Genomic DNA, 144179 nt, shown 5'->3' on the forward strand with positions numbered 1-144179 from the left:
CGCATATGAGGGGGTTGCTCTTCCTCAAGACCTCGCTCTTTATGCTAAAGTTTGAATTCTGTCCCAATCCCTTAAAAATGACTCCTGTAACACTATGTTCGTTTAATTAGAACAATAAGAAGCTTTTATTTAAAAGTACTAAAAAAACTTCAGCGTAAAGAGCGAGGTGTTGAGGAAGAGCAATTCCCCTTATATACGGAATAAAATCTCAAGTACACACATCTCAAGTTATAAATTATCACTGACACAATTTAAATTTCATATGGGACATTTTTAAACTTCCAAGATGAATATCCAAGACTGTTTTGCTAAGCTGTTTACAAAGGGAGGATTAGCAGGATCCTCCCTTTACTAGTCTAACTTTGTCTCACTTTATTATCTCACTTTGTCTCACTTTATTATCTCACTTTGTCTCACTTTATTATCTCACTTTGTCTTACTTTATTATGATTAGTCCCACTTTGATCCCCCTAATTAACATTGTCATGCTGGTGTTCCTTTTGAGAACAGCTTAGCATACAGTTTTTGGTATTTATCTCAGAGGTGGAAAAAAATATTAGTAAACCTTTGCAATTTTAACTTTTAAATTGAAAGGCTTCAGGAGTTTACCCAAAAATGGAAGGAAACAGCTGGCTATGGGTAACATTCAGAATTCACTTGTAATCTTTTTGGAGATGTCCTATACTCTCGTAAATAGTGTTTATTTGTTTGTCAGTTATAATAATTTATTTTTGACCCGCTAACATAGTAATAAAGTGTATTGACAAATACAAAAGAAAAATAAAACACATACAAAAGAAACTTTCCTATGACATTATTAAATTTAAAAACAGTAATCTAACACGAGAGGATGAATGTGTTAGACAGATTTCTTCATGGGAATTTTGGATATTCGGCGACTCTAAATTGGCAAAAGCTACGAATCTCAAATCAGTATGGAAATCTTTTCTGATGTACATTCACAGAAAACGTTATTTTAAATTTTACTTTACCATAGAATCTGTTGTAAAGTAAAATTTATAATAACATTCCAAAAGACTGGTCTTCCGATTTTTTACAAATACAAAAGAAAAATATTTCAAAAATTCGTAGTAAAGAACTGTAAGTAAGGAGCGACTCGTCATTATAGTAATTCTTAAAAACGGAATTTTTATAAAAAAAAATTAAAAGTTCTAGTGCCCTTTTTAAGTGACCGAAAACATCGGAGGGCAACTAGCCCCCCTCCCACACCCCTTTTTTCACCAAAGTCGGTCAATCAAAATTTTCAGATAGCCATTCGGGTCCGCATAGTTAAAAGGTTTAATAGCTTTGTCCTTGGGGATGACATGACCCCCACAGACCCTAGGAGCACGACTGTAAGTTGTAAAATTGGCCCATTATTTCCACATAGTATTTGTTATTGGGTAGTAAAGGATTTTCCCCTGGGAGGGAAGTTTCTGAGAGTAAGCTTTCAAAGGAAAATTTTACAGGGGGATTTGCCAAAATTCCTATACCAAATTTGTTTGATTGGTCTTACTTACTCTTTGGTGGCTCAATTTTGCATTTGAAGATTTTCTGGGGGAATTTTTTGTGGGATGAGAACTATCTGGGGGATTTTTCTATGGAGGGGGATTTCCTGCGGGGAAATTCGATATGAGAATATATCACCAGGAATAATTACCATACGTGATTTCAAGCAGGAGGAAATTATCCATTGAAGGGGGGGGGGAGGTCAATAAAAAAATTTCAAACAGTGGTGTTTTTGGTATAAATTGAAAAAAGATCAGAAAATAAATGAAATCAAGTGTTTTTTCGAATGAGGGTATCCTAAGGAAAATTTTTCAGGCGGAATTGAACCAAGAAATTTTCGGGAGGGGGGCAGGCTTGCAGCGAATATGAAATTGTCGGGAGGTTGTTTACCGGGGCAAGAGAATTTTATGCGGGAGATCTTTCCATTGAGGACTTTTTCTTAGGGGGCTTTCCAAGGAGGGGGATGTGGATTTCCTGGTATTATTTGAAAAAACAAATAGAATTAAATATAAAAAACAAGTTTTTATAATTAAGAGTAAGGAGCAATATTAAAACTTAAAACGAACAGGAATTATTACTCATGTGATGGGTAATGCCTCCTCCTCAATACCCCACTCTTTACACTAAAGTTGAAACCATTTTGTCCCAATTCTTAAAGAACGTCTCTTGAAACACAAGGAACGTTTAATTAGAATAAGGGACCTTTTCAAAAGTTCTTTACAACTTTAGCGTGAAGAGAGGGGCTTTGAAGAGAGGACAGCCCCCTCATATAATGAATAATGTCTGTTCGTTTTATGTTTTAGTGTTGCTCCTCACTTTCAGTTGAAAAACTTGTTTGTTTTTTTTAATCTCAATGAAAATACCCCACAAACGGTATTTATCCAAATCTCTAGAGGGGAAACAAAAGAAAATCCTGATCCCCCTCCCCAAATCGACACCACTGCCACTGAAAGATAATTTTGGTTTATCAATTTAAGAGTTGAAATTATCTTTCATGATTGAGGAAGTAAGTGACATGATTTATGTGACAATATTTCAAAGGATCATATATATTTACCTCAACAAGACTACCCACTGTGAAACTATTGTTCAGACAAATTAATGAATGTGCATACAGTGAAATTAAATGAGCAGGCCAACAAAAAGTTGTTCTCTTAAATTAAAGTCTTAGTAATGGTAATAAATTTGAATTACGCACAAAATTAATGTTGTTAACTTCAAACTTATATCAAAAATATAACTGTTATACATTTATCCATCCTTTTCAGCTTCCTTAAGTTTGTCTTTGCTTTAAGTAAAGCCACGAGCTCCATAGCAAACACTGTCAGTGTGCTCCCAGGTTTAAAAAAAAGGTAGCTTTCGTGATCAAATATGCGTTTGTATCCTAGCCTTTAACTAGCTTTCAATCAACCTACAAAATGGTTAGTGCTCTGGCAACCAGTGTTTCCACTTCTACAGATTTTTCTGCAGATAAATTAAAAAAAACTTTCCGAAAAAGAAATTTTTCAAAGAAAAGTAAAGACCATATTAAACTTAAAATCCGTATATACAAATACATGTTAAAATTCAAACTCAAAACGACCAGAAATTGCTCTTGAAAAATAAATGAAACCCAAAACGAACAGAGATTAAATAAACAATCGTAGTAAAAACACATACAACAAGTACTATTATAAATGAATAAATAAATCTTAAATAGTCTCGGAAAGTACAAATAAAATCAAACTGAATGTTTGATATATAATGCTATTAATTATTGAAAGATCATCAGTTCAAGATTTTATTTCATTGTAATTCTTATTTCCATTTTCAAATGCTGTAATAACTGGAAAAGAACATATCTGCAATGTAATTCGTTTTCAGTGAAGCACCAATGCCGCAGTAGGCTTTAGGTTTTTACAGTTAAGGAAGAGGGCAGTAGCCAAACTCTTGTTTTTAGTGAAACTATATTTGTCTTGAACAGTCTTGGAAATAACTACTACTACTACTACTACTACTAACAACTCACCGCAGCACCAAGCCGCCTGAGACCAACACAGCTACGCACGCTCCTCCTCCGCCCCAATATATTCAAAGCCTCCCTTTTTACACCCGCAGACGATTTTCTGCGTTCCCATTTCCTTTAAATCTCTCTTTAAGACGTCCTCCCACCCCAGACGGGGACGACCTGCTTTCCGTTTAGCCCTATACGGTTGGTCGAAAAAAAACAATCTTCGGCAATCTGTCATCCTTCACCCGTACAACATGCCCTAGCCATCTCAACCTTTCTTTCATTATAGCCCTAGAGAGCGGTAATGAACCACATTTTTCGTATAGGCCTATTGTTTGAAATACGGTCAGTCAGCCGGGTACCCAGAACAATCCTTAAGCAATTTCTCTGGAAAACATCTAGCAAATCTTCATCCGATTTTCGGAGCGACCATGCTTCAGGGCCAACCCCTGTCATCACTGTAGCTTCTAATATTCTAATCTTGGTTTGCAGACTTATCTTCCTATTCTTCCAGCTATTCTACTTTTAACATCTTCACTGGTCCCACAATCTTTACTAATAACACTACCAAGGTAAGTGAAGCTGCCCACCTGATCAATCTTTTTATTACCCAACGTCAACTTTTCATCTTCACCTATTCCTAGCCTTAGTGACTTAGTCTTCCTAACATTAATTTTCAAACCAGTTCTAGCACCCTGAACTCGCAAAACCTCTAAGACTTCATTCATTTTGCTCACACTTTCATCTAGGATGCTTAAATCATCAGCATAATCCAAGTCCAGGAGACTTTTTCCTCCCCATTTGATTCCATGGTCTCCTATTCCCTTTCCTGTGCTCCTTAAAACCAAGTCCATCAAAATAATCCATATAAAGGGGGATAGAACACAACCCTGCTTAATTCCTGTTTTAACACAAAACCAGCTACTAACCTCACTTCCTACCTTAACCGCAGCAGTGTTATTCTCGTACATAGCACTAATCACTTTAATGTATTTGTCTGGTATACCATACAAGGATAAAACCTTTACTAAAGCTCTTCTATCAACAGAATCGAACGCTTGCTCATAATCTATGAAACTGAGGACCAAAGGTGTTTGAAAACTCAGGTAGGCCTACTTCTCAATTATTACCCTAAGAGTGAAAATTTGGTCAACACATACTCTACCTTTTCTAAAATCGCACTCTTCTTCTCTTAAAACTTTGTCTACGGCATCTCTCAGTCTAAAAAGTATCATATTACTATGTAATTTACTACCTACAGAGACCAGACTAATGCCTCGATAATTACAACACTCACTTTTATCACCTTTCTTATAAAGTGGCTTAATTACGGTTTTCCTAAAATTGTTAGGTACTTCCCCTTTTTCAAAAATCATATTCATAATCTTCAGTTACTTATTTCTAACATCAGAGCCATTTACCACCCTATCAGCATCCGGAGCCTAATTATTTTTTAATCCTTTTAGTACTGTTGCTAATAAAGTTAAACTGAATATTTGATGCATAATGATATTAATTGCGGAAAGGTCATCAGTGCAAAATTCTACTGTATTTTTTATGTTTATTTTCAATAGTATGTACGAAAGAAAATAAATGTAATATAATTTGTTTTCATTAAAGCGCCAATGACGCAGTTGGCATTAGACTTTTACAGTGAGAGAAGGAGGCGATACCCTAACTTTTGTTCGTAGTGATTTTTGTTCCTTTCAAGCTTGATTTGCATATTCAATTTAAATTTCGTCGTTTTAAGAATTATTTGTTCATTTATATTAGTACCTATTGTGTGTTTGTTTGCTATGATTCTTTATCTGATTTCCATGCGTGTTGGGTTTTATTTATGCTTCAATAGCGAAATATTGTTTTCGTTTTAAGTTTGATTTGCATATTCAATTTAAGCTTTACTTTTTTTCAGATTTATTTATTCATTTATATTAGTAATTGTGGCATATTGTTTTGAGTTTTTGGTTTCATTTATTCTTTAATAGTAATTTCCGGTCGTTTTGAGTTTAAATTTAACAGGTATTTGTATCTGCTGATCTTAAGTTTAAAATCGCCTTTACTTTTCTTTGAAAAACTTCTTTTTTGGATTTTTTTTTTGGTAAATTAATTTTTCTTCATTTTTCATTGCAAAAAGTTTCAAGTTTAAAAACAATCCCTTATTTCATTTTTTTTTTCAACATCAAACTTTCATCAAAGTATCAAAACTAGTATCCAAGTGACAATATCAAAGAACCAATGTATCGAGTAAAGGAAGCATGTTCTTTTGTTTATTTTGGGAAGGTGAGGTAAGCTTATAACTTACATAACTTACAACATTTGCTCGCGGGTTCTGAGAAGCTGTGTTTTCCTGGAGTTTTTGTTATGTGATCTTTGGTCTATTTTGAGCACAATGACTATATATAAAATTCGATCGGATACATTTTGGGAAAAGGACACGGGGGGGGGGGTAGCTGCCCTATGATCACTTTTGACTCTTAAAAAGGGAACCAGAATTTTCAATTTCCAATCAAATGAGCCCCCTCTGAAAGTTATACGACCAACACTTCCGTAAGAACCAAATATACTCCCAGGGCATAACTTACAACGCCTCCCCACAGGCTCTAGGGGTTTGTGTCAGCCCCGGGGTTCTTATTAGCTGATGCTTCAACTAATTTTAACAAAATGACTGTCTCAAAATTTTTATCGGATGGATTATGGGAAAAAGGCGTGGGCAGGTGCTAGTTGCCCTCCGATCTGTTTTGAATTTAAATAAAAAAAAACAAGTTTTTTAAACTGAAAGTAAGGAGGGACATTAAAACTTAAAACGAACAGAAATTATTCCGTATATGAAAGGGGATGTCCCCTCCTCAACGCCTCGCTCTTTACGCTAAAGTTCTTTATTGTTTTAAAAAATAAAGTTGTGGGAAAGTCAAACTTTACCGTAAAGAGCGAGGCATTGAGAAGGGGAGACAGCCCCTTTCATGTACGGAATAATTTCTGTTCGTTTTAAGTTTTAATGTCACTCCTTACTTTCAGTTTAAAAAACTTGTTTTTTTTTTAATTTAATTTCTGATTGTTTTTTAGTTAATGCAGCTTTTATTTTGGTTCACCGTCATTGAATAAGTAAACCAAAATTTTGTTCCAACTTTAAAAATGACCCCTTAATCACAAAGGCCGTTAATTAGAATAAATAGCTCTTATGAAAGTACTAAAAAATCTTTGGCTTAAAGAGCGACGCATTGACTAGAAGGGGAGCCCAATCATATAGCTAATATTTTTTGTTCGGTTTAAGTTTTGATGTTGCTCCTTACTTTCAGTTGAAAAACTTGTTTTTTTATATTTAATTTCTGATTTTTTTGAAATAATGATGGGAAATCCGGCGCCCCCTTCATAGCAATGTCCCTTCCCCCATGAAAATTTTCTTCATGAAAAGATCCTCCTATATAACCCCCGACCCGCCCCCACTACCAGAAAAAATTCCCCCTGAAAACGTCTGTATGCTTCCCAATAACCATTACTATATGTTAACATTGGGTAAAGTTCATAATATTCAGCCCTTCCCCTGGAGGCTTCGAGGGATTAAGTCATCCTAAAGGACATATTTTTAATATTTTCGACCATGCTGAACAAAATGGCTATCTCAAAATTTTGATCGGGTGACTTTGGGAAAAAAATGAGCGTGGGAGGGGGCCTAGTTGCCCTCCATTTTTTTGGTCACCTAAAAAGGGCACTGGAACTTTTAATTTCCTTTCGAATGAGCCCTCCCGCGATATTCTAGGACCACTGGGTCGATACGATCACCCCTGGGAAAAAGAAAAAAAAAACAAATAAATAAACACGCATCCGTGATCTTTCTTCTGGCAAAAAATGCAAAATTCCACATTTTTGTAGATAAGTGCTTGAAACCTCTACAGTAAGGTTCTCTGATACGCTGAATAAGATGGTGTGATTTTCATTAAGGTTATATAAGTTTTAGGGGGTCTTTCCCCCTTTTTTCGAAAATCAGCTAAATATTCTCAGGCGCGTAACTTTTGATGAGTAGGACTAAACGTGATGTAACTTATATATGTGAAATCAGCATAGAAATCTAATTCTTTTGATGTATCTATTTGTATCAAAATACCGTCTTCTAGAGTTTCGGTTACCATTGAGCCGGGTCGCTCCTTACTTACAGTTCGTTACCACGAACTGTTTGATCTTAAAAAGTGAAAAAAACCTTTAATTTCCTATGAAATGACCCCCATTAAGTTTTTAGGAACAACCCTTCTATAAAGACCACAGATGCCCCAAGGGCATAACATACAACCCCGGGCTTGGGGGGGGGGGGTGTGTGTGTAAACCTCAGATTTTTATTATCTCATCTTTGTACTATTTTTGAAAAATTGGCTATCTCAAAATTTTGTCGGATGGGTTTTTGGGACAAAGGGCGTGGGGGGGGGGGCTAGTTGCCCTCCGATCATTTTTTACTCTTAACAAGTGCACTAGAAATTCTGATTTACAATCGAATGAGCCGCCTCCGAAGTTCATACGACCATCCCTACCATAAAAACCTTGTATGCCCCTGGGGAAAGATTTGCAATACTTGCCTTCGGGCTCTGGGGCTGTGTTATCCCTGGAGTTTTTGTTACATGATCCTTGGTGTATTCTGAACAAAATAGATACATAGAAAATTAAATCGGATATATTTAAGGAAAAGAGGGCTGGGGAAATGACCTATTTGCCATCGGATCACTTTTGACTCTTAAAAAGGGAATTAGAACTTCCAATTTCTAACTATTTGAATCCCTTCCGTAGTTTATACGACCGCCTCTTCAATAAAACTCTATATGCCCCTGGGGCATAAGTTACAGCCCTTCCCCCGGGCTCTATCCCAAAATTTTGATCGGACGCGTTTGGGGAAAAGAGGGTGTGTGTATTTGCGGGGGGATAGATGCCCTCCCATTACCTTTGACTCATAAAAAGATGACTAAAACTTTCTATTTCCAATCAAATGAGCCAACTCTGAAGTTTATATGACCCCCTCCTTGCATAAAAACTTATATACCCTCCGGGCATTATTTAAAACACCTGCCCCATGGCTCTGTGGGGTTGTGTTGACCCCGGAGCTTTGGTTATCTGGCTTTGGACTATTTTTAACAAAATGGCTATCTCAAAATTTTATTGGATGAGCTTGGGCAAAAAAGGCGTGGGAAAGAAGGCTAGGTGCTCTCCGATCTGTTTTGACTCTTCACAAGTGAACTAGAATTTTCAATTTCCAATCAAATGAGAATCCTTCGAAGTTTACACGAGCACCCCTTCCATAAGAACCATATATGCAACACTTTGTTTCCTTCCACTTCCACTCTGTTCCTCCTCCTAAGTCAAGATTTGCGGTAGTAGGAATGACAGTGCCAGCACGGACGGGAGTTTACATCATTGCCAGATAAGAGTTTCATGGTTCTGTTTGTTGGTTGTATGGTTTGAAGTTTTTCATGGTTATATGGTTATATATGTTGATATTGTTTCATGGTTCTGTTTGTTGATGGTTATATGGTTTGATGTCTATATTGTTTGATGATTATATGATTTGATGTTGCTTCATAGTTCTGTTCTGTTTGTTGGTCAACTTGTTTGATGTTTCTAAGCCTAATGGATACAGACAGAAGTTTACATCATTGTCAGATAAGAGTGTGTCTAACGGGACAGGATCATGCGTTTCTTTCTAGAAATGTTTGATGGTTATATTGTTTTCTGATGGTTATATGAATTAATATTGTTTCATGGTTCTGTTTGTTGATGGTTATATGGTTTCATGGTTATATTGTTTGTTGGTTATATGATTTGATGTTGCTTCATAGTTCTGTTCTGTTTGTTGGTCAACTTATTTGATGTTTCTAAGCCTAATGGATACAGACAGAAGTTTACATCATTGTCAGATAAGAGCGTGTCCAACGGGACAGGATTAATGACACCTCTTTCTAGGTCAAGAAAAGAGTCGGGAAGGTTTATCTTACATCACAATTCCACCTTGAGATTTTGCTTATAATGAACACGCATTGTGGTTAAAGTAACATCGTTCAAGACACAATGGAACAAACATCGATTACTGTGGATTCAGAACTTTTAGTTACGCAGATTTATGCTGTGAGTCCTGTTTAGTAAATTTTCTTTTGTTTTTTTCCAAATAAAATCATTTTTTGTAGTCCCCCTACAATATATTCAAATTCAGGGTATACCCCCCCCCCCCCGAAAAAAAATCTTTATACTTTGTTTCAAATATACTCTTTTTTCCACTCCGTAAACCCCATCTTCCGTCCTCCCCCTCCCACCATTCGATAACAATTAATTCCTTCAATTGAAGTTATTCTTTTACTCGAAAAAGGTGACTTTCTCCCCCCGTGCATTGAAAGCGCTAAACTATTGAATTTGACGTGTCTCTTGCGATCCGAACAAACACATCTGTTATTATCAAAAGCGGAAGGAACTGCCAAATTAATATATCATATTGTGTTGTTCTATTTTCAAACGACTTTGATGAAAGCATATAGCGGCTTTAGTTAAATCTCTGCGTAAAATATTTATGTAAAAAATTGTGTTATATTTAAAATAGATGCAGAGCTGGGAGGCGAGAAGATTTTTCTATATGGTAAAAAAAGGAATATTATGTATTGCTCCTTCCCCCTTTAGAGTCACATGCAAGCCTAGGCTACAGCCTAATTATTGTCTAGAATTTTTGCTTTGAGTGTGCAATTTTTTATAAGAAATGTGCATACTTTAGGAACTTTTTCATGTTGAAATGGTTTAGGTTGAGGGAAAATGAGACCTATTTTTCCGTTAGTTTTCGGGCCATAGTTTGATTTATTCTTGTTCTAGTGCATTTAAAAAATTTCTCGCTTTACTATTGTCTATTATAGGATGAATAAAATATTCCATTTTTTCATCGTACTCGAGTTATTAGTTGATGCTATACTATTATTCCTAGGTGGAGGGGTTCTATCCAGAACATAGTAAAACTCTTGCTTCTTGCTTTTTATAAAAAAAAAACTAGTTTTACCTTCCCGGAAAGGAATGGATGAGGCAATTTAAATGCTCTTATTTTCATATTAATAGATTTTATCTGCTCTATAGATTATTATTAGTTTAAGAGGCTTTCATAAAAATCCTACTTTCACTAATTTCCTTTCTTCTGTAACAGGGAGTCATTATTTTATACTAAAATTTTTTCTTTTTAAGAACAATTTTGAGCAATACCCTCCGCCTCACAAGAAGGCGAGAACCACTTTTAAAACCCCTGTGAGGGCGTCAGTTGTCCAGTACGGCCGTTGGCCAAGACCTTCAGCTCAGTGTACCAGGCATATACATGGCTTTGACATTGCTGGTCCATCCACCCCACCTATACCAGCATTGCCGGAGCCTTTCAGACCAACGCTCACTATACAAGGTGAGAATGAGCCTCCTTCAGCCCTCAATATGCAAACTGCAAATCTTAATGTAAGTTTTTGAATTTTATTTCCGCTAATGATTCTTTCTCCCAAGTCAATTTTAATATTAGAGAAGTGTACCGTTAGTCTTCGAAATAATTCCGGATTTTAATTTGCGTAAAAGACTTTGATAAGATATGTGAGACTTAAAGGTTCCCATTTTATCGTATGTTCGCGAAAATCTTGAAAATTACAGACTTGCACTAATTGATTTAAGGTCGAAGGGGATTTGTTTATACACATAGAAAATATGCTATTTTCAGGAGATGATCTGAAGAGTTAGACTACCAAGTAAAGACCCCGGTTTTTTTTCCAAACCAGAAAAAGAGTATTAATATGAAATTTTTGGGGAGTTGTTTGAATAAAATCAAAACCTACTATGTCTCGTTTAGATTGTAAATTTGTTATACTACTAATGCATATAGGGGGTGGCTATTAATTTGAAACTTTCAGGATATATAGAGTGGGGAACAGTGAATTAACCAAATGTACCATTATACATTAACCAAATGAATTAACCAAATGTACCTTAAAATGTCCTTTTTAAGGACAATTTTGAGCAATATCCTCCTCCTGACAAGAAGGCGAGAACCACTGTTGAAACCCCTTTGAGTAGATCCCGAAGCCGCGCCGAAAATTCGGTGGAGCGCCGCCAAAAAAAACCGGCGGCCCGCCGCCGAGCTTGCATCAGCGCGCTGACGCTGCTGCTGATTCTATCGGCGGTGTCGTCACTAATACGCAACCGTATTTTGTTTTTTTCTCTCTTTTTTGGTTATCGATATCGACCTCCGGGCTTCAACCGTCATCCCGGCTAATCTGTTTCTTAAAAATAGATACTGTCATCTCTATCGGTTCGTAGGAAGGAGAAGAAGAAATTGTTCTTGAAACAAAAATTCTACCATCCACTTTAAAATTCTGTTCATTTTTCTTTCTGATTTTTCGGATGAAAAGAGGTAAGTAAAAGAGCATTAGGCAATTCAGGATGCTATCATAGGCAGCGCAATCGAGCTGTCTAAGTTAAGAACCATGTTGGCACAATGTATTATTTTTTTTATTTTTTTCCATACCAGGACAATTCGTATCGAAGGAGTTGTCGTAGGAACTTCAAAAAGGGCTCATTCAATTGGAAATTGGAATAGCTAGTGCCCTTTTTAATAGTCGAAAGTAATTGGAAGGCAGCTAACAACCCTTCCACGCCCACCGTTTTCCCAAACACATCCAATCATAATTTCAAGATAGCCATTTTGTTCAGAGTAACTGATTTCCAGAGAGAACATATTTTTTTTGAGGAAGTTATTCCCCCACAACCCTTAGGGCAAGGGTTTTGTAGTTATGCCCTGGGGGTATATAAGAACGATGTTGGCACAATGTATTATTTATAATTTTTTCCTTTAGACCAGGGCACTTCATATCGAAGAAGTTGTCGTAGAAACTTCAAAAAGTGCTCATTCAATTAGAGATTGGAGTGGCTTGTGCCCTTTTTAATAGTCGAAAATGATTGGAAGGCAACTAACACCCCTTCCACGCCCACCATTTCCCGAAACACATACAATGAAAATTCTGAGATAGCCATTTTGTTTAACGTAGTTGAAAGTTCTGGAAATTAGGTCTTAGAGGATGACAACCACCCTCACAGCCCTTAGGGTAAGGGTTGTAATTTATGCCCTGGGGGTATATGTGGTGTTTATAGAAAGCGCTGTCGTAGAAACTCAAAAAGCGATCATTCGTATGGAAATCGAAAAACCTAGTGCCCTTTTTAATAATCAAAAGTGATTGGAAGGCTTGACATTTTTATAGTAGAGATCGATGTGGGTATAATGTATCATTTTTTTGTTGTTGTTGTTGTTTAGACGAGGGCACTTCGTATCAAAAGAGTTGTCGTAGGAACTTCGAAAAGGGCTCATTCGATTAAAAATAGAATGTCCTTTTTAATAGTCGAAAGTGATTGGAGGGAAACTAATCCCCCTCCCACGCCCAGCCTCCCATTTGCTTTTATCTTTAAAAAGTAAATGTTGCCTTAAGATTAATTCAAAATGCACTGTTTTTATGCTAATTCCCAATAAAGCATCTCAGCAGCATCCCAAGAACTACTGAGGGTATTATGTTCAAACTTTCAGGGCTTCTTCTACTCTTAAAATTTGACCAAATCAAAATAGAGTAAGTGTATCCAAGCTATCAAAGAAAGTAAACAAATTTTTTTGCAAATGTTATCAAGTTTTCCATTTCAGATCAACTAGAGGAGGCATGAAACTAAATTAAACACTACTATATGTGTCCAGATTTTTAAAAGGGTCTATGTTGTTAAATTTTTCTGAAAATTGTTTTCCAGCATACAAATAGCAGGTCAAACTATAAATTCTTTAAAAAACGAAAAGATTTAAAGTATTATTTTCTTTTTCCCTGAAAAGACTATGTCAATATAAAACAAACAGAAATTAATTAAAAAAACTGTTTCCAAAAAATAAGTTTTTTCAAAGAAAAGTAAAGAACTCCATTAAACAAAAAATTAGCAAAATTAAAATCAAATAATCTTCCAAGCGTGAAACTACCACAAATCAGCATCGATAAATAAATTAAACTCAAAACGAAGTGAAATTACAATAAATAACCAAGTCAAGCTCCAAACGAGCATAAATTATCATGAGTTGGGCTCAAAACCCCCTATGCCTTCCCAAGGCCAGAATATAATTTGCACTCTACTGAAAAAAATACAAATGAATGTGCATTGTCAGTTTAATATACATATACTGATATTTAGTAATCAAAATGTTAATACTATTTGATTTATTAAAGTTATAAAAGTAAGAACATTTATATTTTTTCAGTGGCCTTGGGAAGGCATAGGGGTTTTGAGCCCAACTTATGTTAATTTCTGCTCGTTTTGAGTTTGACTTAGTTATGTATTGTTATTTTTGTTCGTTTTGGGTTTCATTTATTTATCGATGCTGATTTGCGGTAGTTTCCCGCTTGGTAGATTATCTAGAGCTAGTATAGAAATATATCTATAGAAATGAATTACATTTTTTGCACAGTTAGCAGTGCACACTGAAGTTGAAGTAGCCTTAAACTTTGACTTGAAACGTTATAACTTGACCACTTCTTTCAGAATAGAATTTGGGAGGGTTATTCTATGTTGATAAGAAAAGAGGGTAAAGGTGCAGTTTAGTTCCTCCTGTAGTGTAGGGCGCAGGAGCCCTATGGTGAAGGTGCAAGTTTGTCCTCCCTTATAAAACAACTTATTTCAGCAGAAACAAAGAAGAAGCCCATTTGCCGCATTCTGGAGGACCCCAAGGTCCAATACTAGTATCAGATCCCGCGAGTGGCAGTTTACGCTCGTCAAGTTCTGGCTGTACCGGCCACAAGTGCCCCAGCTAAACGGCTTTTTAGCACGACAGGACTGATAGTGACTGCAAAAAGATGAATAGCTCCAGGCAGAGTGAACAAACTCACTTTTGTTACATCAATTGTAACTGAAGTGATGTAACCGCTGATTTAAAATTGTTGGTGTTGTTAAGCCATGGTATCTGATTTGTCTACAGTGTTTTTTCAATGTTGTTATTTGTTTTTGTTTTTTCACTTCCTTTTCGTATGCATTTGATGAACAGGAGATGTTCGAACTTCAAACTTTGAAAGTTATACACACATTAGCCCAAATTATTAACAAGAAAGAAATGACTAAAAAAGGGGATTTTATAGGAACAATGCGATGTTAAACATAAACACAACATAGGTTTCCCTGGGTCTAGTGGCTAAAAATGAGAATTTTACTTGGTCTGATCGACGGTGAACATAAACACTTTCCAAACGACCCAACAAATTCCTGTTTTTTCATATTGTTCTTGTATGTTTTTAGCCAACCATTTAAAAATCCTTACTAAAATCGAGGTTGAACTTGTTTGGTGAAGTGGAAATTTTATTATTATTTTTAATCAGAAAGACCAGCGGCGCACAACCAAAAAAATTTCGGCACGCCGGGCGGTGCGCCGCCGCCGATACTGTGTCACATATTCGCCGCCGTCATTTCGGCGTGGCGCGGCTTCGGGGACTACCTGTGAGGGCCTCACTAGTCCAGTATGGTCGTTGGCCAAGACCTTCAGCTCAGTGGACCACGCACATACATGGCTGTGACATTGCTGGTCCATCCACCCCACCTATACAAGCATTGCCGGAGCCTTTAAGACCAACGCCCACTATACAAGGTGAGAATGAGCCTCCTTCAGCCCTCAATATGCAAGCTGCAAATCTTAATGCAAGTTTTTAAATTTTATTTCCGCTAATGATTCTTTCTCCCAAGTCAATTTGAATGCTAGAGAATTGTACCGTAAGTCTTCGAAATAATTCCAGATTCTAATTTGCGTAATAAAGGCTTTGATAAGATATGTGAGACTTAACAGTTCCCATTTTATCGTGAGTTCCAGAAAATCTTGAAAATAACAGTTTTGCACTAATGGATTTAAAGTCAAAGGGGATTGGTTTATACACATAGAAAATAGGCCTATTTTCAGGAGATGATCTGAAGAGTTAGACTACCAAGTAAAGACCCCGGTTTTTTTTCCAAAGCAGAAAAAGAGTATTAATATGAAATTTTTGGAGAGTTGTTTGAACAAAATCAAAACCTATTATGTCTCGTTTAGATTGTAAATATGTTATACTACTAATGCATATGGGGGTTGGCTATTAATTTGAAACTTTTAGGATATATAGAGTGGGGAACAGTGCATTAACCAAATGGTACTGTGTTTGCACAAATATTTCTACTTATAAGCGTGTTTTTAAGCACATGTTTTAAATGATATGACAATAATATTCCAATTTTCGAAATAGGGTGATTTAGAACAAGTCACAAACTATGTGTTAGCATTGAACCGCCAGGAGATTTTCATGACAGTCAGGACGCTGAAATACCAGATATCAACGATAATGATCGGTATGGTAAATTATTACCTTATGGTGATGGTAATGTTAATTTAGACGTTATAGCTTCTGACATTGACAATTTATTCAGTAGTTATTTAGATATAGACGCTAGTACACTTAAACAAGGCAATGCAGGTAGTTCAGAGGGCGATTTACCATGGCTAAGCCCGAATACTATACAACTTTTAGATAATTTTACCAAAGAGTTAAATGAGAACCTTCCCCCAATGACTTAATGAATATAGTCCATATTCAATCAAACTTAATTGAAAAGGAAATGGCTTCGATGGATTCTCACAGCCCTATTTTTGAACAAAGTGGAGGGGGGTGGGTATGATGATATACAAGAGCGGAAGGTAATGATATAAATTCACGTCATTACCGGAATGTCATCAAACAAATTCGATATTGAATACAATGTTCGTTTATAGTGCAACTTTTGGGGATCCGTTTAATTTACTTATAGAGGGAAATTTTATAACCGAACCTATTTATATCGTTCATGAATATGTAGAAAAAATTCGTGCACTTTCAGAAAACCAGATTCAGTCGTGGGGGGGGGGGGGGGGTAGGGACAGTATCAAAGCCACAAATTTTTTAAAAATATTTTATTTGAATGAGGCTCATAGTGAGGTGTACGACCATTATGTAAACACCGAAATGTTGATGGTCTATCCTCATTTGGAAAATTATGAAACAGTCTTTATGCAATGGATTGACAATATTATCACTCATCTCGAGAATTATAATGAGAACGGGAGTGGGTCTGTGGTTTTATTTATTGAAAATTTAAGTGTAAATATATGCAAATTTAAAAAGATTTTATTTTAAAAGGTGGGACGAGGGATGAGGGTACAGTTTAAAAATATAATCCCGATTTAGAAGGAAATCAGGACGTTCAACAAATATGTTTCGAAACAGGCCAAAAATTTTTCATGTACGCTTTTCTCATATCAGCTTTCGAACCTCTACAAAAAGAAGCTTCAAAGATTTGGACGATTGGGCCGTGCATTGGAAAGAGGGATCTGATACTCCCACAGTAGATTTCTCTTGTTTAGCGGGAAAATTTTCGGTAGCACTCAGGTCAATAGATATTTTTGAAAGGGCCAACACTCATTTAAATATCGGTGATACTGTGATCCAATACGAAACAGAGTTTCTAGAGGGTATTCGTTCTAATAAAAAAGGCGTAATATTCCCAGTAAGGGCTCCGTTGATTGAATCGGTGAAATATAGGGTTTGGTTTTTGTATAAACCACCTAGTGAACCCAATTCAATTGGCCACTTCAATCCTATTACGGACATTAGTAGTGTTCTGGGAGGGTGTAAAGATCTAGGGGTGCGATACTACTGTCCAACATGTCTGTCCCAATTATGTAGTGATTTAAAGCTACAAAATCACATGAATCATTGCAGGCGTCACGGATATCAATCGTGGAAACAGTTTCTGGTGACAGGGCCATCTTGAGATTTAAAAACTTCCAGAATACGCTCCTGCAAAGCAATAAAATAAATTTGGATTGTGAAGCTAAGCTGCTGGATGTGAACGACCCACAATTTTTCAATAGAACCAAAGAACATCAAGCTATTGCGGTTTCCTATGCCCACGCACAAAGAGAAAGCTCTAACACAATGCAATTGTTAGCAATAGTCGAAATAATGGACAGAATGAGTGCATGATCAAAGCATTGACTAAATTAGTTGTCACTGCAAATAGAGCTATTTCCCGTTTGAGAAATACCCACTACCCCATGTTATTGTCAGCCGAGGATCGCCTGGCTATTAAAAATCAGACAATATGCTGGGTTTGTAAGGGGGAGTTTGAAGAGGGGGCAAAGGGGATAGGGACTAGTGGAAAAAGAGGGGGAAGGGGAAAGTCGGGGATCATAATCACTTTTGGCAGGAAACAACGTCTGCCCCGATTTTGTAGTGATTTAAAGCTACAAATCGCACGAAGCATTGCAGGCGTCACGGATATCAATTGGTGGAAACAGTTTCGGGTGACAGGGCCATCTTGAGATTTAAAATTTCCAGAATACGCTCCTGCAAAGCAATAAAATAAGTTTGGATTGTGAAACGAAGCTAAGCTACAATATTATCCCTAAATATGCTGAGAAGCTAGTGCTTTTAGAGTTGAAATGGCAGGTAGTGAACAATGGGCATATTTGCCGGAGTAAAATCTGGTTTTTAGATTCTTACAAATTCTTCCCCAAGGCCTTGAGTTAATTGATTCAAGTGCAGAAAAGCGACAATTTTGATAATTTTCCTCTGCTTAAACAGCGCTTTCAAGACAGTGAAATGGATGACTTATTGACCTGTAAAGGCATATATACATATGACTATTACTGCTCTGGCGCAAGGTTAAGTGAGGATAAACTACGTCCGATTGAAGCATTCTATAATTCACTTACCAATAGTGAATGCACTGCCAAAGAATATGAATTTGACAAGAGGGTTTGGGCTAAGGGTAATTGTAAAAATGGTTGGGATTATTGTAAAATTTGCTTGGCCAGTGATGATTTTTCCACTCCTCATTTGGTGATGGAATTAATTTTAAAATTTAGAAGGGAGAAAATAGGGTTGATGACTGATGTGGATCAACACATTTTTTGTAGAAATGTAGATGAGGGGTGGGTGTGTTTTTCATGGGGATTGCGTTCTAACAACGGATCCAACTGGACAAGACACCGGTGTAAAGTCTAATGCAGTTTTTCTTGATAAGAACTCATTGTACCCCTCGGCATTGTCTCACTATTGTTTACCATGTGGCAATTACTAATGGCTTGAAAATCCTTGTGACATGTTATTCTCATCTTTTAAATTCTTAGTCTAGAAATTTGTTCAACTGTGCTGCTACTGTTCATGCTGTATTTTAAGTTTTTTTTGTCAGTAAGTGGAAAATATTGTTGTTCTTGTTGTATTTTAAGTATTTTTTTGTCAATAAATGAAATAATATTGTTCTGTTGCTATTGTTGTTGCTGTACAAATAGTATGTGCGCCTTTGTTGCTGTATTTTAGGTTTTTTTTTGGTAATAAAAAAAGAATATTGCTGTATTTTAAGTTGTTTTTGTCAATAAAGGAAAAAAATATGTTTTTATTGTTCTTGTTACCGTACTAGATAGATCTATTGGAAAATTTTTATTTATTCATTAGACAAGTATGGTTTAAAGTTAGTTGTAGTCTGACTGTTGTCAACTGCAGTATTTATCAATTTAAAACACCATTCAGGTCGTTTCTGTGTGGCCCGTCAATGTCTGGGAAAATGACACTTTTAGCTAAAATAATTAACAATTGTAATAAAATCTTTTTGGAAAAACCAAACAAAATTTACTATTTCTATAGTATTTGGCAGGAGTCATACGATCAAATAAAATCTATTGCCACTACCACGTCCATGCCAATACAATTCATACGGGGACTTGATATTTTCAATAGTAATGAGCCAAACTCATAGCTGATTATTGAGGATCTGGTTGAATCGATTGAACAGTTCTCACAGGAAATGCTACAACTGTTTACCGTTCGCTCTCATCATGAACACATTTTCCTAGCCCTAGTTCTACACAATCTGTTTCCTCAGAGTAAATGTATGAGAACTCTTGCTTTGAATTGCACCATCTATATCATCCACCGAGTTGTTCGTGATTCTAGCTCGCTAATAACTCTCAATAAACAAATATATCCAAGTGCCCCCAAATTTCTACTGTCAGCGTACAGTCAGGCGACAAATAAGCCCTATCGGTAGATTTTGCTAGATCTTAATCAGAATACACCCGAGGATCTACGTGTAGTCACAGATATTTTCGACAAAGAAATTACTGTATATCTTCCAGTGAACAGTAGAAAAGGCTATTAGTTGCCATCATGACATTGAAAAAACTACACGAAAATAGACATTAATTTTCCGTTCTAGGCACTTCAAAACCACCACTCAGGAAGGCCATACTCAAACATGGCGCTGACAATGATTTCGTTAATCTAATATCTGAACTGTCTTGATTGAGAGTTCAGAGGAGACACTTCTCCTGTGATTTATTTATAATCTGGATTCCTGTAATTTTGCAACCTAACTTGTGTACAAAAACGTAATTAGTTCACGTTTTTGATAACACTTCTCTTGTGAATTATTTATAATCTGGATACGAGCAATTTTGAAACCTAACCTGTGAACAAAACGTGAATAATTCCTGTCTTGGATAAGACTTGTGGATACTTTGACTTTTGGTGACCCATTAATCTATTTAACTTTGTTAAAATAGTGAATATTTAAAATTCTTGGCAACTGAATAGTAAACACTAAACCAGTTTACTGGTACTTTTCTCGTTACTGTTGATTATTTTGAATTTATTGAGAAACAATTTCAAATTAGTGTTCGAATTTGTGATTTTGAATAGTTCAAATGTTTGGAAAAAAGGAGCCTCCGAAAAAACCTCCTGATAGGGATATGAGTAAGTCACCATTTCAACCATCTTCAAAAGCCCTTGCTAGAACCCCCCCTACAACTGCGAATGTACCAGCGACCTCTCTGAAGAGTATTCTTACCCTAAACATGGATGCCACCCAATGTCCATCACCCTCAACAACTGATACTGAAAAAGATGAAGAAGTCTTTAAGATAGTAAACTCGGCTAAGCGTAGAAGACAGGAAACAAAAAGTCCACCAGATTCAGCAATAATATATCAAACCGATACCACGAACAACTCTTTAAGAAATCCAGCCGATTCCCCAGTAATTATTCAACTAGCTCCCCAATCTGATAATTGCTTGCTTACCAACCGTGATCTACCAAAGTTGCGAGTTTCCCTCTTCAAGAACATTCGTTGCAACTTTAATATGAATATAAACAGATCATGATCCCTAGATATCCTTTTGAACGATCCCACATCAGTGAAAAAGGTAATGGAGCTAAAAAGTGTTGAAAATGTTGTTGTCACAGCCCACATGTGGTCTTCAAGCCCGATACAAACAAAGATTGTGCTCTACAATGTCCCTAAATCATTTCTAAACTCGGACCTGATGGAAGCATTGATCAACGAAAAAGGTGAATGCATTACGGTCTCTAGTGTTCATACCCTTGGCCGCGAAACCACTGAAACCTCAAACTTTAAAACTGTGTTTTTTGAGCTTCAAGGACAATTCAATATTGACAAAGTGTTCCTCTTTGGCCAACAAAAATCTTTCAAGCCTTTCAAAGGAAAGCCATTAGAATGTACAAAATGTCTAAGGCTTGGGCACTCAGATAAATACTGTAGAGAGGATTCCAACATTTGTAAGATTTTCCTAGGCAAGGACCATAATGAGTCAAACTGTCAATTTGACCCAATATGTACTAACTGTAAGGACAAACACCAGTCCTTAGATAAAGGAAACTGTCCCAAATATAAATAAAGGGCAGAGATACTAAGAATAGCAAAAGAGCAACAACTTCCAATCCCTTTTGTAGCAATGCAAGTCCCAAGTACACCAAGAGTCCCCCGTCCCCCAACAGGCCCCAGGCAACCAACAGCCCCTGAACCACCAACAGGCCCCAGGCAACCAGAAGCCCCCAGGACACCAAGAGTTCCCAATGCTTCCCCTAGTTTTGAAAATTTTCAGAATAATCTCATACGAGATAAAACTAATCCATGGTTCCCCTTGATATCAAGTGCCCCCCAAAAAAACCTGAAGAACCCCCTTTCGAAAAATCCTGCGCAAGGAAAGACATCAAGACCGACAAAGCTACCTGGAATTACTCCCCATAGATTTCACAAAGTTTCTCCAAATGCTTTGGAAGATGAATCAAATGTGTACTTTAAATTAGCCAGCTTTACAGTTACCTCTATGCTCATCTCCCAATTAGAGTTACCCAATCAGTTGAAATGCATTATTCTGAAGAATTTGGCAAAAACCCACTTCGGCAAGACCATAGTTTCCGAAGCAGAAATTCAAATTGAGAGTGTTTTAAGCCAACATAGGCTGATTGAGTCACAATCAGAATGCCCGACGACTAATTAATGTGTGACTTTTCGTTTTTAACTAATTTATCCCTTTCTAATAACATTGCTTTTAATTATCCCGATATAGATGATAATCAGCATGCCAACGCTATAAGCAGCCCCCCTGGTACCTTAACAAATACTAGCTGTAAATACCTTGATATTTTCAATTTTTCTACCAATGTGAAGCCAAAACTAGTAAATAATAATTCCTTAATGTTCTTTGTTTCAACATCAGAAGCATCCGGGATAAGTGGTTCAAATTTAAAGATTTAATTTCATTTAATGGTGTCTGCCCTTTTGATGTAATAGGATTAACAGAGACATGGCTTTCCGATAATGATGACACTAGTGATTTTTTACTCCCTGGCTACCAAATAATCCATATGCCCAAGAGATTGACTAAGTGTTCTGGTGGTATCTCACTTTGCATCCGTTCGAATGTAAATTTTACCAGGCTATGAGAGTGCGAATCTATTTTCTCTACACAACTAAATCTCACATGTATTTATTCAATAATTGTTAACATAGCTATCGGCCAAAATTTCTATATACTCTCCTTATTTTATAAACCTCCTCCATTTCCGACCTCATGTTTTTGTAATCTGTTTGATGATTTTTCTAATTTTATTAACCTACCCCATAAAAAGGCAATAGTTCTTTGGGACTTTAATTGCAACCTACTTAATGTTGGTAAAAATATTGAATCTGACACTTTTTTTGAATTGGTAACCGCGAGTGGTCTTCTACCCATAATTTTTTTCCCCAGTAGAGTCGATCCTGTGAGATCAACTTCAACATTAATTGACAACATTTTTGTATCCACTTCCCTGGGAAATAACCTGTCCTCAAATATAATATTTTCAGATCTGTCAGACCATTTTACCTATTTACTTGTCACTACCTTCGCAACCACTACCTCTACGCTCTAGAATTAATATCCCAACACCTACTCGAAATTACAGCTCTGCAAAAATAAACCATTTTATCGATTGCCTAAGAACCACTGACTGGTCCGATGTCTTAAATCCTCAAGAGGTAAATTTTTACACAAATGGTTTTGCACAAAGGCTAAGTGAAATTATCCATTCAACTTTTCCTATTCGTAAACCTAACCAGAAAAATATCCCTATTTGCCCCTGGATGTCACATAGCCTCATTGTCTCCTCATATCGTAAAAACAAATTATATAAGTTAGCCTGTAAGACCAGTAGTGAAATTGACCTATCTAATTATAAAAACTTGTGAACTAAACTCATCCGTGAAGCGAAGAAAAGTTATTATTATAAAAAAATTCTCAATTGCAAAGGATACCTGAAAAAGATTTGGTCCACCATTGATGATATACTTTCAAAAAATAGAAAATCAAAGTCTATACCTATTCGCCTTAAAGACACAAATGGTAGATTAATTGACCCCTTACATGCACCTGATGCATTTAATAATTATTTTTCTAATGTTCCTCATACTGACTCCCACTCCTCCTCACAGGCTGTATTCCCTTGCTTCAATTTTAGATCCATGTTTTTTTGCCCAACTGACAGCAATGAGGTACTTCAAATCATCGGTTCTCTCCCTAATAGTTTTACTCCTGACTGTCTTGGATTAAGTAATAAGCTCCTGAAGACCATTTCTCCTTTTGTTTATGAGCCCATCAAGCATATTGCCAACCTATCTTTAACCCAAGGAGTTTTCCCTGATTTACTAAAGTCAGCCATTGTTATTCCAGTTCTTAAGAAGGGCGATCCAACTGAGATAGGTAATTATCGTCCAATCTCAATTCTTCCTGTTATATCCAAAGTGCTCGAGAGAATCATCTTCAGACGTCTGTCTCCCTTTCTGTTTGACAGTCAGCACTCCGTATCTTTGATTTGTCCTCACCAATATGGCTTTAGGCCGAAATTCTCAACTTCTCGTGCTCTAATTGACGCCACACACTTCATACGCTCACAACTCGACCTTAAAAAACTGTATTGGGCTTATTTTTGGAAAACTGTATTGGGCTTATTTTTGGATTTTTCTAAGGCCTTTGACATGGTCGATCATAGTATTTTAAGAAGTAAATTAAATAGCTATGGTATTCGTGGTGTTCCCCTCTCTTGGTTTGATTCTTATCTATCTGGAAGGGTACAGAGTTTGAGCCTGGGTGGAGTATACTCTCAGCCCTTACCTGTTCGGAGGGGTGTCCCGCAAGGCTCCGTTCTAGGCCCTATTTTATTTCTCCTATATATCAATGATCTTGTTATAGACCTGGGCCCTTCAGTGTATCCTGTATTATTTGCAGATGACAGCAACTTCTTCATCACTGGCATCAATCTACCATTGGCAATAACGTCTGCCCAAGTCCTTCTGAACAGAGTCCAGGCGTGGTGCCTTGCGAACAACATGACCATTAATAGCAAAAAAAGTCAAAAAATATTATTCAGAACCCCCCTACAACAAAGACGATATTAAACATGCTCTTGGTCTCAGGTACTCATCTGACATCCTCCCACAAGTGGAGGTTGCCAAGTTTCTTGTTGTATTTATTGACTCAAGCTTGTCATTCTCTAATCATATTTCTTACATAACAGCAATAATTTTGAGACAAGTACCTATGATTAACCGTGTGAATTATTTTCTTCCTCCTGACATCCTAGTTACCCTCTATTACTCCTTTATTTTTCCTTACCTTTCTTATTGCGGATCTGTTTGGGGAAATACAAAACGGTCCTTCACTAAAAAACTCAAATTTGCCCAAAACCGTGCCATTAAAGCAGTTTTTTGGCTTCCCTGTCTATATCCAACTCGTGGATTGTATTCAGATTTTGGAATAGCTCCACTTGATCAAATCATACAAAAACTAAACTTATCGCTTGCTTACTCTGCTTTCCACAATAATCTTCCACCTCAACTACTAACCTATTATTATATTAATAATTTGGAAGACCACTGTCTCCGTTCATCTAATAGAGCCTATAAAATTCCTAAATGCGTTTCAAGTGCTGCCCAGCAATCTCCCATTTACAAATCTATTATTCTATGGAACAAAATTCCCTCCAGTGTTTGAACTTGCCACAAGTTTTTGCAAGTTGTATAAAAATGTAACAAAACTTGATATTATAATTTAATTTTTCCATTTTTAACAAATTTGCTCTAATTACCCATGTTTTATTCTTCTATTATTTTTTTCCTCAGTGTTACTTTATTTTTTTTATTTTTTTGGTCCTTATCAAGTTATCTTCTAGGATCTTTATTGTTATTGATGTTTGTGTTATGTCTTTATTCAAATAAAATGGATTGATCGATTGATTGAACTTTGTTTAAATTTAACTGAGGGCAATTTGCACTTGACAGAAGGTGTTAGACAACAGACAAAGCAACATCGTTTCACTTTATTTGCCTTGGCTTGCAAAAACAAAGGAAAAAATTTTAAAAGAAAACGTCTCCTACAAGCGGGCGGTAGCTTTTTTACACTTTAACTGCCAATAATCGCAGGACTTGTAAACAGTTTTCTCTAGATGTCTAAACCCTATAAATTGATCCCTATAGAACTTGTCCTTTCACCAGTTGAACACTTTGAGGACAATCTAAGCAAATTTAATAATAACGAAACTATTGCCCATATGATATAAAGCTAGTTTTACTTCAAGATGCATTGCGTCGTGTGGACAAACATAGACCTTATCGTGAGAGACCCGTTGCCGTCACAGATCCCCTTAAACAGGGAACATCTCCTCAAGATTCTGCAGCAGCAGCACAATCAAAGGAGAAGGAATTGAGTTTTATAGTGACATCAATTGGAAACCTATTGCCAATGACCTATCGAGAACAGAGTAAAAGAGTATTAACACATCTTATGTTGGAAAGTGGTGGTGATGATTATCAAGTTCAAGCTGATAACAAAGAGAAACGAATTATAATTCAGGGAAAAAGTTATAATCTACTTGATTTAATTTGCGATATGGTTACAAATCGTAAAGGAATTTTATCATTTGACAATAATCTATACACCTTTCTAAATGCATCAAACTTCCCCAAAAGTGTTATTGGCAATAAGAAAATTCTAAGGAAATTAAGAGAATATAATAGAGGTGTTAGTCCTCTAACAACGCCAACACCGTTTAAAAAAAGAAGAAGATTTTAGTTCAATCTTCGAAAATACTAGCAATCCTAGTAGCAACAGAAGCAATGCTAGACAATAGTGAAGACGTGTTGATTCACCCTCCAGTGTGCAAAAAGGGAGTGGACATTATACTACGTGTTTGCTTTTAAATTGGATGAAATTTTGAAACATGTCTATGAAAATATTAGTGAAGTGGGAAGTCTAAGTTCCCCCACAATGTTTCCAAAGTTGCCTCTGATATAGATGGCAGCACATTAAAAATGCAAAAGATTATCTAGAAAATGAACCGAAATACACACTGCATAAAAATCGCAGGCTTCGTGGCAAACAATATCGACAAACTAAAGCCGTTTTCTCTCTGCATATAATGCAAACTGATCTTTTAACTCTAGACGCGATTCAACGACGTCACAATACACCCTACAAATATATTCTAGTGGCAATCAGTGTCTTTAGTTTCTAGACATATGTGGTTCTGTTGCGATCAAAGAGAGGTGTTGAAGTTTCTCATGCCTTATAAAGTATTCTTGAACAAGATTGCTATAGAAAAATTCAATCGGATCGCTGTAACGAATTTGTTAATACTCATGTGCAAAAGACTCTATTGAAATATAATACAAAGCTATATCATAGTCACAGTCTGATAAAGGCTGCACTGGCTGAACGATTGATAAGAACGATTCGTCTATTTATTTCAAGATATTGCACGCTGAAAAATTTTGCTGCTTTTATTCAAGATTTAGATAAAGTCATGCAAATATATAACCAACGACCGCATCGATCCCTGTCCAATGTTAGCCCTCGGGAAGTTCAATGCAGTGAAAATACATTTGACGCTTTTCTAAAGCAATATTCCAGTGAAAAAAAAATTTTGTAGAAGTAATTCAATGTTGGCGATACTGTTCGAATTAATAGAACCATGTTGGGGTTCCACCCATGTTTCTTTTCCTTTCAGATAAATGACCTATTTTCGTTTCTTTAATTACATTTGCTTAAAGTATAATTTCAAAAGACAGGTTAAATTCCCGTTACTAAGTGATAGTGGTTTTGCAATAGGTAAGCTGTGAAACAAGTTTATTTTTACTTCCTGGTTGGGAGTCATTGAAAGATAAATCTAAGAGGTAAAATTGGGTTTGAATGAGGAGGTAGCTGATTGGCTGGGCCAATTGACGGTCCACCCATACAAACAGTGCTGTACAAATGCCAAGGGGCAAATTACTTTTTGATTGAGATGTGGGGTTGTTTCCACAGATGGAAATTAAGAGGCTAGTGCAGTCAATTTTTATCGATGGCTGGCATCATCACATGTGCCAGAAACTGATTCTCTGCTCCTCTCAAATGTAAATTCGTGAGAGCGAGAAAATTTGTTGTTTTGAATTGTGCTGCGCACAATCATTATCTATGAATCTTGAAGACTTCAACTTGCAAAATCTAAGGCGGATGCTATGCGATTTAGACCATGTTGGTCCTACAGTAGAGACGTGGTGAGGACGACCGTTCCAGTGCCAAGCGGTGGAAGTAGCAGCACAGACACTGGTGGAAGAGAGAAGGCAAATGGATTTTGTAAAGTTGAAGTTAAGTGTTTATGTTTGTAAGGGTGGACCACGGTAGCGCGTGGGCGGTCATTTATCTTACGGAGGGAGGTGTTGGGGTTCCACCCCTGTTTCTTTTCCTTTCAGATAAATGACCTATTTTCGTTTCTTTAATTACATTTGCTTATAGTATAATTTCAAAAGACAGGTTAAATTCCCGTTACTAAGCGATAGTGGTTTTGCAATAGGTAAGCTGTGAAGCAAGTTTATTTTTACTTCCTGGATGGGAGTCATTGAAAGATAAATCTAAGAGGTAAAATTGGGTTTGAATGAGGAGGTAGCTGATTGGCTGGGCCAATTGACGGTCAACCCATACAAACAGTGCTGTACAAATTATTATTATGTTTTTAGTCTGCGTTTGGACCCCAGTCGGGGATATATATATTTTTGTGGTATTTGTGACCCTTTTTGGAAGAATCCAAGTAAGGTATTTTCTAAAAACTGTGTACTATTTTCCGTAACCCAGGCAGGGTAGGAATAGAGCTACAAGGTACCGTCATTATTATATTGACAGGGAGGGTTGTTACCTCCTTGGAGAGGGTAGAGATTTTCTAGCCGTAACCCAAGGCGGGTACATCTGGCTTTAGAAAGTGGCCATTTGACCACTCGATCATGTAATCATACCCTGGGACAGGGTATACTGTAAATAGGGTAGTACCAAACCCGATATTTGCAGAACCGTTGGAGTAAGAGCGGGAATCCCACTAACATTTAGGCCGACAAGGGGTTCTCCCCTTCGAGTAAGTGGAAAAGCAACCTTTTTTTGCGCCATTTTTGCCTTTAAAAGTGGTGACCCCGCACGTACACCCCAATAAGTGGTGCCAGCGGTAGCTAGCACTACGAACAAACCACCAATATTTTTGAAAAGGGGAGTTATTTATGGAGCACTGAACTTTTTAAAGTGTCTAAAATCCTAGACACTACATCTACGACATATCGGCTGCGAGACACCAAAGATGATGGGATTCTCGGCGGTTTTTATGAATTCGAACTACAAAAAGTTAGAAACACTAGTAAAATTTATCAAATTGAAAAGATATTAAAGAGCCGTACTCGCAGGGCCAAGAGACACTTGCTTGTTTGGTGGCTAGGATAAAATTCTGATTCTGATTCTTGGGTTGCGGTTGAAGACATTAACAATGCCCAATGATTTCTATGTGACATTCATGTCCAATGTTTCCGATCCTGTCTACAATGATTTGAATAGAACGAGTGATTTTTAGACGAAACTCTCCCCCACTATCAAATTTAACGGCACGTATGAAGTGGTTCTTGTTGACTGTATTCTCAAAGATACATACGACATCCTGAGAAAAGATCGCAAATATGATATAAAAATTAAACCCTATGATTGGCTGCCACCCCCAGGTGATCAAGAACAAATTCAAAAGATCAATCGGATGAATTATCCATATATTGAATTACCCTACGAAGAACTCACTTGTATGAATGATCTATGTCGTTCTATCAATAAAAGAATTTCCGCTCGCAAAAACGAGCCTTTCATTTCAACTATTCAAAGGAGGAGGGAAAGATATACATTAGTTCACCCATTGCCAATAAAAAGGTTATTCTCAATGATAATCTAAAGGATGTTCTTGGCTTTAAGCTCAATATAATCAATGGTAAAAATGCTGGAAACACTAATTTTATTTTTGCTGACTACCCGTCTGTCTTTTCCACTAACACTTGTATATTTCTCTACATTTCATTTGTTGAAATATCCAGAGTTGGCAATAGCAATGTCCCCCTTCTAAGAGTTCTTGAACGAAAAACCAATCAAGAACCTATTCACCATTACAATATAAAGCATCTTCAGTATATCCCCGTAAACCCTTCCTATTTGGAACTCTGTCGATTAACACTAAGAACTGAATTAGGTGATTCCCTAGCAATATCAAAAGGTTTGGCTGTGATTACATGCCATTTTCGACCCATTCAGCAACAAGATGTCTAATAGAAAAGTGGTTTTCACTTGTCCTGATATTGACTGCTACGTTAATAATCTTGGCCCAAGACAAGTGGGCAATGAAATTGACTATTACAAAGGTCGCTCATCAATGTCTGGCTATGGTCTTGGCAGTTGGTTTGCTAAGCTGTTTCACTCTGCACTACCTCTGGTTAGAAAATACATTGTACCAGCTGCGACAGATTTTGCATCCTCTACACTAAACGATTGGAGCTCTTGCAAGGATTTTAAAAAAAAGTGCTTCAGAAAATCTTAGGTCCAGTGCCCGAACCCTTAGTGAACAATTGAAATCTTATCAATATATAAAAGGTTTTAAAAGGTCGAGAAACAGTGCACCACTCATTAGTCTCTTCTCAGGTCAGAAACGAAAGACATCACCCCTGTCAAAGAAAAAAAGAAAAAGACGACACGCACAGTAAACACTAGAAGAAGAAGCCCCTGGAGGAGAAGTTTTAGATCGAAACTGGATTTCTTTTCATAGATATCATATCTACCGCATAAGGATTTCCAACCTTCAATCAATTCAGCTTTATATGTATTCAATGCAGAAAATATTTATTTGAGTGTAAAACATTGATACTATGAACAATTTTATCCACAACAACCGCTCTCTGGTAATATCCATTTTCAAATTTATTTCAATTAAGACTACTTTATGGACATGTCTTCGACATTTATAGATTTACAAATGAAAGTCCGGAAATCCGATAATACATTGTCAATTCTTGCCAATGGAATATCCTATGAAAATTGTATGTTACATAATTTATTTCGTCAAATCAGTGTCTACATAAAGGGCAGACTGGTGAGCACAAGCAACAGTCTCTAAAATTATACAAGCTATATGCAATTCATGCTGATGACACCCAAGTCATACAAAGAATTGAGAGGCACCTCCAATGGATATGAATATATTACTAGTACTGATAGTACAGATGCACTTAAAAATGCTACAACTAGTGAATTACATCAAGTTGGAAAAATATTTCATGAGATATATAATATACCCCAATGGCCACCACCCAATATTAAAGTGGATATAAAATTGACGATTGCTCCATCCAATTTCATTTTACGAAAAGAAGTTGCTGCCAATCCTGATGTAACTCTCTCCCTCACCTCGGCAATACTACATGTACGCAAACAGCAAGTAATGACTCCTGTTGCTTTGGCAGTGGAAAAACTAAGAGCTAGTGGAAATAATATTGAACTAATTGTTCCTCATACCATCACCAATCAACGTCATATTGCCACAGGCTCACGCACCTTCCCCGACTCATCCTTTATCAATGGCGAAATTTTGTCAAAATTAGCATTGGCATTTGTAAAAAGGGCTAGTGCAATAGGATCGTGGGCTGGATGCCCACATAAATTTGAAATGTTTGGGCTTTCATCTCTTGTCTACAAAGTAAATGGAATCCCACTTTAGAACCTATCTTTTGATAAATCCTATTGGACATTGTATGAATTGACAATGTAAATCCTAGACCATGATTCAAAACTATTTGAAAATGGTGTAACCGAAGAAATGTTCGCTAAAACACATGGTATCATTGTATTGGACCTGTCTGGCACCCAGGATACGAGTATAGCACGAACGGGGAGTTTGCGTTTAGAGTGCACATTTGCCGACCCATTGCCTGAGAGTATTGCACTAACCTCGCTAAATCAATTTGAAACCTATTGGGAAATCACTCCCGAAGGCAGTGTTCTATTAGACCTTGGACCATGACCACTAGTCAAATAATCAATGTATTTAATATGGACCCCTATATGTCCAAATACAGATCCTACTGTCTGCCCTCGGATTCTCTTGGAAAAATTTAAAGTGCCCACAGTACCCTAATCATTTTTAATAGCAGTCCGTCGACTGTGAATACTGGCCATTGGTTGTGCATCTTTCAAACAATGAAGACGATTGAATTTTTTGATCCTCTCGGCCTACCCTATATATTCTACACTCCGCATATCAGCAACTATATTGAGAGCAGTGGGAAAACTATTATTCAAAATCGGAAGAGAGTGCAGGATCTGACGACTAAAAGCTGTGGTTTCCATGCGCTACTATTTCGTGTTCAGATGTCGCAACTAGACTTACAAGCAGTTTTTCAACATTTATGTAGACAATCCACGTTTGAACGACTCTATGGTGGAAAATATCCTCTCAGACCTGTATGATATTTATTTTAGTGCCCTAAGAGTAAAGTGCTTAAAAATGTATGTGAATTTGTTTATTAATAAAGAAAAAATGCATACAACAATGTCTTTGTTCTACAGTTTAGATTTCTTCTTCGGTGTATAGACAACTGTCGAGAACCACTAATGCAGGTAGATCATTTGAATTCACTGTATAGTGATCTTGATTGGCTGCAAAGTCAGGGTAACATTTTCTACAGTATAATGTAACTTCACTCTTGTCTTATCTCTTTGTACAGTCAATAATACTATTTGCATTCATATTGTGAAATTTACGTGTTTCAATCAGTCTATTTGAAGCAATATCACATACAGTGTTTTCAAAAGGTGAATCACATTCGGTAACTGCCAAATAAAAATCACTAGGTTTAATGTCATAACAGGCAGTGTCGTCACAACGCTGACGTAGGAATCAAATTGTCTTGTTACTCCAACAGTTGAATCTTAGACCTGATTCTTCCTCCCAAAATAATTTAAATCCACAACGATACCAATCTCGAAATAAACTAAAGAAATAAACTAAAATCACGTTCGGGGTTCTTTCCAATCATACCAGGATAAGTATTCTCCCACTGATCATATTTGTCATAGTGGCAATTGGAGCATAGATATCCTCTAAGGTGAGAGTCACAAATCTCTTCAAGACATGAATTACAGCCTTTAATTTGTACTGCATATCCTCTATGTAATTTACAGGGATTGCATAATTTGCACTTTTCATTATATTCATCAATAATTATACAATTCTCACATGATGACCAGCTGCCAAGAGTGTACATGCATAGTGGACATGTATAGAACATTTTTGTTGTTTCCGTTGTCAACTCTCTCACAGCTAAAAAGAAACTGATCCACATTCGATAAATTCAGAGGGGGGTGGGAGATGAGTAACTCTGTGACATTACCACTTTTGAAGGAAGAGTCATCTCCAATAAATCTATAGCGATATTTTCAAGAATAAGTCCTCAATATTATTCTGCATGATTCCTATTAACAGATCAATTAAACGACTAGATGTCGCTGAGTCACATTATAAAATACTCTTATGAAAGTGCGATGGGGATTGGTCATTACTTATTATATTTTCAAGTGTCCCCTGTGAGAATATCTTCCTTTGAAGGGATAACTCGAGAAAATCGTCATCCAGAATCAAATGTTTTTCCATAATCACAAGATTGGACCTAATTCTTTCTTTCTCAAATTTATTCATTTTTCAATCCTATCACTCTCACTGCTGACTCTAGACTAACCATGATTCATTCTACTTCAAGAATATTCAATGATCTAACAAAAAGAAAGGAGACATTTTCAATTTCGAAAAAATTTTATTGAGCGTGTTTAATTACAATAATAATATATATTACACATGTACAATTATCGATATACATTATTGTCCTCTATATGCTTCACTATTGCATTTAAAAAAATTTGAAGTCTATTCATATGTGCTATATCAACTTTTGCAGGGAAGCATAATTGATCCTCCATTTTAAATTGGCTCAAAGATAACACATATCTTGCATATACTTCATCCCATTCAAGACAAAGCTGTGATCCTCTTGTAATTTCTACCGCTATGTTTGGTGCTCTTGTATCATTGCTACCAACTCCACTATCAACTCCTAATAGTGTAAACATTCCACTCATTATTGTAAATATATCTTAATGAGTAAAGTCAAACTGTTCTCACTCCTTTAATTCTATTCTCACACTAATAACAACTATAGCAAAAATCCTTCCTTATATTCACTGCGATCTTGCTCCGTTAGTGTTTCCGACTCCCTGATTGGTCTAGAAAGAGATGTCATTGATCCTGTCCCGTTGGACACGCTCTTATCTGACAATGATGTAAACTTCTGTCTGTATCCATTAGGCTTAGAAACATCAAATAAGTTGACCAACAAACAGAACAGAACTATGAAGCAACATCAAATCATATAACCAACAAACAATATAACCATGAAACCAGGTAACCATCAACAAACAGAACCATGAAACAATAGCAATTCATATAACCATCAGCAAACAATATAACCATCAAACAGGTCTAGAAAGAGACACGTGATCCTGTCCCGTTAGAAACACTCTTATCTGACAATGTTGTAAACTTCTGTCTGTATCTATTAGGCTTAGAAACATCAAACAAGTTGACCAACAAACAGAAGATAACTATGAAACAACATCAAACCACATAACCAACAAACAATATAACCATCAAACCATATAACCATCAACAAACAGAACCATGAAACAAAATCAACCCATATAATCATCAAACCATCAAACAATATAACCATCAAACCATATAACCAACAAACAATATAACCATCAAATCATATAACTATCAAACAATATAACCATCAAACAATATAACCATGAAACCATATAACCATATAACAATGAAAAACATCAAACCATATAACCAACAAACAGAACCATGAAACTCTTATCCGGCAATGATATAAACTCCCGTCCACGCTGGCAGTGTCATCCCTACTTGCAGTTCACTGGGCCATCTTATAATTCGTTAAAAGTTTCAAGTTTACACCCCAGATCAATCACTGTCAGCTTATTGGATATACGCTATTTTGATAAATCGGTACCGCATTTTAATTGTTGACACTCACATATTCTAATATAATTTCTATAGGGACTTATAGTGCAAATTTTACTATGGACCGGATACTCATCGTTTTTAGCCTCCTTTTCTTTCCTCGAACTACCTGAGAGTTTCAACTGCATCCCCGCAGCCATTCCTGGGATATTATAAATACGTTACCATGATAACCTGTATATTCAGTGTCTTAAGGTTTACCACCCATTTGAATCCAAAGTTGAGGCCCAAGACACGCCAATATCCCCTGAATCTTTTACCTACCAAGCTTTTCTTGATATATGCCTGGTCTTACGCAGTTTTTTTTATACTTTTATATTACTACTTCGCCAAGGAAGGGAGATTTGAGGGAAATTTATTAAGCAGGTCTTTGCCGCTTTCTCAGCTTAAGATCTGAGATCCACATGCGTTCAATATAAAAACGTTATCTTGACAACTTGGCAATACATAGCGTATTTTGATTTATATTGCTGCTTAACGGTCAATTAGCACTCTATATAGTTAAGGATTTCTTTTCGTGTAATTTGAGGATTTACCTTTTCAGCAACCAATACAAAAATAATATTCATGTGACGTTGCTGGAAAAATGGAGGCAAGAAGAGATCCAAGGTTTTTAAAAATTAGGAATGATCCTCGCTTCAAACCACTGCCTAAAAGCAAGAAAAAAGTTCAAATTGACAAGAGGTTTCAAGGCATGTTTAAGGTAAGTCTGAATGCTTCTCAAATCAACCCCAAGCAGGTATAAAAATGTTTGAGCATTTTCTCAGGCCATGCCTAATGTAGGCTAATATATATATATATATATATATATATATATATATATATATATATATATATATATATATATATATATATATAGGCCTATATATATGGTAAAGTTCTGCCAAATCATATTGTTGAGTTAGGAATAAAGTGAATACACCATTCGATGCTTTTTTTTATGCTGATTATGAATATAATAATCACTTCTATCAGAAATGAATTTCAGCCCCCCCCCCTGTATATTGCAATTCATGGTTTGGTTAGGTTGTAGAAATATATCCCCGGGATTTGCAGATATAGGGGGAGGGGGCAGTAATTAATTTCCAATAGAAATGATTAATATATTTTTAATCAGCATAAAAAAAGGCATAAAGTAGTATATTCACTTTATGCATAAGTCAATAATATGATTTGGTAGAGCTAAATTTTATTTGAATATCTTTAAAATCTTTTAAATTGGGATTGAGTAGAGTTGTGAAACTGTAAACAATTGTGTTGTACTTAATTTAGGCAGAACATCTATTTTGCAAGGTTTCAGTTTTATAACAATCAGATTTTTAAAGGTCATCAGAGGTCAGGACCCTTTAGAGGGAGAAAGAGTGGAGGTAGGTACTTCAAAATACCTTCCCAGGCCATACTTTGGCATGTAGACCCATCCCTGGAAGTTTCATTTTCCTAACCTCACCCCTTTCCAAGATAGCCAAAAGTAGCTAAAGTAGCTATCTTGGAAAGGGGTTAGGTTAGGAAAATGAAACTTTCAAGGATGGGTCTACATGCTAAAATGTGTCCAGGGAAGGTATTTTGAAATACCTATCTCCACTCCTTCTCCCTCTAGAAGTATATATATATATATATATATATATATATATATATATATATATATATATATATATATATATTTATATATATATATATGGTAAATTTTTACCAAATCATATTATTGAGTTACAAATAAAGTGAGGTAAAGTTCTACTTTAGCTACTTTTGGCTCTCTTGGAAAGGGGTTAGGGTATATATTTGCACATTAGGGGGGGGGGGGGTAGGGGGAAAGTTTAAACTTACTTCTCATTTACATCAGAAATAAAATTTACCCCCCCCCCCCTAATGTGCAAATATATACTCTGAACTGTATAAATAGAGGTGGGGGTGAAATTTGTTTCCAATAAAAATGATTATTATATTTGTAAAGAGCATAAAAAAAGGCATCAAGTGGTATGTTCACTTTATTTGTAACTCAATAATATGATTTGTTAAAAATTACCTCTACTTTAGCTACTTTTGGCTATCCTAGAAAGGGGTTATGTTAAGAAAATGAAACTTTCAGGGGTTGGTCTACAGGCTAAAGTATGTCCTGGGAAGGTATTTTGAAGTACCTACCTCCACTCGTCTCTCTAGAGGGTCCTCACCTTTGATGACCTTTAAAAAACTTTGTGTTATAAAAGTGAAACCTTGCAAAATAGGCATAGATCCTCTGCTTAAAGGAAGTACAACAAAATTGTTTTCAGCTTCACAACTTTGCTCAAATTTACAAGGTTTTAAAGATATGCAAATATTTTTCCTAAATTTTGAAAAAAAACCCATTGATATGGCTTAAAATTTTTACCCAAATAACAGGAATTGCATTTTCAGAACTAAAGCCAGAAAAAAAGAAATGATAAATTTTCTATTATTCATATTAGTGACTTATGAATAAAGTAAACATACCACTTGATGCCTTTTTATGCTCTTTTCAAATATAATAATCATTTTTGTCAGAAATGAGTTTTACCCCCACCCCTATATATAGCAATTCATGGTATATATTTGCTCATAGGGGGTGGGGGAAAGTTTAAACTTACCTCTCATTTACATTAGAAATAAAATTTACTGCCACCCCCTAATGTGCAAATATATACTCTGAATTGGTATATAGAGGGGTGGGGGTAAAATTCATTTCCAACAAAAATGATTATTATATTTGGAAAGAGCATAAAAAGGCATCAAATGGTATGTTGCCTTTTTCTGTAAGTCAATAATATGAAAAACAAAAATTTACCAAAGAACCTGATAACTGAAAATTAATGTAAAATGTTGTTTTGTCAAAATGTTAATAGGCATAGACCTCTCATTCAGACAAATTTCAAGACCCTTTAGAGGGAGAAGGAGTGGAGGTAGGTACTTGAAACTACCTTCCCAGAACATACTATAGCCTGTAGATTCATACCTGAAAGTTTCACTTTCCTAACCTAACCCCTTTCCAAGGTAGCTGAAAGTAGCTAAAGTAGAATTTATATATATATATATATATATATATATATATATATATATATATATATATATATATATATATATATATATATATATATATATATATATATATATATATATATATATATATATATATATATATATATATATATATATATATATATTTTCTTTATTTAATTATTATTAATTAAATGAATATATATATATATATATATATATATATATATATATATACATATATATATATATATATATATATATATATATATATAATATATATATATATATATATATATATATATATATATATATATATATATATATATATATATGTATGTATATATATATATATATATATATATATATATATATATATATATATATATATATATATATATATATATATATATATATATATATATATATGTATGTATATATATTAATTGAATTTGAGTAAATATAATGGATAAAAATCAAGGAGAGGATCAGTGGCTACAGTAGACAACTGGTAAGTTGGCTAGGCTACTAGTTTCTGACTTACCTATACAATTTACAAGTAATATTTGACTAATCTTAATGAGAAAAAGAAACTGCTGAAACTTCTAAAAAAAAGGTATCAAGATATTTACCTCTTGGATGGTATGGAAGAGGATTTTCAGACCTCTTGAGATAGCAGTAAATATATGGCTATTTAAAGCTTTTTATTGGATGTGTTTGGGGAAATAGTGGGCATGAGAGGGGGAGGGTTATTTGCCCTCCAATCACTTTTGACTATTAAAAAGGGCACTAGCCCTTTCAGTTTTCAATCAAATGAGCCCTTTTCAAAGTTTCTACAACAACACTTTCCATAAACACCTTATATGCCCCCAGGGCATAACTTATAACCCTTGCGCTGAGGGCTGTGGGGGGATTGTCATCCTTAAACACATAATTTCCGGACTTTTCAACTACATTGAACAAAATGGCTATCTCAAAATTTTTATTGGATGTGTTTGAGGAAATGGTGAGAGTGGGAGGGGTGTTAGTTTTCCTCCAATCACTTTTGAGTATTAAAAAGGGCACTAGACCTTTCAATTTCTAATTGAATGAGCCCTTTTCTAAGTTTCTATGACAACACTCTATAAAAACCTTAAATGCCCCCAGGGCATAACTTACATTCCTTGCCCTGAGGGGTGTGAGAGGTTTATCATCCTCAAAGACATAATATCCAGAACTTTCAATTATGTTTAAAAATGGCCATCTCAAAATTTTGATTGGATGTGTTTGTGGAAATGGTGGGTTGTTGCCCTCCAATAATTTTTGACTAGCCTATTAAAAAGGGCACTAGCCCTTTCAGTTTCTATTTGAATGAGCCCTTTTTGAAGTTTCTACAACAACATTTTCTATGAAAAAAAAAACTTTATATATCCCCAGGGCATAATCCAACCATTGCCTTGAAGGCTGTGAGGGGGGTGTCATCCTCAAAGATACTTTCAGGTACATACTTTCAGAACTTTCAGGTACATTGAACAAAATGGCTATCTGCAAATTTTTTTTGATGTCTTTGGGGAAATGGTGGATGTGAAAGGGGGGTTTGTTGCCCTCCAATCACTTTTGACTATTAAAAAGGGCACTAGTCCTTTCAATTTCCAATCAAATTAGCCCTTTTTTTAAGTTTCTACAAAAAAGCTTTCTATAAAAACCTTATATTCCCCCAGGGCATAACTTACAACCCTCACCCTTAGGGGTTTGGGGGGTTTGTCATCCTTAAAGGCATCTCAAGAACTTTCAATGATTTTGAAGAAAATACCCATCTCAAAATTTTAATTGGATGTGTTTGTGGAAATAGTGGGCATGAGAGGGCATTAGTTGCTCTCCAATCACTTTTGAGTATTAAAAAGGGCGTTAGTCCTTTCAATTTCAAATCAAATGAGCTTTTTTTGAAGTTTCTATGACAATGCTTTCTATAAAAACCTTAGATGCCCCTAGGGCATAACTTACAACCCTTGCCCTGAGGGCTCTGAGGGGGTTATCATCCTCAAAGGCCTAATTTCCAGAACTGTTTACTATGTTGAACAAAACAGATATCGCAAAATTTTGATTGCATGTGTTTAGGGAATTGTTGGGTGTGAGAGCAGGGTTAGTCCCCCCCCCCCCCCAGTCACTTTCAACTATTAGAAAGGGCTCTAGCCATTTCAATTTCCAATCAAATGAGCCCTTTTTGAAGTTTCTATGAAAACCTTATATGCCCCCAGGGCATAACTTACAAACATTGTCCTGGTCTGTAGGGGGGGGGGGCTGTCATCGTCAAAGACCAAATTTCCAGAACTTTCAACTATGTTGAACAAAATGGCTATCTCAAAACTTTGATTGGATGTATTTGGGGAAAAGGTGGGTGTGAGATGGGGGTTAGTAGCCCTCCAACCACTTTCAACTGTTAAAAAGGGCCGTAGCCCTTTAAATTTCCAATAATGCCCCCAGCGCATAACTTACAACCCTTGCCCTGAGGGCTGTGGGGGAGTGTTCTCATCAAAAACATAATTTATATGTGGAAATCAACTATGTTGAACAAAATGGCTATCTCAAAATTTTGATTGCATGTGTTTGGGGAAATGGTGGGCATGGAAGGGGTGTTAGTTGCCTTCCAATCACTTTTGACTATTAAAAGAGCACTAGCAATTCCGATTTCCAATCAAATAAGCCATTTTCGAAGTTTCTATGACAATTCCTTCAATACAAAGTGCCCTGGTCTAGAAAAAAAAAAAAAAAACAATACATTGTGCCAACATTGTTCTTTACTTAGGCAGTGCTATTGTGCTGCCTATGATAGTGTTCTCAACTCTAACAAAAGCATACTCCCTACCCATACTGGTCCCAGATACAACCCTAGGCTACATAGAAAACAAGAAGAAAAGTTGTGAAATAAAATTTTCATTTTATAATATATAGCAAGTTTATATTATTTAGATTTTCATCTTTCTTTCCATTTGTATCCATGTTTTGAATCATTTTTAAATGCACAATTTTTATATAGGGTTGAAAAATTTGTAATATATAATGCATTTGCAATCTATATTTTTGAAAATATAGAATTGTCCTCTTTCTACCTCCTAAAATTCAAAGACATGTAACCTGACTAGATGAGAAAAAAAGCCAAACAAAAATATAGATGTTAAATCTATCACAGATAGAGAAGGTTCTAATTCTTGTGAACACTTTAATGAAAGGAATCAAAACAATCATATTATTTAAAAATTATGTGAATATATGGATGAAAATGGAAGGACAGATGACAATCTGATTGATAGAACTTTGCTACATATTATAGATTAAGAGTTTTAGAAGTAGTGTTTTCTTTTAGTTCTATATGTAGCCTAAGACTATATCTGGTCTAGCTAGTAGGTGGGGGGGGGGTGCTCTTGTCAGGGTAGTTACCATTTTGTTTGGAAAAAAGGTTCATTTGGAAAATCAAATGGTGCTGTTATTTTGTCATTGTTGTGTTTCCTAAAGAAGAACCATAAATCCCCAGTGATGCCCTGGTTTTCTGTAACAGCTGAGCTGCTGTTGTATTGTCCTTCTTTTGTCAGTATGTCTGGTTGATAACTGTAGGGATCTTAGGCATTTTTGTGTAGAGTATTTTGTAGGTCAGAAACTAGTTTTATTACCCTTCTTTAGACACTCTCTAGGGCTTTAGTATCCATCTTGTACTGTGGGGACACAAATACCATTCCAGTCTCAAGGTAAGGGTAGACAAAGGCTTTATCCAATTTCTTTACTACACATGGCTTTCTTGTAATAATTGCATGCTTAATTTGCCAAAAGGTTGAGTTTTCAAATTTTTGGTGACAATTTCCTATTAACAAATCAGTTTTTTTTTCAAACTACCCTGCCCTTATAAAAACCATAGTGACTATCAATAATTAATATTATAAATCAGATTTCTGACGTGGAATTCATTCAACATTGAGAGCATATTCCATCATTTACTCTGCTGTGCCCCCCCCCCCTGCCAAAAAAATATGAAATGTGTCCCAGGAACTCTTCAATTAAGTCTGAAGGTTCTTGCATCTCAGCTATAAAAATAAGCCCTCCGCCTCCTTTCCTGGCAGAATCTTCATCTTTGTGCTAACATTTGTATCCTGGTATGGACATATTTTCAAGTTTGTTCAAATGTTTTTCTTGGAGATAAATTATATTCATTTTCTTGTTTTTAACATATGAACAAAGTTCCATTATTTTCATTTTATTGGATGAGAATGTGTTCCACTGCAGTCCTATCAGTTTACCTGTATCACTAATAATGCTAATCAGTTGGAGGGGTTGTTTTCTAATCATTGGGGAATTTGCGTCTTTTGAGCAGCAACTATAGCAACTAGCTCCCTAAATTCATTAGTCGCTTCTTTCTGCAATGTTTCTTGGTAGTGCTTCTCTAGTTTTTTCTCACATAGTTTGCCTTGTCATAATGTTATAATTTGATGTTCCAATAAGTTCCTGGATAATAATAAATTTTGTCTTATCTCTGAAATAATTACCAAGTAAAATTATGGATGTACGAGGTTCTATGTTTCTTCTTGGAGGTCTAGTACCCCTAATAGATATGGAGTTTGGTTTTTGGTCGAGAGGGAGATGAACCTACTGAAACTTTTCCTGCTTTATGATTAAGCCTGGCAAAAGAAGGCCTAACAATATTTATGGGCAATTTTCTAGTTGACAGGGATATTGAAGTTGACAGAAGGATGTTTTTCCCATGCCTGCTGTTGCTGTCCCCTCAGTTCTTGGACTGGATCTTCTAGAAAGTATATAGGCAAAGTTTAGCTGAGGCTGACTATTTTTTTTCTCATGGCATTAGCAATTATGGGTACTGGTGTTTTTTTTCTCCTGAGCTTTTTTTATAATCTGACTTCTTAGTTTGTATTTGACACAGGAATTTCTGTTATCAGAAAGATGTGAGCCTTCATAGTTTATACATTCTGTTGGGTTTTGACAATTGCTTTCAGAGTGACCATTCAGTGTACAATTTTTACAAACCAAAGCAGTGGCAAATGGACATAATTTTTGTGTCTGCCCTAGTTTTAAGCAATGCTTACCTTCTACTACTAACAACTAACTGCAGCACCAAGCCGCCTGAGACTAACAGAGCTACGCACGCTCCTTCTCAATACCAATCTGTTCAAAGCCTCCCTTGTTACACCCTCCCAGTAAGTTTCCATTTCCTTTCAATCTTTCTTTATGATGTCCTCCCACCCTAGACGAGGACTACCTGCTTTCCGTTTAGCCCTAGACGGTTGGCTGGAAAGGACAATCTGTCATCCTTCATCCATACAATGGGCCCTAGCCATCTCAACCATTCTATGATTATAGCCCTAGAAAGTGGGATTGAACCCCATTTTTCGTACAGCCTACTGTTTGAGATACGGTCAAACAGCAGGGTACCCAGAACAATCGATAGGCAATTTCTCTGGAAAACATCTAGCAAATCGTCATCCGCTTTTCAGAGCCATATTTGACCAGTGTCATCACTGTAGCTTCTAATATTCTAATCTTGGTTTGCAGACTTATTTTCCTATTCTTCCAAACTTTTTTTAACTATGATAAAGCACCCGAGCCTTGCCTATTCTACTTTTAATGTCTTCACTGCTCCCACCATCTTTGCTAGTAATTCTACCAAGGTAAGTAAAGCTGCCCACCTGATCAATCTTTTCATTACCCAGTGTTGCCTTTTCATCTTCACATATTCCTAGCCTTAGTGACTTGGTCTCCTTAACATTAATTTTCAAACCTATTCTAGCACCCTGAACTCGCAAAACCTCTAAAAGTTCATTCATTTTGCTCAAACCTTCCTCGAGGAAACCTAAATCATCAGCATAATCTAAGTCCAGGAGAGTTTTTCCTCCCCATTTGATTCCGTGGTCTCCCATTGCCTTTCATGTGCTCCTTAAGACAAAGTACATCAAAATGATCCATAGAACACAATCCTTCTTAACTCCTGATTTAATACAAAACCAGCTGCTAACCTCATTTCCTACCTTAACTGCAGCAGTGTTTTTTTGTACATAGCACTAATTGCTTTAATTTATTTGTCTGGCATATCATACAAGGATAAGATCTTTGCTGAAGCTCTTCTGTCAACCAGAATCAAATGCTTGCTTATAATCTATAAAACTCCAACCTCCCGACCTCCTAGGTGGGAATCAGGGCCTGATAAGCACAAGTGCTCCCAAGCTATGGTTGGGGCCTCGGAGCGAAGATTCACGCCCCCGTCCCTAGCGAGCCGGGAGGAGAGCCCTAAGTTGCACCTCACAGCGGCGGAGTGGTGAAACATTCTGTTGGTAGCCTAGCCCGGCCAATAGAATGGCTAATGCAACGGGGCGCCAAGGGTCTGGGGAGCCTTTGGTCAAGTTAATTCCTATGAAACACCAATGGATATTGAAGATCAAATGCAGAGAGATACTACTATTACGGCGTTCGCGGTAGCCGACGCGGACCAGGTCAGGGTGGTGCCTGACCGGACAAGTATGCAAGCCGCCCGATCAAGAAAACATCTGAATATTGGCGCGTGGAATGTTCGCAGCTGCAAGCTGGAATCCACGCAACTGCTCCTTGCAAGGGAGCTGCAGAAGTATAAAATCAACATTTATTGTCTGTCAGAAACGAGACTTAATGATGTTCTGTCCAAAAAGTTGACCGTTTCCGAATCTGACTCATTCCACTTCTATAACTCGGGTCCCAATGATGGTTCCAGCCAGCAAGGAGTTGGGTTCCTAATAGACGGTCCTACTGCATCATGCGTCACCTCTTGGGAGCCAGTGTCACCAAGGATCGCCACGATCAGACTGAGAGGCCACATTAGCCACATAACCATAATCGCCGTGTACGCTCCGATAAGGGACAGTTGTCACGCGGTCAAAGATGCCTTTTATTATGACCTACAAAGAATCATCGACAAGACACCAAGGCGTGACATACTCTTTGTAGCTGGAGACTGGAACGCCCGGCTTGGCAGAGTAGACCCCGACATAGCAGCAGTTATTGGCCGCCACACCTTTGGTGACAGATGCATCAATGGAGAAAGGCTCTTACAGCTTGCCAGATACAACAACCTATGCGTCACAAACACTCTCTTTGAGCACAAGAGACTCCACCTCGTTACATGGCGTTCGAACGACAGCGTAACAAGAGCCCAGATCGACCACATCTTAGTCAGCAGAAGATGGAGAAGCTCCTGCACAGATGCCCGGGTATACAGAGGAGCAGACACAGGATCTTTAAATGGATCCGACCACTATCTCCTCACTTGCAAAGTCCGCCACCGCCTTAGTAGACAGAAGCGACAGAAGGCAGGGAAGCGCTTCGATGTTTCGAAACTAAGATGCCCGGAAATCAAAGCCGACTTCGAGTTAAAGCTAAGCAACCGGTTAGAAGCCTTGAATGGTGTCTCACTCGTCGATGAAAATTAGGTACAGATGAAAATTGCAACACATGACATGGCTGAGAAGGTGCTTGGCCACACAAAACGAAAACAGCGAACCTGGATCTCTGACCACACCATAGAACTAGTTGAGAAGAAGCGACCCCTCGTGGGAGGTGCAAAAGAACGCTTAAAAGTAGCCCGCAAAGCCGTTAAACAGTCACTGAAACGGGACAGAGAACAGTACTGGTCAGATCTGGCGAATGAGTTGGAACAAGCGTCCAGGAGCAACAACAGCAGGAAAATGTTCAAACTACTGAAAGAAGCGACAGAGAAAGCTCCTGTAGCGGTTGACATACTGAAAGGTAAGTCGGGAGAACTCATCCAAGCAGAAGAAGGACGCATGGAACGCTGGCGAGAGCATTTTTCTGAGCTGCTGAATCCTGTCAAACCCCCGTGCGATCTACCTACCTTCTTGAGTGCTGATAGAGAGCCCTACGTAATAAACCTCGATCCGCCAAGTATTGCAGACGTACAAAAAGCGCTGAAGTGCATGAAAAACAATAAGACTCCAGGAGAGGATGGGATCCCTTCTGAAATGTTCAAGGCCTCACCAACTCTACAATGCCGCCTAACCGACCTGTTTATCCAGGTGTGGACGATGAAGACCTTCCCAAAAGACTGGAAAGTATCCGTCCTCGTTCCGCTATACAAAAAAGGAGATAAGGCCATTTGCGAAAACTATAGAGGTATCTCCCTGATCGATCATGCCATGAAGATCTTCTGCGTCATTCTTTTGAATCGATTCAAAGACGCACGTGACAAGTTAACCCGTCCTGAACAAGCAGGCTTCAGACCAGGCAGAGGCTGTCCAGAACAGATATTGATGATTCGCCTCATCCTTCAGCAGTTCAGCAGGTTTCATCTACCCCTTCTCATCGCCTTTATTGACTTTGCAGCTGCCTTCGACTCTCTCATCAGAGAGGAGCTATGGAGAATTATGGCTGAAGACGGTGCGCCACAGGAGATCATTGAGATACTCTGAAGTGCGTATAAGGACACTGAGACTTGCGTCCGTGTTTCCGGCAATGACACCCCTCAGTTTCCAGTGGAATTTGGGGTAAAGCAGGGATGCCCCCTTTCGCCTATATTATTCAACTACGCAATAGACTGGATCATGTATAATGCAATGAGAAACCACAGCGGAATAGTCTTCGGACAAATAGCTGGTTTCCTCCAGCCCCTGACAGATCTGGACTTCGCAGACGACGTTGCTGAGCTGGAAACTACCGCCAACAGCTTACAAGGCATGATCAACGATACCTATGAGGTCTCAAAGCGCATCGGACTGGCCATCAGCAGCGCAAAGACTAAAGTATTGGCTCTCAACCAACCTACTCCTTGCCAAGTTACCCTCGACGGTGAGCCAATAGAAAGCGTTGAGGAATTCAAGTATCTTGGCTCTATCATAACACCAGATGGCGGAGTTGATAGGGATATCTCTGCCCGCATAGCAAAAGCCTGGGGAGTGTTTACTAGTCTGAAAAAAGCATTATGGACCAGACGGGAGATCTCATCCAAACCAAAAGTCAGAATCTATGGTGCAACTGTTTGAGTAGTACTACTGTATGCTTGCCAGACATGGCTGATCAAGACTGAAGATGTGAAAACTTTGGACGTGTTTGACCACTGCTGCCTTCGTTACATCCTCCGCATTAAGAGATGGGACATAATTTCCAATAATGAAGTAAGGAGTCGCTATGGCCAATCAGAAGAGCTATCGCTTATCATTAAAAGACGTCGCCTGAAGCTCCTCGGCCACACATTGCGCCGTCCCGAAGGCACGATATGTCGAGACGTCCTTGTCTGCGAACCAGCCCCCTCCTGGAAACGTAAACCAGGAGGACAAAAGAAGAACCTGTGGCAAAAATTCAAGGAGGACCTGGAACCATGGGGAGGATTCAAGAGACACAGTCAGAGATGGGAAAAAGACTGGCTGAAGATCGCCAGAGAAGTTGTAGCTGACAGGTCCAAGTGGTCGTCGGAAGTCATCCCAAGATCCTTTGGTGCCGGGCAGGACAGTTCATCGTCTGGTTCCCGCCGTAAGTAAGTAAGTAATCTATAAAACTGAGGATCAAAGGTGTTTGACAGCTCGGAACTTCACAATTATTAACCTAAGAGTGAAAAATGGGTTGACACACCCTCTACCTTTTCTAAAACCACACTGTTCTTTTCTTATAACTTGTCTAAAGCATCTCTCAGTCTAAAAAGTATCATATTACTAAGTAATTTGCTATCTACAGAGACCAGACTAATGCCTCGATAACTACCACACTCACTCTTATCACCTTTCTTATACAGTGGTTTAATTAGAGGTTTCCTAAATTATTAGGTACTTCCTTTTTTTTTAAAATCATGTTCATAATCTTCAGTAACTTATTTCTAACCTCATAGCCATCATATTTAAGAAACTCATTTACCACACTATCAGCAGCTGGGGCCTTATTACTTGTTAATCCTTTTAGTACTGTCACTAATTCTTCCTCACAAAACAAATCTTGCTTCACATCCAAGGTATCACAAACTTTTTCATTTTCCTATATATCTTTTACTGCAACTCTATCTTGGTTTAGCGCATTTCCAAAATGTTCTGCCCATCTCTCTTTAACTCTTTCCTTATCACTAATTTTGGCCCAATTCCTATCTTTAACTGGGACAAGTCTGGATTGACTACTCCCTCTCAATTTATTAACATGCTAGTAGAATATTTTACTATTATGCCATCTAGATGCATCTTCCAGATCATCATTAATTTTATCCATGGCCTCCACTTCACACCTCCTTAGTTCATATTTTAATGTTTTCTCCACTCCACTTGCACTCCACTTTGTTTTCATATGGTATATCACTCAGATAATTTTTGTACAAGCCCCTTTTCTCTATTAAACATAAAGCTTTTTCATTAATATTCCTAGCTTCAGTCCTAACTTTCTTCCCAAAGACACCATCAGCAACTTCACAAATTGTTTTTCTAAAATTATTTCAACCATCTTCCACATTGTCAAATTTTAGACTCTCAAGTTTAGTATTCAACTCTTCCTGGAAAGTTTCCCTCAAACTGTCATCCTGGAGTCTACCAACATCGTAACTTCCCGGGAGGTAGTTACCCTTCCGAACTTTCAGCTTTAAATTACCCTAGACGCTACTAGATGGTGATCTTTACTTTTAAAATCAATAACAGCACACCTATATACCCTAGTATCTTGTACTGATCCTTGCATTTTATGACCAAACACCATATTGGTTATAACTAAATTGTTATACCTACAAAATTGCAAAAGTCTTTAGCCATTACTGTTTTCTTTTTCTACACCAAGTTTAACTAGGCTAGGATACCATCTATCCCTATTTCTACCGACCTTGGTGTTAAAATCTCCTAGTAAAAACATCTCATTTCTACCTGGGACCCTGTCTATTTGCTCTTGTAACTGTAAGTAAAATTCATCTGAGTCACTAGTATCTCCGTCAGTTGGTTCTACAGGGGCGTATACTACTATAACTGATACCCTGAACTTTTTAGTCATAAAATGAGCAATTAGTATTCTATTATTAATACGTTTCCCGCCTAAACAAGACTTCCTTATTCATCATAAGCCCTACTCCTTGTTTAGGTGCCCCATCCTTCCTGCCTGAGTAAACAAATTCTATATTACCTAATTTCACGCTTCCTACCCCTGGGATATGAGTTTCTGAAACTCCTAATAAGTCCTGTTTGAATCGCCTGAATTCGTCTGTCAAAATGTCGATACGATAGTCATTTTTTAGCATTGTAACATTCCAAGTTCCAATTTTCATGTTCTTTAAATCATTGAAATTATTTTGGCCTCAGGAAAAGCAATGATCCTGGATACCAGTGCAGGGCGGGGATCACATCTTCTCAAGTCCACACCGAAGCGCTTAAGCAGGCTTAGAACCGGACAGCAAGAAGTCCCTGGGACCTCCAGTATGAATGGAGGCCTTGCCCAATCCTGGGCCCATCTTAGTCATAACATGGTTTTCAGCACTTGGCAATGCTCTCGAAATCCTGCACAGACAGTCTCAAACCTATTACATCTGACTCATTATGTTATCATGCCTACAAATATCATGCTACTAAGGGGAGGCAGCCCACAGTAGATAAATTAGCTTGGAATGGGTTTTTTAGCCCGAAAATGCCCATCCAAACAAACAAAGCCCAGAAGAATTATCGATTAATCAGAATCCCGTGCGAATGCTGTGTCGTTTACTAGGCTGTAATTTCCTCGAGGGGCGCCACTCCCTAAGTGGGAATAGAGTTGACCGCAAGGTCCCTAATCTTGCAAGTACCCCGAAAGGGTCGAGGCAGCCCTTTGCAGAGGCCGTTCTCCATAGATCTGGATCTTACGGCCTGCCGCAGTTTTCCTCTTATAGAGAATCCTCCCGCGATGGTGTTGTGCGTCACCGTGCAATTTAACCCATTACTGGGAGAAGGTTCGTTACTCACGGGAGGTGTGGACACGCCGGTGGGCCCTGTTGAGTGTAAATTTGAGGGGCCTTCTTCCTCCTCCGCCTGTATTTAAGGCCCCGCGCGAGGGCGCCCCAGTTTCTACTATGGACCCCCACTGGCAAACTAGGTCACCATGTTGTTGTTCATACCTACTTTGCATTGCCTACTTTCCTTACTTAATAATGCATACTTTGCATTGGGTTTTCATCATAGTGTCTAAAGGTGACTCTTCCACCAAACAAGAATAACTTTTCTGGTGAATGTTCTCCTTCAAATACACAAAGAACTGAGTTGCTTGTTATTAGCTTATTTTTATCGTTTCTTACGTCTTTTTGGTGACTCCGATAGGCAGGTTGAATGGGAACTATCAGTAAGACTTTCTTGGATAATATTGTCTGTATATAAAGTTATAATGCGTTATAAATGACCAGTCTAGTTTCTTTCTTAAATGGTTGTTCCTTTTGATTGAAAGTTACTTCCTTGGCACCAATCTGTTTCAGATCCAGCAGAGAAGTCAGAAATACTGCATAACTGGAAACACTTCAGCTTCTCCATTTCTATTAATGAGTAGGCCAAATTCCTTTTTCAGTTTCTTAAAAATATTAATTCTCAAAAAATCAATTGTGTTTTCTGGGCTTAAATATTGGGGCGGATGATTAGTATTTGTCTGAGCAGGTGAGATTACTGGAGCAAACATTGGATTGGATATTTCATGACAAGGGGTTGGAGCTGTTGAATCATCTGATGTTACAGATAGGTTGAGGCCATTAACCTTACGTTTTTTTCATTCTTTTCTTATGTTGTCGGACTACTTGGGAATCATCCCATGCCAGACGGTGCTCGCCGCCTGGTAGGTGGTAATTTGGTTCACTCAACTGGGGTGAAATTACAGACATTTTTGTGCCATCACTAGAAGTAGATGATCTGGATGGCAGTTTTGAGTTGGCAGTTTCAGTTTTACTATTCTCGACATTTGCAGGATCAGGCCCATGAAAAGGAGAAATAGCTACGTTACTCCAGGGCTTAGCGTAGCTCCCCTGCATAGAGAGGTCAGGTGGATCTGGTTTAGACAAAAGTCAAGGAAAACTCAAAATATCTAAAGTCACTAAACCTATTGAATAAATCAAAGACGATACTTGATGACAAGCAAAAGCTGTGGATAATCCACCATAAACAAGAATATGTTTATTAAATTTGTTATTTGTAAGCATACTTTTTTATTCGTTTTCATTGATTGATTAGATTGTCCATGGTTTTTTGACCATTCAAAATTTGAATAGCTGTTTGATGGAAAGCAATTTGTGGACATATGGACAAATATAGAAGAGACATGAGGAATTAAAAAAAAGAAAACAAATTGGTTCTCTAGATACTCCACAAAGGCACTAATTATGTTAGTTACCAAATGTAAAGAACAACAATCTTGGATTATATTGGAATATAGCCTACTAATAAAAAAAAAATTTCTGTTCAACTTATACACTAAGGTTTATTTTAGATTATGAAAAAAAAACACAGACTGGGATCTTTGCATACTTATTTAATCTTTTTTTTTTTTTGTTTTTTTGTTTGGATTCAACAGAAATTTTTTTGCTATGCTTTTCCTGGTTCGTTTGACCCACTTTCAGCATTTCTATAGGGTTCAAATTCTTTAGCTCTGTAGAAGCTCTGGAAAAGAGTAAAAGTTATGCTCATAGCATCACCATGAGGGAAGGTCAACAAGATGCTTCCCTTAAAATAAAGTCTGAGATTTTCTTAATCAGTAAAGCTTTCTGAATGGAATGCTATGGGATTGGAAAAATTATATGTGAGTAAGGGAAAGGATAATTTCCCAATCCAAATGGCTAGAGTCGGTTGATACTCTCTCACCCTAAAATTTTGGCTTTTTATACATGGGATTAATAAGCCTGTAATTGAAATATTCTTTTCATTTTGTAGCCAATAGTCAATTGTAATATGCTGTATGTTTTTCCTTTCAGGACTCAAAGTTTAAGATTAAATACCAAGTTGACAAGAGAGGCAGGCCAATAAATCTTACTAGTGAAGATCATTTGAATCGCTACTATGCCATGAGCTCAAGTGATGAATCTTCAGATACAGAAGAAGAGGAGGACCAGAAAACTAAAGAAGATGATTTCAAAGAAGATAAGAAAAACAAGAAACAGACAGCTACCAAGGGAAAAAACGAACTGAGCAGTACTAAATCAGGAAAAAAGGAAAAGAAGTTGATTGAAAAAAATCAGGAAAAAAATTTAGTCAATAGTAAAAAACCTCAAAATAAATCAGATAAAAATGCAGAAGCGTTAAATGGTTTCAAAGAAGAATACTCTGAGGAGCAGGAAATCAACTCTGATGAAAGTGAAGAAGAAAAAGAGCTGGATGTAAAAGAAAAGTTGAAAGACTTATCTTTAGACTATGCAAGAGGAGAAGGAATATTGGGAAGTGATAGTTCAGATGATAGTGATGAATCTTCTGTTGAAGGTATTTTACTGGTATTTACCTGAAAATCCTTTTTGTACAAAAACCAAAAGTATATTTCCGTCTTTTATTTATTTTACTCATAAAAGTCCTATAGTAGGCCTTTACTCATTGGGTGATTTTGCAGGAGCATATATCGTAAAAGGTAAGATAGACTTGCCATAATTAAGACTTAAACAGTTCAGCACCTCTATCTCAAGATCTTACCGTCATAACTATAGAGGCTCTATGCCACATGACTCAGCTGTACAGTATAATAGTACAGATTTTCCTTCTTTTACTTGTCAATGTGAAACAGTGCCCACCCTTTGCTTGTGAAACTTTCAGTTAAACCCTTTGGTTTTTGATAGTACAAACATGATGAAACAGTTACCTTAAAAATTTCAAAAATACACTTTTAGTGGATAAGGGTTATGATTGTAAGTCCCCCCTCCTCGCTTATATGCAAGTGATCTCTCTCTCTCTCTCTCTCTCTCTCTCTCTCTCTCTCTCTCTCTATCTCTATCTGTCTCTCTCTCTCTCTCTCTCTCTCTTTGTCTCTCTGTATATGACTGTGTGTGTTTGTGTCTCTCTGTGTCTGTGTGTCTCTCTATCTGTCTCTCTCTTTCTATCTCTCTCTCTCTGTCTCTCTCTCTGTCTCTCTGTATCTCTTTCACTCTCTCCCTCTCTCTCTCTCTGTCTCTCTCTCTCTCTCTCTCTCTCTCTCTCTCTCTCTCTATCTCTCTCTCTCTCTCTCTCTCTCTCTCTCTCTCTCTCTCTCTCTCTCTCTCTCTCTCTCTCTCTCTCTCTCTCTTTCTTTCTTTCCAATAAGATAATATATATCTGCTTTTATTAAAATGAATCTATGAAGCTTCTTTCTTATATGGGTTCTTAGTATAATCTAGTGCCATTGAAGGTACATCTTTTGAACCTTTAGCCTGCTTCGATTAAAATGGCTGGATAGCCAAAATTTCAAAATCTCATGTTAAAAACATCTGTTCTATATGATGAGGTTGGAAAAAAACCATCAACATTGAACCAATGTATGGGAGACAATTTATTTGAAAAAGTTAACAATATTGTTTTGATTAGGGCATTGAGTAGAGATATTCGTGGTTATAATTACTTTTTCCACTGCAAATTCTGATTATATTTCCTTTCCACAGTTATTGACAATTCCGTACCCAGGGTTTTTTTCGGGGGGGGGGGGGTAAACAGAAACCTAAAAAACGCATAAAAAATTTGTTTATATCCATTTTGTTACGTTTTTGCTAGTCAGAAAAAGATTTTTTTTTTGGGGGGGGGGGGTCAAAAGGAGGGGGGGCCCTTACCCTCCCGGGTATGGCCTTGGTCATTGATGGGGTTTTAAGCTAAGAAAGGCACTAGTTGGTATCTTGACAATGGTATGAAACTGGTTTAGGTTCTCCTTTCATTTGTAATAGCGTCAACCTCTTGGAAAATCCACTTGTGTGTGACTCAGCTCGAGTGGGTTCATTTGATTTCATTATAATAAAGTCTTAAATCTTGTTCTTCCTTGTGCAGCTATGATCATAAGAAAAATAATTATGAGTAATAATCGAATTTTTTCTTCAATTATAGATGAAGAAGACGTTTCACACCCATGGGGAGAATTAGATGCTGAGGCTGATAAGACTGATGAATCAACAAAGCGTCTTGCCATTTGTAATATGGACTGGGATAGAATACATGCCGTTGATCTAATGGTTCTCCTCAATTCATTTATATCAGGAAACGGCAGCATTAAATCAGTAACAGTAAGGTCTTTAATCTCAATTCTACTGGCCTTTTTCTTCTGCTTCAAAATTTGTGTAGGGCTATAGTCTGCGCAAATTTTGCATAGGCCTATACACAATTCTGTATAGTCCTAAATTTTGTATAGCCTTATACACAAAGTGTATAGGGCTATATATAATATCTCCGTTTCAGTGGAAATTTAGCCCTTTTGATGGATCTTTTGCAGATTTTTTTAAACTGACATATTTTGTGCAGAAACCGGCTAGGTAATATAAATCGTATGTTAGATACCGGAGATATTTATTTCCTCTGCAGGAAGGGGGAGTGTGAGGGGGATAGAGCCAAGAATGTTTCTGCAGGGGAAGCTATAGAGGATCCCTTTTTTAGAAGTGGATGCTTATTTGAAGACTAAATTTAAAAACAAGTTTTTCAGCTGAAAGTAAGGAGCAACATCAGAATGAACAGAAATTATTCTACATATGAAAGGGGTAGCACCCTCCTAGTATTATAATTCTTTTAAAAAATATTCTTATTGTTCTAATCAAACGGCGCTTGTGTTTCAGGAGTCGTTCTTAGAGAATTGGGACGAAAATCAAGCTTTAGCGTAAATATCAAGGTATTGCGGAGTGGGCAAACCCCAGTATATACATTAGAATTTCTGTTCGTTTTAATGTTCTTCCTTACTTTCAGTTGTAAAAACTTCTTTTAAATTTAATTTCTGATAGTTTTTCAATTAAGGCCAGGATATCCAGTTTCTCTCCATGGGAAATTGCATCCCTCCACGCAAAATCCCTCCATGGAATGTTCCTCACATATAAAATGTCCAACCCGGTGAAACTTTTCCCTAGACAATTATCCTTAACATTCCCACATGTAAAATTGCGTCGGCAAAGAGAAAGTAAGAGAAATAAAAAGAATTTCGTATAGGAATTTTGGCGAATTCCTCCAGTGTAAAATTTCCTCTGGAAATTTTCAACCCCCGCAAATTTTCCCCACCACTCAAGAGTACCAATTCAATCCTTTAGATAGAGTCATCATTTGATCTGGGAATGAAAAATAACATAAATAAATAAAATATCAAAATTTGTTTGTATCCAGACTTTGTGGACACCCTGTATAGTGTAGGACCATCAAAGTTGTGAGCAAGTAGGGAAAGGTCTAGTTGTGAGGACAAGGGATTCTATTGCCTTATTGCTGATAGGATAATGCTTAGAGGTAGGAAAATATAACCTCCTCCCCTTATTTTGTTCCATTGGTGTGCACAGACATGTCATTGCTTACTAGGAAAAATTAAAATTATTTGTTCCAAGTTTGTTTTCGAATTCATTTTCTTAAATTTTTTTCGTTTCTTCTTATCACAAAGGCTTCTGTAAACTGAAGGGTTATTTCAGCTGTCGTAATCAAAATTGCTATGAACTTTTGTTTACTTTTTTTTATTACCAGCAAGTGTGTTTCCACGAGCTTATATACAAAATATTGCCGACAATGGTTGGCGAATAATCTAACAAAAGAAATTTCGTTTTTTTTTACTGGTTGCTTTTTTTGATTTTGTCTTTACATTTAAAAAATGACATTAATTTAGTTTAAGTTTTTTTTTGTTAGAGGTAATTAGACTGCTGTTGGGTTTTACTTTCACATTCGTTTAGAGCATTTAAATGCTTTTTCAGATCTTTATTTTATTTTAGGATTCCATCCATAATTTCGGGATATCTCAGAATTTTTTCACAAATAATTGGCAAGGGATCGTTGAAGGGCAACATACAAACACACAAAAAAAAAAGTCTGATCAGTTGGGACCGCAAAAACATTCCTCAAATTCCAAAAAAATTCTGTTCTGTTCGCTTTTAAGATTTTTTTAAGATTCTTAGCTTTGAACATTTCATAATACAAGTTAGACTCTTTTCTAGTGACGCCTCTCAAAATTGAATTTACTCTGAATTCAGCTATATATAAAAAAGGTCCATATAGCGTTTAATTCAGAAGATGGGTTAAAATGAACTGTCGTCGTAGCTAGTTTATAGTTAGAGTCTTGCTGCTCTAAATTTACCACTTTTTATATTTACCAAAGTCTTAACTAAGTTTAGTTTACCTAAATTTTAGCACAATTTACCTCAAATTTGCCTAAATTTAGGACAATAATAGATAATAAGCAACTATATGGATAACTTGGCATAAGTTTACAAGAGGTAAATTAGTCAATTTGTTTTTTAAATTGAATCAAAAGTTAAAATTATAGCTTCACTTGAAATTTACATGAATATATATGATATTTGTTTGGATCGTAATTTTTTAGTAAAGCGATGAATAGATCCGTTTTGTTTCAGCTATTTTTCACCGTTTGTAAAATATGGATGGTAGGTTATTTTTTAGTCTTCTACCTAAATTTACCTAAGTTTACCAATTTTTATATTCACTTTCATTTTAATTGTATCTGCTATTATACTCTGCTACTGCCTATTCTTAAACGATTTAATTCATTTTTTGTCTCCTGTTTAGTCATCACTTCCTGATTGCTGTCACTTCAAACTAGTTATCGATTAAAGCTTTATCAAAAGCTCTGTCATGTCAACAATTAGCTAGATTACTAGTTAGTAACAGTACTAATAAAAGTGCACAAATATGTACAGATATAATATTTAGCTCCTACAAGACCCCGAACTTATAGTTCGGGGTCTTGCTTACTGTCGCTGCTTTAAAATGTAGATTCTTGCAGGTTAAGTAAAGCTGGTGAGGGAGAGTTCGCTGCATTCAAGACATATAATTGTGTGGAAAGTCTATCAGCTCTAAATTTGCTATATAATAACCTTTTAATAGAGCTTTAATTGATAGGTAAATTGAAAGTGAAAACCGCAGACAAAAGATATATCATACAGATGCCCAACTAAACAATATTTTGGTAACTGATAAATCTTGTGCTTGTGTTCCTCTTTATTTATTTTCTACCCAAAATGTTTTCATGTATGATGTCTGTTTAAAGTACAGAACACAGTGAGAACACTTAACCTTTACACAAGAAATTTAGAGGCATTTTAACAAGTTGTGAAATAATTGTAATTTTTGCAATTACATATCTGTTTTAATCATTTGATCGTTTATTAAGTACTGTTTAATAAAAACGAATTGATTGGTTGAGTAAATTAATTATTTAAAAATGTCAACACTGTTTCTAACGCACATTACCATTATCAAGAGACTAATACTTTTATTAGTCTCGCAAGACTTAATAATTTTAATAATAATTAAAATAAAATAAATAATTAAATAAAATAAATAATTGAATAAAATAAATAATTAAAATAAAGTTTAATAATTTTAACGCAAGACTAATACTCAACTTCTTTTTCAAAATTGTAGGCCAGTTGGAAATATGTGTTATTAAATAAAATAAATTTTTTTTAACTGAAAGTAAGGAGCGATATTAAAACTTAAAAAGAGCAGAAATTGTTACGTATATGAGGGGGGTTGTTCCCTTCTTAATACCTCGCTCCTTACGGTAAAGTGCGACTCTTTGTTCCAGTTATTTAAGAATGATTTCTTAAACACAAGGATCGTTTAATTAGAATAATAATTTTTTTTAAGTTCTAAAAAAAACTTTACCGTAAAGAGTGAGGTATTAAGAAGGGGAAACCCCTCTCATATATGTAATAATTTCTGTTCGTATTTAAGTTGCTGCTCCCTACTTTCAGTTGAAAAGAGTTGTTTTTTTATTTAATTTCTGATCATTTATAAATAATGCCGGGAAATTCGGCCCCCTCCATGGAAAATTCCCTTCCCCCACGAAAATTTCTCGATGGAAAAATATTCCTACGTACCCCCTCCCCCCCCCAAAAAAAATGTCTGTACCCTTCCCAATAACCAATGCTATCATAGGCAGAGCGCTAGCACTGCCTAAGTAAAGAACGATGTGGCCACAATGTGTTTTTTGTTTTTTTTCATACCCGGGCACTTCGTATCGAAGGAGTCGTTGTAGAAACTTCGAAAAGGGCTCATTCGATTGGAAATTGGAGTGGCTAGTACCCTTTTTAATAGTCGAAAGTGATTGGAGGGCAACTAGTGCCGAAGAAAAAACAACAAAAAACAAACGCGGAAAGTCAATGTGAAAAGAACCAAAAAACCAAAGAAAAAACCAAAAACTTAAAGGTGAATAAAATTCAATAGAAGCCAAAAATTAAAAGAATTAAAACCAAATACCTAACAACCGTAAAAGCGAGTTATTCGCCAATATCCGCGATTTTCACAAAATCCAAAAAATTAAAAAACCCATTTTTGCTCGTTTTTCTTTCTTTAGATGATTTCCAGATAGAAAATATGCTTTTGAGGAGGACACTCCCCCACAACCCTCAGGGCAAGGGTTTTAAGTTGCGCCGTGGGGGAATTTAAGGTTTTTATAGAAGGTGTTGTCGTAGAAAATTCAAAACAGGCTCATTCGATTGGAAATTCGAAGGTCTCGTAACCTTTTTAATAGTCGAAAGTGATTGGAGGGCAACTAGCCCCCCCCCCCACGCCCCTCAGTCCCCCAAACATATCCAATCAAAATTTTGAGATAGCCATTTTGTTCAGCGTAGTTGTTTTCCAGATAGAAAATATATTTTTGAGGGGGATACTCCCTCACAACCCTCAGGGCAAGGGTTTTAGGTTATGCCTTGGGGACATACAAGGTTTTTATAGGAGACGATGTCTTAGAAACTTCAAAACAGGCTCATTCGATTGGAAATTCAAAAGGCTAGTACCCTTTTTAATAGTCGAAAGTGATTGGAGGGCAACTAGCCCCCACCCCCACGCCCTTCATTCCCTTAAACACATCCAATCAAAATTTTGAGATAGCCATTTTGTTCAGCGTAGTTGATTTCCAGATAGAAAATATGTTTTTAAGGAGGACACTCCCCCACATCCCTCACGGCAAGGGTTTTAAGTTATGCCCTGGGGGTATATAAGATTTTTAAAGAAGGCGTTGTCATAGAAACTTCAATAAAAGCTTATTTGACCGGAAACTCAAAGGGCTAGTGCCCTTTTTAATAGTCGAAAGTGATTGGAGGGCAACTAGCCCCCCCCACACCCCTCATTCCCCAAAACACATTCAATAAAAATTTTGAGATAGCCATTTTCTTCAGGGTTGTTGATTCCCAGATAGAAAACATATTTTTGAGGAGAAAAAGGGGGGCTATTTGCGCTCGAATACTTTTGGTCACTTAAATATGGCACTAGAACTTTTAGCAAGTTGTTTATTGCTACTTTGACACTTTGATACTTTGGCTTACTGATTTGAGGGGCTTTTTTGATTTACGGGGCAAAGGTCGTAAGTTATGCCAGTCGCTTATTGTTACTTGGTTTACTTTGATACTTTCTTTATTTTGTTACTTTGACACTAGTTTCCGATCAAATGAGCCGTCTTCCGATCTTCTAGAATCACTGGTTCGATATGATCACCCCTGGGGAAAAAAAATTTCTTCTGGAAAAAATGCAAAAATTCCACGTTTTTATAGATAGAAACTTGAATCCTCTACAGTAGGGTTCTCTGATATGCTGGTATGATTTTCAGTAAGTTCACTTGCTATTTCGGAGCGTTACCCCCCTCCCCCCTTTCAAAAATTCGGCAAATTTTCTCAGGCTTGTAACTTTTGATGGGTAACATTAAGCTTGATGAATTTTTTGTATTTTAAATAAGCTTCAAAATTCGATTCTTTTGATTTATCTATTGTTATCAAGACTCCGTTTCTTAGAGTTTCGGTTGCTATTCAGCGCATCACTCCTTACTTACAGTTCGTTGCCATAATTGTTTGATATACACCTTTTGGCTATGGTGACTGCGTTCACAGTTCCATGTTTACTTAAAATTATAATTTTAACTTCAGATTTACCCATCCAAATTTGGCCTGGAAAGAATGAAAGAGGATGAGATAAGAGGACCCAAAGAAATAGTTGAATCAAAAGCGCTTGATATAAGTGATGAAGAGGATGATGAATCTGACTATCAAACGGAGAAGCTGCGTCAGTATCAGTTGAACCGGCTAAAATACTATTACGCTGTGGCTGTATTCGATTCGGTGGAAACTGCCAGCAAGGTAGTGAATCTCATTCTGATATTGCGGTATATGCTTCTAATTGAGTATGTATTCAGAAATTAGGGGGAGGGGGGAGATTGTGGTATATTCTTCTATTTGAGTATGTATGCAGAAATTAGGAGGAGAGATATCAAAAGTATATGCATCCCTCTCTAGACCGATTACAAGACATGGAATTGCAGTGGATTATATAATCCAGGATTTCTGTTCTAGCGCAGGGTTTTTTTTCGGCGGGGGTTTTACAAAAGAAAAAATTAAAAAAACGCATCAAAAATTTCTTTATATGCATCTTATTACGTTTTTACGAGTCGGAAAAATATTTCGGGGAGGGGGGCGAGGTTGTTAAAACTCTGACCCCCTCCCCCAGTCCCCTCTAGATACGGCCTGCCTTGAATGTAAACAAAGTTAATTATGAATACTCCCTACCTTACAAAATTAAGTTAACGCAATATTACCCCCTAATTCATTTACCTAATTTTGCTTACGCTTGGTAAAAGCTACTTGCCAGAAATGTTTATTTTGATTTCTTCCAGTCTTTTCAATTTGTTTTTATTTTCCTTTAATTTTTTTATATAATTCATTTTTTTATTTTAACTACTGTCTCCAGCGCTATTGGAAATATAACAACTGACGATCTAGGAATACTTACAACGTATGTAGGCCATATAAGCCACATATGGAAACTGTGAGGAGTCTGGTTCAAGCCTGCCTGTCCTAAGGTCTTCTTCCTTGAGTAGTGGCTACCCTTGAGGTAATTTACCCTGCTTTGCAGAGTAAAATCACTCAGAGCATAGTCTATTGAATATAGACCCTTATGGCCTTAGTAATAAAGAGTAGTATTCATTTTGCATGATTTAAATATGATAGATAACGTTAAAAATATGGCACAATTAATATCGTATTTTTGACCCTTGAGAATTTGCAGTAAGGAACTAATTGGTAAGATGAAAAAAAAACTGATGTTCTGGGACTGTTTTCAATGCAAAACACACATAAATAACCAACAGAAAGAAAAAAATCAAATAAAGAAGCTAAAGATTATAATAAATAACAAATAATTGAGATTATAACAAAAAAAAAATTCCACTGTTATTATAACAAAATATCAAAAATATTTTAATATATATATATATATATATATATATACAATATGTATATAAAGAGTACCAAAGATTGTCAGTCGGGTATTTTGGGACCTGTTTTCAAAGCGTTGCACAAATAATTATAAGTAACAAACAAAAAGAAACAATTAAACAAATAAGGAAAAGAGCATAAAAATATATAACATAATAACAAAGCAGCAAATAGCAATCGGTTGTTTCGGGACTACTTTTAGGACTGTTTTAACGGCAATAAGTAACAGAAATAACAAAAAAAGCAAAACAAAAAACAATCAAATAAAGAAGGAAAAGAATCAAATAAAGAAGGAAAAGAGAAAGAATAAAATAAGGAAAAGAGAAGACAAAATTTTCAACTTAGGTCGAAACGTGGATACTATTTATCGTAAATTTTTTTATGATCACCCTTATTTTATGCTATATTTTTTTTATCCTTTTATCTTTTTTTAGATTTTGATTTTCTCTTTCTTTCCTCTGCTTTTTGCCCTATTTTGTTTGATTGTATTGACTAGAGCTGAAATAAATGTATGCATCACTGATAACCTTGCGAGATAGGAATATAAGATTCAAACTATATCATTTATTCTATTGTTTTTATTAATTATTTTTATCTGAATATTTTTTATATCCCTTAATTTTATTTTTGGCTGCTAGATTTTACTATTTCCTATTACTAAAGTAATGTTGACTGCAACAATTCACACATTAGAATATTTGCTCCCCTGTCTGGACTTAGAAAATCTCAATATATTTAAAGGTTTAGTATATTTAAAGTTTTAATATATTTGAAGTTTCAGTGTACCTATGTTTTAGTAGAATTACTATATTTGATTTTGGCTATTTTTTCTTATTATTTTTAACGTCTTTTTATTTGTTTATCGATAGATTTCTTTTAGGTATATGAAGAATGTGATGGAATGGAGTATGAGTCTTCCGCAACGAAGCTTGACTTAAGATTTATACCCGATGATATGGAATTCGAACATGTGAGTTTAATGGAAAATTTTATTTTTATTTTAATTTTTATTGTCGAATTTATATGGTGTGCTGGAGCAATCCTGGCCTCCAGGGATGTGTTTCAGTTAGCAATCAAAGAGTATGAGACACCTATTAGAGTCGAGAGTGCAACTGTTGTCAAATAGACAAGCCACCAGTGCCATCTAGCGTTTGGTGGCTTTTTTTAGCCAAAACTGGTGGATGCTTGCCTTTTTAGGTACTACAAAAGGCAAGGGAGGTAAAGAATGAAGAATTTTGTCCCCAGTTGGCCTACCAGCTTAAAGTAAATTAGTCTGTTTAGCCTATCAAGACTTTACCTAGTTAACCTTAGCCTGTTTGGTGCTATTGTGAATCCAGTATTTTCTGAAAAAAAAATACTAATGAACCATCACTTATAGAGAAATTCGGACTTTAGTTGTATTGTAGGCATATCATGTCGAATATATAATTTTCTTTGAAAGTTTCTAATTTTCCAAATAAAATGTAGCATTAGTAGTTTTTAATGTTAATCCTCAAAGCCCCATCTCTTAAATAGCTTTCCATTTTCTTTGTTAGCATTACATGGTCGACAGGCTATCGATATTATTTCAACATTTTGCTCTTTAACTTTTGATTTGTGTCTGTTGTGTGATATCGCTGCTACCTGTGCGGTATTATGACAATAAAAATTACTTGATTATTAAATACTGAATTAATTAACTGTCAGTTTTTCTTTAGTTAACTAATTAACCCTGAGGTTCCTTTCAATTCTTGAAACACTAATCGCTGCTACCTGTGCGGTATTATGACAATAAAAATTACTTGATTATTAAATACTGAATTAATCAACTGTCAGCTTTTCTTTAGTTAACTAATTAACCCTGAGGTTCCTTTCAATTCTTGAAACACTAATCGCTGCTACCTGTGCGGTATTATGACAATAAAAATTACTTGATTATTAAATACTGAATTAATCAACTGTCAGCTTTTCTTTAGTTAACTAATTAACCCTGAGGTTCCTTTCCATTCTTGAAACACTAACAAACCCTGATTTTTTTTTCCTTTTTTAAATAAATGTCCCCAACTCACTTTTGATTTTGAATTTGCCAGTATAGTTTACAATTTTTATGTCGGCAAGTAACACAAAGGACATCTTAAGTCGGCAAGTAAATTTGCCGGTTTAGTTAACAATTTTAATTTCGGCAAGTAAAACAAAGGACATCTTATTTCGGCAAGTAAAACAAAGGACATCTTATCGATGTCACTAAAAAAACGACAAAAAGTCGATATGGTGTCCTCATTTTACAAGCATCCACTGTTCCGACAGAAAATCAAATAAGGCGACATAATTTCTGGTCAGATCGACATAAATACTAATTCAAACGCGGCTCAATTTTGTTGAATCTTCTCAAATAAAAAAAAAATCGTCATTGCTTCACCTAGTTATATCTAACATTTTCACAAATGTGAGATAATTGCCAAAAATCGCGTCCAAAGCTGTTCTCAGAGGGAAGATCAGCGGGATAATTGTAGATCAAGGCGATTCAAGTGTAATGGAACATACATACCCCTGTTGATCCTCCCTTTGAATACAGCTCAGCAAACTTTTTAGCCATGTTTCATAATTCTGAAAATTTTTGATACGACCCTTAGCCGCAGAGGCGTAATTTACTATGGGGCAGGGGGGGGACAACTGCCTTCTCCAGACCCAAGTTTGCTCCTTCCCCCCCCCCTGCTGATATTTAGTTTCTGCAAAAACTTGTCCAAACTAAAATAAGCCTGTATAATTCAAATATCCAGAGAAACAGGTCAGTTTTCTTTAATATATCTTTGCCTTTATGGTAATATATGACTCGTTTTTTAGTTTTCATTGTCATTGTCGTTTGATTTGGAAAATTGACTTCAACCACCCCCCCCCCCCGCCAGGATTTTGATGATATTACGCCACTGTTTAGACATAACAGGGACAGAACATTCGTACAAAATAAGAGCAGTCCCAAGCTGGACATACAATAACAATTTTTAATTCAGTTCTAATCATCTAGCTGTGAAAAGATTATTGGGGCGAAAAGACGGGCTTTTTCGTTGTTGTGAATTTCGGGTAGAACCGAATTTAAAAGAAGGGAGTTGAACCGTTGAAGATTTACTTTTACAAATTCTTATACGAAATTAAAAAGCACAATTTTGCCAAGAGTATTTTCAAACTTGGGGAACGACCACATCCACCTACAAATACTTTTTGGGTATTTAGCTCCAACAAAAGAAAACGAAGATAATAGAAAAAATATATATAATTTTAGTATGTTAGGATCTAAAGAATGTCACAATCCCAAGGTCCCTCAGAAAAAAAAAATAAAATTTTTGAGTCCGTGAAGACAAAACTTACGGAAAAAGCAACTTTAACAAAGATATTTAACGTCTTTCGTCAGATATTTAACGTCTTTAACGTCGGATCTTTAACATCAATTCAGGCCTGCCTCCCATTAGCAAGAATATTGTGGCAAGAGAAAATTATGTTTAAAATGAAACAAAACATGTTGAATGTATATTTTTTCAACGCACTCTTTGTTTCAAACTAATGATGATAGTAATAATTTATTTCTACGCTCTTTACAAACATTATAAACAGTGTTATAGAGAAGTAAATTAAGAAAAAAAAGATAATACAGAAAAAGACACAAACAAAAATACAATATAGGAAGTAAAAGACAACAAAAAGTAACTTACAAGTCATTCAAACAGAAGTACAGCTAGGAAGTTAGAAAATCAATAAAACCTCTGATGAACACCAATACTATTTAAACATCGATGCAATTCAGGGTAAAATCAACAAAACGTTCTCTTCCTCTTTTGAAATCTTATGGTAAGTTCGTTTGGTGCTTTCCCATTATATGGGCTTTTCTAAAAAGTCAAGTTTGGTTAATCCTAATGAAATAAAATAAAATAAGATGAATATATAATAGTTTAGAAACAAATTTGGGCTATATATATGCACATTTGGGGGCTCTGGGTAAAGCATAGCATATATTAAATACGTAACCTAACCTAGGTACCTTCCCCCCTCCCCTAAACCCTAAAAACACAGTTTAATATCGTATACGCAATGCAAACCACGCTATCATTGCCTACTCTACAGCTGTTAACCCTAGAGGCCCATATAATGGGAAAGTACCGTTCGTTTGTTTGCACTCTGTATTTCTTAGATACAAAGGAGTAGTATTCCTGATCCAAAGGGGTATGATCTAAAGGGGTAGGAAAAAAAAGCTTATAATATCTGAAAAACTGTCTACGAATTATATGGCGTTCAGTCATGTTACGAAACTTCCAAACCAGCATAATAGAAATATATGGGGGGGCAAACATTACATTGTAGAGCCTTCCTAGGCAATTTTCATCAAATTGCCCTTTTATTTTGGCAAGCATACCATAAGTCTTCCGTTATACCATATCATACCTCTCACCAAGTTTTTCCTTGATAGCGTGAATAGTTAGGGTATTCTTTATAGACGCACTAAAAGGTAGTCCCAGACACTTTAACGTATCCGTAGATGCGATGAAGATGACCCGACCAGAAGAGACTCACTTGCTCCAAATTTTGGATTAAATGGCGCGAATTCGGTTTTCGAAGCCTCTAAGGAAAGACCTATATCTGAAACACTGGATTGGAAAACATTAACGGTAGTTTGAAATTATTCAAAATATTTCACTAACAAAACAATATCATTGGAATGAGATAGTTGGCTGATGTCAAGGAACCGGTCAATTAGTAGCCAACCGATCACGCCATTACGAAAACGAGAATGAATAGCACGAGAATGGGTGACAGAGTAAGATGCTTGGGAAATGTCGAGTTTGGAAATATATTTCTTTCCCCAAAATTAGCTTATTGTAATTGATTAATATAGCAAAGTAATTTATTTTTCAGCTAGTGAATTTTTTCGTGATCTCATACTGATTTTAAATTACACCTTGACCTTTTAAGTCGCAGTGCATTAATAAAACACAATCCATGGACGAAATGATAATTAAGAGCATTCAGATGAATTCACGAAATTCATCAATATAAATAAAATCATTTATAGATGGAAGAATGCAAACGTATAAGATTTTACGGCTTATCTTTGAAGAATTTTTGGGCGGTATGAACGCTGTTGCTGGCCAACATTAATTAGACTTGTTGAAACCTGTTAGTCTGCCAGCTGTTGACCTTTCGGTCGACAGCTGAACAGCACTGTCGGTGCGACTTGCGTGCATACTCGTGAATATTTGTGCCAAAGCCACACCGAAGGGGTCAAAGAGCCCATTATGGCTTGGGACCCGAAATTTGGCTGGTCCGCAAAATATTTCAGGAATTCTTTCAATCCTCATGTGTTTGTGCATGGTCCGTAGAATCTGCACAAAACTATTTTTTTTATAGCAAATAGAAACAGCATTATGCATATTTGCCAATAATATAGCCTATCCAGCAGGGGAGGCATTCCCGTCCTTCCCCAGAAAACTCATGACCTCTTTAGAAAAACCATTAAAAAACGATGATAACGCTAAGTTTCTATAGAATACAATCCATCCCTTCCCCCTCCAGAAAGGAAAGTAGATTATTCCCCCTCCCTTATGACAAAAATAAAGCTATGGCTGACAAATCAGTTTTAGCTTTATCAAGGAGGCACACTTGTGCCTCTATAAAGAGGCGACCCACCACAATGTTAAGCGATTTCAGGTCCTAGAGGTCGCAGAGAGACGGCGGTAATCGCATTTTGTAGCCCAAGCTCAAACTAAGAAACTTGCAAAACTTCATCCTCCTCCAACTTTATCCTCATGGGGTACACTGGGCCAGAAGTTTCGACCCTGCCACCACAGCCCCCCGTTAACGTTGTCCTATTGGGCTTAAATTTAGAGGCTAAGCTTTCCTAGGGCCTGGGAGCTTATTGTCGAAATTTTAGCTCAATCCGATCACTCCTTCCCTGTTTTCAAAAAACCAAATATAGCCACTTAAAATTCATGTCTTTTTTTTTCTTAGCCACGCCCACAGGCCCCAGTTGGCAACGGATCCGGGTGAATGAGGACTCATTCGAAGCAGAATTTGACCTGTTAGGGTCTTTTGATATTTTCAGACCGAAAAAAATATCCCCCGAATTTACATTTACGAAAAACCTCGTTTTCCTATAATAGCCCATGTTAATTTTTCCCACCACGACCCCCCTTTAACGTTGTCTGATCGGGCTGAAATTTAGAGGATAAGCTTTCCTGGGGCCTGGGAGCTTATCCTCGAAATTTCATCTCAATCTGATCACTCCTTCCCTGTTTTCCAAAAACCAAATATCAAGTTTTGCTTGCTTCAAAAATAGATTCCCCTTACTAAAAAACAATTACAATTGTGTCTCTTTAGTGCAGCGGTCGAGACTCCTGACTGTCAGGCGGAAAACCCGGGTTCGATTCACCGTTAGAGAAAATTTTTTATATACAGAATTTAAATTTTTAAAAAGAAACTCAGTTTATTTTTAAATTATTTGAAAAAAATTACGTTTTCTAAAGAGTTAAAGAGGCTGAGTTACAAGGTCGACCCTTAAAATACCCTGTCGAGAAAGAAAAGAATAATACACAATCATATAACAGTTAGTCAAGCAATAATAAGTAATAAACTTTACAAAAACGTGCAGAAATTATTTGAAAAAAACTACGTTTTCTAAAGAGTTAAAGAGGCTGAGTTACAAGGTCGAACCTTAAAACGTACAGGGATTAGGAGGCATAGTTGGGGGGCTGCCGCCCCCAAACCCCCGCTTTCGCAGTATTTAAATAAAAAAAACAGTTTTTTAAACTGAAAGTAAGGAGCGACATTAAATCTTAGAACGAACAAAAATTATTCCGTATATGAAATGGGTTGTGCCCTCCTCAACGCCTCGGTCTTTACGCTAAGTTTTTATTGTTTAAAAAAAAGAGTTTTGAGAAAGTCAAACTTTAGCGTAAAGAGCGAGGCGTTGAGGAGGGCACAGCCCCTTTCATATACGGAATAATTTCTGTTTGTTTTAAGTTTTAATGTCGCTCCTTACTTTCAGTTTAAAAAACTTATTTTTTTTTGATTTAAAGGCTGCGAAAGTGGGGGTTTGGGGGCGGCAGCCCCCAACTATGCCTCCTAATCCCTGTACGTTTTAAGGTTCGACCTTGTAACTCAGCCTCTTTAACTCTTTAGAAAACGTAGTTTTTTTCAAATAATTCTGATCTAAAATGAGAGATCTTTGCCATTTTATGATGATTTTCTTCTTATAAACTCGGTAGGATGTCGGATCGAAAATTTCAAGCAGGAAATAAGCTGGATTTTTCAAAAAAAAAAAATGTTTTTTCTGGATTTTTCTACTGTACTTTCGAGAAATGTGTTACATGCTGTACTGTGTGGTCGTGATGATATTCTATTACAATTCTGCTTTTAGGATCCTAGTGATGAGTGTACATCATTGCCAGATCCAACTCGCTATGAACCAAAATTCTTTGTGAATTCTGCCTTGCAACAAGCTAAAGTGGAGTTAACTTGGGAAGAAAATGACCCGCTCAGAAAAGCTAACATGGAAAAACTTTTTGAAAATCCGAAAAATGGAAAAGGTATTTTTTTTTCAGTGTGACTTTTTTTTTAGCCATTTTTCTTTTTATATTATTTTGATTCAAAAGCTTCTAGTCTTAATTTCTATTTCCAAATTTGATTTGCTTCGTATTATTAGATTTGTGCCAGAGCTACTTTATTGTAACACCTGTTGATAAAAAGCCAAGATTTTCTCGCAGTCGCCGGGGCCATCGCAAGTAGTCGCAGTCCCGTACGCAAAAAAAATGAATAATATCTCATTTTCCTTGGTTTTGATGTCACCTTTAGTAGTGAATAATTTGAAAACGTTTTCCACAAAATAAGTTTTTCAAAGAAAATTAAAGAGCTCCATTAAACCAAAAAATGATCAGAAATGAAGTCAGGTAATCTACCAATCATAAAACTACCACAAATAACCATCAATGAATAAGTAAAACCTAGAACGAACAGAAATTACAATAAATAACCGAGTAAAACCCAAAACGAGCAAAAATCAACATGAGTAGGGCTGAAACCCCCCCATGCCTTCTGAAGATCATAACATAATTTGCACTTTACTGAAAACCAAATATATTTAAAATGTTTTCACTTTTCTAATTTTAATAAATCAAAAATTGTTAAGACTTTAAGGAATAAATATCAGTATATGTATATTAAATTTTAAATCCGTATTCATTTTTTTTTTTTTTTTTCACTAATCTTTGGTATGTATTTTTTAAGCAAAGTGCAAATAATGTTCTGGTCTTCAGAAGGCAAGGGGTTGCCAGCCCAATTCATGTTAATTTCTGCTAGTTTTGAGTTTGACTTGGTTATGTATTGTATTTTCTGTTCGTTTTGGTTTTTATTTGTTTATGGTAGTGATTTGTGGTAGTTTTACTCTTTGAAGATTATTTGACTTCATTTTCTGCTCATTTTTTGTTTAATAGAGCTCTTTAGTTTTTTTTCTGCAACACTTGTTTTGTGGAAAGGGCTTTTAAAATTAATTTCTGTTTGTGTTATATTGACATAGTCTTTTTCATCAAAAAAGGAAATAATATTTAAATCTTTTTAGTTTTTTTATCTTTAAGAATCCATAGTTTTGCTTGCTATTTGGATTTATTGGTTTGTTCTTTTTCAACAATTTTCTAATAATAAATATCCTTTTGAAAATCTGGACACAAATAGTATTGTTTAATTAGTTTTATATCTTCTCAAGTTGACCTGAATAATAAAACTTGATACCATATCTAAAAAATTGTATATTTTGCTCTGTGACAACGTGGAAACATTTACACTCTTTTGATTTTGTTAAATTGTAAGAGTAGAAGTAGTAAAAGTAGTAGCCCTGAAAGTTTTATCTTAATACCCTCAGTCGTTCTTGGGATATTGCTGAAATTTCTTAACATCTCCCTCATTGTACAAGGGTCGTTTCATCTTGATACGATAAGCCGTTTCAAAAATATTGATGACGCGCCCTTTTGACCCCCTTTTCATCTTAATACTCTTAGCCTTACAAGCAGTTGCAAATAAAGTAGTAGTCGGAGTAGTTTAGTAGCAGTATTAGTAGTAGTAGTAGTATTAGCGTTAAAAGTAGCTGTGGTAGTAGTATTAGTAGCAGCACATATTACCTTTTGGTCAATTGATCTTCCCCTGTTAGCATTCTCTGATTTCATCTTGATGCGGTCAGCCGTCCCAAAAATATTGCTGATGTGTCCTTTTGACAATCTGAATGCATATAATATGTTTTGATTTAGTTCAACTTTCCCCTCAATAGTCCCTCAGATGTTCATATTAATATCCTCAGCCTTGGTAGTACTCGCTACAGGAGCAGTCGTTTTGGCGTTAGCAGTGGTAGTTGTAGGGGTAGCAGTATTAGCAGTGGTAAAGGTAATAGTAGTGGTAGTAGCGTGCAAGTATTCCCCTTTTAGTCAATTGATCATCTCCCTTATCATTTTCTGAAAGTTCCAAGTTGATATACTCAGTCATTCCTGAGTTACGCCTTTTCGACAACACGTATACACATAACACGTTCTGATTAAGTTCAGCACTCCCCTCAACATTTTCTGAAAGGCTCACGTGAATGCCCCTAGTGTTTTTGGAAAGTAAAGGTTAAACACGCCCACCTTTCTCAATAACATATACTGTATGTAAGCAATAGACGAAGCCCTTGCCATGAGGGGGACGGGGGATGGCATTCCCAAAGACATAATTACTGGCCCTTTAAACTATGCTGAACAAAATAGCTGTCTGAAAATTTTGATTGGATGTGTTTTGGGAAATGATGGGCGTAGGGAGGAGACTGGTTGCCCTCCAATCATTTCTGATTCTTAAAATGAGTACTACAACTGTCAGTTTCATGAAAAGAAAAACTTATATGCCTCTGGGCCGTAACTTTCAATCCTTCCCCCTGGGCTCTGGGGGTCTTGTTAACCCTGGGGGCATTATTATATGGTCTTTGGAGTATTTTGAATAAAATAGCTATCTCAAAGTTTCAATCAAATATATTTGTAGAAGAGAGAGCGTGGGAGGGGGCTAATGGCGCTCCCATCTCTTTTCGACTTTTAAAAAGGGGGCTAGAACTTTCAATTTCCAATCAAATGAACCTCCTCCAAAGTTTATACGATTACCCTTCCATAAAAACCATATATGCCCCTGGGGTATAACTTACAAGTCTTGTCTCCAGGCTCTGGGGGGGCTGTGTCAACCCCAGAGGTATTTTTATATGATCTTTGGACTATTTTGAACAAAATGGCTATCTCAAAATTTCCGTCGGATGCATTTGGGAAAAAGAGGGCATGGGGGGGGGGCGTATTTCCTCTCTTATCACTTTTGATTCTTAAAAAGGGAACTAGAACTTTCAATTTCTAATCAAATAAGTCTCCTCCGAAGTTTATACGTCCATCTTCCATAAAAACCTTATATGCCTCCGGGGCATAACCTGCAACCCTTGGCCCTGGACTTTGGGGTTTGTGTCTACATTGGAGGCATTGTTATATGATGTTTGGACTATTGTGAACAAAATGTCTATCTCAAATTTTCGATAGAATGTAATTTGGTAAAGGATATGGGATGGGGGGTGGGCTACTTGCCCATCGATCACTTTTTGATTTTTAAAAAGGGCACAAGAACTTTTGATCTCCAATTGAATGAGCCCCTCCTAAGTGTATACGGCCACCACTTCCATAAGGACCTTAAATGTAAACAATGGGCAACTAGCATTACTTATAGCCCTTGTCCTGAGGGCTGTGGGGGGGGACATTCTGAAAGACATAATTACTGGACCTTTCAACTATGCTGAACAATATAAATGACAATAATGACAAAAAGTGAATGACAAAACTCGCCTTTACGGGATGCCAGCTAAGAATTCGGGCAGAGGAAGACCTTCCGGCGGACTGGCGATACATTCAGTTCTCACCTTTCGGCATCAGTATTTATCGAGAACGAGTGTTTCCTTGGCATAACAGTTGCAAATCTGATAGTATATTGCTGCTACTTACCAACTGATTACAAGAACTTGGCTTCCGAAGAAAAGTTCTCCCGTGCAACAATAAAGCTTGCTAAATCTTTGCAGTAGTGTGCTTATGCATCTCATCGTGTTATCCTGACCGGGGATGTGAACTGCAACCTCTCAGTGCCAGATCACTCAAGATCTCAATTACTTCTGTCTGCTCTGTCCAATCTGTACGTTGTCTCAAATGATCATTCGTTTATGTACATCCATAGCTCCGGGGTGACAAGTTCGCTTGATTTCACGCTCTAATCGAACGGCGTGACTGCAAATGGCTTAAGCCATGTTGACTTTAGCATATCGGTATTGGATCATTTACCAATCTCCAACTCTTCTGTTATTGATAATGTTCTCTTTAAAAAAGACTAAAATAACCAAAAGTGGGAATTCAAATGTGACTGGAAGAAAATAAATACTTCTGAATATAAAGCGGAGCTTGATGCCACACTCGACAAAATTAAGATCCCTTTCCAACTGCTGCAAAAACCCTCAGACCTCAACGAGTCAGAGAAAAAAAATTCTAATTAACATTTACTGTAGTGAAATCACACATGCAATGTGTTGTGATAAGCGTTGTGGTGTTCCTGTACGTAAAGTTCGTTTGGGTTCAGAAATACCTGGCTGGTCGAAAAAATCCGGTTTTACAGCAAAGTTGCAAGTCTTCAAAGTTTTGGCACCAAATATGGAATGATTGCGTCCGGCCAAAATCTGGTGCCGTTAATGACGTACGGTTATATACCAAACGTCGTTTTGCTAAGTGTCTTGCCAATCACAAAGCTGAGATTATTGACTGCAGGAGCGAGCGTCTTGCAACTAACCCAAATGAAATTTGGAGATTCATTGGGGGAAATAAGTCAAAAGGTGTCGCTTCAGAGCTTCCAAGTGAGAGTGACTGGATCAACTATTTCACCAGTGAATTTTCTCCATCGGATCCAGTGTTAGAAACCCGCTATGAATCACTACTAGTGGATAGTCTAGTTGATACTGAATCAGATATGTGGTTTTCATTTATTATATGGAAGTGATAAGCTGCTCCAGCATCTACATTTGTTTTACCAAATCATTTTTAATTCTGTTATTGTCCTCGATTCTTTTTGTGTCGGTACATTGACTCCGGTTCCGAAAAAAGATAAAGATAGCCGGTAATGTTGTTCCTATAGGCAGATAACAGTTTCTTCTGTTTTGTGTAAATTCCTTGAGTTACTAGTGATTAAGGACATAAATAAGGCTTGTTCAACTCCGTACAACCAATTTGGATTTTAGGAAGGCTATAGTCGGGAACACGTGCATTATATACTTGCCAACGTTCTGATGGATATAGAGAATAGTGGCAAGTTTCTCGTCCTTGCGGCTCGTGATGTCTCTCGTGCTTTCGATTCTAGTGTGCATTCTCATTTTCTGTAGTGCACAGCAGCGAAGTCTCAATCGTTTTTTGTGCGGGTATTTAAAAATCTTTATGCGAGATTATGTGTTGTCGTGAAAGTATCTACTCGTCATGGTTATGTAATGTGTAAAGCCGTAATCAAGTTTCAAAAGGAATCCGCCAGGGTGGTGTAACTTCGCCACCACTGTATAATAATAGTGGGGTTGCACCCCAGAAAAAGGCTAGAACTAGTTTTGTTTTTAATGTTTTGGACCTTTCCATACTCAATTACGCTGACGACATCCTGAATTTACGTATAACTGTATCGTCTGTTGAGGAGAATTTTGCTGTGCTTAGTAGAGAATATGCAAAATTGTTCTCAATTTTAATGCTTCGAAGAGCGAAGTCCTTGCTTTCGGTAAATCTGTTGGATGCGCACAGTTAGGAAATCAGAGTGTTCAGTTATCTGCTTGAATTAAGTATCTCGGTCTTCCGATAGGGGATAGTGTAAAAACGACAAGGGCTCTCCTTATCTCTCGTCTAAGTGAGAAACTTAGAAAAGCGTTTGTTGTGCTAGTTTGCTGTAAAGCTTGCTACAGCAGGTGTATTCTCGCCCCTGTCTACAACGCTTTTGCGATGCCCCATGTCCTCGCATTGACTCCTTTTTGGAATATGTTTACGGCAACTGATAAAAACACTATTAGATCCATATATTTTCGTTCCGTGAAATTTCTCTTGTATATACCCCTATGGGCTAGAAATAAAAGACTAGTGTCAGTCTACGGGTTAACTGAGCCACTAACCATGGCTGAGCAGCGTCGCGGTCGCTATTTTTCTAGGCTTGATAGGACAAACAACCTCCATCCTGCTATGTGCTAGTAGAAATATTTGAATCTGTTCTCGGTAGTATAGTTTTCTTTGTGAGTGTTCTTTTTTTTTTTTGTTTTTTTTTTTTTTTTTTTTTTTTTTTTTTTTGTCTTCATCTACACCATATTGAACCCTTGTGTGGTTTTTTGGGCAATAAAGATATTGATTGATTGAAAATAACTATCGCAAAATTTGATTGGACGATACGAAGTGCCTTGTCATAAAAATAATAATAAATAAAGAAATAATACATTGTGCCCGTTTCGCAGTGCTAATGTGCTGCCTATGAAATGGAAAGATATAACGACTGAAAATTGGATTTTAAAAGCCTGTACCAATACTAATTTGCTCCCATCTTTTGCCTGCTACTGCTATGTCTTTGAACGTTTTGGTAGATTTGCCTTACAGATTAGAAAACCGCTATTCCAATTGTCCATGTTTTTGAATTTCATAAAATTATGCCTTTAGGCTTTACTTTGACTGGTCAGTCATAAATTTTACACCTGGAAAAATAATGATCAAGTTGAAATACGAATTTGATGCATTGCTGCAAGTTTTATAGAAAGTGCCCATAATCTCGGAAAGGGGATTTCGGATTCAGCGGTCAATCCTCTTTCCTCCCTCCTGTGCATGCCCCCGTCTTCTAAATCAGCCGATGAGTCACCCGTAGCTTCTGGTAATCAGGCAATTTAAATCATTATTAACCAATAAGTTAAATCAAAGTTAAAACAGTATAGTTTGATTTTCGTATTTTTTACGAGATACCTTTGTAGCAATTGTTTTGTAGCGTGATGGGTTTTGTGATAAGATTTTAGCGTGAACCCTTTTTTTGGATTATGTATGCTCATTTCATTGCTATTGAAATTCTTTTTGTCGTCATAATAATCAACGCGAGCTGAAAGTAGTTGAATTGTGACTTCTAGAATTTTGAATTTTGCATATTAAAAGTCTCTGACGGATAATAAATAAATATAATGGAATAACTTAAATGGAAATGGAAGTAAGGCTTTATTTATTATTTTATATCATTTTATATAAAGTATTCTGAATAAAATAATACATTTATTATTTCTACACTGTTGAAAAAAATGCGCCTTTTGAGATAAAGAACTAGTGTGCAATTACAATAAAACTATTTATGCTGAATTTGTATTTATGATCAGTTTTCCCCTCGTCCCTAGATCTTGTGTAGTAATTTCTTAAAACCCGATTATTGGAGCATAATAGATTGAAAAACACTTGGTTAAAGTAACTAACATGCTAAATTCTAAAAAAAAAAAAAAATGTCACCATTTTTTATCCCAGATTTAATAGTTTTTGTATTATTCTTTTATATTTTTGTGTATGAAGCATCAGAATTTTCACTCTCAACATCAGTTCTTTTCTTTGAAGAACAAGGGGTCAAATCTCACTTCTTTTTTTTATCGGGATAATAAAACTAGTTTTGTTTTTCACAGGTGCTAATATCGATGAAAGTGTGATCCGCCAATATTTAGCTACTTCGTCCAGTGAAGGAGAGGAATCTGACGTTGAAAATACTGAAGAAAACACTGGTGACGCAAACGAAGACAATGTTGCCAAATACCGAGCTCTTTTGGCTGAAATTGACAAGCCAAAAGAAGAAAAAGAAATGGAGATGGAAATTACATGGGGAGTTGGTTTGAAAGGTATTTAATTTTTTTGTTTTTTAGTATACAATATAATCGAAATTATTAACACTGAGGAGCAAAATTGAACTTGTTCTGACTCTGAACTAAAGCGTGGTTCAAACTGAATTCAAAAAGCCTTCAATTTTCTTCCTTGCCCACCGTTTACGTGTAGTAATTTGATAGAATCTGATTTTTGTAAAATATTTGTGTCGGATTAACAAAAAATTAAGCTTTAGTTAAACTTTAGTAAAGTCCATTGATGCAATTTTATTTGAATTATATAAAAACTACATAAATATAAATATATGAATTATATAAAAATTATATAAACATATAATAATAATAATAATAATATATTGCGAAAACAGGCTTGCGTCTCTATCTACAAAAATTTAAATAATCAAATGCTTTACATATTAATTATATATAAATTTTATATATATATATATATATATATATATATATATATATATATATATATATGAATTATATATAAATTATATACATTGGCTTTCTTGCAGTCATGGTTTCATCTTCATTATTTTTTGTCGATGTTTGATCTGAAGCATAAAAAACTCATAATTTTGGCTAGAATTGGTGAATCAGAAGAAATTGGAAATGGAATTGGCATGGGAGTAGGTTTAAGAAGTCTTTTTTATTAACTTAAACCTTAGGACCGCCTATCCCTGCAGAGGCACCTGGGACATCAAGGAAGGGCTGCTAATCATTTTGCTGTTGCTGCAGTGATGTCCTCTCTTACTAGTTAAATGGAGGTGTGCAGGTGTTTTGGTGTTAGTAGTGGTAGTAGTAGTAATTGCAGTGGTAGCAGTATTAGTAGTGGTAGTAGTAGTAGCTTGGAAATATTGCCTTTTTGGTTGTTTGACCATCTCCCTTACCATTTATTGAAAGTTTCGAGTTAGGACATCGTGGAAGGGCTGCTAATCATTGTGCTGTTGCTGCAGTGATGTCCTCTCTTTTTGGTGTTAGTAGTGGTAGTAGTAGTAATTGCAGTGGTAGCAGTATTAGTAGTGGTAGTAGTAGTAGCGGGGAAATATTGCCTTTTTGGTTGTTTGACCATCTCCCTTACCATTTATTGAAAGTTTCGAGTTAGGACATCCAGGAAGGGCTGCTAATCATTGTGCTGTTGCTGCAGTGATGTCCTCTCTTTTTGGTGTTAGTAGTGGTAGTAGTAGTAATTGCATTGGTAGCAGTATTAGTAGTGGTAGTAGTAGTAGCGGGGAAATATTGCCTTTTTGGTTGTTTGACCATCTCCCTTACCATTTATTGAAAGTTTCGAGTTAGGACATCAAGGAAGGGCTGCTAATCATTGTGCTGTTGCTGCAGTGATGTCCTCTCTTTTTGGTGTTAGTAGTGGTAGTAGTAGTAATTGCAGTGGTAGCAGTATTAGTAGTGGTAGTAGTAGTAGCTTGGAAATATTGCCTTTTTGGTTGTTTGACCATCTCCCTTACCATTTATTGAAAGTTTCGAGTTAGGACATCAAGGAAGGGCTGCTAATCATTGTGCTGTTGCTGCAGTGATGTCCTCTCTTTTTGGTGTTAGTAGTGGTAGTAGTAGTAATTGCAATGGTAGCAGTATTAGTAGTGGTAGTAGTAGTAGCGGGGAAATATTGCCTTTTTGGTTGTTTGACCATCTCCCTTACCATTTATTGAAAGTTTCGAGTTAGGACATCAAGGAAGGGCTGCTAATCATTGTGCTGTTGCTGCAGTGATGTCCTCTCTTTTTGGTGTTAGTAGTGGTAGTAGTAGTAATTGCAATGGTAGCAGTATTAGTAGTGGTAGTAGTAGTAGCGGGGAAATATTGCCTTTTTGGTTGTTTGACCATCTCCCTTACCATTTATTGAAAGTTTTGAGTTAGGACATCAAGGAAGGGCTGCTAATCATTGTGCTAATCATGATGTCCTCTCTTTTTGGTGTTAGTAGTGGTAGTAGTAGTAATTGCAGTGGTAGCAGTATTAGTAGTGGTAGTAGTAGTAGCGGGGAAATATTGCCGCTACTGAGGTGTACACGTTGCGTAGATTCCTTTGGTGAGTCCGCAGCAATGTATTCTAAGTACAGTTATTTGCAGCTAAAGTATCAAGGTGTTTTTAACATTTGTTTTTCTGTTTTCTTTAAAATTTTGTTTTATTTCTTTATTGTTTTGATTAATTTGTTCTGTTTTTAGCATTAAAAAAAAGCAAAAAAACCGCGGAACAAAATAGAACCACTTTTTGGGTAAAGAACTTAAAACGTGTAAGTTTAACAAAACTATTTGCGCTGAATTTGAAATTATAATCAGAGTACTTCCATACTCCCTAATTTTTGCATAGTAATTTCTCAATACTCTCAATCTCTTATTCCAATATTTGCTTACTATAGGCTATCCCAAAAAAAAAAGTAATTATTTATCTATCCTAAGACCCATTACTTTCTGACATTTTTCTTTAAGAATTCCCCAAAATTTCCTCATTTATCTGACATCTATTAATCAAACATTAGTTTCTAACCTGCTCTATTTTTAATGGGAAGAAAAAAATTGGAAAATGTTGGTCAGGTTTGTTGACAAGAAATTATTACTAGTTATTTTAAGAAGAAGGGTTGAACTGTGATTGCCTTCACGCCAGGGGAGAAAGGTTTTTGAAACGAGATATCCACCTTTTAAAGTTTACAATTTATCCCTCTAAAACAACCACAGCTCCAACGTCAAGTACATCCAGTTCATCAGATCGTTTCAATATAAATCCGGGACTTTCAAATATACCTGACTGTACTGAGGGAGGGAGGGGGGGCTAAGATTGAGAATGGTACAAAGGGATATCTGCAAAATTCAGAAATATTGGACTAACAAATGTTTGTATGTTCCCCGATCTCAAAACCCACCCCCTCCTGGAAAAATTTCTTTGAGTTTGGAAACAAGGAACGTCGGTTTCTAGTAATGTTGCTCAACGAACGACCGAAAAGTCAGGACCGAAAAGCTCCTTCTGGAACAGATACTTTTTTTTCACAAAGAGGAAAGGATGACGAAGTGGGAGGAACTCGCATTATCAACAGTAAGAAGATGCATCCAAATCCCTGACTATTGTGGTTAACCGATTTTGAGAAGCTAAAAGCAGATTTGCTGATAACTAGAAGGTATTTAGTCAGGGCACTTAGTTTTTGTTTTCAAGGAGGGAATTGGGCCTCAATACAAACAACTATGGAGGAATTTCGCTGGTCTGTATTGCAAAAATTTTTTCATAATAATCTTGTGCAGACGGTTTAGCACATCAGCATGTGTATAGGATAATGTAGCAGAGCCATAAAAGAAAAGAGAAAAAATGTAAAATAAAAACTCACTACTGACAACGAACTGCAACACTAAACTTGCTGAGACTAAAGCAGCTGCGTAAGCTCCTCTTCCACGTATTGTATTTGTTTCAAGAAGTGTGTTGTAGAAGAGAAGAAAGCACTCAATGAGCTTGGTTACAGGTCGAAATCCATGCTGGTTCTCATAATACTTACCAATGGCCTATTACCTTACTTACTTACCTTACTTATTTGAGTATAGTCATTGATAAATGTCAAACAGGTCTTGCAGTCCTTATTTTTTTCTGTTAGTTTTGTGTCGGATATTTATTGGTGTCAAGGGTTTTTTTTTTTTTTTTTTTTTTTTTTTTTTTTTTTTTTAAGATCTAACTGGTAAGCAGGCTTTTACAGTATAACCGTAGTTTTGATAAGGTTGCAGACAAAAAAAGTTATCAGGTGACTGAAATATAGGACCTTAGTTGGTTTGAGTCAAATTTTAATCTGCCGTATTTGCATCCATTTATTAACGGCAGGAAGATTTCATATAAGGTGAAGTAGGTGAAGTCTATGTCGTGACTCTGAAAGGGAATCATTGGTTCCCAAAGTGGCAACGGTTTCAAAGAAGAAGAAGTAGTCTAGTCGTCATGTATCGGCTTAACGTTGTGACGTTTTGAAAAGGTATTATAATGATGGTTCTTACATCTTGTATTGTTACTTCTTGTATGTTTCTTGTATTATTTCTTATATAGAGAAAGCAGAGCAGCTGGTTGAAAAGAAGCTTAGTGGGAAGGACAAATTAACACCCTGGGAGCAGTATTTGGAGAAGAAGAAAGACAAAAGGAAACAAAATAGAGAGAAAACAAAACTAGAAGAAACTGATGGAACAAGTCAAACCGAGAGCGAAGATGATGCTCCTTCTGACATTGATATGAATGATCCTTATTTCAAGTATGTTTTTTTCTTCCAAAAATTTTTTAATCTGGATTTTTTTTTTTTTTTTTTGACAAGAGGAGCGAACCTCCTTTTTTACGAATTTAAAGTATTTATTCAACAATAACTAATAAATGCCAATAAAATTTAAGGAAATGAAATTATTGCTCACGAGGAATTAAAAACCAATATCCAAGATCCTCAAAAAAGAGATTTTTTTTAGATTCCAAAATTAAATTCTTCCTTAGGAAACTGCCATACGCTCAACAAAACTGAATTGCAAAAAAAAACAAAAAACAAAGCAATACAGACTCGTATACAGAGAGGAAAAGGGGTACCCCCCCTCGGTAATAACGTAATTGTTGCCTCCTCTATGATTTAAAAAACTAAATTAAGGTATGAATTATCTTCTGAATTAGTCTTAAAAATTTGTATTTCCGTAATTTCTTTTTATTTCTATTAGATCAATCAATTTCTTTGATTTCAATCATTTTAATTTCTATTAGATCAATCAAGTTTTTATTTCAAACTTTTAATGATTTGTGTGATTCGCATCTTTTTATTTGCTAGATTTAAAAGAGGGAATAGCCCTCATCCTTAGCTATCACTTGAATGTGAGCAGCCATTGATATTGTGAGTGGTTCATATCACTATGATTCCTGGTGATTTTCTGGCATGATTTGGAAAAAAGTCAGACATTCGATAATAAGAAACTCTAGTTTTTTTTAAGTGAAATTAAGGAGCGACGTTAAAACTGGCTTCACATCAGCCTTTTTTGACGAGAAAAAAGAAACTAACCTAAACAAAACATATAAATAAAAGCACAACAGACGCTATACAAAAAAAGAAAATGAAACTTCATTGAATTTTGTTTAAATATGTTATTTTTTTTTTAAGCGTATCTTGTTACGTCATTGGATTTTACAATCCCTACTAGTGGTGCTGATCTTCGTTTCATATCCCTTCAGGCAGGAAGTACAATGGGTAGTTGGGGCCAGCGATCCTGTGCTTTTGCTCACCTAGCCTGTTTACCTTCCCCAGGTTTATCCAGATACCCATTTAGAGCTGGGTCAACTAGCTTGCAGAGTCACACAACTAACCCTCGGTCAAACCAATGACCAGAGACACCAGGACTAGAACCCATGTCCTCACGAACAAAGGGTCTTAAAGAACCCATGTTAACAAAGGGACACCAGGACTAGAACCCATGTTAACAAAGGGTCTTAAAGAACCCATGTTAACAAAGGGACACTAGGACTAGAACCCATGTTAAGAAAGGGACACCAGGACTAGAACACATGTCCTCACGAACAAAGGGTATTTAGTCTAACGTGCTAACCACTCGGCTATGAATTCTTTACTAGCTCCGAACCCAGTAAAGGCTGATTCACAAGGAATTTAGGATGATGTTATAACGTTGTCGCTGCTGTGTCTGTCCTTGTTTTTGCGCCTTTTTCCATTGTTCCTGTTTTGGCTCCAGTGTTTAGTGTCTTGTGTTTTAGCTATAATCATTCGCTCTTTCGTTCCTGTGTCTTTTACTGTTTTTTTTTTTCTGTGCTCTTTCCTGGGTTTGTTCCTTTGCTCCTTCTTTCTTGTTCTGATTCTTACTCATGCTCCTATTTTTTCGTTATGTTCCTTTGTTTAAAGGGTTCTTTCCTCTTTTCTAAGTTCCAATAGGCTTTGACAGTGCTATAATGTCGTGTCATGAATTTTTTACTAAAAATGAGGCACATTTTGAACCATGTCTTTTTATATAATGTAACACTTCAATTCAAAATACCAATCAAAGTTCCATGAAAACGCTTTTATATCAATATATTTTTGATGATCAGTTCAGTCTTACCACTAAAAAACAACGAACTTGTCCAAAAATTTGGCTCAAGATTGCACATAGGAACATAATAGAACGATTCAGGTCTGAAAAGGTGGAGCTATTTTGCTTTGCTTCAAAGAAGTAAAGCGGGTCTCAAAGAACGTTCTGAGACTTTCTTCTTTCTTCTTCTATGGACTATTATGGAAATATTGTCGCATAATCTCATAGCTGGGATCAAATTCTGGGTCCTGTACTGCATCTGAGGTCGAACCCAGGGCCCCATATTACCACGCAGAAATCAATCCCACCGTGCCACCACTGGACGGTACAAGAATCCGAAAAGTCGGAGATATTACTCAATATCCTTACTTCACTGTTTATTGTAGATACTGATTCAGTCCCAGAGGATAGAGAGATGGATTTAAGAGAATTTTAAACCTTTTCCTGTGCTGGAGTTTCTGGATCATCACCAGAAGTAATGTTTCACACCTGAAAACATTTTTGTCCCTATTTTTGCCTGTTTAAGGTCAGGAAAAATAAAAATTGTGCTGTTGCTTGTATAGTAATAAAAACTTCATTCGGGTTTTTATTTCTATTTTTAAGGTCGTCCTGTACTAAAAGTGCGTTATTACAGCCCCAACCGATCCAGCGCACCTGCAACCAAATTATGACTCGAAAAAGAATTTCAAGTCAGTGTCTTATCTGGAGCTCTCCGGATCGTTACGAGGAAGTAACATATCTATACATAATGCTTTACAGCCAACTTCGCCCTATTTGGGTCCACCAACATCTCTGAACAAGCATTATTAGCTTGAAAGTAAAAAATTGAGTGACAATAAGATTTGAATGCAGTCACGAGAAACACAAGCAACAGTTCAGGGCACAGTATAGATATCGAGATCCCGCCACTTCGCGGATCCCTCTCCCACTATTTATGAAATTCATGCTATTTCCTTGTTGCAGCGTTTATTAGAAGTTATTGCTGGAATTTTTCGTATTTACTAAAATCTAATCCTTTCAGTCAAGTCTTAAGCCATACCTTTGAGATTGGACAGTAGCGAACCACTTTGATGGTTCACCGCCTTTCTTTTTGCTTTATTAATCATAAATAATACAGGTTATTGCCATGTTCAACCTTTGTTAAAGATACTGAGAAATATAAAATGAAAAGCTTAACCAAAGAAAATGGGAGAAGCTTTTATTCGCGCCGAGACTCTTGGTGACCTATGTTTTTTAGTTTGATCCTACTGCCTAGATATATATACTGTGGTTGTAGGTGATATCACAGTTCCAAAATAAATGTCCATGGGTATAAACAGTTACATTCTTCTCGTCTACCACATAATCGACAGTGTTGACAACGCTGGAGAAAACCTGTATAAGGGAATCTGTTTATTTGTGTACATTGATGAATAAGTTATCTGAAAATAATATCGAGCACGACTGTATCAGATGGTAGAGCATTAGATTTATGGTTTTGAGGTTTTGAGCTTGAACCCGACGTAAACCTATTTCAGTTAGAATACATTAAATTTTTTTAATATATGCTGCATTTGCAGAGAATATGGAAATTAGGATTCGACCCTCCGAAGAAAATGTTTGCCCACTCCTGGTCTTGGCTATTATATATCTTTTGGTTGATAAACCTTCAGGGGGAAAAATGAAAAAGTTCAAAGTGGAAATGTTCATGTTGGAACTCGAAGTAAAGTCCATGGAGGGAGGTCAATTCAAGAATAGGCCTTTTTAGACTTCCTATTGCTATTGCATAACAAATAAAGGCATGTATTGTTGTAACATTTTTCATTTTTAAGGACGAAGGGGGGGGTCAAAGGCTGAAGTTTACACCCTCTCCCCACCCGAGAAATACCTTACATATTGGAATGGAACTGAGAGACGCACACAGAGAGGAATGTTTTGGAAAATATTTTTTTTAATCAAAATCCTGGATGATCGATGCCTAACTAGATCTTTTTTTTTAACATCTAGTGTTTGGAGTTGGGTAGTATTTGATCAAGGTCGTAGATCCTGTGTTCATTTTTGCAGGACAGTTTTCATGTTAATAAAAGCCTTTTACCGTTTTTTATATCTGATTATGTTAAAACAATATACAACGTTCTCGCTCTATCACCAGGGATCGTCACACGCCTTGACTTCCCTTTTATTCGAACTCAAATGAAATTTGTTCGTTCAAAAATGATAAAACTGGAACTAAGCCTTTAGGGTGCATAACTTTAGCTATAGTTTATTTTAATCTCTAAAGTAAACACGGCTTTTACCCTTTATTTATATTATACATTTTAATGTCTAAAATACGGACAAGGTTCCATTTATACTTGTTTGTATTTTTACCGCTTGGAACGCCAGAGCCGACTCATTTTAAATTCATTTGTCTATTCGGTACTTGTATGATAGACCCCCTACCTAATATTCTTCATCTAATTAGAAACTTGGATTTTCCATAATTTTGGGATCAAAATATGATGAATATATAATACTTTATTAACAAAATTATGGCAAATCCCACAATCCCAAAAATTATAAAAAATCCAAGGTTCTAATTAGATGAAGAATGTTAGGTAGGGGGTATATCATACAAGTTCCGTAATTTTCTTCCATTTACTTTCTGTAACGATTGTCCGTTAGATGCATTATTTTTTTCATTTTAGGCGTCAATAGGCTCGACCCTCGAGTAGAAGGATGCGTCATTGGCCGAAAGATGCCTGTTCTTTAAAAAACTATTTTTCAGTTTTTTTGTTTTTTTCATATTAGGGGAAGGCGATTCCCCCCTCCGTCGCTGGCCATATTTTGAATGTTTGTTCTAACGTTAAAAATTAGAAAGAAACTGTGCTTCTTTCAGTATTAATTTCCTTAAAAAGAAAAAAAAGATAATGAAATGGTTAAAAAGAATAATTATGAAATTCTAGAAGGAACTTAGAATCCTCGTTATTATATTGAAAAGGAAGAGAAACGTAATTTATATTGGAATCTGCTATAAAACGGAGTTGGAATTAAGGGTAAATGGAGTTAGAATTAAAAGTAAATGTAGGGTATGGTACCTTCCTTGTAGGGTATGGTACCTTATTCTATGTAGGGTATGGTACCTTCCTTGGTGGTGCAAGAGGGGAAGAGGGACCTCAGCACAACCATTAAGGGCTGTGTAATTATCAGCCACTGGCTACATAAATTATTTAATTTGGTCAAACAAAACTTTTTGAAAAGTTTGATCATGATTGAATTGAAATATTGTGCTTGATACGATTCTTAAGTGGTTCATTTTCAAGCTTGGTTTAAAACTTATAAACCGTTAAGAAATTTATTTGATTAGTTATTCACTGAAAACTCTGCTAAAATTCCTTATCCTTTGTAACAGAATTCCTAAAATTCGGAACTAAAAGTCTAAAATAATATTACAAAAAGATTTAGGTCTTTGCTTATTTAATGTCCTTTTTAGATGCCTAATTGAAGAGCTTAATTAATTAATTAATTTATTTATTTTATAGCCCATCAAAAATACAAGGTATGACGATGGTGTATGATACGTATAAACTAAAACTCGAATAAGCCAAAAAATTCGGAAAGGTAAGCCACTCCAAAGGTGGTTTAAAATGAAACATACAAATAAATACAATATAAAAATGATAATAACCCAGCAAATCAAAAAAAAAAAATCCTAATTTCTTCATCAAACTTTTTAGCCTGCGGACTATCATTAATGCTAAGGCACTCCCTATGACCACCCCCTATATTCAAACACAAAACGTAAGTAAGAAAATCACGTTTAAATTCTTCGTCTGTTGCATCTTTTTTTACCTGTTTGAAGAGCTCCATACTGGAAACTACGAAAACATTCCCTATCCCAACACAAATGCAAGACAAAAGTTTAAAAAGAACAAAGAATAATGGCATTGCCTGTTAATTTTTTTATTCCTGTTTTGGTAACCCTATGCTAAGCGTTATTAGAACACAATCGCTAAATTGAAACGCCAAATCCAACGCAGAAATGACAAAAAACAATTTAAAAAATAGTGAATGTCTGATTATTAATATGTTAAAGAATTTTTGGCTTATTTCGAAGTGAACTTTTGGCTTATTTCGAAGTGAACTTTTGGCTTATTTTGAATTTTTGGCAATTTGAAGTGATTTTTTGGCTTATTTATTTGACGTAATTTTTGATGATTCAGATGAAAAAAATTTCATGAATTGATCATTTGTAGTTTTTACTTTGAACAGAGAAAACTGTACAGTTTTTAAACTCTTAGCTATTTTTGTGTTTACCGACAGTAAAAATAGTTAAGCTAGACAAAATCTGAAATTTTTGGAAGTATTTATGATAACTTACAATAACCCAAAAACCCACAATATCCTGTATGTGTCACTCCGGTTATTACTATCTAAATTACAGGGAAGAGTTTGTGAATAATCCTGAATTTGAGAAGCTGAAGAAGAAATCGAAGAAAAAGTTGTCTGCCAAAAAGAACTCGGAATCAGAAGAAGGATCGAAACAACAAAAAGCTGAGCTTGAGCTTCTTTTAGACGATGATGATGGGAGGAAACACTTCAGCTTGAAGAAGATACTAAAAAATGAGGAGAGTGGAAAGAAAAAGAAGAAGAAAAGCCAAGAAAATTTTGAAGAAGCTAGGAAAGAAGAAGATTTTAAGGTAAAATTTAAAGAGCCTGAATAATTGAGCAACCAAATTTAAATATCATAAGAGGGGCATCAGAATTTGGAACTATTTTGAATTATTCGGAATTTTGAGTTGAATTATTAGATTCCATATTTTTTGCTCTTTCTTAATATCATGACGTAAAATTTTCAGCCACATTCATTTATCACGAGGAGGGCATCAGGATTTTAGAAATACCTAGGTGGGGCATGGCCCAAAATCGGATGGGAACCATTGTTATAGGGCAATAGAGAGAGAAAGACAGAGAGAAGTGAAAGTAATTCAACTACGAAAGTTACTGTTCAGATAGGAAGAAAATATATTTGGAATAATTAGAATACACTGATTATACATGAATTGCCCCCCCCCCCCTCTCTTTCTCTCTCTCTCTCTCTCTTTTTCTCTCTATTGCCCTATAACAATGGTTTCCAACCGACTTTGGGCCATGCCCCACCTAGGTATTTCTAAAATCCTGATGCCCCCTCATGATAAATAAATGTTGCAGAAAATTTTACGTCATGATATTAAGAAAGAGCAAAAAATATGGAATCTAATGGCCCTACTTTTATTTATTAGCATGTTTCCTTTAGTTATAGTCAACCACAGGAAATTTACCCCCCTCCCCCTGTTTCGCCTAACTTAATCTAACCAAGCTTATTGTATTGGTTGAATCAATGGGGGTTGAGTCATTTGAGGGTTACATTAAGTTCAACAAGGACTAATTTGATTAATTTGCATAGGAAATGTTTTCTCGGTTGTATGCTCTAAAATTCACAGCGCTCATAGTTTTTGCCAAAAGTTCCGATTCAAAATTTTGCTCTCGTTTCTTCTAATTTTGTTCATTAACTGCCTGGCGGTGATGAAACAAGGCCGTGAAGTCAAGAAAGCAGAACTCAAACTCAGCTCAAGTCGTTCTTATTAGTTTCTCACTTTAGTGAAACCGACTAAAGGGGAGGGGTCGCTTTTAGAAAGAGACCGGCGGGGATAACTTGCACAACTTCTAAAAAGAAAGTGAATTTTAAAAGAAAAAAGCGAAAAAAAACTTTCTTTTTGTACAAATATTGAAAAACCCTTCCCACTTAACTAGTTTAGCGTTCTAGTACTTGATTTTCTAGTTTTTCTTATTTTTTCACGTTTTATCTTTTTTCTTTTTTGTGTGTCAAAAAAAAGTAGTTTATAGGGGGCACTAAGATTAGAATTTAGAAAATATCAAGTTATAAAGTAATTTGACTCGCGTTGACTAGTGCATCGGAAAAAATGAGTTGGAATTACCCCCTGGTATTCTAGAGTTGAGTAAGGCTGCTAGAATTAGAATTGGCTGTTCAGCCCTTGTTTAGAGCTTTTTTCCTTTTGTATATAGCCATGTAGGCTCTTTTTGGTAAATGTGTCTATCTTTCGATCTTTACCAGACTACTCATATTAAACCCAACTGTCAATTACAAATCCCAGCTATTTTCTTTTTGATAACTTTTCCAGAACTTTTAGTAAAGCTTAATTTTTACATGTTAGCTTTTGTATAGTTGTACTTAAGAAAACAACCATAAATTTTGAAATTCTAGACCTCATCTTTCAATAAATATATCAGTGTGAGGGAATTTTTGAAGCATGTTTACATTCTTTTTTGTTTATGCCTACTTTTAGCCCTCTCCCTCTATTTCTTCAATTTTCAATTTTCTTCTCGTATGTGTAAGGATTTATCTGTTTTTTTTTAGATAAACGTGGAAGATCCACGGTTTTCTGCACTATTTTCGTCTCATCACTACAATGTGGACCCATCGGATCAAAACTTTAAGAAAACTAAAGCCATGGAAGTCATCCTAGCTGAAAAACAGAAGAGGAGGGCAAATATAAACCAAGAAAAACATACTGTAAGCCCATTTTTGTTTTAAAGTCGTATGTTTACGGTAAATTGCTGTTTTTAGGCACTAGTTTCTGATTAATATTTAATCATACTTAAACAGTAAGCACATTATATAGAATAAGAAATTTATTTGCATACCTCCTAGCATGATTACCCCTTTTGCATGATTTCAAAAAATGGCATTCAAACCTTCAATTCTTTTAACGAAATATACCACGGTGTAATCTAACAATGCTTGTCATATATAATTTAGCACCAACTTTAGACTAAAGCACCATAAACCGCCATGCTTGAAATATATATTTTAGCACCAACTTTAGACTAAACCACTATAAACCACCATGCTTGACGTATATAATCCAGCACCAAATTTTGACTAAACCACCATGCTTGACATATATAATTCAGCATCAATTTTAGACTAAATAATCATAAATGGTGGTTTTGTCTGAAATTTGGTTGTGTCATTTGACCTTAGGCTTCCGTAAAACCAAGTGGCTGAACTACCCTATGTTGTGGTCGTCGCGTACATTCTTCTTCTTGGAAAAATGTCGACTTTTCAAGTGAGTGAAACATTAATTATAGTGTATTTTTTCTGTTGGTTTGTGCACCCTCCCTTTGTGCACCTAACTTGAGACATTTTGTTCTTCAAAAAAGTCGCAATTCATTAGTTTTTATCAAAACAAATTGGCTAAGAATGCTGTACTGGTCCATGCGTTTAGTCAGAAACTGACGTTAAGGCGTTTTAGTCAGAAACTGGAACTAAATTGTTTGTCAAGCATTGTTAAATTAGACAGTGGTGTGATTTGTTAAAAGTGCTGAATGTATAAAAGCCATTTTAGAAAACTGTGCCATAGACAATACTCTTGTAAGAAATATATGAAAAAATCATTAAATCTAATTTGAACAAAAGTACAAGCAATTACATTAACAGACAAGAATTGTAAGTTTACCCGTTAGTTAGGAAGTTTATGTTTTCTTTATTCTTTTATTTTGCTCTTCTTTATCAAGATGAGAAAAAAAATCAAGAAGACAAAAAAGCGAAGATATTTCCAGCCAGTGAAAAAGCAAAAATATTTGCTAAGGCTGTGCAAATATTTCGACCAAGACCTCCGCTCAGTGCAAAGACAGAAAAATAATAAAAAACCGTAAAACAGCCATTAAAATAAATAAAAACAAACTGTAAAAAAACAACCACTAAAATAAATAGACCCTTTCAGAGGTAACGCTGTAGCGTTGCCTATAGTAAGGGCCATACGGTCCCAATGTTTTATTATTATTTTTTTCCCAGAGGCACTTCATACGGAAGGGGTCGTCGTAGAAACTTCAAAGGGGGCTCCTTAGATTGGAAATCGAGAGTTCTAGTGCCCTTTTTAATAGTCGAAAATTATTGGAGGGCAACTAGCCCCCCCCCCCCCACGCCCATTATTCCCCCAAACACATCCAATCAAAATTTTGAGGTAGACACTTTGTTCTGCGTAGTTGATATCCCGATAGAAAAAATGATTCTGAGGAGGACACTCCCCCAAAACCCTAAGGGCAAGGGTTTTTAAGTTATGCCCTGGAGGCATATAAGGTTTTTATAGAAGGTGTTGTTACAGAAACTTCAAAAAAGGCTGATATGATTAGAAATTCAAAGGGCTAGTGCCCTTCTGAATAGTCGAAAGTGATTGGAGGGCAACTAGCCCCCCCAACGCCCTTCACTCCCCCAAACACATCCATTCAAAAATTTGAGATAGCCATTTTGTTCATCGTAGTTGATTTCCAGATAGAAAATATGTTTTTGAGGAGGACACTCCCCCACAACCCTTAGGACAAGGGTTTTAAGTTATGCCCTGGGGGAATATAAGGTTTTTATAGAAGGCGTTGTCGTAGAAACTTCAAAAAGGCTCATTCGATTGGAAATTCAAAGGGCTAGTGCCCTTTTTAATAGTCGAAAGTGATTTGAGGGCAACTAACCCCCCTCTCACGCCCACCTTTTCCCCAAACACATCCAATCAAAATTTTGAGACAGCCATTTTATTAAACGTAGTTTTAAGTTCTGGAAATTAGGTCTTTGAGGATGACAGCTCCCCCACAGCCCTCAGGGCAAGGTTGTAATTTAAGGATTCTCCGAATCCTTCTTTTTATTTTTTATGGAAGGGATGCTCGGATAAACTTTAGCGAGGGTTCATTTGATTGGAAATTGAAAGTTCTTGTTCACTTTTTAAGAGTCAAAAGAGATTGGAGGGCAACTAGCCCCACCCCCACCCCCACCCCCGCTCCTCCACGCCCTAAATTCATCAGATAAAAATTTTGAGATAGACATTTTGTTAAAATAGCTCAAAGTTCTGATAACAAAAAACTCCACTGTCGACACAGCCCACTAGGGCCCGGGGGTAGGCGTTGTAAGTTATGCCCTGGGGACATATAAACAATCAAACAATCATTAAATAAACAATCAATACAAACAAACATACCTAGATATTAATGTAAATTAATAAATAAATTTAGTTTTTTAAATTAATTTTCTTATGTTACTAAGTTTTAGACAATAGAAAACTAAATGTCATAAATGCAATAAGGTTTCGATGTTTTATTGTTTTTTAGTTTTGCACTAAGATTATTGAAAACAGGGCCACCAACGGGAAGGTTGTGCACAGCCAGCCCCACCCTTTAGGATTAAACCCGACCCCCTAATATCCTCCCATTTGTAGCGCAAATGTGAGGATAGCCTTATATAGTGCTTGTTAATTGTTATCTCTTTTGTAAAGTTATTTCAGTTTTTTTAATTAATTTTTTCTGTTACTAAGTTTTAGACAATAGAAAATAAAAGGTCAAAAAGACCATAAGGCTTTAATGTTTTATTGGGTCTTTTTCTAAAAACTCCTCATTTTGTTGTGTACAGCCAGCCCTGCCCGCCCAACCCTTAGCATTAAACTCGACGCCCTGATATCCTCCCATTTCCAGTGCAAATGGGGAGGATAGATAAAAAAAATCCAAAAAATGGTCTAATCAAAACGATCCTGTTCTTTCTGCATCAACAAATGGAATAACCTAGCTACTGTTTTTAGGAGCTATTATTTCGATCCGTTCATTGTTGCGTGAAAAAATCAGGTTTGATTTATCAGAGGCATGTAATTAAGCTGTCTATAGCAAAGGCCATAAGGCTTCAATGTTTTATTATTATTAATTTAAAAAAACCTTACATAAAAATAAGTTTTCTAAGAAAAGTAAAGAGCCATGTTGAACTCAGGACCAGCAGAAATTAATTCCTATTATAGTTAAAACTAAAAAAGACCAGAGATTACTGTTAAAGAATAGACAAAACCATACATAAACAGAAACAAAAATTAACTATCTTATAAACTTAAAGATAACCGATGCAGATGTAAATAAATGAAAAAATTTTATCCGACTTCAATATTTTTTATTATTTTTCCCCCAGAGCTGCTTTATATGCCAGGGTTAAAAAAACTTTTTTGTTAAAAATAGTTGAAAGGTTAGGTAACAAATCTCTGGCGTCGACAAAATCCTCCAGGGCCCAGGGGCAGGACGAGATTCTCGTATAAACTTCAGAGAGGGCTCATTTGATTGGAAATTCTAGTCCAGCTCTTAAGAGTCAAAATTGATCGAAGGGCAAATAGCCCCCCCCCTCATGCCCTTTTTCCTCACCCCTTCCTTTGAACTAATTCTGTTTATACCTGAAGGCCCAATGAGAGTTAGAATGTTTTGGTATGAACACACACCTATTAGGCATATGCTCTCCTCCCTAAAAAGGAAAGAAACAGAGAGTATAAGGCAGTGGCGGATACAGGGGAGGGGCGAGGGGGGCGTCCTCCCCCCCCCCTAACATAGTATAAAGTAATATAATTTACTTAATTAACGTAAGAGTGCGTTAATTAAAATTGCTATTTTTCAATCCATTCACTGTTGTTAATTGTTGTTCACAAGTTATGCAAGCTGTCTATTGTTCATATATAAGTTTTTTATCAAAGAAGTAATCGTATAGACTTAGAAAAAAGCCTCATTCGATTTCAAATGAAAGTTCTAGAACCGTTTTTTAAAGTAAAGAATAAGCGGACAGTAAGCAACCCCCCCCCCCCCATGCCATAAAAACTTGAAACTTTTTGCAATCAAAAACGAACAAAAATTAATTTAAAAAACTTTCCGAAAAATAAGTTTTTCTAAGAAAAGTAAAGGCCATTTTAAACTTAAGCTGAAGAAATACAAATACCTGTTAAAATTCAAACTCAAAACGACCAGAAATTACTATTAAAGAATAAATGAAACCCAAAACTAACAGAAATTAACTAAACAATCAAAATAAACAAACAAATAAACAATTAAATAATAAAACGAATTATATTACAAATGTTTTCTTTTGTACTTAATATTGAAGATAAATATTAAAATTACAGTAAAATTTTGAACTGATGAGCTTTCAGCTATTAATATCATTATACATAAAATATTCAGTTTAATTTATTACCTCTTTCCAAGGTTGGTCAAGAAAAATATAATTTTACTATAAACGAAATTTGTATACTCTCCCCTTCTTTAACTGTAGAAAAATAAACCCTTCAACATCATTGGCGGTTCACTGAAAACAAACTGCTTGTATATTACAAATTTATTACTTTCTAGTTCTTAAAGCATTGAAAATTAAAATAAAAATTAAAGTGAAAAAAAAATCTTGAACCGATGGATCTTTCAACAATTAATATCGTTATATATATAATATTCAATTTGATTTTGTTTATACTTTCCAAGACTGTTTAAGACTCATATTGTTTTCAGTAAGGCGCCAATGACGCAGCAGGTTTTAGGCTTCTGCAGTGAGGCGATACCCAAACTCTTGTTTGTAGTTATTTTTATTCGATTCAAACTTGATTTGCATATTCAATTTTAGTCTCACTTGTTTTAAGATTTATTTATTCATTTGCATAAATATATGTTGTATGTTTGTTCGCATTGATTGTGTATTTAATTTATGTTCTTTTTAAGTTTCATTTATGATTTAATAAAAAAATATTTGTTTTCGTTTTAAGATTGATTTACATATTCAATAAAAGAATTACTCGCTTTAAGATCTATTTAATAATTTATATTATTACTTGTTGTATGTTTTTTGCTATGATTGTTTATTTAATTTCTGTTTGTTTTGGGTTTCATTTATTCTTTAATAGTAATTTCTGGTCGTTTCGAGTTTGAATTTTAACAGGTATTTGTATCTCCTGAGCTTAAGTTTAATATGGTCTTTACTTTTCTTTGAAAAACTTCTTTTTCGGGAAGTTTTTTTAATGAATCCATGTAAAAGTGAAAGGGCTACTAAATAAAATATCTGATATTGAACGACATTTCAGTAAAATAAATCCAAGTAAATTTTGGTGTGGGTTGTCGTACACGTGAATTTTGATTGGGTCTATGCGGAATCAAAATTCTTAGGCCTTTGGTGTAGCTTCATGGTTTTATGAATTAAAGATTTGTGTTCCATCAATCTCTCTAATAATTGTTGTTGAGTTCTACCAATATAGAACAGAGAACAGAGGATCGTGTCAACGCCATTCCCCTGGATGGGGCTGGTTTTATCTTTTCCCCAGTTGTACAAGGTCTGTAATTTGTTTGAGCTATTGAAAGCTACGCTCAGGCTGTCTTTTTAAAATCTTTTTCAGTTGGTCGCCCAGTGTTGTAAAATAGGGTAAGATTGTGATTTTTTTTTTGCCTGCCAATGGGACGCTTTCAATTAGAGGTTGTGTTGTTTTAGTATCTTTTGTTTTTATATATCCTTTGTTGTATCCTCATTTTTTCTTCTTTAGTATTTTCTCATCTTTTCATGTTTAGCCAGTGTGGCCTTAGACATTATTTATTCTTCTATTTTTTATTTTTCTCATTCTTTAAGTATTTTATGTTTTCAAGTTTGAAATGCTCTTTAGGAAGTGTTATACCTGCACACAGGGATGAAATGAGAGAGGAGTTTATATTGGTTGTCTGATCTAAAGGACTCTCCCCTCGGTCAAAAAAGAAATGTCTTTTTTATCTTTTGGCTCCCCCTTCTAAGAAAAAGTGTCTGAGCCCTCTCCCCCTCCTTTAAGGATTGCACCTGTTTACCCATGACGGTAGCCCTGTGTTGCAAACTTCTGGTTTATTTTGTTTACTCAAATTTTCTTTCTTTTGTTGCATATATGCTAGATATGTAATGATTACCAAACCGAATGAGCGGCAAGTAAAGAGACACCCTTGTCATTGCAGTCAAAACTCTGTAAAACGAAATAGTTTGGAAACAATGTATCGGAGGTATGGCTAGAAAATTACTGGAATAAATAAATAAAACATTCAAGGTTTTTTTACCATAGAGAACCCTTATCACTTTCAACTTCCCCTCCTCAGTTCCTTCACCACTCCAACTAAATTTTCCTTTGTAGGAAGCAGTACTGCATTTTGTCTTCTGATATGTTTGCTATTGTCTAAGTTATGTTTTCCTTCACTGCATCCATAAACTCAAAACGTATTATTGTCAATTCGTCCTTGTTGTTAAGAAACAAAAAAAAAGTCGTATGGAGCAAGGTCAGGAGAGTGGGTTGGATGCTCCAACGCAGGAATTCTATGTTTCGTCCAGAGCCTCTTGATCGACAGTGCTGGTTACGCTGGTGTAATATCTTGATTAAGAATCCACGAACGACTTTTTCACATGTCAGGTGTTTTTCTCTGCACGTGTTCACGAAAAGTGGTCAAAACCTTCGTGAAAGTCGGTCAATAGTTTGATCTTCAGGTGTCCATTCAATGTGAACGATCCTTTGGATGTTGGAAAACTCAATCATCATGGCTTTGAATTTCAACTTGCTTATCCTTACTTTTATTTTCCCTTAGAGAGCTATGGCTTTTCCAGTCTATGGACTGTCGCTTGGTTTCAGGGTCGTACGTGAAAAACGATGATTCGTTGCATATTATTACAGGCTCTCGAAAGGTAGTATCAGCTTAAACGTTCTTTAAAATTTCAGCACAGATTGGTCTTTTGGGCTTCCTTTTTATCAGTAGTGAGGTTTCTCGGTACAAACTTCCAGCACACATTGTTTATGTATAATTGCCATGTAAAACTTGTTGAACTGTTTCTTTTTCAAGGTTCGTTAACTTACCAACTGGTCTTCCACTCAAACATCTATTTTTTTTAATAATCTTACCAGCCTTTTCGATACTATCATTAATTCTTGCTCTTCGTGGCCCACCATGACGTGGATCATTTGTAGCTTCCCCTCTCCCCTCTTTATATCTTTTACTCCACTCAAAAACCTGAGTTTGTGTTAAGCACTCGTCACCATATACCTTATGTAACAAATTTAATGTTTATATGGGGAATTTGTCGAGTTTAACGATAATATTTCCAAGAAGACACTGCTCCAGAATAGCTAAGCAGTTTCCCAACTCAGTGCACACGGTGCTCAGTGCAAACACACGGTGCTCTCCAACGACTACTGAATTAGGTCAGCAAATAGTCGCTGAAATGGAGATTTTCTCGAATTATCTCACCGACTTTTTCAATGTTATAATTAGTTCTTGCTTTTCATGGCCGACCAAAACGTAGATTATCCTCTCTCCCCTCTTTATATCTTGTACCCCACATAAAAACTTGAGTTTGTTTTAAGCACTCGTTATCATACACTTTAAGTAATAAATCTGTGTTTCTATGACAAACTTGTCGAGTTTAACGGGAAATCTCCTATGAAAACGTTGTCTGGAATAGCACTAGCACACGGTGCAAACCAGTGTAAACACTCGGTGTCCATCAAACGACTGCTCTGAGTGATTTAGATATTTGAACCGGTCATCATAATGGCGGACTAATAGAAGAATAACTGAGTGTCAACACTCTACCATCGCCAAAAGCGCAGAGTAAATGTTCCGGGCTTACGAAAATTAACATTTTCAACCTCACACCGTATTTTTTAGCCACACCTCCTACTTCAAAACAATCTGTTTTTCATACTGATTCCAAAGATGAGAAGCCCAAGTTTTGTTACATATATATACATATATTTTTCATTGGGGTTGGCATCATCTAATCAGCTGTCGTAAAATATTGGAAGAGGTCAATTTTCAACCTAAAATTTAATGTTCCAGACCCTTTACTTTTATATAAGTGTTCTTTTACGTAAAAAAGAGATCGCGTCAAAGTTGAGTATCGCTTTCAGTAAACTCTTCATTTCTTATAGTTCTGCATCAAGTATTAGGGCATCAAGTATTTTCCAGCTCAAATTTTCCACCATTCCGGGAGAGGCTCTTCAAATTTTTACAGAGGGGAGCTGGGAATTCAGCTCCTAACCTATTCTCATTTAAAGGAGTTTGGAATGTTTGGTGGTGGGGGGTGTGTGACAGCTCTTTTTATAATGTGGAAGTATACTGAGTCCAAAATAAAAGAACTTTTAAATGCTTCCCTACACTGATTTGTAGTGGATTGTCTTTTTTACCTCCCCCCCCCCCTGAAAAATTGGAGTTATTAACGGAAAATCTTTTTCTTTTTTGTATTGCCGCGAATACATTTTTGCAGCTCCCTTATATAGGACAATTTCTGTTCGTTTTGTTTAACCAGACCCTTTACTTTTATTTCCAAAAAACTTTTATAGCTTATTCCCTTCTCATTCAAAACTTTTAGTTTTTTATGGCCCGTATGTAGTAATACGATAATAAGTAGTAGGCTACAGTTTCTACTAAACAAAAGAACAAAAAAAAATATCTGTCATGAACGCTATCTGGCTTCAGACTTAAATTAATGAATATACTTATGTACAATATAATAGTGGAAAAAAACAAGAAAGGATAGAGCTACTCCGCTTAATGATTACACAGCAAATACTCCTAAATGGTGGCGTACGCTTAGCTGAATTAGCCAAAAGCACATACTCGCCAATTTTTTGGCTGAACAAGAGTCAGGCTGGGTCATGTTTAATAAGTATAAAAAAAAGAAGTAGTGTACCATCCCACGCAAGAAAATGTTTTATTTAGCGAAAATATAAAGGATCTATCTTTAAAAAAAATATGCTACATGTTATCAATTAGTGCTGACCAAAAGGATATCACTTGCCTCTTTTGGTTTAAGATATTTAGCACAGGGTCTTGTGAGACTTGATTTTTTCTCTTCTAACACCAAAGGACTGGTGTTAGAATTAAGGGTGCACTACTAAATAAGGAGGTACTCCAGAACTCAAATATGCAATGATTGGTCGAGAAGACAGAAATTTAACAAGAGGCACAACAGTCAAGGAGGGACACCTGACTCTAAGAGGGGACGTGCAACAGAAGATAAAACGATCATAAAACGAATTAAGGGTGCACTACTAAATAAGGAGGTACTCCAGAACTCAAATATGCAATGATTGGTTGAGAATACAGAAACTTAACAAGAGGCACAACATTCAAGAGGGACACCTGACTCTAAGAAGGGACGCGCAACAGAAGATAGAACGATCATAAAACGAATTAAGGGTGCACTACTAAATAAGGAGGTACTCCAGAACTCAAGAATGCAATGATTGGTTGAGAAGACAGAAAATTAACAAGACGCACAACAGTCACGAGGGACACCTGACTCTATGAGGGGACGCGCAACAGAAGATAGAACGATCATAAAACGAATTAAGGGTGCACTACTAAATAAGGAGGTACTCCAGAACTCAAATATGCAATGATTGGTCGAGAAGACAGAAATTTAACAAGAGGGACACCTGACTCTAAGAGGGGACGCACAACAGAAGATAGAACGATCATAAAACGAATTAAGGGTGCACTACTAAATACTGAGGTACTCCAGAACTCAAATATGAAATGATTGGTCGAGAAGACGGAAAATTAACAAGAGGGACACCTGACCCCAAGAGGTGACGCTCAACAAAAGATAAAACGATCAGAAAACGAATTAAGGGGGCACGCGTAAATAAGGAGGTACTCAAGAACTCAAATAGGTAATGTTTGGTAGATAAGACAGAAACTTAACACTAGTCAAAAAAGACAAGAGGGACACCTGACTCTAAGAGGGGACGCGCACCAGAAGATAGATCGATCATAAAACGAATTAAGGGTGCACTACTAAATAAGGAGGTACTCCAGAACTCAAGTATGCAATGATTGGTCGAGAAGACAGAAATTTAACAAGAGGGACACCTGACTCTAAGAGGGGACGCACAACAGAAGATAAAACGATCATAAAACGAATTAAGGGTGCACTACTAAATACGAAGGTACTCCAGAACTCAAATATTAAATGATTGGTCGAGAAGACAGAAAAATAAAAAGAGTGACACTTCAGACACCAAGAGGGTACACACAACAGAAAATAAAACGATCAAAAAACGAATAAAGGGTGCACTACTAAATAAGGAGGTAATCCAGAACTCAATAAGTCAAGTTTAGGTATATAAGACCGAAAATGTAAACGAGTCAAAACACACACGAGGCAGACCTGACTCTAAGATGGGACACCCACCAGAAGATATATCGATCATAAAACGAATTAAGGGGGCACTACTAAATCAGGAGGTATTCCAGAACTCAAGTATGCAATTATTGGTCGAGAAGACGGAAAATTAACAAGAGGGACACCTGACACTAAGAGGGAACGCTCAACAGAAAATACAACGATCATAAAACGAATTAAGGGTGCACTACTAAATAAGGAGGTACTCCAGAACTCAAGTATGCAATGATTGGTCGAGAAGACAGAAATTTAACAAGAGGGACACCTGACTCTAAGAGGGGACGTGCAACAGAAGATAAAACGATCATAAAACGAATTAAGGGTGCACTACTAAATAAGGAGGTACTCCAGAACTCAAGTATGCAATGATTGGTCTAGAAGACAGAAACTTAACAAGAGGCACAACAGTCAAGAGGGACACTTCTGACTCTAAGAGAGGACGCACAACAGAAGATAAAACGATCATAAAACGAATTAAGGGTGCACTACTAAATAAGGAGGTACTCCAGAACTCAAATATGCAATGATTGGTAGAGAAGACAGAAATTTAACAAGAGGGACACCTGACCCTAAGAGGTAACGCACAACAAAAGATAAAACGATCATAAAACGAATTAAGGGTGCACTACTAAATAAGAAGGTACTCCAGAACTCAAATATGCAATGATTTGTATAGAAGACAGACATTTAACAAGAGTGACACCTGACTCTAAGAGGGGACGCACAACAGAAGATAAAACGATCATAAAACGAATTAAGGGTGCACTACTAAATAAGGAGGTACTCCAGAACTCAAATATGCAATGATTGGTCGAGAAGACAGAAATTTATCAAGAGGGACACCTGACTCTAAGAGGGGATGCGCAACAGAAGATAAAACGATTATAAAACGAATTAAGGGTGCACTACTAAATAACGAGGTACTCCAGAACTCAAATATGCAATGATTTGTCGAGAAGACAGAAACTTAACTAGAGGGACACTTCTGACTCTCAGAGGGGACGCACAACAGAAGATAAAACGATCATAAAACGAATTAAGGGTGCACTACTAAATAAGGAGGTACTCCAGAACTCAAATATGCAATGATTGGTCGAGAAGACAGAAATTTAACAAGAGGGACACCTGACCCTAAGAGTGGACGCTCAAAAGAAGATAAAACGATCATAAAACGAATTAAGGGTGCACTATTAAATAAGGAGGTACTCCAGAACTCAAATATGCAATGATTTTTCGAGAAGAAAGAAATTTAACAAGAGTTACACCTGACTCTAAGAGGGGGCTTGAAACAGAAGATAAAACGATCATAAAACGAATTAAGGGTGCACTACTAAAAAAGAAGGTACTCCAGAACTCAATTATGCAATGATTTGTTGAGAAGACAGAAATTTAACAAGAGGGACACCTGACTCTAAGAGGGGACGCTCAACAGAAGATAAAACGATTATAAAACGAATTAAGGGTGCACTACTAAATAACGAGGTACTCCAGAAATCAAATATTAAATGAGTGGTCGAGAAGACAGTAATTTAACAAGAGTGAGACCTGACTCCAAGAGGGGACGCACAACAGAAGATAGAACGATCATAAAACGAATTAAGGGTGCAATACTAAATACGATTGTATTCCAGTACTCAAGTCTGCTATGATTTGTCGAGACGACGGAATTTTATCAAGAGGCACACCAGACTCTAAGAGGGGAAGCACAACAAACGAACAACCGATTAAAAAACGAATTAAGGTTGCACTACTAAATAACGAGGTACTCCAGAACTCAAGTATGCACTGATTGGTCGAGAAGACAGAAATTTAACAAGAGGGACACCTGACTCTAAGAGGGGACGCTCAACAGAAGATAAAACGATAATAAAACGAATTAAGGGTGCACTACTAAATAAGGAGGTACTCCAGAAATCAAGTATTCAATTATTGGTCTAGAAGAGGTACATTTCTCAAGAGGGACACCTGACACTATGAGTGGACTCACAAAAGAAGATAGATCTATCATAAAACGAATTCAGGGGGCACTACTAAATACGTAGGTACTCCAGAACTCAAGTATGCACTGATTTGTCGAGAAGAAGGAAATTTAACAAGAGGGACAACAGTCAAGAGGGATACCTGACTCATAAAACGATCATGAAAGAAAAGAGGTTTTCGAGACAACTTACACTAGAGAGTAAAGAAAATTGCGGTTAGTAGAGAAAATTACGTTAACAACGGTTACGAGGAAAAAGAATGCGCCATGAGAGGATATGTCATCGAAGATTAAATGCGGTAAGGAGGCGATCATGACGGAAAAGATGAGGCGTGACTGAAGTTTAAAATGGAAAGAGAAAGCTGTTGGTAGAAGTTTTGTGTATCTGTAATGTGTTTCTGAACTTATCGTAAGGCTTGATGTTTTTCAGTCTCTAATTGTTTACTGTATTTCAGGTACTTGAAAAGCGGCAGAAAGTAGAAGGACAATGTTTAGACCCAACTCTATCCAATTTAGTAAGGCGTGTCAAATCCAAAGTTAATAGTGCTAACCTGAAATCAAATGTTAAAAGATGATGCAATATAAAGATTTTAACTTTTTTTTTTTCTCAGCCTTATCCATGATCAGTAAAATTCAAATGGGCTGGTAAATCAAATTTACACCATAATCCGTAGAACTGTACATCATTCACCATACTCAGTTATTAACCTAACTGTAAACTGTAGCCAACTTAGCTTGTTGTTTTAGCTTCATTATTTACTCTCATGGTTCAGTATTATAGTGGATCAAATTTAATATTCTTGAAATAGCAATAACCCAAATTAGCAGAGACTTATTATTTGTCTAGAAATTCACTGATAAGAGTTTTAGTTTTTCTGTTGGTTGAGATATTAATTAAGGCAATTAAGGTTGTGCATTATTGCAGAAAAAGAATGACGAGAAATTAAAACCAGCGTTTCAAGTTTTGATTAATTCTTACTCCATGTCGTCCAATCATTAAGAGATTGTATCATAGACCTGTGATAAAAGGCTAGGCTTTGTGGTATAGATAGATTTTTGGGACATACATAGTTATGTGGACATTACTCCACGATGTCCAATCACCGACTTGTATTTCTTTTCAATTTTAAACCTCAATTCAATTCAATTTATTCGAATAAAAACATAACACAAACATCAGTAACAATAAAGATCCTAGAAGAGAACTTGTTAGGGACCAAAAAAAGAAAAAATTAAAGTACAACTGAAAAAAAAAAAAATAGAAGAATAAAACACGGGTAATTAAAGCAGATTGGTTAAAAATTGAAAGATTAAATTATATTATCAATTTTTGCTACATTTTTATACAGCTTGCAGAAACTTGTGGCTAGTTCAACACTGGAGGGTATTTTGTTCCCTTAAATAATAGATTTGTAAATGGGAGATTGCTGGGCAGCACTAGAGACGCATTTAGGAATTACAAAGGCTCTATTGGATGAACGGAGACAGTGGGCATCCGAATTATTAATGTTATAATAGGTTAGTAGTTGAGGTGGAAGATTATTGTGGAAAGTAGAGTAAGCAAGCGATAAGTTTAGTTTTTGAATGATCTGATCAAGTGGAGCTATGCCAAAACCTGAATACAAATCACGGATTGGATATAGAAGGGGAAGCTGAAAAACGGCTTTAATTGTAAGGTGTTGAGCAAATCTGAGTTTTTTAGTGAAAGACCGGTTTGTATTTCCCCAAACTGATCCGCAATAAGAAAAGTAAGGAATAATAGAGGGTAACTAGGATGTCAGGAGGAAGAAAATAATTCACATGGTTAATCATAGCTACTTGTCTCAAAATTATTGCTGTGATGTAAGAAGTATGATTAGAGAAGGACAAGCATGAGTCAATAAATACACCAAGAAACTTGGCAACCTCCACTTGTGGGAGAATATCGGAGGAGTACTTGAGACCAAGAGCAGGTTGAATTACGTCTTTGTTGCAGGGGGTTCTGAATAATACTATTTGACTTTTTTTGCTATCAATGGTCATTTTATTCGTAAGGCACCACGCATGGACTCTGTTCAGAAGGACTTGGGCAGAGGTTATTGCCGATGGTAAATTGGTGCCAGTGATGAAGAAGTTGCTGTCATCAGCAAATAGTGCAGGATACACTGAAGGGCCAAGGTCCATAACAAGATCATTGATACATGGGAGAAATAAAATAGGACCTAGAACGGAGCCTTTCGGGACACCCCTCCGAAGAGGTAAGGGCTGAGAGGATACTCTACCTAAGCTCACACTGTACCCTTCCAGATAGATAAGAATCAAACCAAGAGAGGGGAACACCATAAATACCATAACTATTTAATTTACTTATTAAAATACTATAATCGACCGTGTCAAAGGCCTTAGAAAAATCCAAAAATAAACCCAATACAGTTTTTTTTTTTAAGGTCGAGTTGTGAGCGTATGAACTGTGTGGCGTCAATTAGAGCATGAGAAGTTGAAAATTTCGGCCTAAAGCCGTATTGGTGAGGAGAAATCAAGGAAACGGAGTGTTGACTGTCAAACAGAAAGGGAGACAGACGTCTGAAGATGATTCTCTCGAGCACTTTGGATATAACAGGAAGAATTGAGATTGGACGATAATTACCAATCTTAGTTGGATCGCCCTTTTTAAGAACTGGGATAACAATGGCTGACTTTAGTAAATCAGGGAAAACTCTATGGATTAAAGATAGGTTGGCAATATGCTTGATGGGCTCGTAAACAAAAGGAGATATGGTCTTCAGGAGCTTATTACTTAATCCAAGACAGTCAGGTGTAAAACTATTAGGAAGAGAACCGATGATTTGAAGTACCTCATTGCTATCAGTTGGGCAGAAGAACATGGATCTAGAATTGAAGCAAGGGAGTACAGCCTGTAAGGAGGAGCGGGATTCAGTATGGGGAACATAAGAAAAATAATTATTAAATGCATCAGGTGCATGTAAAGGGTCAAATAATCTACCATTTGTGTCTTTAAGGCGAATAGGTATAGACTTTGATTTTCTATTTGTTGAGAGTACATCATTAATGGTGGACCAAATTTTTTTCAGATTTCCTTTGCAATTGACAATTTTTGTATAGTAATAGTGTTTCTTTGCTTCACGGATGAGTTTAGTATATAAGTTTTTATAATTTGATAGGTCAAAATCACTACTGGTCCTACAGGCTAACTTGTATAATTTGTTTTTACGATATGAGGAGACAATGAGCCTATGTGACATCCAGGGGCATATAGGGATATTTGTCCGGTTATGTTTACGAATAGGAAAAGTTGAATGGATAATCTCACTTAGCCTTTGCGCAAAACCATTTGGCAGAATTTACCACGTGACAATTTAAAACAGCGGACCAGTCAGTGGTTCTTAGGCAATCAATAAAATGGGTTATATTTGCAGAGCTGTAGTTTCTAGTAGGTGTTGGGATATTAATTCTACAGCGTAGCGGTAGAGGTTGCGAAGGTAGGGACAAGTAAATAGGAAAATGGTCTGACAGATCCGAAAATATTATATTTGAGGACAGGTCACTTCCCAGGGAAGTGGATACAAAAATGTTATCAATTAATGTTGAAGTCGATCTCACAGGATCGACTCTACTGGGGAAACAAATTGTGGGTAGAAGACCACTCGCGGTTACCGATTCAAAAAAAGTGTCAGATTCAATATTTTTACCAACATTGAGTAGGTTACAATTAAAGTCTCCAAGAATTATTGCCTTTTTATGGGGTAGATTGATAAAATTAGAGAAATCATCAAACAGATTACAAAAATATGAGGTCGGAAATGGAGGAGGTTTATAAAATAAGGAGAGTATATAGGAATTTTGGCCGATAACTATGTTAACAATTATTGAATAAATACATCTGAGATTTATTTGTGTAGAAAAAATAGATTCACACTGTGATAGCCTGGTAAAATTTTCATTCGAACGGATGTAAAGTGAGATACCCCCAGAACACTTAGTCAATCTCCTGGGCATATGGATTATATGGTAACCAGGGATTAAAAAATCAGTAGTGTCGTCATTATCGGAAGGCCATGTCTCTTTTAATCCTATTACGTCAAAAGGGCAGACACCCTTGAATGAAGTTAAATCTTTAAACTTGAGCCACTTATCCCGGATGCTTCTGATGTTGAAACAAAGAACATTAAGGGAATTATTATTTGCTAGTTTTGGCTTCACATTGGTAGCAAAATCGAGAATATCAAGGTAATTACAACTAGCATGAGTTAAGGTACCATCGGGGCTGTTTATACGGTTGGCATGCTGATTACTTTCTATATCGGAATAATTAAAAGCAATGTTATTAGAAAGGGATAAATTGGTTAATAAAAAGTCACACATTAATTAGTCGTCAGGCATTCTTGTTGGGTATCTTCTCGCTTGGGTTTTGCTTTGAACTTCATCCTCGCCTGAAGAGACTTCGTGAGGAGTCGTCAATTTCCGTGTCACTGTGTTGGTCGGCTTTTTCTTGGGTTTTTTTTTTTTTTTTTTTTTTTTTTTTTTTTTTTTGCTATGGCTTGGTGCTTCTACCATCGTTTCAGGTGCTGATGATTCTTTCAAGTTTCTGGGGGACTTTGTAACAGTTGGGATCGTAGAAAATGTTGAGTTAGAATGGCATTCCATGCCTTCTTTGAAGGATACAAGTTGGACCGTAGCTTTTTGCCAGATTTCCTCTCCTAGGAGCGTAGTAATGGCCTTTTTTTAAGGACATTTTTCAGTTCAACCGGTTCACTGCCAATCTCGATAAGATGGGAAACTGCGAGGTATGTGGCTAACCTTTGCCATTCTTGATTATGATGATGAATAACTTGTGGGTGTGATAAAACTGGAAGTTGGGAAGAAGAAGGCTGCGATTTGGCCTCAAGTTGAGGAAATTGAGTGGACCATTTGGTAAAAGAGAAGCCTTTATCTATTGGGGGTGGGACCTTTTTCCTCTGGTTCTTTGAAACTTCATTTTGGCTATTTAAGGGTCGACTTGGAGTTGGTTGTCTAGGGATTGTAGCGGCTACGACGGAGTAGGGCAAGTTCAATATCACAGAGGTTCGGAGGATCTCAGCTCTCTTATGATAGGCCGGACAAAGTTTTTTCTCAAGTGCCGTGTGCCCCTTATTATTACAATTTTTACAGTAGGCGTCTTTCTCGGTGCAATTTTCTGTAACTTGGCTAGGTTTACCACATTTTCGACATGATTGACTGTTTACAATTATTTTTGCTATGACCATGAGCTAGGCCAATTTTACATTGTAGGGGCTTTGGTTTATAAGACTTATGGCCAAGGGATATACCATACAGAAAAACTTCTCTTTTCAACTCGTTTTTGCATACAATGACCACTGAGCGACTGGGTATAAAATTACCATCATTTTTCAAGCTGAGTCTTGTGGCTGTTGTTGGATGGACGGGATGACCCGAAGAATCAATTAGTTCACCTGTAAATTCCTCTATTAGTTTACCGGTGTCAACACCATAAATTACGTATTTATACGACTTTTCTACTTCTTTTGAAGTGGCAAAGATTTTGGAATCCTCAACGATTAAGTCCTTGGACCTTGAAAGGACTGAATCTGTGGCCTTGTGAGAGTTAAAATAAATATCAATCAGACTGCCTTTCAGGAGAACTACTTCAAAAGTTGAGTTAACTAGTAAAAATATAGGCTTTCAAATATCCATTAATCAATTTCTAGTAAAGGGTTGACCATTGGTTTTCTTGATGATCACAATATAATAGTATGGCTGATCTAAAGAGCTAGGTAGTGATTCAATTGGCTGGGAATCATCAGAGAATGATATAATCTCGAGTTGGGGTTCTTCAGGGGGTGATCTAATTGCATCTTTTTTTCTTTTTTTGCCATGGGTTTCACCGGTACTTTTAGCTTGAAGGATGTTTAGGGCTTGTATCCCCTTAAGATGTGTGATTTATTTAGACATAGGAGTTGGGGGGGGGGGGGGTTCTAGTTAAGTTCCTTTTTGAAGGCAGGAAAGGTGAAACATCATGTGGTTTTAAGGAATTTCCTTTGTGTCAGATATGAGCTATTTGGAACTAAAAATCTCACCTCTTACTTCGTTCACTGCTTAGGACTATAATACAAATCCTACAATCCATTTGTCAAGAACTAAGGTAAGTAAAATCACTTTGGAAACTCCAGGGAGATGCACGGTCTGTAAATGTTCAAGGTACACACGGGGAATTTCGACTGGCAAATACCAAGAGTGAAAACACCAATTTAATGTTAACACAGCGGAAGCGAGTTCATAACCTGCCAGTATAATATTTTACTATTATGCTACCTTGCTGTATATTCCAGATTTTCAGCAATTTTTTCCGTGGCCTCCCCTTCACGCATCCTTAATTTAGTTATTTAATGGTTTCTCCACTTTTCTTACGTTCCTCAAAGGGAGAAGGAAAAAAACATTAATGGGGAACAAATAAATTTCGAAATGGGGTTAAACCAATTTATTTAGACACCGAAAAAAAAAACAGGTACAAAAAGTCCAGATATTTCGATCACAAATACAGTGACCGTCATCAATAGTATTACTAAAATAATATAAATGAAACTAGCATTTTTATACGTAAAAAATAAATAACTTATCGGGTCTTTCACAAAATAAGTAACTTCCGGACTATTCACTAGATTATTTTCAGAGTCAGTTCACTGACCATGTTCATTCAAAGTCTTGATGTAAATTTCCTCCTTTAATGTTGCCAAAAAGTAAAACAAATTTCTAATGAAGGTGGCAAAGCCTTCCGTTTCTTCAAATTGCAAAGGAAATGTTGAGTTAATAGTTGTTCACTTGGATGGTCTCAATATCCCCATATATACAACGTATTTTTTACGTAATACCTTAATTTTTAAAAAGCTTAGTTTCAATTATATTATTTTAGTAATACTACTGATGACGGTCGCTGTATATGTGATCGAAATATCTGGATTTTTGTACCTGTTTTTTTTTTTACTGTCTAAATAAACGGATTTATCCCCATTTGAAAATTTATTTGTTTGTCGTAGAACGGCAGTGTGGTCTAAGAAAAGAACACCTAGCTAAATGTGTTACGTCAAAGTTAAATATTAATGGGTGAGTCTAAGTTTCATTTGGTGTCCTCCAAATATTAATTCTATGTCCGCCCCTGACATATTCCATAACACCCTCTCATTTTTTAAACACATATCCATTTTATATTAACACCAGGCAAGGGTCTTATATATACAGCATTCGACAGCCTGGGATAAATCAAATTTACTGTTTTAAGTGAAAATTGTTTCATTTAATATTTTACTTGTCATAAAATTTCTTGTTGCATAAGTTTAATAATTATATGGGTGGTAACTAGGGAGGAGGATGCAGGGCAGCATTAACCCCTTCATCTATAATTTTACACCCCCTCTACCCTCTAGATATGAAACATATATTTTTTGGTGTTTTCATTGAAAACTGCCTTTTTTGGCATTTTCATTGAAAAAAATTGAAAAAACAACAAAAACAGGCTCATTCGATTGGAAATTCCGAGGGCTAGTGCCCTTTGTATGTTGAAAGTGATTTGAGGGCAACTAACCATTTTTGTTCAGCGTAGTTGATTTCCAGATTGAAAATATATTTTTGAGGAGGACACTCCCCCACAACCCTCAGGGTTTTAAGTTATACCCTGGGAGCATTTAAGGTTTTTATAGAAGGTGTTGTCGTAGAAACATCAAAAAAGGCTCATTCGATTGGAAATTCAAATGGCTGGTGCCACTGTTAATAGTCGAAAGTGATTGGAGGGCAACTAGCCCCCCCCCCCACGCCTATCATTTCCCCAACCACATCCAAACAAACTTTTGAGATAGCCATTTTGTTCAGTGTAGTTGATTTCCAAATAGAAAATATATTTTTGAGGAGGACACTCCCCCAGAACCTTCAAGGCAAGGGTTTTAAGTTATGCCCCGGGGGCATTTAAGATTTTTATAAAAGGCGTTGTCGTAGAAACTTCAAACAAGGCTCATTCGATTGGAAATTTCGAGGGCTAGTGCCCTTTGTAATAATTGAAAGTGATTTGAGGGCAACTAACCCCCTTCTCACGCCCACCTTTTCCCCAAACACATCCAATCAAAATTTTAAGACAGCCATTTTATTAAACGGAGTTTTAAGTTCTGGAAATTAGGTCTTTGAGGATTACAACTCCCCCAAAGCCCTCAGGGCAAGGGTTGTAATTTAAGGATTCTCCGAATCCTTTATATTGTTTCTTATGGAAGGTTGCTCGTATAAACTTTAGAGAGGGCTCGTTTGATTGGAAATTGAAAGTTCTTGTTCACTTTTTAAGAGTCAAAAGAGATTGAAGGGCAACTAGTCCCTCTCCCTCCTCCACGCCCTCAATGCATCAGATAAAAATTTTTAGATAGACATTTTGTTGAAATAGTTCAAAGTTCTGATAACAAAAACTCCGGTGTCGACACAGCCCACCTGGGCCCAGGGGTAGGTGTTGTAAGTTATGCCCTGGGGCATAACTTATTAAGGGGGGTTTATAACTTATGGGAAAAGGTTTTGTATGGGAAGAACACATAGGAAATCTATTATAATTAACCAATTATAAGGTTAAAATACATACTCTGTGATAGATGCAAAATTGCTTTGGCACACAAGTTCCTATTAAGGTCAATTCCAAACAGCCCTGATCCATTTGTGTCAGCAAGTGAAATGGTCTAAACCCCCTTATTGGAGCTATTTTTCAATCCATTCATTGTTGTCAATCGCTGTCCACAAGTTATGCAAGCTATCTATTGTTCACATATAAGGTTTTTATCAAAGAAGTAATCGTATAGATTTTGATAAAAGCCTCATTCGACATAAATTGAAAGTTCTAGATTCGTTTTTTAAATCCAATAATAATCGGACCGTAAGCCCCCCCCCCCCCATTCCAAAAAAAAACGTTAAAATTTTTTCAATAAAAAAACAAAAAAAATTAATTAAAAAAAACTTTCCGAAAAATAAGTTTTTCAAAGAAAAGTAAAGGCCATTTTAAACTTAACCTCAGGAGATACCTGTTAATCTCCATACCTGTTAAAATTCATACAGAATTCTCCATACCTGTAATACATTTTTAAGTACAACAACAAAACAACCAGAAATTAATAGTAACGAATAAATGAAACCCAAAACAAACATAAATTAAACAAGCAATCATAGCAAAAAACATACAATAATTAATAACATAATTGAATAAACAGATATTAAAGCAAGTAATGCTTAGATTGATTATTAAAATCTAGCTTAAAACGAAAACAAATATTTTGCTATTAAAGTATAAATGAAACTTAAAATGAACAGAAATTAAATAAACAATCAATGCAAACAAAACATACAATATATATTAATGTAAATGAATAAATAAATCTTAAAACGAGTGAAACCTAAATTGAATATGCAAATTAAGTTTGAATCGAATAAAAATAACTCCAAACAAGAGTTTGGGTATCGCATCACCGCAAAAGCCTAATACCTGCTACGTCATTGGTTCTTTACTAAAAATAGGTTATATCACATATATTTACTTTTGAAACAAATATTGAAGAGAAATATTACAACTAGAGTAAAATTTTGGACTGATGAGTTTTCAGCAATTAATATTATTATAAATCAAATATTCAGTTTGATATATTAGTTCTTTTCAAGACTAGTCAAGAAAAATATAGTTTCACTACAAGCAAAATTTGGATACTGCCCCCTTCTTTAACTGTAAAAATCTAAAGCCTTCTGCGTCATTGGTGCTTCACTGAAAACGAATTACTCGTATATTACAAATTTATTATTTTCCAGTTCTTACAGCATTGAAAATAAAAATAAAAATTACAGTGAAAAAACTTGAACTGATTGATCTTTCAACAATTAATATCATTATATATATAATATTCAATTTGATTTTGTTTATACTTTCCATGACTGTTCAAGACTCATACTCGCTTTAAGATCTATTTATTCATTTATATTATTACTTGTTGTATGTTTTTTTTTGCTATGATTGTTTATTTAATTTCTGTTCATTTTGGGTTTCATTTATTCTTTAATAGTAATTTCTGGTCGTTTTGAGTTTGAATTTTAACAGGTATGACAGGTATGGAGAATTCTGTATGAATTTTAACAGGTATGGAGATTATTCATTTATCCTCTCATATACGTAATTTTAACAGGTATTTGTATCTCCTGAGGTTAAGTTTAAAATGGCCTTTACTTTTCTTTGAAAAACTTATTTTTCGGAAAGTTTTTTTTAATTAATTTAAAAAACGATCAGAAATTAATTTAAAATAAATTCAACTGAAAGTAAGGAGCAACATCAAACGAACAGAAATTATTACGTATATAGGGGATTTGCCTCCTCCTCAGCAACTCGCTCTTTACGCTAAAGTTTAAATTTTGTCCCAATTATTTAAAAACAACTCCTGAAACACGAGGGTCGTATGATTAGAATAATACGTAACTTTTTTTAAAGGGCCGAAAAACTGTAGCGTGAAGAGCAAGGTGTTGAGGAGGGGGGCAACCCCCCCCCCCCCCGTCCTAATATACAAAATAATTTCTGTTCGTTTTAAGTTTCAATGTTGCTTCTTACTTTCAGTTGAAAAACTTTTTTTTTTACTTAATGAAGCTTAGAGACAAACATTTTTTTTAAAGGCAATGGAAAAAATATGTCAGTTAAAGTAAAGGTATATAAAAATGAAAAAAAATAATTAATTACGAAAAAATACACAAAAAAATTGCCTACTTACAAAAACTAAGATGTAAACTCCCAGCAGTCAGTTCTGCTGAGCAATGCCGAAGCGTTGGACGAATATTTCATAACAATATTGACAGTGTTTCATAACAATATAAAATCATGAAAATGATTTTATAACAATATTTACAGTTTTGAACTTGGTTATCAAACACCAAAATGCTTAATGCCTTTAGTCTCATTTGTTTGAAAAAAAAAGTAACGCATTATCAAAGTAGTTTGTTCAAAGTAAAGCATTAAAACTAAAATTAAGGAAATCAAATAATTTTTTTTAATTCAATATTTTTAGAATACCAAACACCAATATATTTGACACCTTTATGCTTCAGAAGTGAAAAAAATTAAATCTTTTTCTAAGTGACAACTAGATAAATACAATCACTCCTGGAAAAAAAAATGATAATAAAACACACAAAAAACGTGTCCGTTCAGGGGGAAAATACCAAAATTCCAAGCATTCCGTTCAGTGGAAACATTTCTGATTATAGTAGCTTTATATATCAGCTCAAGGGTACTCTTGCAATGCAAGCAAAAGTGGACGGTATATTTTTACAGGAATTGTCCCCTGTTAAGTTGTTTTCCTTGTGTTTTCTATAATTAAACGAACTTTCTTGTGTACTAATAGCTGCACTAATTACTAATTACAAATACACATTTAGGATCACCATCAAAACTGATTCTTTGATTGAATGTTATCAATAGTTATGCTCTCACACTTTGTTTTATTGACAAGGATCGTTATTTACTTACCATTCATTACTGTGAAGAATTTGATATTTTTTGTGTTGCTCCAACCAAATCATATAGAAAAAATTTTTATGGAAAACTAGAAACGGTTCACTCAGCCACAAATTGGAACTTATAGTTTCCTTATCAAGGGCTAAATTCGATTGGCAGATAGCCAACCATGGGGCAGCACACATTTTTCCATGTTTTCCCCTATTCTGCTTTTTTCCTTTGGTTTCCTTATAATTACTTTATAGTCCCAAATTTCCAGGGGGGCCATGGCTGCCTTGCCCCCCTTGCCGGCGCTCTTGGACGGTGATATCATCACCAATAAAAATAGACTAACTATTCTAACCTTACACCATCCATGTAATTACCAGGTGCCACCTGGGTACGTGACACATTACCACAAGTTCCATTACTGATGGTACTAGGGTATGTTATCGTGTTCGAGCGGTCCGAAGTCTCTCATAGACTACTGTTCCCTCAATATTCGTAAACCTAATGGGCTGCAATGGTCTGTCCTGACACTACTGATGCAAGTCCTCTGGCTCTGCGGATCCAAAGATTCTACGTGTTCCGCCCTTGTTGGTTTTTGATAACCAGTAGGGAAATGACAAGTTTACTTTTTTCGGTAAGTACGTGTCACACTAATGAGCCCAAGGCACCACCGTAAGGGCCACCTTCATCAAACTCAAAAATCATCTGAAAAAAACTTCTTTTCCCCAGGAAAGATGTCTCAAATAACATAAGACTATTCGTATAATCAAACTCTACTCAATTAAATAGCCTATCTCAACTCTAGGCAAATAAAAAAAGTCAAAAATAGAAACAATAAGCTTATTTCTTCTAAATTCTAATCGTGAAAAATAACTGTTGTCTTGAGACAGAGGTTAGAAATCTCCCGAGATATGACAAATATGGGCCAGCTAATCCTAGCCCTCATATGGAGCCACAGAAAGCTGTACGTCTCCCTAAATGAATAATCTCATTCTCCTTTTCACCCTCCCAGTCAAAACTGGCCTCCAAAAATAGGGATGGATCACCTTACTGTACAACTACTGTTGAAGCTAATTAGTCTGTCAACGAGAAAAAATATTACGCTAAAAGGGAAAACCAAATATTATGAAACAAACAGAAAGGGATGACAGAGGGAGTTCCATATTTAGGAATAATTTAATTTAACAAAAGAAACAAAAAGAAAAGGACATTTATCTGATAATCTGGGTCAACCGGTTCTAACACCTCCTTCTTAGGATAAATGGCTGCTATTGGAGTAGACCGACTGGAGCCTCACGAACCTTACCCGAAAAAATTACAATAAAACAGAATGTATAATTCACAACACGAACTTCAAAATCACCAGATTAAATTCTCTTCTCGTTTCCCCTCTTTGGTGAATCTCCACTGCAGCTACAGCTTGGCTATAGGTTCCATGGCTATACCATCCGCTTGGCTTATGCTTCATTGCTGCTCAATGTCTTTGTCAAACGAACCAAAGCTACTGGCTGTACCGCCCTCCACATCAAGTTTGGGACTTTGAGAAAGGGAGACCCGCGATATTAGTGGAAAACATATTCGTGTTAATTTAATTCCTCTTAGGTGTTGCCCAAGGGGAATTTACATATTCACCGTCCTACCAGCAAAATGGAAAAAAAACAATAAAAGAAATCATATGGGTTCTGGGTCATCATTAATCAAAGTCTCTTAGCATGATTGAATCATAAATTTTCTTGTTCTTACGAATTTACATTTGGGAGAAGTGGAGAATGAGCTTCTGGGATATGTGACAATGTCAGCCGTCAAGAGAGATTGGCTGAAATAGCCTCTTGACCTCCAACGATGAAAACCACTCCACGTCTCAATGAAAACACGAATTGCCCTTGGCATAATTTGAAATTACTTGTAGCACAAGGTGCGAAAGTTCATGGTACAAATTTGTGTATACTGGAATGGGGTCAAATCCAAGGGAAACGTTAATAAGTTTTTTTTTTCTTCATCCTGTCCCCTAGAATAATCATATAAATAACAAACGTCGATATCAAATGAAGATGGAACTTGGATATATGGCTCAAAGAATGAAGTTTGGCAGAAATGTGTGCAGATTCTAATTCAGAATAAGAATAGTAAATGGGGATACTGGGTAAAAATTTTGGAGGGGTATTTAGAGACTGGTAATGGGAAAGAGTATTTCCCTGATACTCAAGATTAGAAGGGCAAGGACTCGGTAAGGGGATCACCGCTGACCCCCCACTCTCGAGTTGAGGGAACTGGCATTCATTCTTGACTTCCCGATGGGGACTATCTCCAAAGGACTCCTCCCCCTCAAAAGTGGAAGAATCCTCCTTGCAGTGTTTATAGCCATGTCAGACTCCTTCCCAGGCCTTTCAAATCCAACTCAAAATTTTGAACTCCACTATATTTTAAATTACGCTCAATGGAGAATCTCTATCATGAATGTGGAGCGTTTAGAGGTGCTGACACTGGCTCCAAAATCAGCTCTGACAATAAGCTAATACAGTTAGCTGGGGGCTAAAATATTAGCGTAAAAACCAGTTACCCCTTCCTACCCTAAAGGTGTGATGTAGGACGCCTCAACGGCTACTCTGTACCACTATCCACATCAGCTATTCGCATGGGATTGAAAGTCAGTATCAGGAGGACGAAAGCGATAATCAGTGCTGAATATTAACGACTTCTAGTGCTGGTTCACAGCCAAATTGATCTGGCCAACTTAAATTACCTTGGTCCAGTCACAAATGTTAGTAGTAGATTCAGTAGTGAAATCAGGGCTCCAATGTCAGCAGTCTTTTGATAGTTGTATCTCGATATGTCATAGTCTTTTCAATTTGGAAACGGAGAAAGATCCGTAACAAGACAAAAATTAACGTGTACGATACTCTAGTACTCACCAGCCTCCTATATGGATGTGAAACCTGCCCAATAAAAGTAACTAAAACTCGGGCTCTAAAATCGCTCGACTAATAATGCATGAAGTATGTTCTCTGATGAAAATTAAGCAAAAGAGTCTTTAAAAAGTTAATCAAACAATTTTGCATATCGAACTTCAACTTGGTAAACATCATTCACTGCTGCTGTCTTTATTGGTTTAGCTATGTCTGTCAGAGACCTCATAGCTCTTTTTTCAAGGGCACTTCGCTGCAAATCACCCCCAAGCTATAAAAAAGGCATAAATATCATTCAAAATTCTAGAAGAACGCCATCAAATTTAACCTTCAATCTATTGTTTGATTTAGACAAATCAGCCACCGATGAGAATCCTCCTGTCTTTTTATTATTGCCCCTTCGACCATACTGTGGAATTCAATCTTATACCAATTTTTAATATCGAGAAGAGCTTTAAAGCTTTTGTCTTGATTAAAACACGTTAGTTAGCAAGTACCACAGAGTACAAATAAAAATTAAAAAAATAATTTCCCGAAAAAGAACCGAAAGATTTTCCAAACAGGATCAAATTTGGATCTCAGGTTCTTTGATGGAGATGACCTTCACATATCAAAGATATCGGTTAAAGACACATGTTCTGGAAAGTGAATAAAACTTAGATATGTGAGTCTTTTTACCAAAGGGATGCCAACGCACAAAAATAATTATGAATATTGATTCATCTAAAAAAATGCCTAATAAAAAGCCAAAATTTATTTTCCTAAAGCCTCGCAATCTACATCTAATTTTTTTGGGAAGGGGGTGGAGAAACACATTTAATGTACCAAAACTGATTTAGGAGTATGGATCAAACAAGGATAAGCTGAAAATGCGACTGATCTGCATAAAACCCATTTGTACGTTTTTAGGCCACGAAAATTCTGATGCCAAAAGTTGAAAAATTAAAATTGTTTCTTTGTCTGCAGATACAATTAGTGTAGCCTTAGAGACTTGATACAGATTTTGAAGCGTAACAGAACTTTAACTATCAATCCCTTCAATACATAGATGCACTTTAGCAATAACCAGAACTGAGTGATTTGAATACGCTCATTTACAGGCCAACACGCCAAAATCCAAGATTTTTAGCTTTAAACCTAACTTTCTTCATAGACAAATGCCACAAAAGTATAATTTTCGGCACAATTTAATGATTCTGGTACAATATGGTACATCTGAACCAGGCCAGGATAGGCCCAGTGGGTCCGGATATAGGAGTGCACAATGTCAAGGGGCACAAAAAAAAACACTGAGGTTTTTTTTTTATCTTAATAAAAGCTGGACTGATGTTTTTTACCAATTTACCGTCAAAGTGCAAGGTGCACTTTGCTACTGGGCTGCCTATTCACAAAAAAGTCATTTTAAAACAACACAGGACTTCCGTAGCCGCTTATAAACTTTCAAATGTCTCCCAAGAATGTCAGCTGAGAGGTTGGTATCACCTCGCTCTTGCATTACTTTTAGCTCGTTGCTTATCAGTTGCCTTCTATTTAGGGCTTTAACTATTCCCGAATTTTCATAGATCTCCCCGTAAATTTCTCTGTCTCCCCCCAAAAAATTGCTTGGGCCTGAGGGTACCAAAACGCTTGGGCCTATGGGGCACCATAGATTTAAATCCCTGATTCGAACACTTTATGATGCAATCGTACAATTGAAAATTTCTAATAGATTTCGACTCATTTTTATTGCAATGACTAGGCAAGGGTGGATCCAGGACTTTTTTTGGGTGGGGGAGGGGGGCGCAAAATAGGTTGATCCGATGAACTTGCGTTAGGAGCAAGTTAAATTTATGCAAACTTCCGTAATTACACTACTTCAAAATTCACTATTTCAAACATGCGTAAATTACACTACTTTAGACTATGTTAGGGGGGAGTGCGCCCCCTGGATCCGCCACTGTGGCCAGGTTGAGTTTCACCTTTTCGATCTTTTCTTGAACTGTTTCGCCGAAGACAAACTCGACAGAAAGAAATCACAAAATCACGAAAAGTGAATGGGCAGCTCTGTTGCCCACAGAGTTAAGCAAAAAGAAAAGGGCTAAATAGTATCAACTGAATAGCCCGCCTTCCTGTGAATTAGAAGAAGAAGAAGAGTTAAGATATGAGCAAAAATGCCTTATCACTGACCTCACAACAACAACAGCAACCGTACAAGAAAATCGAAATATATTTTCTTGATTATTATCGCTTCTAATCAGTAGTTGTACCAAACCTATCCTGTTCAAGTCATCCTCAGGGCTATACTGTGGTGTTTATCCTTCCCATAGTATAGTGCAGACGGTTTGATATCATCTATTTTCCCTTCTTATTTTAGTTTTATATTTGTGTTTAAAGCTTTTTCCAATAGGCAATGTTCAGAAGTCCTCCAAAAAAAACGTCCCCCCAGATCCCAAATCAAATTCCATAGTGAAAGATACCCATCCTGGCTGGTCAAGCACATTATCTGAAAGTTCTAATGATGGCTCCGATTCTGAGAATAGGACAATGATAACTGTAGGTCCTAATGCAACCATAAATGATGATAATGGGTTTCAAGAGGTCCTCTCTAGAAGCTCTAAAAAAAGGAAAAAAATCTCCCCAATTAAAAGCATTTCCCTCTCCCTGCCCAAGATCCTCCCTCCAAAAACTTACGAATTTACCTTCAAATTACTCCCACTACCCCCTTTGAAATAAAATTGATCACTGCAATAAGAGTTGCAATTTTTAAATTGCTAAAATCAATGTTCTCTCTTAACATTAACCGTGATGGATCTCTGCTTATAGCTGTAGAAGATCAAAAATCAGCAGATACAATAAATAACCTTAAATCCCTTCTGAATATCCCAATTATTGCATCTAATTGGAACCCAAAACAATCACCAACAAAAATTGTAGTTTACAATGTTCCCCCAGAGATATCTACTCAGGAGTTAAAAGAAGGCCTCTCAGATAGGGCTGGAAACACAATCCCAGTTGAGGATGTTACCCAACTTGGAAAACCTAATTCTACTGGCCTAAAAACTAGTAGATCCTTCTTATTCACACTAAAGTATAAAATTGATATCCCAGAAAAATTATTCCTATTTGGGCAAATCAAACCACACAAGGAATACAAACCTAAGCCTATTCAGTGTCAGAAGTGTTTCAAACTGGGACTCACGACAAACAAATGCAATGAAATTCTCCAAGAGTGTAGTAATTGTAAATCTTTCCATCCTAAAGAGCTGACAACTTGCAAAAACACCCAGCCTACATGCATCAATTGCAAAGGTCCACATGAATCTACAAATAAATCATTATGCCCTGCATACAAGAAAAGAGCTCTAACACTCCAAATATCAACAGAGAAGGCCATCCCATACCCCTTTGCAGCAATGGAAGCAAATGCTGCCCAACAATACCAAATAAAGCCTGTAATGAAACCAACCAAAACCCCCAAGTCAACTGCCCCAAATGCATCAAGCACCCCATATAAAACAACATCTTCTAAGCCCCCTAGCTCAAATCCCTATCAGAAGGAATCACCAAGCCAGCAAGCCTTGTTTTCCAGTGAGATGAGGCCAGCCTGGCCCTCCCTCCCAAGAAGAAACAAACCAGAAACACTACCTGGAATCAATCCCTTAACCAACAAATAGGAAGCACTACCAAAAATGCAATCCCCAAATATATGCTTATTCATTCTAAACTGTAATGTAGTTCAGGCCATGAACATAAATCAACTACAGAAAACAAAAATTATTGCAGAATTGGCAAAAATCTACATCCCAGATGATATGCTCATTCAAGCAAAGAAAGATCTTGCTTTAGTTTTAACAAAGCTGAACATTGATACACAGTCATATGAAGAATAAATCAACAACACAATATTTATCAATTCTCCAATGGAATGTAAAATCACTCACAGAAAATGAGCTAAATGAACTAATATCATTTATGAATAATAACTCCATTAATATTGCTTGCCTCCAGGAAACTCATTTAACCCAAAAACAACAAATTAAGTCTCTGGGATACACTATCCTGAGAAAGGATAGATCTTCAGAGAGAAAAGGAGGTGGTGTAGCTTTATTAGTTAATAATAATATAAAATTTTGTGGCATCAATTTTCCAGATTTTGAAAATGATGTTGATGTAATTGGTATAAGTGTTTGGCTGAATAATTTAAAAACCTACATAATAAGCTTTTATAACCCTAATGGCCAAACTTCAGATGCCAAGGATTCCTTTAATTATATAAATAATTCTAATATGTTAAAAAACATCATTATTTGTGGTGATTTCAATGCCCACAGCCTTTTGTGGGGGAATAAACCAGCAAATAAAGCTGGTAAATTTATTGAGCATATGATTTCAAATAATAATGAATTAGCTGTTGCTACCCCTCCAAACCTAAATACATATTTTAACCCCAAAAGTGCCAAATTCTCCACAATTGACCTACAAATTGTGTCTTTGAATTTTTTGAACAAAATTTACATAAATAAAATTGATAGTCTGTGTACAGACCACTTTGCTATAGTTTGATCCCTAAATGAACCTGCTGAAACTTCTTCTCATACTTCCAAATATATCAACACTAAAGCAAATTGGTCTATTTTCCAAAAGAAGCTAAATGATGAAATTACAAGTTTCACCCAAAGTTCATGCATTTCTAACACAACAGTTGACACACATGCTGAAGTCTTGACATCTTTACTAATAAATACAGCTAATCATGCTATCCCCAGGACAACACCTAAGAAAACATTCCCTAAAGAAATTCCTAAAGCATGGTGGACAAATGAGTGCCTAAATAAATGGAAGATAAAAAAGGCAGCTAGGACAGAATTCATAAAAAAACCAACACCTACTACATATTTAAAAAAATTACAAGCAGAATCTAATCTAAAAAGGACTATAATAGATGCTAAATATAAATACAGGAATAATTTTGCAAATAATCTCTCCAGAGAAACGCATGAGCCAATTATACATAAAGTCATAAGCCACATATGTGGGAAAGACTTCTCCCAACCCACTCCTGTATGAGCTTATACATAATAATACCCATTATGACAATGATATTGAAAAGGCTAACCTATTTGCAACTCTTTTTGTTAATAAGCTAACATCAAACAATCAAAGCAATCTGTCCACAATTCCTATGAACCCTAGTTACCAACCACGCCCAGGATCCGAGTACATAACTAATCCATTTTCAATCCAGGAATTGAATAATGCAATAAATCATATTAGGTCCAAAACTAGCAGCAGCTATGACAATATACACCCTACATGGATAAAGAATCTCACACCTTCATACAAACAAGAACTGCTAAATTGTTATAATCACGCTTGGGCATCCTCTAGGTTCCCCAATATATGGAAATGTTCGTCCCTCCTACCAATCCTAAAGAAAAATAAACCAAAAGATAACCCTGAGTCTTATAGGCCCATAATGATTACACCTGTGATGGGGAAAATAATTGATAAAATGATTTATCACTGACTCCTCTGGTTTGTTGAGAAAAATAACATGATCCCACACACTCAAACTGGATTCAGGAAATACCACTCCTCAACAGATGCTTTCATTTTGCTAACAAATGCAATAAATGAATCTTTCTCAAAAAATAATATCCTAGTGGCAGCTTTCCTTGATTTTGAAGGAGCATATGACAATGTGAACCACCAAATCCTTTTAAATAAACTTGCAAACCTTGGAGTACCTCCCAAGCTAGTATCCTTTATTAAATCCTTCATAGAAGTGCGAAGTTTCATTGTTTGTGTTGGTTCAGCCTCTTCACCCCAAAAGACAATATCCAAAGGTCTACCTCAGGGAGCAGTCCTCAGTTGCCTCCTATTGGCCCTATATCTCTGGGATATGAACCTACCCCACACGAATCTACAATATGCTGATGAACTGGTGCTATTGTCATCTGGCAACACCTTTCACATAGCACAGTCAAATCTGCAAAAGTCACTTTTCCAGTTTGAAAAATTCTCTCAACATTCAGATTTACCCATTGCACCCACCAAGTCAAAAATAATCCAATTTCACAGGAAGCGAAACCATGTTAATGCAAAACTAACTCTAAATAAAACAACTATTCCAGAAGATCATAATATTAATTACCTAGGTCTCATGCTTGACCAAAAACTTAATTTCAACCTCCACATTTCAAACACAATAAAAAAATGTTATAGAAAAGCAAATATACTAAAAAGACTTCTTTCCACACCCTGGGGTTGTAAGGAGAAAACCTTACTCCAGTTTTATAAATCACATATAAGACCCCATATTGACTATGGGCTCATTGTCTATGGTGCATGTGCAAAAACCCAGATGCAAAAAATTGAAACAACACAAAATGATATAATACGTCTCATATTTGGTCTTAGGAAACCCACAGGCACCAAGTTTCTGCTTATGGAGAGTGGATTAACAACAATAAGGGAGAGACGTAGCCTTCTCTTGATAAAACATCTTACAAAAATTGAATCAAATAGCTCACACACATTACATAATTGGTTAAGAAATCCAGCCATGTATAGAGGTATTGCAGATGAGTATGCCAATATTCAAAAGAAGTTCCCTGTACCAGCAAAGTCTATTGCACCTACTTTCCCCCAATCCCCTCCATGGAATTGGTCATTTCCCATAATAAATACTGAATTTTCAAAATGGAATAAAGATTTAACCTCCATTGCTTTTGTTCAGAAAAAATTTGCAGAACTTAATACAATTACCTATAAAAATCACTTCCAAATATTTGTTGATGGGTCAAAAATGAATGAGAAGGTTGCAAGTGGTGTTTTCCTTCCTCACCTGAAAATTGCAATGGGCGAGAGATTATTTAATAATTTATCTATAATGTCTGCTGAGTTAAATGCCATAATCATGGCATTAGAACACCTTAGGCAAAACCAATCTTTGATTGAAAATTCGAATAATATTATCATTTATTCAGACTCTTTATCAAGCCTTGAGTTGCTGGCCTCAGCTCCTCAATATAAGTTGGACATTGACACTTATCATTGTCTCAGTATTATTGATAATCTTGCTTCAAGTGGCATAAAAACTTACTTTCAGTACATTCCTAGCCACTCTGGCATAAGTGGTAATCATCAGGTTGATGAAATAGCAAAAAATGCTATAAATATTGACCAGCCAAGTGGGAGACCAATCCCAATTAGAGATATTTACCGATGGAGGCTATCAGATATTAATTTTAATAAGATTAATCCTATCCTTTCCCCCTTTCCCAATAAGTATCTTTCTAAAATTTATCATAGAATTCGTTCTGGAACAAATGGACTAAATTTCCTTGCATTCTCATATAAGCTTTCTAATTCAAGTGGTTCAATTCCCCTGTCCCCTCTTTGCAGGCATTGTAATATGAATAATGAAACAATTGACCATTGCCTATTTGAATGTAATATGCTGACGTCTGCACAACATACCTTGCTTTCTAAACTGTTAAAATACTTCAAACACCACAAAATCCCACTATCAGCCAAGAGCCTAGCCAACTATACCTGCACACAGAGTATAGAAATCGACATCTATCATCTTATATTTGAACTCCTAGAGTCGAAAGATCTGCTGAAAGATATCTGAATATATCTAATAAATATGAGGCAATCAAGCCAGTAGCTCTGTAGCCCACAGAGTGAAGCAAAAGGAAAAGGGCTAAATAGTGTTACTGAAAAGCCCGCCTGCTGTTAAATAGAAGAAGAAGAATAGACAGCTTGATTTTTAGTTTACTCTAGTATTTTTGTTGGTTAAATGAAAACTGACTTCGAATGCTTAAACTCTGCCACAAAAATCGTTTGTGACACAATTTGGTCAACAAAGTGATTCAATTTATCTCGAAGGATTTTTAACGCTGTTGTATTTATGGAGCAGAAGTTTAAAAAAAGCGCGAAAAGCAAATTAATATGTGAATATTTGCTGCTTCCAATTGGAATATAGATAAAATAAATAAGTTGGAACATGACAAATAATCATTCAAAACATGTCAACAGAATTTGTTGAAGGATGGGAAATTTTGCATACTCTTGGTGAAGGTGCATTTGGAGAGTGAGTCATTCTAGCCTAGACCATGTTTAAGCAGGGATGTGAACCAGCTGAAATTTAGCTTCTCAAACATGTTGTCAAAGATAAGCCCTTGTAATTAAAGCATCCAGTCAATATATACCAAATCATATTATTGAGCTTCAAATAAAGTGAATACACCATTTGATGCCTTTTTTTATGCTGATTACAAATATAATAGGCTAAGCATTTCTATCGGAAATGAATTTCAGCCCCCCCCCCCGGTATAAGCTATACCTAACCCTGAATTGGCATATATAGGGGGGGGGGCTGAAATACATTTCCGATAAAAATGCTTATTATATTTGTAATCAGCATAAAAAAAAAGGCATTGAATGGTGTATTCACTTTAGTCCTAACTCAATAATATGATTTGGTATATATTGACCAAGCATCCTTAGAAAAAGATCAGCTTTCTTTAGTAGCCTGTATATCTGCCTTTATGGTACTAAATGGCTAATTTTTCAAATGAAACTTTCAGGAATGGATCTAGGCCTACTGACTAAATTCGGCTATGTCCTGGGAAAGCTGAAACTTGAAAATTAAGGCAAGATGTTGTTTTGTCAAAATTTTAATGGACTAAGTATAGACCTGTAAATTAGGCAAATTTCTAAGACTTAGAAATTAGAAGGGAGAGTTAACATAGTAGCTAAGTAATCCCTTCCAGGGGTTTTGTTTCTAGCAAAAACTTCATTCCTTCAAGTAGTCTAGTGAGAATTAGGCAACCATAACCCCCATCCACCCTCCTAGTGGTCAAATAGTTAGCCCAAATTATATATTCTGGTAAATTTCTAGGTGGCACTAGGCTATAGTTTAGCTAAGATGAAAGTGAAAATGTCATTTGATGCCTTTTTTATGCTCTTTTATAATTCATTAATTGCTTCTGGGGCTATTTGCGTCTTGAGCCCTTAAAGGGTCCCCAAACATATTTTATATGAACTATGAAAGAGCATAAAAAAGCATCAAATAATGTTTTCACTTCCATCCTAGCTAAATTATATGGCCCACTGTAAAGTTACTATGAGATATAGCTTGAATTGTTGACAGCAAAGTTTTGAATTGCAAAATTTAGCTCTATTTTTGTCAATGGCATTTGAAAACTTGAAACAGCAGGAAAATGGTTGACTTTTAAGTTAAATAATTTCTGAGACTGCACAGATATTTGTGTTTAGCCTAATTTTCAATTTTTCACTGGCTGTTAATTGTCCTCATTTTCTTCCTTTCTTTTTGATTTTATGTTTTATTACTTTTAAGTTGCCTAATAAATGAGGTTTGAATTGTTATAAGTAAGCATTTTTTGAATATATTACTCTTGCACAACTTATTTATAAACTAGTAATATGTTTTAACCACTTTTCAATAACTTAACTAGTTTTGATAACTTCTTTGTATGGTTACAAAAATGAAATGCCTTTGGGACCCCTTTAAGGGCTCAATATGCAACTAGCCCCAGAAGTGATTATTGAATTACAAAAGAGCATAAAAAAGGGCATCAATTGATATTTTCACCTTCATCTTATCTAAATTATAGTGCCACCTAGAAATTTACCTATATTCTTAGAATTTTTCATATGTGACTTTTCTTTGGCAAATATATTCAAGATTTTATAACTAAAATGTAAGGTTATTTTCTTCACAGTTCTACACATTCTCGGATGGGGATATCCACCATATGGCTAATTGGGGGTAAATTCCATTTGTAATGCAAATAAATGTTATATTTAGATTCAGGATGCAATTCTGGGTATTTAGTGTGTTACAGGTAATTACTTGGTCTATAAAAAAAAAAAAAAAACTGTCTTCCTAATTTAGTAACTGAGCTAAATGAGCACTGGAACAAGGTCTAGACCTTACTCGTCCATCCAATCACCTGGGACAAATCCAAACCAATAGTAAAAAATAATGTCCTTATGTTTGCACATTAGGGGGGTAGGAGTATATACTCTGTGAATATATAGGGTATAAGAAATTCTTGAATTTCTTAGAAAAACAAGGAAAGAAGTGAAGATAAAGGCTCTTCCCCTGTAAAAGGTGTTAACTCTGATTATTCTGCCTATTATGGAGTAAGAATTGTTCTCTTAGCATGTTTCCTTTTGTCAAGCTGGGCTCCTAGGCTTATAATACTGGTTGGTAGGTTGGCCAATTTTAAGATTTGTATATATATATACAGTTTCAAATTAGCCATCTGGTGGTATCCCCTCAGATGGTGCTCCAAGAATCAACTAGAGCTAGGAAGGTGATTTGATAGTTTTGCACTAGTGTGTCTAAGGGGTAAGACTGGGCAAACTCTTAGCCATCTAGACAAACTTCAAAATCTAGCCATGGCAAAACTAAATCTGAAAAATTTAATTCCTGCATGTGCTATCAAGCCCACTTATTGTTCATGGTGTTCCCCCTGGGCATAAGAGAGGCTTGGTTAATTAGTTTTTTAAAGTGTTTCTGGGCATTTGGAATACATTCTCTTCATCTCTGCATCATTTAACCACTTCTGATTGCTGTTATAGCATCTTCCAATATTTTGTTCACTTTAATCCCTCTACACTTGGACCCCAGGTTATCTTATGTATGTTGTTCTGATCTTTGAATCAGAAAAAAAGTCCAGCAGTATAGTGTCCACCAACTCTGAAAATCAGTAGATATATCTCTTGCTCCTCTACTGAAATATGTTGGTCAATTCCACCCCATATGCTTTATATGCTGATTTCTGATGGTTCTTTGTTTCTGATTGTTTTGGTTTCTGGGAAATCTGATGTGTAGCTGCTCCTTTGGTATTGTTGAAAAATTCACATGGTATTGTTGTCTCTGTTGATTTCTCCTCATACCTTTAAAAGAAGCAACTTTAAAGTTTTTACTTAATGCTTGCCACCAGATAGATTTTTGGGAAGTTTAAAATCCAAACAGAAAAGTCCTCAGTGCATATATTTATTTATCACAAGTGTGCTTCACAAGCTTTTATTCAGTGTGCAAGATGACTTTTTGGCAGAATAGTTTAACTCCATTCTATAGCAATAGAGATTTTACAGGGATTAGAGTGTACTTTCCAAGATAGAGTTTTGAGTACAGAAAACTCTTTAACAAAGAACTTCTCATGTTTGACTAGATTAATTAGTGGATAAATATATAATTAAGGCTGTATATGCAACCATTAAGGGGTGAATGTATTGTTAGGGTAATAACTATTATATTGAGAAGGAACATAAATATGGAATATAATGCTGCTCCTTTATTTTTTTTAAGATGTTTGCTTCAGAAACGCTGTAACTCTTGACTGTTCCCAAGAAATTTTCTTCATTAAATAATGGAACAACACAGATTCATTGTACTCCAGGAACAGGGTTTTCTTTATTTATAAAATGGCTTGTCAGGTTAGGTTAGGTTACAATCTTCAAATGTAAGAAATATGCTTTAGTATTACTTGAAATGAAGATCAAATAAGACATAATATGAACTCTGAAAGAGTGGTTATTTGTCTCTATATAAAAGTGAATTTCAAGCTATGATACAAATTCTAAAGCTAGTCTATAGTCCTAATCCTAATGCCAACAAGATGGCTTTACTTTGAACTTGTCTAAAAACTAATCATGACATGTCCTTTTAAAACCAAAACAAGAGCCAGTCATTGAACTGAGCCATTGTGCAGAAGTGATACCAAATTAAACAAGAAAAAAAATAAATAAAGCAACTATCCTAAAATGGATTGTTATTTATCTTAAAAGGGATTGATAATATTTTTATTCTGTAAAAAGTGTCCTTAATTTGTTTGCTTTTCTGTACCAAAACTCCTATATTATTTTGTGTTTTCAGTAAAGCACTAGTTTTCCATAATCCTAGAAACACAGGGAAACATAATTAGTTGCTTTATTTGTATTAGTTTGATTAATATATATTAGATAGGCCATGAAGCAATAATTTTTGCCCATTTTAAGTTTCAACTTTGCTCTTTACTTCCCTTGGAAAAAACTATGTTTTTTTAGATTAATCTTTGCTTGTTTTTGATTCAAATTTAATGTAGAAAAACAATGCTGTCAAGATCTTTTTTTATTTATATGGAATAATTTCTGTTTGTTTTAAGTTTTAATGTCATTTCTTAGTTTCAGTTGAAAACTTATGGAGCTGTTTAAGGGACGTATTTAAAAGCTCATATTTATACTTAATCACTTCTTATAAAATTGACTTGATAGCACATTTCCATAAAGTGCACTTTCCATTTTTCCATCCATTTTTTCCAAATGATTAAGTACCTTTTTCAAGGAAATAACCAAAAATAGGTGTTTTTCAAAACCTAGACAGGAACAAAAAATAATGGGGCAAGGACATCCCTTCCCCTCAATTACGGCTGTTAGGACTAGCACACAGGCTTCATTGCAGAGTGAAGTTTGAAGGTTTAATTCAAAACTGTTGATTATTCAAGCTTATTTTTTGGTAGATTTTTTGTTGAAAAGTTTTTAGTTTTAGTTAATTTGTTTTTGCAATAATCTTTTTATTTTAAGATGAGTAGAAGATTTATGAAACTTACTAAGAGGGTCTGGAGGGGGAGTTTATGTGAGGGGTTCCTATAAACCTCCAGTTAAGGGCTTTGGACCATAATTGTTGGAATAGTTCCGTCTTATGCTTCCAAACTCTTCCACTTAACAAGTGGCACCAAAAGTGCTGTTTTTAGTGCTATATGGCACCTATGGATGGTAAAATGGATAAAAAGCACATAGATATAGCTTTAAAATGAGTCTTCCCGGGATATGCTTTGAAAAATGAGTGCATCACATTTGCAAAAATAGTAGATTATCTAAAAAGTAAGAATAAGAAGGGACAAACCATGATAAAAAAAAAATCCAAGGAGGAATCAAATGTATGATAATCTAATTTGAAGTCCAGCGCTGTACTAAGAGAACCACGCCTCTAATAATCTTATTTAATATATTGGTGTTTGTAGAACTTTAATTGCGTGGCTTATTAAGGGGGCCTGGAGGAGGAACCTGCAGGAAGTGTTCTTGCAAAGGGTTTTGGATCATAATTATTACAATTATACCATTTTATACTTTCAAGATTTTCCACTTAAGAAGTGGCACCAAAAGTGTTATTTTCAGTGCTATATCTCACTTACAAATGGTAGAATTGATAAAAAGCACATAGATATAAGGAAAAGTTTTCAAATGATCCATTAGACGTCCCTCCACCTCTTGAGACATGACACCAAAAGTGCTGTCTTTAGTGCCATTTCAAACTTGCAGATGGTGGAATTTATAAGAAGAATCTAAATATGAGCAATCATTTTTTATATGAGCTATCAAAAATCTATCTAAGATTTTCTGGTAGACTGCTAACCCCGCCCCTCAAGAAACGCATGTAGAATAGAATTGTAGAATTGACAAAAGCACGTAGATATGAGCAAAAGTTTTCAAGTGAGTCAAACGTTTTCAAAAGTTTCCATTAAAAATCACTCTAAGAAGCTATAGTAGCTGCTAGCCCCAGCTTTTCCACTTGAGACATGGGACCAAAAGTGCCATTTGTAGTGCCATTTGCAACTTGCAGATGGTGGAATTTATAGGAAGAACGTAGATATGAGCAAAATTTTGTATATGAGCTATCAAAAATCTATCTATGATGTTCCGGTTGCCCGCTAGCTCCACCCCTTGAGAAATGGCATAAAGTGCCCTTTTTTGTGCAATATGGCACTTGCAGATGATGGAATTTATATAAACCACCTACATATGAGAAATGGCTTTTGAATGAGCTCTTAAGCATCTCTCTATGATGTTATAGTAACCCGCTAATCACTCTAAGAAGCTATGGTAGCTACTAGCCCCAGCTTTTTCACTTGAGACATGGCACAAAAAGTGCGGTTTTTGTACCATTTGAAACTTGAAAATGGTGGAATTTATAGGAAGAACGTAAATATGAGCAAAATTTTTTATATGAGCTATCAAAAATCTATCTATGATGTTCTGCTTGCCCACTAGCCCTACCCCTTGAGAAATGGCATACAGTGCCCTTTTTCATGCGATATGGCACTTGTAGATGGTGGAATTTATATAAACCACCTACATATGAGAAATAGCTTTTGAATGAGCTCTTAAGCATCTCTCTATGATGTTCTAGTAACCCACTAGGCCTTGAAAAAAAGAAGAAAAAAAGACGGTTTTAAAGTTTCTATTTTTAACTTTTTGTCACTATGGGTTGTGGTTCACTCTTTATTAGGTTGCAGCTAATGCTTCAACCATGACAAATAGTTGATTGCAAATTCTCCTCAGGAATTAGTTAACATTGAAATCTGTGAAATCTAACAGATGGTAGAATTTGTAAGAACCTAGTAAATATAAGCAATAGCTTATAATTGAACCATTAAACATCTATCTACGATGGTGTGGTAGCCTGCTAATGTTTTCGTAGCTTACTGGTTAACAGAAGATTTATGAAACTTACAAAGGGGGTGGGGAGGCGGAGTGTACGGGAGGGGTTCTTTTAAACCTCTAGTTAAGGGTTCTGGAACATAACTATCACAATAGTCCTGTTTTGTATTTCAGAGCTTTTCCACTTATGAAGTGGCACCAAAAGTGTTGTTTTCAGTGCTATATTGTAGCCTACTTACTAATGGTAGAATTGATAAAAAAAAAAGTACATTGATATGAGCAATAGCTTTCAAATGAGCCATTAAACATAACTCTTATAAGTTCTGCTAGCCCAATAATCTCAGCTTTTCCACTTGAGACATGGCGCAAAAAGTGCCGTTTTTAGTACCATTTTGAAACTTGCAAATGGTGGAATTTATAGGAAGAACGTAATATGAACAAAATCTTTTTATATGAGCTATCAAAAATCTATCTATGATGTTCTGCTTGCCCACTAGCCCTACCCCTTGAGAAATGGCATACAGTGCCCTTTTTCATGCAATATGGCACTTGTGGATGGTGGAATTTATATAAACCACCTACATATGAGAAATACCTTTTGAATGAGCTCTTAAGCATCTCTCTATGATGTTATAGTAAACCGCTAGGCCTTGAAAAAAAAGAAGAAAAAAGACGGTTTTAAAGTTTCTATTTTTAACTTTTTGTCACTATGGGTTGTGGTTCACTCTTTATTAGGTTGCAGCTAATGCTTCAACCATGACAAAGAGGTCATTGCGAATTCTCCCAAGAAACTAGTTCATAATGAAATCTGTGAAATCTAATAGATGGAAGAATTTGTAAAAACCTAGTAAATATAAGCAATAGCGTATAATTGAACCATTAAACATCTATCTACGATGGTGTGGTAGCCTGCTAATGTTTTAGTAGCTTACTGGTGAGCAGATGATTTATGAAACTTACTAAGGGGGCTGTCGAGGGAAGTGTGCGGAAGGGGTTATTGTAAACATCTAGTTAAGGGTTCTGGAACATAACTATCACAATAGTCCTGTTTTGTATTTCAGAGCTTTTCCACTTATGAAGTGGCACCAAAAGTGTTGTTTTCAGTGCTATATCGCACTTACGAATGATAAAGTTGATAAAAAAAAGTACGTTGATATGAGCAATAGCTTTCAAATGAGCCATTAAACATAACTCTTATAAGTTCTGCTAGCCCAATAGCCTCAGCTTTTCCACTTGAGACATGGCACAAAAAGTGCCGTTTTTAGTGCCATTTGGAATTTGTAGAGGGTGGAATTTATAGAAAGAAAGTAGATATGAGCAATATCTTTTACATGAGCTATAAAAAATCTGTCTATGATGTTCTGGTAGCCTGCCAGTGCCACCACTTAAGAAATGGCAGAAAGTGCAATTTTAGTGACATGTGGCACTTGCAGATGGTGGAGTTTATAAAAAGCACGTAGATATAAGAAATAGCTTTTGAATGAGACATTAAGCATCTCTCTATGATGTTCTAGTGACCCACTAGGCCTGGAGAAAAAAAAAACAGAAAAAAGGGAGACAGATCAGTGCTACCAATGCAAAAAAGCGATTTTTCTTGTTGTTCAAGGAGGGGGACTGTAATTGCCCTGCATGATGTTTTCAACAATTCTGATTCCAATGAAAGGGGTTAAAATCCTGATTCAACTTAACCTTACCCCACCCCCTAATGTGCAAATTTTTAATACAAACTGTAATGATAGTTACCATTCCTGAATCACTGTCAGATGGCAATTTTTTTCACTAGGCAGTTTTTTTTTTAAACGCTTTTGATAACTTTTGGTTACTATGGGCCGTGGTTCGCTCTTTACTAGGTTGCAGCTGCTGCTTCAACCATGATTTTTGTAACAAATATTTAGGGGGATGTTGCACTAAACCATAAACACTACATATACAATAGTAGGCTATGTTTGTGCATTTCTCATCCAACTTATCTACGTAACAATAAGTTCTTCTGATGTAACATGTAATTAAGTAAAAAAAAAAAAAATTCCACAAAAGAAGTTTTTCAGAGAAAACTAAAAACTAGGGTCCTCTTGGTTGAGTTTGCTTACTCTGGACTGGAATTTTCATGTCTATTAGAGAAAAACAATCTTTGAGTTTCAAGAAACAATACAGCCCTTCTTCTTAGTTTTTTTATTATTTGGTTTATTTTGTCCAGTAGGTTGCAAACAGATAAGAAACTAAGCCTGTTTTGGCCTCTTATGAGCATCATTAATCAATAAAACATGTTTTTTTTTCTCCATCTTGTGTCTTAACAAATGTCCTTTTGTCTTTGGTCTACATGCCCTGTAAGCCTAAGCTACAGTTCTACTGAATTCTTGAAGCAGCTCCCGTCTTTCTCCTCCATCTCCTTTAGTATCTGGAAGTTTTAACTTAATCTCCCAGGTCTTTCTGGAGATATTGTGAATATGGAATTTTGAAGTAATGTTCTCTGTCTCAAAGGGATGAGACATTGTGGTAGGTAGGGGTTAGTGGGCCCAAAATGGAATAATTTTTTGTCCCTGATCAGTTTGAAACTTGCAGATGTAGGTATTTGGATCAAGAGGAAACCATTGCAAAATTAAAAATTCCAGGCATTACTCTCTCCCAAACTGGTCAAAAAATTTTTTCCTTTATTGACATGAAACTTAAATCCCTAAGTCATTGGGCTAAGTGGTTCCCTATGCAGAAGGAAAACACAGCAAAATGCCCCCCTTTCCCCACAAAAAACAAAACGGAGCTTGATAAACGGCCAGAAAAGGACCAAAAGCTTTATTCTTTATTCTTATCCAAAAGCTTAATGAACATGCAGAATCAGACAAGGGGGCGCAATGAAGGCAAAGCTATTGAAAAAACGCGTTGCCAAATAAGACGCCAAAGACAAGCCCAAATTTGTTTGTATCTAATTGGCTGTTAATTTTCAGGGAATATGTAATGTACCAAACCAACCTACAAGGGAAATGATATTCGAAAGCAAAATAAGTTTTGATTGTTGTCTGAAAAGCCATGATAAACTGTACATTATCTGTGTCCAACTGGAGTGAAACATTTGGTTTCACTCATTATGATGTGATATCCCTTTAAAGCTTCTTGATCTCACTTTGCCCTTCCTCCTGGTGCAATATACCAGGACGTCCTTTTTTGCAATCCAGCGTCCACCTGGAAACAAAAACCAAAAGGTTAAAAGAAGAACTTGTGGTAAAAAAAAATCTCAAAGAAGATCTGGATGCAAAAAATTGAAACAACACAAAATGATATAATACGTCTCATATTTGGTCTTAGGAAACCCACAAGCACCAAGTTTCTGCTTATGGAGAGTGGATTAACAACAATAAGGGAGAGACGTAGCTTTCTCTTGACGAAACATCTTACAAAAATTGAATCAAATAACTCACACATCCTACAAAATTGGTTAAGAAATACAATCATGTATAGAGGCATTTAAAATGGGTGTGCCAACACTCTGAAGAAGTTTCCTGTACTAACAACGTCTATTATTCCTACATTCCTAAAATATCAACCTTGGAACATGTAAATTTCTCATACTAAATGCTGATTTCTCAAAACGGACAAAAATCTAACACCAATGGTTTTTTTCCAGAAAAAATTTGTTGAACTTAATACAATTACTTATAAAAACCACTTCCAAATATTTGTTGACGGGTCAAAAATGAATGAGAAGGTAGCAAGTGGTGTATTCCTTCCTCACCTGAAAATTGTAGTGGGCGAGAGATTATATAATAATGTATCTATAATGTCTGCTGAGTTAAATGCCATAATCATGGCATTAGAACACCTTAAGGAAAACCAACGTTTGATTGCAAGTTCAAATAATATTATAGTATATTCCGACTCTTTATCAAGCCTTGAGCTGCTGGCCTCAGCTCCTCAATATAAGTTGGACAATGACACTTATCATTGTCTCAGTATTATAGATAAACTTGCTTCAAGTGGCATAAGAGCTTATTTTCAGTATATTCCTAGCCACTCTGGCATAAGTGGTAATCATTAGGTTGATGAAATAGCAAAAAATGCTATAAATATTGACCAGCCAAGTGGCAGACCCATCCCGATTAGAGATATTTACCAATGGAGGCTATCAGATATTAATTTTAATAAGAATATTCCTATCCTTTCCCTATTTCCCAATAATTATTTTTCTAAAATTTACCATAGAATTTGTTCTGGAACAAATGGACTAAATTTTCTTGCATACTCGCATAAGTTCCCTTATACAAATGCTTCATTTCACCTGTCCCCTATTTGCAGGCATTGTATTATGAATAATAAAACAATTGACCATTGCCTATTTGAATGTAATATGCTGACATCTGCACAACATACCTTGCTTTGTAAAGTGTTAAAAGGCTTCAAACACCACTAAATCTCACTATCAGCCAAGAGCCTAGCCAACTGTACCTGCACTCAGAGCATCAAAATCGAAATATTCCATACCATAATTGAACTCCTATAATCAAAAGATCTTCTGAATGATATCTGAAAATATCCATTAAATATGAGGCAATCAAGCCAGTAGCCCTGTAGCCCACAGAGCGAAGCAAAAGGAAAAGGGCTAAATAGTACTACTGAAAAGCCCGCCTGCTGTTAAATGGAAGAAGAAGATTCCAAGACATGTTTGAAGATGGGACAAAGATTGGCTAAAGATCATTGGAGAAAACTGTAGCCAATCAAATACAATAGTATTCAGATGTCATTCCAAGGTGTCTTGGTGCCAGGCAGAACAGTAGATTGCCTGGTTTCCAGCAATAGTAAAAATTAAAGGAAGTAATGAACCTTGGGGACTTTAAAGTGGACAAAAAAAAAATTCATCTATTCTTAGTGCAAAGAATTGGACACCTTATTATTTTTCAGCACCAAGCAAACCTCGATTGAAAAAAAGGAAACAAATCTGGTGATACTGATACCCACAAATTCAATGAATCACAAACCAGTGATCTGTTCACAATCACAAATGAATCATAACAAGTCACAAATGAATCACAGGTTGTTTTAACATAGCTTTTATTTTTTGTTTTTCTGATTTTATATTCTCTAGCAGGGACCGTTTAACAACAACACATGTATGTGATTCAAACAAATCATATACTGGTTATCAAGGCAGTATCTAGGGAGGGGGGGGCGAGTTACGTCCTCTCCCCCGAGATGTTTGACTTACAAAAATGTTACAAAAATGATCTTAAACAAAATTTTTATGCATTCTTTTGAAGTTTTTTGTAACCCCCCCCCCCCAAAAAAAAAAAAATCCTGGATATGGATACTGGATATCCGTACTGGATACCCTGTTGGTTATACTGATTATTTTTATAGAACAAACAGAACTTATTTTAATAAGAGACCTTGAAACGCATTTATTATGCAAATAAGCTGTTACAACAAAATATATCACGAAAGGATTACTTTAATAAAACAAGCAGATTAAGATATTTGTATATTCATGGATTTCTACAGAATAGGGTTGAGGATATTCTCTGCCCTAGAGAAAAGAAAATAGTTCATACTCAAAGCAAAGAGAGTTTGATATCAGTGAATAAATGAATCCAAAAAAGACCACCTATCAAAATGAATAACCAAATCAAACATAAAGATAACATCCTGCTATAGATGAATGAATAAATCCTAAAACAAACAAAAATTAAAATGAATTATCAAGTCATTTTAAAATGAACAAAAATTGCCACTAACGGGATTAGGGTTACCACCCCCTCGACCTTCTAAAGGCCTGGGTATCGTTTGCGCTTTAACGAAAACAAAATATGTTTAAGCTGTTTCTCTTTTATGATTATAATATAGAAAGTCAACATGCTGAAACTTTGAGGATTTAAACAAAGGAATCTACTTTCATTAGTTCTTTCCTATAATCTTGATTATTACTGGGATTTTTTATGTCTGTTTTTTTTTGTTTTTTTTTTAACTAAAGCAGCATCTGTTACTTTTAAGTTTGGTTAAATAGAAAAAAAAAGTTTTTTCAAGTAAAAGTAAGGAGCAACATTAAAACTTAAAACGAACAGAAATTATTACGTATAGGAGGAGGTTCGCCCCCTAGTCAATACCTCGCTCTTTACGCTAAAGTTCGAATTTTGTTCGAATAACAAATCCCTGAATTACAAAGGCAGTTTGATTATAATAAATAGCTTTTTTGAAAGTACTAAAAAAAAACTTCAGCGTAAAGATCTAGGTATTAACAAGGGAGCGAACCCAGTCATATATGTAACAACTTCTGTTCTTTTTAAGTTTTAATGTTGCCCCTTATTTTCAGTTGCAAAAACTGGTTTTTTCTATTTAATTTCCGATTGTTTTTAAATGAGGCTAGGAAATTCAGCGCCCCCTTCATAGAAATGTCCCTTCCCCTAAAGAAAAATTTCTCCATGGAAAGATCCTCCCACGTAACTCCCTCCTCCGACCCCCCCCCCCCCAGAAAAAAATCCCTACTGAAAAAGTGTGTATACTTCCCAATAAACATTACTATTTGTAAACATTGGGTAAAGTTCATAGCTTGCAGTCCTTCTCCCGGGAACTGTGGGGGACTAAGTCATCCTCAAAGACATATTTATTAGATTTTCGACTATGCTGAACAAAATGGCTACGGTATCTCAAAATTTTGATTGGGTGATTTTGGACAAAAATGAGCGTGGAAGGGGGCCAAGTTGCCCTCTAATTTTTTTCGTCACTTAAAAAGGGTACTAGAACTTTTAGTTTCCATTCGAATGAGCCCTCTCGCGATATTCTAGGACTACTGGATCGATATGATGACCCCTGGAAAAAAAAAAAAAAAACGCATCCGTGATCTTTCTTCTGGCAAAAAATAAAAAATTCCACATTTTTGCAGATAGGAGCTTGAAACATATACAGTAGGTTTTTCTGTTACGCTGAATCTGACAGTTTGATTTTCATTAAGATTCCATCACTTTTAGGGGGTGTTTTCCCCTTTTTCGAAAATAAGGCAAATTTTCGAAAATAAGGCAAATTTTCCAACATTCAAAAATTTCCAATAAAAATTCGGAAATTTCTTCACCATTTGTTAAGTTTGATGATGAAAGTCGTTCAAGAAAACAGGATGTGCGCGCCGGTTACGTCATTCGCCTATTGAAATTTTCAGTGTAGGCTATTGAAAGGTTTGTCTAAAATATTTTTACTGAGAAGTATTTTGCCTCAGATATCAGTATCTTTTCACCCGAAATAACCCACAAGGGTTCAAAAATGGAATAGAAGAAAGGGAATAAAACAGACAGAATAGAAAAAGAATCTTTTGTTTCTTATGTTCCTTCTGTTTCTACGATATAAAAAAAGCATCTGATACTCTAAATCATTCTATTTTGTTTGAAAAACTGAATAGCTCTGGAATTCGTGGAAAGGCATTGGATTTAATAAAGTCATATCTACGAGATTGCGGATTCTAAGTAGACTTACAAGGCCATTTGTCTCAGCCTTACTCCCTGGATGACATTGGAGTGCCCCAGGGGTCTATACTTGGACCGTTAGTATTTTTGATATATATATAAATGATCTCCCTAATTGTCTATCCTATAAGGATAGCCTAGCACTTATGTTTGCAGATGATACAGTGGTATCTTTTGAAGCTAAAACCCCTTCATTATTGATCGAGAATTATGGCGTCTGAAATGAATTCAGTTATCCAGTGGTTTTCTTGTAATCGTCTAGTTCTCAATTTGCCTAAGACAGAATTTATTGTTTTTGGGAGATCTAAGCAAGGAGTTGCTAAAGTTCGGATTGATGAGTTAGTTGTTTCTGGGTATAGAATTAGATGGGTTAAGACATATAGATACTTGGGGATTATTCTTGATAAGCTTTTATGTTTCCGTAGTCATTTTGACCATCTCAGTGTAAAATTAGCCCAAAATTTAGGATTTTTACATCGATTAAGGTATGTTTTTCCCTTTTCAATTATTAAAATTCTTTAATAGAATCATACCTAAGATATTGTCCCAATATTTACCTAAATACATTTCCTAATCATTTTAAACCCCTCCAGACATTGCAAAATAAAGCCGTAAGAATCCTTGGTACTTTATTTCATCCTCCTCCACGACTTCAAAATCTTTCTGAAACAAAAACTTTATTTTTGTTTCTTCATATATTAAACCTTAATCAACTTAGGTATTTGCAATTATCACTCAGGCATTATGATATTCAGTCTCAGGCCAGTTATTTTTAAGAATAACAAATCCTCGTCACCCCTATTCGCTCATTCGCCTCTTCGTCTGCTCCTTTTGGAGTCTATAGAATCCCTTTGGTCCATAGTTAAAGAGATAGATTTTCAATAAGATAACAAACTCCTTCTATATCATATAGGCTAAAATTAAATACTAAATATAAAAATCTTAATAGCCAATCACTTTTAAAGACTAAATTAGTAGAATATATCATTAACCTTTGATGACGGGGTGATTCTTCTTGATAATGTGTTCATTAGCATTGTTTTTAGATTTTGCCGTGCTGGGGTAGCCTCCCTGGTCCGTCAGCTTCTATATGTTATGATGTTTTCTGGTTTGTCTTCTTTATCTTTTTTTTTGGTGTACTTGAACTCATTGTAATAATTTCTAGCCTTCCTTTCGAGATTAGCTCCCTGTTGGCTTGAATGTAATTATTTGTGTTGTTTATATTTATATGAAATACAATTTATCTATCTATCTATGTTCTCCTTGGAATCATAAGCCTTTCCTCGATTTCCGACGAGCGTTCTTTTTCAATATTTTTCAAAATTAATGCCTTATAGAAATTTTGAATGATTTATGTTTACATAACCTGAAATATAAAAGCAGTAAGTTATCGCACACATCAATATTTTAGTAGAAGCTAATTGTGTGCTTTAAACTGTGGATTAGGATTGCTACAGCATTGATACAAAACAATAGGGTATATAAGAGTGGGTACATTGTATTATTTTTTTTTCACCAAGGTACTCCGTATGCAAGGAGTTGTCCAAGTAGAAATTCCAAAAGGAGCTTATTCGATTGAAAATTCAAAGTTCTAGTGCCCTTTTTAAGAGTCGAAACCAATTGGAAAGCAACCAGTCTCCAAATACCTCCAATAAAATATTTGAGATATACATTTTGTGCAATATAAATGAAAGGTCCTGTAACTATGTGTCTGGGGATGTCAAACCTCCCTCCCCCCAGGCCCTCGGTGCAAAGGCTGCAAAATTATCAATTCGCTCGTTGTTTACATATAGTATTTTTATTGAGAAAGGTGGGCATGTTTAACCTTTAGTGTCCAAAAAGACGAAGGGCATTCAGATGAACCTTTCAGAGACTATTGAGGGGAGTATTGAGCTAAATCAAAACACTTTATGTGCATACAGGTTGTCGAAAGGGCGTAACTCAAGAATGACTAAGTACATAATTTTGGAGCTTTCGGAAAATGATGAGGGGGATAATAAAGTGACCAATAAGGTAGTATTTGTATGCTACTACCACAACTACCACTATTACTGCTACCACCACTACTACTGCTGCTACCACTACAAATATTACTTCTGTAGCGAACACTACCAAGGATGAGGATATTGAAGAGAAAGTTTGAAGAAGTGTTGAGTAGAAAGCTGAACTAAATCAAAACAAACTATCTGCATACAACTTGTCAAAAGGGGATATCAGTTATATATTTGGAATGGCTTACCCTATCAAGCTGAAACTTCCAAGGCATCATGAGTGGAATGTTCAACTGACCAAAAGGCGGCATATGCACACTACTGTTACTACTACTACTACTACTAATGCAACAGTACTGCTGCTACTACTGGTTCTATTACTACCATTACTACTTTGATACTACTATTATTACGACTAAGGGTATGAAGGTGAAAACTTGAGAGAATATTAAGAAGAAATTTGAACTAAATCAAAACTCATTATCCTATGTTAATACAGATTGTCAAAATGGTGTATCTCAGGAATGGACTAGGGTATTAAGTTGGAACTTTCAGAGAATGCTTAAAGGGGAAGATGATTTGACCAAAAGGCAATATGTGAAGGCTACTACTAATGCTATTACTACTACTACTACTGCTGCAAATATTACTAATACTCCTGCTATTACATCTATTGCAACAAAAGGCAATATGTGAACGCTACTACTAATGCTATTACTACTACTACTGCTGCAAATATTACTAATGCTCAGGATGATGCCGATATCTTAGTTGTACAAACTTCAGTCAGTTACGCTGAAACATCATCGACCACTTTGATTGGGAGTGATACCGACCTATTAGTCCTTCTGCTGTACCATGCCAAGCTTGATGCATGTGATATCTTTATACAGACAGACACACATGGAAATAATGGATGAGTGTACGACATAAAAAGGATCAAGAACAAACTAGGAACCGAAGCAGCTGAAAATCTACTCGTTTGCCAAGCAATGTCTGGCTGCGATTCAACATTTAGACTTCACGGCGTAGGGAAACCAGCAGTGGTTTCCTTGTCACTTAAAGATGGGATTTTTAAGGATGCTTGCAAGATCTTCATGACACCAGGATCCAACTACCAGAAGATTGCCGAAGCTGGAGAGAAAGCTTTGCTCCGCATATACAAAGGGAAAAGCAATGAGAAGACCCTGAAAGATGTCCGGGTGCGAGCATTCACAATGCGGGTTGCAAGTGCAAATGCTTTTGTTCAGGCAGAGCGGCTTCCAGCGACTTTGGCTGCCGCAAAGTATCCCTTTTGCAGGTGCTATTTTCAAATAATGAAGTGGCAAGACACGTCAAATTCACTAAAGCCCGACGAGTTGGGTTGGCGCCTCTCTTCGTCACGGAATATGTATCTTTCCATTATGACAGATGCTTCACCAGCACCGGAGAGCCTACTGAAGATGGTGTGGTGCCAGTGCACCAGCGGGTGCGAGTCACTCAGATGCAGCTGCTGTTGGAACGGTTTGCCCTGCAGCTTTGCCTGCGGGGAGTGTAATGGGGCCTTATGCACTAACACTGCAGCAAGACAGGATGAGGACGATAACGAAGACGAGCAGGAAGAAAAATTAGTTTTGGGTTGTGCTTTAAAATCAAAATGTTCTTGTGATTAATTTACCTGAGCTCCAAACGTTTTTTTTTATAACTGATTGATCTGAAGTTTTGATCTCAATCAAAGAAGTGGTTTTTCAAGATATTATACTTATCAACCCCTCATATTACAGGCCCCTTAAAGGTGGAAATGAGGTAAATAGTAAAAAAAAAACTACTTTTTGGCCTCATTTTTGGCAATACGGTACTTTATTTGATATAAAATGATCCTTTAGCCGCAGGAATCCGGCAAATAATGATCTGCGTACTTTACCCCCTCCCCGTTTCGTGAAGGTGAAAATTGATACTGGGGCACGGAAAACGTGATTTCTGACGTCGGATTCATATTCTTCATGCTTTATTTGATAGAAAACGACCACTTAATCCCAAAAATACGTCCAAATAGAAATTCTGATTTCCCCCCTTCAAGGGGGATTTCGGGTAGTTGTGCAAGGGAGATTCGGGGGATTTTTTTTTGTGTGATTAAGCTGATTTTTCTGAACATTTTGGTTTAAAATAAAATTATGTTGCAATTTCCCCGAGGTCAAACCGTATTTTTCCTCCACTACTGCACTATCTTGTCAATAGTCACCAACTTGGATCAGTTGAATTTGAATCTTGTTCAGTCAACAGTCATATTGAAATTATCAAAGAGTTCCTGGTAACGATAAAGAACTGCAAGTAAGGAGCAACCCGGCTCAATAGTAACCGAAACCCTAAAAAGGAATTCTGATACCAATAGATGCATCAAAAGAATCAGATTATTTTTTTTTCTCTCAGGGGTGATCGTATCAACCCAGCCGTCCTAGAATATTGTGGGAGGGCTCATTCAAACAGCGATAAAAAGTTCTAGTGCCCTTGTTAAGTGACTAAAAAAATGGAGGGCAAATAGGCCCCCTACCACGCTCATGTTTTCTCCAAAATCACCCGATCAAAATTTTTAGATAGCCATTTTGTTCAGCATGGTCGAAAAGTGTAATAACTATGCCTTTGAGGATGACTTAATCCCCCACAGTCCCCGGGGGAAGGGCTGCAAGTTATGAACGTTGCCCTATGCTTACATATAATATTGGTTATTGGGAAGTATACGGACGTTTTCAGGGGGAATTTTGTCTGGTAGTGGGGGGTGGATCGGGGGTTACGTGGGAGGATCATTCCACGGAAGAAATTTTCATGGGGGAAGGGACCTTGCTATGAAGGGGGAGTCGGATTTCCCAGCATTATTAAAAAAAAAATCAGAAATTAAATAATAAAAAAAAACAAGTTTCCAACTGAAAGCTTTTAAAAATAAAAAATTAACATAAACAAAAACTTTTATATCTTTGATCTGGTTCACCCCCTAGTTAATGATATGTTCTTTGAATAGAAGTTTTTTTAGTACTTTCATAAGAGGTATTTTTTCTTATTAAACGGCAATTCTGAATAAGCGGTCATCTTTTAAGGATTGGAACAAAATTCAGACTTTATCATAAAGGACAAGGCATTGTATAGGGGGCGAACCCCCCTCGTATACGTAATGGAAATATACGCATATAAAAGTCCGTCAATTAAGTTAATTCGTAAGTCGCGTATATTTACTACTAGTAAAACCGTTACTACATAGAATTGAACAGCTTTCGAGAAAGCCATTTAGCCAAAAAAATGAGAATTAATAGGCAAATTTCGCGTTATTATTCATGTGCGGTAAGACAAAATAAAAAACCCGAATTGATTTTAAAATGTTAAGAAATTAAATAAAAAAACAATATTTTTTAACTGAAAGTAAGTAGTAATTTTAAAAAATAAAACGAACAGAAATTATTCCGTATATGAAAGGGGCTGCCCCCTCCTCAACGCCTCGCTCTTCACGCTAAAGTTTTTTATTGTTTAAAAAAATGAAGTTGTGAGACAGATTCAAACTTGAGCGGAAAGAGCGAGGCGGTAAGGAGGGGACTGTCCCTCTCATATACGGAATAATTACAGTTTGTTTTAATTTTGGATATCACTCCTTACTTTCAGTTAAAAAAAACTGGTTTTTTATTTAATATGGAGAAGGAGCAAGCTGAAGTCAGGAAAAACAATTAATAATAAAAACATAGATGCACTAAGAGAAGCTATTTTCTTTATAATTTACTTTTGGTACTTATCTGTTATCCAGTACACACTCTAGAATTTGGATATATAAAATCAGACAATAGGCGGGTTATTGCTGATTGTACACGGAGACAGTTAGCTTCATCTCGGAGGAAAACTATATTGTAGGTAGATTTTAACAAATATTTAGATGATATTTTGGTTAGGTTACATTTTTCATGCAGCCCCGCTACTTAACCCCCCCCCCCCCCCCAAAAGCGCAAAAACAAACCCCAAATCATATATACCCTATCTAACTCCCAAATGTATTAGTTGTTTCAACCCCGCACCCATAGATCCAAATTCTCGAGTGTGTACTGGCTAACAGATAAGTGTCTTTTTTTAAATATGTGATTACAAGATGATAAATGTATTTTTCTTGGGGTAACAACCCAAACCCCCTTCCAAATGGTTGGACATAATACGAGATTATAAACAAAGCTTGTTGTTTTTACATGGGTTTATGAACATCTGATACCGACAAAATAGTTGAAACTGTCAAAATGAGCCTATTTTCGGTTATATTCAACTATACCCAAACATTGAGGAGGGGGATGATTATTTAAGGTGGATATTCCCGATTTTAGTGAGAGATACAAAAAAAGTGTTTTTCACGGTATAGAGGGGTTAAGGGTTTCCCTGCCTTCCTCTCCCTTTAATTAGCACCCCTGTTATTGACTATTGTTGGAGAATATTAAGGTTGTTGTAAGAGGCTCTTCCAGGCTGCGAATTCAGCAAAAAAAAAAATATATAGTTCAGGCAAATTAAGTGAAATATTTTAAAGATTTTAAGCTGGGTAGACAGTACCCAGTCATGCAAGGGCAAGGTTAAGTAAGGAAAAGTATTTTGTATCCTGGGTCGAATCAGCAGTTTTTAGGGCATTATATATAACACTTGCGTCAATTTACAGAATGTATGGGATGGAGGAGTGGACGAAATGCAGTTTTGGAATTCTAGGTTGGGTGCAAATTTACTGTTTATTCGACTATGTTTTTAATGAAAGAAACTTATTTTTCTATTAATACAAAAAAAAAAAAAAATTTTTTTTTAAAGAAATCCAAGAAGAAGGGCAAATGCTCCTTACCCTTCCCTCTCAGAGATACTACAATACCGGGCAAATACGTGAAGGAATCGGAGCAAGTTTAGAAACGACACTACTTGTCACTGCCATGTCACTACATTGTTATTGCCATGTTTGTGTTAAGCATGGACATTTATACAGCATGGAAAACAAAAATGATCCTTCAGATTAGTTTATTGCAGTATTGTTATAGATCTTTTTACGATCCTAAATTAAATGGCTATCTTAGAATTTTGATCGGATGTCTCTGGGGAACAACGTTTTTGGGGAGGGGGCTAGGTACCCTTCAAACTTAACAGTAACATAGAAAGGTCACTGAAACTTTGGCTTCCCGTTCGAATAAACTCTCTTCCAATTTTAAAGGGCCATTGAGTCAATACGATCACCCCATGGGAAAAAAACACACATCCGTGATCTTTCTCCTGCTAACAAAACCACAAAATTTCATATTTTCGTAGATAGGAGCTTGAAACCTCTAAAATGGGGTTCACTGATATGCTGAATCTGATTGTAGAGTTTTGTTGACATCACTGGACTTTTTGGGGTTGTTTGCCCCCTTTTTTGAAAATTAGACAAATTATCTC

At 36.1% G+C, this 144179-nt stretch overlaps 2 protein-coding genes across 2 annotated transcripts in view; both read left to right on the forward strand.

Annotated features, from left to right (window-relative positions):
* The first annotated feature begins 34883 nt into the window (after positions 1-34883).
* LOC148949957 (ESF1 homolog) lies at positions 34884-101109 on the forward strand. The gene is made up of 11 exons (XM_089092026.1): positions 34884-35011; positions 51209-51710; positions 53286-53461; positions 59294-59503; positions 61518-61607; positions 68022-68190; positions 75345-75554; positions 79567-79765; positions 85963-86218; positions 87937-88092; positions 100966-101109. Exons 1-11 carry the CDS (start codon positions 34895-34897, stop codon positions 101083-101085), a joined length of 2205 nt encoding a protein of 734 aa, XP_088948152.1. The 5' UTR covers positions 34884-34894; the 3' UTR covers positions 101086-101109.
* A 21636-nt stretch (positions 101110-122745) lies between these two features.
* grp (serine/threonine-protein kinase grp) overlaps positions 122746-144179 on the forward strand; it is a 68897-nt gene continuing 47463 nt past the window's right edge. Inside the window, exon 1 of the mRNA XM_089092029.1 lies at positions 122746-122984. Coding sequence (XP_088948155.1) covers positions 122920-122984 — 65 coding nt within the window. The 5' untranslated portion in view covers positions 122746-122919. The remainder of the gene's footprint in view (positions 122985-144179) is intronic.

The sequence above is a fragment of the Artemia sp. Qi Xiang Cuo genome, chromosome 7 (genome assembly GCF_049724085.1).
Source record: "Artemia sp. Qi Xiang Cuo chromosome 7, ASM4972408v1, whole genome shotgun sequence".
NCBI lineage: Eukaryota > Metazoa > Arthropoda > Branchiopoda > Anostraca > Artemiidae > Artemia > Artemia sp. Qi Xiang Cuo.

Excerpts from the sequence above, each read along its gene's own strand:
- LOC148949957 (XM_089092026.1), top strand. The coding sequence starts at position 34,895 with ATGGAGGCAAGAAGAGATCCAAGGTTTTTAAAAATTAGGAATGATCCT. Across the intron at positions 53,462-59,293 it reads GCAGCATTAAATCAGTAACA|ATTTACCCATCCAAATTTGG; the intron begins GTAAGGTCTTTA and ends TTTTAACTTCAG. Across the intron at positions 75,555-79,566 it reads ATGGGGAGTTGGTTTGAAAG|AGAAAGCAGAGCAGCTGGTT; the intron begins GTATTTAATTTT and ends TTTCTTATATAG.